Source organism: Tamandua tetradactyla, chromosome 10 (genome assembly GCF_023851605.1).
Source record: "Tamandua tetradactyla isolate mTamTet1 chromosome 10, mTamTet1.pri, whole genome shotgun sequence".
In the NCBI taxonomy this organism is placed as follows: Eukaryota; Metazoa; Chordata; class Mammalia; order Pilosa; family Myrmecophagidae; genus Tamandua; species Tamandua tetradactyla.
The window spans coordinates 100,620,200-100,761,303 of NC_135336.1; the positions used below are offsets into that span (position 1 = coordinate 100,620,200).

The window sequence follows — 141,104 nt, forward strand, 5'->3', positions numbered from 1 at the left end:
ATTGAAATACTAGTAGTCAATAAGAGGGAGGGGTAAGGGATATGGAATGTATGAGGTTTTTTTCTTTTTCTTTTTCTGGAGTGACGCAAATGTTCTAAAAACGGTCATGGTGATGAATAAATACACAACTAGGTGATAATATTGTGAGCCACTGATTGTACACTGTGTATGGACTATATGTGTGTGAAGATCTGGCTGTAAAAATATTTTTTCTTAAAAAAGGGACACCTTGACCAATTTGGGTAACATCTCTAAAAGCTGGATTCTCTTTTGTAAAGCAAGGCACTATCCCTGAAAGGGTTGTAATCCATTTAAAAGGTCTGGTCCAAAACTGGGCCCTTTTCTTCCTGCTCTATCCCATGTCACCTAAAAATCTCTCCCCAGTGCCTTATCTGGCAGGGAATTCGACCTCCATGGGCCCAGCTCCTTTTGCTACTTCTGGAGACTTCTGAGATCCTTCTCACTATGCTCCTCAACTGACACCTCTCACATCTTCCTGCAATGCTTTTCAGAGCAGTAGGTCCGGAAACACTGCTTCTTCTACTTGAGCAGTTTTCAAGGGTGTAGGTCCTTGCTCTGTTTTGTACTGAAATGTCAGTCGGAAGACCCTAGTGCTAACCAGGTATTTATGACATTTTGCTCATGCCTTCCAGCATGCATATTGCTCTGATGGTGCTTTCCAAACCTGAACTCAAGGAAATAGGAAAACCTAGACACAACAGAGGAGTTGCATAAAGCTATACTTATTCAAGGGCTGGCCTTCTCTCAGAGATTGTAATGTGAGAGCAAGTCCTTATTTGTGATGCAAATCTAAGTACTTGTGCTTAAAGTATAGGGGGCAGCATTTTAATCTACCTTTGCATGTCTGAGAATTTCCACAATAAAACTAAAATGCTTTCTTTCATGAAATGAAGGTGAAATTTGATCAGAGCCAAGTCTGAAAAAGCCCCATTCACCAAAAAGTTGGGAATCCCATGTAGTCATGGTTATCTGGAAATTTATATGGCCTGTAAAATCCACAAGTCTAGGAAACACTGGAATAAACAAAGGAAAGCTTTATTATTATGGCCAGCCATAATGAAGTCCTGTATGGCATTTTCATGTACAAAAACCCAAAGCCTCACTTTCCATTTCAAAAGCTCAAGAATGTCATTGTAATACTATAGTTTTCTGCACTTTGAATTGAGCCTCTACTTTTCCTTTTTTTTTTTTTTTTAATAAATAACATGTAATTTTATTCCCTGTTGGTAAATAAGCAATCCTGAATCAAGAAAGGTGAGGAAGTGATAATTAGCCACTGAGTTTAGATACCAGGGTTACTTTATCACTAATCCCTTTGTCCATTCAAAAAGAATTCTTCATTCAAAAGCAAATTTTCTCCAATTAGCAAGGTTTTGGTGACCTCAATAATCAATGTTTGAGCAATATTTAAAATGACTGTGTAAATATTATATACCCATGCATAAACTTATTTGATATGCTTATTGCTGCAAAACAACAAAAAAATGCCCCAAAGTAGCCAAAAATAATTCAACAGAAAGTTGAATTAAATGTGCTGACAACTTATTTAAAAGTTTATTTCAACAGGTGTTCTCCACTTGGTTTTACAGTTTTAACATATATAATATTCTAGGACAAGAAACGTTTTACAGTACTATTTGGACCTGAATTAATTACATATCAAAATTATTTCGTGACCTTTCCCCTTCCTTTTTACAAAAATCTGCTTGGACCTAAGACCTATGTAAACGTTAGCAATTTGTTTCCCATCAGTAAATGGGCAAATTTTATTAGGCTGCTCTTTATCAACTGAGACCCCCAAAAAACAAAACAGCACCACAGCAGGGGGACATTTTTGGAACAAAATGAACCCACCTTTTCTTCCACACTTGCAATGGGGACCCAGATGGAGGGAGGTGGTGAGGGGGATTCTGATCCCTGTTTTACTTTGTAAACTCTTCTTTCTTTGGTGACATTTTTGATGGGATTTTCATTTATTTTTCAATAGATATTGACTTTCACAGGAAAAGCTGTTTCTAATCAAAGTCAAGAAACACAAAGTAAAACGCTTGCTACTGTTCTTCCTTCAGACTCATTGGAAATGACTCAACAATCTCCACAATCTTGACCACACTTAAGGTAGAAAAAATAAAATATTTATACTTTTTTTTGAGGTGGGTGAGTTATAGAGCAAATAAGGATGTAAACGATATTACCCAGATCACCAACTGAGAACCACTGCAAATTCACCCCAAATCTTTGCCCACTAGAGCAAGACCATATATAAAACGTAATCAAAGCCCAAACCTGGACAAAACCAATGTTCAACCCACAGAGTCAGGTTTCAGAATTTTCACATATACTGGTCAAGCGGGACTTCCTTCCAGCTAGCCATTAGGCCCAGAGTTATCCTACACTAAGAACAGGCTTTTTGGCTCAATCTACTGAGCAGCCAAAGATGCTTTGAGGTGGCAACATTGAGTCCTGTTTTTGGTTTGCCTTCTGTGCACCTTCATCTTAGGTATGAGGAAAGTCTTCCTCTTGAGAAACTGCTCCCAGCACTGAGACGTGGCATTAAGACTGAACAAGTAGACTTGATTTGAACACTTGATTTGACTTTCAAGTGTTCAACTACCAGTTAGCTCTTACCAGTATAGACTACCCACAGGATCACCACAAAGAGCGTTTCAAGGAGGAAAAACCAGAAAGAAAGATTCTAAAGAAAGGCAGGTCTGCTTACAGGGACATGGGGCGAGCATCAGTTCGAGTTTAGCAAAGCAGCGCTCAGCTGCAACGAACCACTGCCTGAGAGTGGAGGCTCTCAGGACGGACTGGGCACATCTCAGTCTTCTGGGCTTTTCCCCTTCAGGGACGCGAGGCCTGGTCTCTCTCTTGAAGAACCAGAAAACTCATGGAGAGTTAAGAAGAAAGTAACAGACAGGTCCACTGACAGAATTTCTTCCACAAATCGGTTCTCCTCTAAATGCCAGTGAGGAGCTGGGAGGAGCCAAGGCGCAGCATCGAGTACATAAATGGGCCCAGCCTGTCCACGCCACCTGCCCCGGAGCATCATGGAGAAATTCTACATAACTTGTTAATATGTGAATAATGAAAAATAGATTTCACTTTCTTCTATGTGAATTTCTTTTCAACTTTACTTTATATCCTAAGCTTAAAAATACAGTTTCATTTATATCCAAAGTGATCAATGAATATCATAATCTCCACCTCAAGGACTGACAGTTGGGTAGTTTGTAACGGAAAACAAATTAAAAAAGAAATGTTACACCAAGAATACTGTATCACTACAAATTTTATTCAGAAACCCATCTTTGTGTGTTTTTTTTTGTTGTTTTTTAAAAAAATTCCCATTATGAACTGGTTTGGTCAATCAACTACAACACTTTCTAGCAGACATACGTAAAAATGGCTCAGAATCGCCCAGATCTTTCCCGATCTCTCGATCGCCTCCTGTCGCGCTCCCGTCCCCCACCGCCGCCGCCGCCGCCGCCACCACCACCTCCACCACGTCCACGGTCTCTTGATCGAGACCTACGTTCACGAGATCGGGAACGAGACCTATGCCTGCAGGCCGAGGAACAGAAACAAGGGTATGTGCATCAAGCCAATATAGAACATAATTATGACAGCAATTACTGCCTAACACATTTAAATGATATCCCTCGAAAATGCCAACACTAATAAAGATAAAATATGCTGTCTGTAAGACCTAACTGCAAGTTGTACCCTGATTTCAGATGTTAACATGCCAGGCGAAAAAAAAAACCAAAACCACATCTCAGAATTAAACCAGTATGAAACTCTCCTTCTTCTACATTTTCTTCTGTAGGGCTAAATCAAGAGACCATGGGAAATCATAATAGTGAAAAAAAGATACACTTGACATATACCATCTAAGGTAACAGATTTTGGAGCAGGGAGAGAGCAGCGTTCTTTCTTCTTATGCTTTTTTTGGTTGACAATAAAATGTAATCACTAATAATGTTTGCATTTCCTAAGATATGTCAAACAGGAGAAGCCCTGGGAACAGGACTCAATCTTAAGAAGCGTGACTCATAGAGGCAGTGACCTGTGTCCTGTGTTTCCTCTCCACTGTCACCCGACTGTCCATTCTCTGACGGGTAGTCTGCAGCACAGATGCCATCAGCATCTGTATTACCCCCACCCCTGAAGCAGAGGAAAACTAAAGGGCTGCCAAGATCCCAAATCCCCAGAGGAAGTCTGCAGCATTTAAAGGAAGGTATATCATCTAACTGGGAGAATAAAATACTGTGTACCCAAATACCTCATAAGAATATATATATTATTTCAAGGATTGTCCACTTAACGATGCCTTTCTTTCATCACCCAGGGTCTGAACTCTACTTGAGAAGCTGGATGATCAACTAGTTACATGTGAGCATCTGAATATTCTTATTCAAAGTGTAAGTTTTTTATATTTTAAAATATGTACTAGGGTGGGCCATAGCGGCTCAGCAGGGAGAGTTCTCGCCTGACATGCCAGAGACCTGGGTTCGATTCCTGGTGCCTGCCCATGTGTGTGTGGGGGGGAGTACTATGTTCTAGGCAGTATCTTTTAAAGAAAATGATGACCAAAAAAAAGCGCCATGCCAACTTTATAATGGATGCATGTCAACACTCACTTCTTACGGCGACGACCATACAACTCCCGCCGCAGTTCTCTAGAAATGGGCTTCAGGTGCATGAAGTTACAGAAGCCGCCCCGTGTACACTCTCTGTGGATCAGAACCGGGAGTTATCACAGTGTGTCTACACAATGTTTCACTAGGCTTGCTTCATTACAGTCTTAACTGAAAAAGTAATCCTAGGCCCCTGGACTTACCCCATTTCATACTGACGACAACAAGCTTCTCTGAAGTCGGTCACAGGTGAAAGCTCAGCATGAATTGGCTGCCCATTAAACCAGCGGTTATTTAAGTCAATCACAGCCTTTTCTGCATCTTCCTCACGGCGAAACTGAAAAAAAGAAAAAAATGAGACAACCCAAAAATGCTTGCCATTCACACTTTGATTTCAAGTATTTCCAATTACTGACCTAAGTATTACTTGTTCACTTAGGTAAAATAAGTAAGGTGGAATAGGGTTATAGAGCAATTTAAAAGTCCAAAAATCCTACATTTACAATTAGATTACTTAATTTTGTGCTATTCCAAGATCATGCCAAATGTCACCCTGGTCTTCAAATTCAACTGGCTGAAAAAGTAAATGGAATGATTGTGTAGGCAATGAAAGTTTTATTAAAAAAACAAGCAAACCAAACACATAAATAAATTAACTTCTCCACAATCTAAACAGCCTCTAACCAATAGCTAAAATATCCTTTGCAAAAATAGCTTCAAATCCCGCTGTCAGGGTACCCCAGGCAGGCTGGTCCCCAACCTGGGAGCTGTACCTGATAAACTGCTAAGTCAACGCAGCAAGCTCCTAAACACAGACCATGCAGAAGCCCAAGACTTCGCCAGCACCCAACGCCCCCCTCGCTGCCTCACGCCTACCTTGACGTAGACATTTCCAACTAGGTGGTCTCCAAGGTTATCACAGACGTTCATCTCCTCCACTTCGCCATACTTCTCCTCCATCTCTGTAAAAACCTCCTGAAGCGGGAAAAACAGTGGTGTAAGGATCAACACACGTTAAGAAAAGAGCAACAGCACTTCACTTTCTAATCTACATTCAGGGATTTTTATTTATTGAGAAAAGGTTTCAACTCCTCCCAGCTACAGAAGGTGATGGTCTATCGGTCTCAAACAGCGCCTCACCTCAAAGAACTCATCGTAGTGCTCCTGCATCTCCACATCGCTCACGGCGCCTGAAAAGCAAGAGAGCTCGCTGGTTAGAGCCGGAGGGGAGCGAGAGGCAAGGCTCGTCCTAATCACACTGCTATACAACACACACCAGACTACTAAAGAGAAAACACAACAAAGTCGCGCTCTACTGGAGCACTGAAGGTACTGCGTGACACAACTAACTTAACATTTTGAAGTGTGGTGCGATTTTAAAATGCCCCTTTGACAGTGTCAGTTCTGGCTAGTAAAATAATTAAATCACAACAAATTTTAATCAGCATCAATGGGCCATGTTTTCAAAATGTGTGAGGAAAAAAGACTCTTTAATTAAGAAAAATTTAAATGAAAATGTCCTTCCTTTTAAGACTAAAAACTGAAGCCAAGTGATGGCAGGATTTCTCCCCCTCCCTTTATCAGGTTAAAACGAAGGCTGAAGTCAGGGCGAGTGATAAAGAGCGTATGTTCCTAACTAGTTTCTTTTACAGACTATCAGTCACACTGAATGCTATGAAATTCTCTCTGATGCAATTAAAACCCAAACCACCATGAAGACTCTTGATGAATACCAGGTACCATTATGGGATTTTGGTGACTCCCTGAGTAAAGGGAGAGATATAATGCTTTGTTAAAGAAAGCATTCTTAGTTTATATTCCAAACTTATTTTCATCAAGTCTCTTCTTCTTCACAACCCATGTGCACTGAATGGAATCACGTCCACTGCTTGGGGAGATTGTGAAATTTACTTTCTATCTGCATTAGCATTTTCTCAAATTTTACTGTTCAAATTCTAGAGTTTTCTTAACTGCAATCTAAGAAATCACAAAGCTTGTGGTCAAGAAACTGATGTTATAAATAATGGATTAGGGAATCTGCAAGGGGCTGCCTGGCTTCAAGGCTGGGTCAGCTCAGTCCTCCAGTCTTGACTCCCACAGGCCAGGTTCTGGGGTGGGGTCTCTTCTGGGTCACCTTGCCAAGGGTATGTCACCATTGTGCATCACGCACTGTCTAGACTACACTACCCTCGAGCTACTGCCCATTTCTCTTGAAAACCTCTTTTGTTCTGAGAATGAGCTATGTCACCTCATCTACAGGAAACAGGGGATGCTCTCTATGTTTTAGTTATTTTTTAATTTCCAAGATTCAGCTTGCTTGAAAAACCAGAACTTACTGAGTGTATTAGGCAACAACTACCATTCTTACCAGCCACCAGATGCTATCACATTATATCCAGATTTAAAAGCTATCGTCAACCGACCTCCTTCCCTCAGGAGAAATTAAGTTAACAACAGAAAAGCTAGCCAAGAGAAGCAGATTCCCAAGGACAGATTTTCATGCTTAAAATTCACTTCCTTCTCTACCCAGAAAGGGTGTGAGGAGGAAAAAAAATATTCACATGCTCAAATTTTTAACAGTCATGAGAAAATTCTGGTGTGGTTATTTTTAAACTACTGTATGTATTTATGCTATTTCTATTCTGCTACTATATAACAAACAACTTTCAGAATGTTTTTTAAAAATGCTTGATAATAGGCATTTTACCTTGTAAATTCTGCTTGAAATTTCTGAATTAGAATGACTTGAAAGGCAGAGACAAGTACAAACCAACTAATATATTTTAAATAGAACTTAAATACTCAATATATTTTATATAGAACTTAAAAAAATACCCAGTTATCTTACAGAAACATTTATTCTTCAACTGGGATTCACTTACACTGAAGTCTAATTCAAGCACACAAAACTGCGTATTTCTATATATGAAAGGGCATGTTTAAAAAAAACAAGGAGCAGGTAATTTTTAGGGAATTGAACCTAGTTGACTGAAACTTTAATGTAAAGGTTTGTTGCCAAATATTTCAGGTTCATCACCTTAAACCAGTATTCTTCCTAAACTGTAGAATTAGAACTTCATTTACTCTGTGTAAGCTGGACCCCCGAATCTGAATATTTAGTAACAACTAAATTTTAATTTTGGAGCATATGCAAAGCAAGAACACTGTGAATTGCAAATAACACGGAAAAAAACTAATACAGTATTCTACTGTCAATAACACACACGGTCCCCAAGGAAACGATTTAAGGGCAAAGAACTATTAATTACTGTTACTCAGTTGTCTACTTTTCATTTACTTCTGCCCAGAGGGAGAGCAGGGTTGTTACAAAATTTTAATAAGTCCATATGTAAATATTTCCCTGTACCTATTGATCTCTTTCTTAAAAAAAAGAAAGAAAGAAAGAAAGAAAGAAACAGAACAAAACAAAAAAACAGGTAATTTAAACCAAGGGTTACCAAGTAAATCCTGTTGTCATCAGTTTTGGGGAAAGAAGGGAATTCTCTGCTAACAGGTCAATATCAGCACTGAACCACGTCATGTATCCCAGGAGAAAAAATGAACAAGATGACCCACCCCCACAGGGAAATGGGGGTACCGTGTGCATGGGACAGAACCCCAGGGCCTCACCACTGGTGGGCCAGCTTGAGTGTGGTGATGGCCACTGGGTTAATTCACAGCGCGAGTCATCCTATAAACAAATGGGCTCAGAATGCAGGGTATACCTGAGTAAGACTTATCCAGGGGTGCGTTTAAAAGCGCCTTCTATTAATTTTCACTGCTTTAAAGCAAACTGGTGAAGAAGTATCAATACTTCCTTTTGTACCTCTGGATTTTTAAAGTCCAGGTTACCTCAATTTTAATTTATCCACACAGGACTAAATCCCAATGATTCTACAGCTGGATAGTTAAAAAATTTAAACTTTAGCTTTCTGCACTTTCCAGGAATACTAATCCGTATCCTGTTCTCCAAAACCTACCACTCTGTAATGAAGACACTCAGAGTGTAAATTTAGTATTTGCCAGCACAGCAATAAACCAGTAATGCCTACCAATTTAGATCTTAGTTCCCTGCCAAGTTCCCTTTATTTTTCAAATGTAATAAACCAAATCCTCAATCTGGAGCTTAAATCTATGCAAAGTATTGTGATAAAAACTACCCATTTTTCTGCCAACCCAGCAGGATCAGGGTGGCAGGCTGGTGGTGAGGCAAACCCGGGGCCCATGCAACCGGTAAACCCTCATTTGGGACACTCTTAGAACAATGCTTTCCCCACAGCATGGCCTCCAAAGTGGTGGTCAAAGAAAAAAAGGCTTAACAGGAAATTAAATCTGACAAATGATTTCAAAATAACATATCTTTTAAAGTACTTGAAAAGTGAGGTAAACTTTCAGATACTGTTACCCTGAAGAGGGAAAACTATAACCCAACATTTTAAACTCCAAGTGTATCTCCCCAAAGTAATGACGGTCCAAGGAAAAGAAGAGCAGCAGCAGCTCCCAACTATGGGAAGGGGCACTATTTTCCAGTCATTTATTTCTTTTTTAAGTGGGTGGGCAGGGGTCCAAACATCAAATAGCAGTTTTTTTTGGGGGGGTGGAGGGGAGCCCTTGGACAAAGCTTTGCGACACTTTTAAGGAAATGCGGTCTTTTACACTACAATGGCAGACCAGATTGAGTCAACACTGAGCTCTGGCACGCAAGCCCAGGGAACCAGTGAAGGAACTTGTATGAACTTACAGCGCAAACCGTCAGCAGACTGGGAAGAGTTTTGAGGGTTACGGTAAATGTTCAAGAGGGCAATGGTCTGAAATACAAAACGCAACAACTTTATATTACGGAAAATTAAATGTAAACACTTAACCGGTTTCCTTTGGCGATCGCTTCAGATGAGACTCAGTGCTGAAAAAAGAGCAAGTTATTTTCTTCAGAAGCAGGGGTGTTTTCTTAGTTGATGGCTGTCTCGAAACACCCTAACACTGCAGTGCAACGGAGATCTCATGATATGCTAATACTGTATTTCTATGTAATGCAAAAATACCCACTTTGCAATTCTAATCCAATTTAGAGCACAAATAATTTGCCAAGCCATTACACAAAAAAATATTCTTAGGTGTTGTTTTAGAAATACAAGTCTGATGTCTTAGAAATACAATAATTACATATCATGAAATCTCTACTTCCTAGGGAAAAAAATTATAATAGTGAAATAAAACCCACACTTATTGGGCAACTTACCTTGTTGATTCCTAAACATTCCTAAGATTCTGAATTTCACAGAAAGAACTTAATAAATGCCAGAGGTTCAGTCACTGTGAAGACCAGTGATAGGCTAACAATGCTGAAACGTTTCACGGGGCCGGACCACTTCTCACTGAGCAACGCTCACCAGTGCAAGAGGCCCAGCCAGCGAGCCTCCCTGGAAAAGCCTCCTGACCACAGGCAAGTGTCAAGTTCTTGCTGGGCACAAGGAGGTCCACCACCTTGTCCTGTTTGCAACAGCTCTATGTCAGCAGCTCAAGAACTACCAGGATGTGTCTCAACTAAGAGTGGGCTCTTTAACACCATTCTTTTAAAAAAATTTCTCCAACTGTGGGACTTACAGTGTGAGCCGTCAGCCGTCTGTGCACTGTTTTGGGGATTACGATAGATGTTTTGAATCAAGATGGTCTGCGGGGAAAAAAAAAATAAAAAGGGGAATTCTACTGGCTGCTGTGCATATATTAGACAATTGCAAAGAGACAACTTGTTTGCAAATGGCTAAACGTTGTGTTTTTTTTTTCCCGCAAGTCAGGCACTTGTGTTTTGACGAGTCCACCAAAACCATCATATTATGAAAACAGAGTCTGAGCAAGGTCAAGTCAGCCAGCAACCAAGAAGAAACTAACAACTGTTATTCTGAGTAGTCCCACACTATTAATAAAGTGTCTTAATACAGGTAACTCACAGAACACAAACATTTTCTGGTACTTCATACTAGCAAGCACTAAGACGTCTAAAAATTCACATTATAATAATATTCCCCACACAAAACTATTTTTTGAAAACCAAATGCATAACTCAACTGTATGCAATACATTCAAGTTCTCTAGTCTCTTAGCAAGAGGCACATCAGACAGGCTTCTTAACTCAACTGGATACCGTAGTGTCTTATTTACATTTTCTTGGTGGGATCTCTGTTTACATAATACAATAGCTTAAAAGATTTGCTTTTTCCGATCCTTTTAGGAAAAAAATCCTTTTAGCCTTTGTGCTTTAAACTGGATCAGGCAGACTTGAAACCTTACATTGTACCGTTCTTCTTAAAACCAAGTTGTCTGAAAAAACAAACCATGTTTAAGTTAGTAGACTAATATATTACATGAATCTTAATGTCCATATCACTGTAAGAAGCTTAAAAAGAAACCCATTTTGAATTTTGCTAGAAATTAATAAATTGCTTGATCTATAAAATAAAATGTTCAGGCTCAACTGCAGAGCAGTTTTGTAAGTGGCTTTGCAAAACCAGCCAGTTCAATTTCTAGCTTGCGGGAGGGGTAGGTAGCTTCAGTCCCAGGTCTGCAGACTACAACCCACCTGGGTGGAATCATCTAGAGGTGAGACTGTACACACAGAACCCATTTTTTACTCTAACAGGCCAACTTTCTAATCTAACCACTTCCACCCAGGGCTGAACATCTATCAGACCCTTACCACCAAGAACTGCCCCTGAATCAATTTCTCCCAGGTTCAAATGGTGGGAAACATGGCTGACTTTATCCAGGTAGTTTCCTACCAGATTCACCAGAGTGTTAACTCTAATGAAAAGCATACTGGGCCCAGTTATCCAACAGTAAAATTTACTTTAGGTCTCACTCAGATAATGAAGCAATGGATATTTAAACAAAAGAAATGCTGCTTGAAGGGGCAACATGGCTCCATTAAAATCAGGGGTGGCTAATTACCTAATGCCAAGCAACCAAAGCAGCAATTCAAAATAAGCCACTTAAGCTAATACACAAAACTACCCCCTAACTTTAATGGGATCACCAAATCATTTTGGTTTACAGCATTCAAATCAAACTTCACGAATAACATTGTGAACAGATGATTTAGGAAAAATAATAAACCAACTTCCTCAGCTAGTTCAGAGAAAAATTTTAGGGGACCTTATGTCTTTCTTAGTCCAACACTGGGTATGCCTGTAAGCAACCTAAACACACACACACACACACACACACACACACACACACACACACAGAATTGGGTGGACACTTAAGGTGCTTGGTTATTGTCCAATCTATGGCCACTGGCTAAGTTGGGGAGGTTTATTTCATAAATCAAAGCACTATCTTTTTTTTTAAATTATAACAAAAGAAAACTTAAAGCAAGTTGTCTGGTAATTTGAAACTCACAAAAAGAAAAATGAAAGACATATTCAAACTGCCAAAAGACCGATTCCTGCTGCAGTAACCACTAGCTAAAGAGTAACAGGGACAAAACGCCACTTCCCCACCCCCAATCCAAAAGCACAACACTTCATGGGAGTTTTTATGGACTTGGACAAGACTAATGTCTTTCACTTGAACCAACTGGCTGGCTTTTCTAATATAGAAGAACATATAAATATCTATTCTATAAGAAAAAACAAACATGGACAGAAAAACATGGACTCAAAAGCAGGGCCAGGAAGCTCCGAGGGACTGCACAAAGTGATGACTCCAATGGTCTGAGGTGGCACATTCAGACTCCAAGGATAGGTTAGAAGGAGCTCAACAAAAACTCAAGCACAAAATTTTCAAATTTCACATGTTCTAGTGAACTTGGGCAGAAATTTTCTGTTCCTGTAGGAGGTGCTTTCTCCAATTACTCCACCAGAGGCCACATGCAGGGTGTGAACGTGTGCCTTCTCCCATTTAACCAAAAATAAATGTTTTTTTGACTGGACTGAACTCATGGTAGAGTTCAAGATCGCAGGCATCTCTCAATCAACCAGAGCTGCTATGAAAGTTTAGGGTAATGACCCATCTTTTAATGTTAGGCTTTATTTTAAATGTTTTCATACAACGTACAATTTTCTCAACCAGGGGCCTAAAAGAGGGGCACACACCCTGGAGTACTAGAGAAAGCTCTGAGCAGTACAGTAGGAGTACAGTAGCAGTACAGAAGCTGCTTCACCTCTACTGTCAGGAGATAGCAAAGAGCAAGGGCCACGCAGCAGTTCCCGTGCTGGGAAACGAGCCCCAGGAAGTCCACTTCCGCATCGTTACCCCTCTGGATTCATGTCTTAAGGGGAGGAAGGAGAATGGCAGGGGGATTAGTATCAGCTACAGCCAACATACAAAGTTAAAAACTGTGCCACCTAAAGTTTAGTTTCTCCAACAGGGAGTAGTGCTCTCAAACCTTCCACTGGGGGGTAGTCCACCTATCTCATTCGCAAAAAAGAACACTCTCACTTATGAACACAAATGGAAAACTACAGGGGAAAAAATTACTTGCCTAATATAGGGAAATCATTAACTGCCTCTGAAAAGCACACAAAGTTTTGACTATTACATGAAAATGGGGGGAAAAAAAGGAAAAAAACAAACAAACCTGGCTAAAGGTCGGTTTATTGTGCAACCGAGAGCATCTGTCTCCATGACGACATGCTCCAATTTTGAAATAAAATGAACAGTTGACTCTGTAAAGAAAAAATAAGAAACATTATTCTGCTGAGAAAATATGAAATGGATAGAAACAAGTCATTAACACAATATACACTATCAAACTACTTTCTTTTTATGGCACAAAAACATAGCAGTTTTATTTAACAAGATTAAGTTGACTGGCAGTGAGTACCTTATTCCTTGCAATATTTCAGGACTATATAACTTCAATATCCCCTACTCTTCCCATGAAAAGAGCACTGCCATTTTGGATTCCCACTAGGAACTTCTCTCTTGAGGACTGAGGGCTCAGATCCTGACCTTAGCACTAACTGCCTGGGCTTGATCAAGCTACTCTCTTCACCCCTGGACTCTGATGCCATCTATAAAATGAGGAAAATGCCAACCTGGGACTGTTTCAAGCATCAGGTATAATATACGTGTGCTTCATACATAATGTTCATTAAATGTTACCACAAATAGAAAAAAAAGTTCAGGTTCTCGTGCCCATGATATCAGACCAAGAGGAAATTCCCCAAATTAGCCTGAAGTAGTTCTCTTGGATACAACATATGGGCTACTAAGAAAATCAACCTGCCTTTACAAACACACAAAGACACCTTCTGCCTCCGCCACAAAGTCCTCCCTAAAAACTCTCCAAATACTGTGACTATGCAGTTCAAACCAAAACCAGCAAGCAAGTTACCAGGACAGCAATGCCAGCTGATTGACCAGGTCTGTGAGGAACTATGAAATCCTACTAGGTGGGCCCCATTCAAAATTAAACTGTGGAGGTGGGAAAGCTATGACGTAGATTAAATACATTAGTAAGTGCCACATGTTTAAACAGGTAGCCCAGGGTTAAGACCGAAGGGCTTCAAATGCAACCAAAATTTGAGTGACAATGAAGACCAACCAGCCGCTGATTCATTAAGCAGCAATAAAGATGAGCAAGCCTAAATTTATCAAGAGAAGAAATGACTACTATATATTTGCAAATATATCTTATAGGGCTTACTTTAGATTATCTAACTTGATCACACAATAGTATTATATCTTCAGGGAATCACCTAAAATGAAGAGCTTAATTTACAAGTTATCTCAGAATGAACAAAAGTCCTGTTTGACCAACTAATACCTAACTGATCCACATGATTAAAACAATCCTTGCTCTTGTACTTCCAGAGATGGTTTTCATTTCACCATGCTACAAGAGTTCACTATTAAAACTACTCTAACAAAGTTCAGTGATCAGCTCATTAAACTACTGAATTCAAGTGAAAACAGTGTGATTTTCAAACACATACAAGATATTAGAAAGGCTAATCCATGCCTGGGTCTATAAAATGACCATAATTTCAAATTTATTATTAAGCAAATATTTTTAATTGGTAGGGTCTACATTTTACTTCTAGCTTAATTAAAATAATAAAAAAAGGTAAAGATGCCATCATTTTTTAGGAGTTGATCTTAATCCAGTTCTAGTTTCCTAAACTACCTCCTCTGTGGCCCTGCAGCATTCAGGAACACACCCCTTCCATTCAAAACACTGAACCTGTTCTGCTTCAATTATCTTTATTGGATGATTTCCCTGAAGAAGAAAATTTGAATCTTTCTTTGTATGCTGTATGGTGGGGGTCACATTTCATTATTTTTCCATGTGAGTATCCCTTTATTGCAGCACCATTTGTTGAATTTTTGTTCTGTTTGCTCGCTTGCTTGCTTTTTTGGGGGGAAGCGCATGGAGGAGGAATCGAAGCTGGGTCTCCTGCACGGCAGGTGAGAAGTCTATCACTGAACTACCCTTGTACCCCTTTAATCTATTTCTGAGTCCCCACAAATTGGCATATGGCTGACATCTAATAAAATGTTTCTGGAGCAACTAGATTGATGATTTTGGCATATGATTTTGCTAGGGAAAAATGTATAACTCCTCTCTTCCAAATAACACAGGTGATTCTACCATATAGTGAGACATTTTATAAGACAGACTCCACCCTGGAAAAAAGAAACATTTTGAACAGTGCTTGAAAAGAGTGGAATAAAAAACAGTATCTATGACAAATTTAGAAATTTATCAATAAAAACATATATTTGCACAAACTTTTTACGGCCTGAAAAACTCCAACATGGTAGTTACATACTCAAAGAGTAGGTTAAGTCAAGTACTTAGATTTTAGGATTTCAAAGAATTATCCTTCAAACTGTCCTAAGACATCATCCAGCTCACTACCAAGTGGTACGCGGCAAGCTGACAAGATTAAATTGCTTAGTTTAACCTAAGGATTAGGAAAGGTATAAACCTAAAAAACCGTATTATTCCTTACATTGGAATGGCATATTCAATTACTTTTAAAGCAAACGTGTCCTTTACAACTCACTAACTCAGAAGTCTCCAGTGATACTTTCTCACGTCAAAAATCCTATCGCGGGTCCAATCACCGCGTAAACGCCAACAATTTGGATCGTAAATGATCTGGCGACTTAATAGTGCCAGAATTGTACTACGGCTCACCCAAGGCGTAAAAACCGAAAAGTTATGGGGAAACGGGTTAGAACTTAAGAGGTTAAGAGCCGCCAAAGACAACTTAAGCCCAACTCGAAAGGGCTTTCGAGAGCTGGTGAGCGCGGGGCACCGAGGCCGGGTTCGCGAAGTGCCCGACCCGCCGAGGACCCAAAGGGCGGGAGAGGCAGCACAGGATGGAGAAGCGAGCCCCGAGTCCGCGGCCCACGCGGCGCGCTCCACTGATCCACCAAGCGGCCCAACCGGGCGGCGGCGCGCTGCTCCCCGAGAAGCGCGCGCGGGGCCGGAAGGGTCGCCGCTTCCCGCCGCCCGCTCCGCTCCCCTCCCCTCCCCCTCCCGGCGCCGGCCCGCCCGGGCCTCCCGCCGCCGCCCGCCCCGCGGCCCTGGGGACCCCGCCCGCTCGGGCCTCCCGCCAGGCCGCTCCGCGCCCGCGCCCGCGCCCCGCGCCCCGCGCCTCAGCTTCCTCCCCAGCCCCGGGACGCCGGCGGCCCCCACTCACTTGTCTTTCTCAGTACCGAAGATGGAGGCCAAGTACTCCGCCATTTCCCACCCGCCGCCGCCGCCACCGCTGCCGACGCCGCCGCCACCGTCGCCCGCTCGCGGGAAACGTCACCCGAACGCGACGACGCTCTCCCCGCCCCCGACGGCGAGGCGAAGCCACCCAATCGGGAGAGGCGCTACCTGCGCGTGGGCGGGACTTCGGACACGCGAGAGGCCCCGCCCCCCGGGCCCCGCTTCCGCTCGCTCCTCTAGCTCGGCCGGGCGTGCGGGAAGAAGCGGCGAAGCCGGCGGGGCTTGCACTGGCCCGGGTCCGGACGGGCCTGGTTCCTAGGCGCCGAGCTCGCCCCGTGGGCTCCGAGGGCGCACGTGGCCCGGGAAAGGAGCGGGGCCCACGTGGGCGGCTTCCGGGCGGGGCGCACGCGGAAATCTCCGGGTCCGCCCTCCTTCGCTCTCTGAGTGTCGGCACCCCCACCCCTCTTCTTTGCACCGCACCTCCGAACCCCTTAACCTCCCTTCCATTGGCCCAGGGGCGTGGAGAACCAAGCACTGGCTGCCCCTCAAGTCTGGGACTGGGAAAACCTTGTTCTTTGCAGAAAGTCTTAATTACAGGACAGGGATCGCGAGAAGTCTCTTAGGGCCCGGTGCTCACAGATCTAGTTGGGCCCCTGGATCCTTCAGCTTTGTCTGCGTTCCCTGGGCACGTGTGCCTGACCCGACCTATTGATGGGGGCCTCTGCTGGGGTGGCTGCTGGAGGGCAGCAGATAGGCGGATTGGGTCAGTTTAGGGACGGCAAGCCACAGTCAGCACACGATGAGCTGAAGTCTTAGATGTTAGCAGAAATGATGGAACACCTTGGGGATGTGGGCAGCAAGCGGTGCCATTTCATTACCTGAGCACAGTTGGGTGGGTGTGGCACCTAAGGACAGTGGTGAGGACATTTTCAGGCTTAGGGGACATTTAACAACAGCCTAGAGGAAAGAAGAGAAGCGGAGCCGGAATCATTGTGCTGGAGAGGCACAACTAAGTACAGTGGGAAGCCGGTGGACAGAGCCCATGGCTGCTTTGAAGGAACGGTCTGGTGAGCAGTCCTAAATCTATAGATGGATCAGGGAAAATTCCAATTCATGCGGTAATTAAAGGGCAAGGGTGGAGCATTTATTTCCCCTTCCTGGAGGAACCGCCAAACCAGATGGCCCAGTAGAGGCAGAAGCTGTACTTTTCATAAAGTTGCATAACTTTATGAAGTTGAAAAGAAACTTTATGAAGTACAGTTTCATAAAGATGAAGTTGAAAGAAATCCTGCCACTGGAATTGAGATTGTTGGTTTACCCCAGGATTTTTAACAAGTATTAACACTCTTTGCAGCAAATGGTTGCTGGAGGACTGGGCGTTGGTGATGAACCCAGGTGAGCCCATCAGTTTGCATTTTGGTCACAACAGGAAAAAACTGTGCAGTAGAGGCACCTTGCCATCTCCACATGAGTTTGGTCCCAGTTGCAGCACCACTGGTGACAATCACTTCTTGCTGTATGATGTCTTCTCTCAAAAACTGTGATTTAATTGGCAGGTTATAGGATTATGAGATGGGAGAGCCACTACATGAACTCTAGAGAAAACAATCAGGCAAAGCAGGAGCATGGGCCATTCCATAGACTGCCGAGTTTGGCTCCTCCACAAGTCAGAATCGTCAGAAAATGGACCTGGAGAATGGAGAGTGGGTCAAAGGACATCACAGGCGCCTGTAACCAGTGCTCCTGGAATGGATTTTGGCTTGGACAGACCAACTTGCTGGACATAGGATAACTTTAAAAATAGGCTGGATATTAATTGCTGGTAAGAAATTAATGTTCATTTTAGGTGAGACAGTGTTACATTGTCTATGTGAAAAATGTTTATCTTTTTAGCGAACATTTGTTATGGTGGAATATCACCTTGTTTTCAGTGGCATGTAGTTGCTTGTAGTAGCTTGAGGGAACCCACTGTTAAATTTTCATGAGATGTGTAAAATGATGAATTATATTAATACCATGGAAATTGGCAAATGCTTCAAATCACGCCCTTCACACCCCATCTGATTGTAAAACATCAGCCACTGTTTGTAATGTGTTTTGCCATGCTTCCATTAGACAGGCAAGGTGTGTGCTGCATGGTCCACCACGGGAGTCATGGGACACGTGGCGGAGAGGCCGGACTCATTGGGCATTTAATTGAAGGACAATACCAGAGGTAGCTTGCTCTTAGTGCTTCCGTAGCTGCCTCTGATGCTTAGTGTAATGGACTCTTGTGTACCACCACCCAGACCCAAGGATCACTCATCCATTCTTGCCCAATCTTGTTTCTGTCCTCCCACCTCCTGGGCCTTACTGGAATGTTCTCATGCAAGTCTTGATCATTGTGTCATATTGTATTGTAGTAGTCAGTGTTCTCTAGAGAAACAGAACCAACAGGCGATATCTGTAAATATGAGATTTATAAAGGTGTCTCACACAACCGTGAAATGGAAGAGTCCAAAATCTATAGGGCAGGCTGTAAAGCTGGCAGCTCCAATGAATGATCTCAGCAAACTCCGAGAAGAGGCTTGCTGGCTTAAGAAGCAGTGAAAAAGTTTCTCTTTAGAGGTCTCAAACTGATTAGATTATCTTGTTTGTGGGAGACTTGCCCTTAGTTGAGCACAGATGTAATCAGCCACAGCTGCAATCAACTGACTGATGATTTAATACATCAGCTCTCCGGTTTATCAACCAGCCACAAAATATTCCAGCAGCAATGGTCAGGCCAGTGCTTGCTTGGCCAGACGACTGGGCACCATCACCTGGCCAAGTTGACACCAGAACCTGACATCAAAGTCCACCCGTTGTCAACTTGGCAGCTGTACACATCAGTTTGAAATGTGCTTAATTTCCAAACAGAACACAATAATGGGCATATGTTTCACATAAAAATACTCAACTGTCCTGTGTACAACTAGAAATGTACTAAATGTTCTCCAGAATAGGGTGCAAATCCTTAGGTAACATTCAGTCTTTTTTTTTTTTTTTTTTTTTTGCCTGAGTAGGCACCGGAAATTGAACCCAGGTCTCCAGCATAGCAGGCAAAAATTCTGCCACTAAGCCACTGTCACACTGCCAACATTCACTTAAACGTTATATCCTATAACTTAAATACTACAGTGTGAACAATACAACTGTCATATAGTAAGAGGAAAATGATATTTGCTCATGTGCAAATACAAACACATACCAAAAGAAAGAGGAAATAGTCATACCATCACAGTCCTTGTTCCTATAACTGGTCACATAGTTGTAGTTCATATTTATTCTTCCTTCTTCCACTACCCATTCCATCTCCCCTTTACCCTCAGCAAGCACTTCAGCTGGCCGCGGTTCTTTGCCTGGTGGGGCGACCCAAACCTTATTCCTGAAGTTTCTAAGCCATCGGTAGTCCTGCCTGGATTAGACTGTTGCAGTTTTCCATTGACTTTAATCACAGGGCATGGTAGTACTATGAGACACCCTAGGGGTTCTCTTGTATTCCTGGAAAACTCTTCTTTACCTCCATTGTGTAGTTGCAGTCCTATTTTTCCTTGATAGTCAGGATCATTCACCCCAGCCAGTACAGTAATCCCCTTCCTTGCCTCTTGATTCAGTGGCATGAGAAACCCAAAGTGGCCAGGTGGCAGTCTTAACATCCTATTCAGTGGAATCATTGTATCTTCTGGTAAGAGCACTCTTCCTTCTGGGACTAAGATCTGTAGACCAGCAGAGCTCAAGTTTGCAGAAACAGAAAGCAACATTTTTTTCTTGTGGATCTGAAGGAGTGATAGTGGTGCCACTCCCACCTACACCCCTTGATTCCTGGACCCGTGAATCCTGGCTCTGGGTGAAATATAGAATGGATGCTGATTCAGAGCATACACAACCTCCTGGGGAACATTGCCCCAGGCCTGCAAGGTACTGTCACCTAGTTGGCACCATGATTGGGTCTTCAAAAGGCCATTCCACTGTTCAACCCAGCTGCCTCTGAATGATGGGAACATGGAAGGACCAGAGAATTCTGTGTGCATGTGCCCATTCTTACACTTCATTTGCTGTGAAGTGGTTTCCTTGATTAGAAGCAATGCTATGTGAAATGCCATGAAGGTGGATAAGCCATTCCATAAGTCCACGGAGAGTAGTTTTTGTGGAAGCATTGCGTTCAGGGAAGGCAAACCCATACCTGGGGTATGTGTCTGTTCCAGTTTGCTAGCTGCCAGAATGTGATATACCAGAAATGGAACGGCTTTTAAAAGGAGGAATTTATTAAGTTGCAAGTTTACAGTTCTAAGGCTGTGAAATTGTCCAAATTAAAGCAAGGCTATAGAAATGTCCAAATTGAGGCACCAATAAGAGATTTTACTTAAGAAAGGCTGATGAAGTTTAGGATTTCTCTCTCAACTGGAAAGGCATATGGTGAACACGGTGAGGTCTGCTAGCTGTCTCTCCAGGCTTCTTGTTTCATGATGCTCTCCCGGGGACGTTTTCCTTCTTCATCTCCAAAGGTCTCTGGCTGGTAGACTCTCAGCCTCGTGGCTCTGCTGTAGTTCTGCAGCTCTCTCCTCATTCTCAAACTTTCTCCAAAATGCTTCCTCTTTTAAAGGGTTCCAGTAAACTAAACAAGACCCATCTGGAATGGGTGGAGTCACATTTCTGGAGGTAATCTAATCAAGTTATACCATTCAGTGCTGAAGAGTTTAAGGGAATGGAGGCCTCCATAAGATTGAATTAGAATTATCTAGGGTACATAATTCCTTTCAAACCAGCACAGTGTCTATTCCAGCTAGAACAACTCACTGCCCCTTCCATGATGGAAGTGGTCCAATGTAATCAACCTGTCACCAGGTAGCAGGCTGATCACCTTAGGGAATGGTGCCATATTGGGGCCTGAATGTGGGTCTCTGCTGCTGGAGATTGGGCACTCAGCAGTGGCTGTAGTTAGGTCAGCCTTCTTGAGTAGAAGTCCATGTTGCTTAGCCAATGCATAACTTCCATCGCTACCACCATGACCACTTTGTTCATGAGCCCATTGGGCAATGGCATGAGTAGCTGGGGAAAGAGGATGACATACCAAGAAGTGGGGTGCTGTTGTTTGCAAATAGTAAACATGTTGAAATGGCTTTTTAAATGATTAAGGGGAAGAATCTGGAAAAGTTATGAGGAGCTTGATAGAGAAGACCTAGAATGCTTTGAAGAGACTGTTGGTAGAAATGTGGACTCTAAAGAAAACTCTGATGAGGCTTTAGAAAAATGATGCATTTATTATTGCAAACTGGAAGCAAGTTGGTCCTTGTTTTAAAGTGGCAGAAAATTTAGCAAAAATGACTTCTGGTTTTGAAAGAAAGGCAGATTTTAAAAGCCATGAACTTGGATATTTAGCAGAAGGGATTTCTAAGTTAAAATATGGAAAGTGTGGCCTGGTTTCTCCTTGTAGCTAATAGTGAAATGAGACAGGAAAGAGATAAGTTGAGAACTGAACTCATGGGTATAAAGAAAACAGAAATTGATAGTCTGGAAAATTCTAGGCTTCTAGAAAGTGAGACCCCAGAGAATAGTGACCAACGTGAGGATTTATCCAAACATGGAAGCAGTAAGCCATTACAGGACAAGTGAGGATTGGAAATGGAGTTATCCAGAGAGGGTCTGTAGAAAGTCCTGTTGTCTGATAGCTTTGATCCTTGTGTACTACATGGAAAATCAACAAATTTTTCTGCGAGATCTATATGCTGCAAGTCTGCACTAAAAGGAACAGAAAAGGGACAAACTGAGGGAAAGCTGAATTCAGAAGCAGAACCATGGAAGCTAAATTCTGTTCGGGAGTTATAAGTAGAGCAGGCTTTGTGCAGGACGCACTCCAACTCCCAACTAACTGTATGCAAGAGCTTTCCCTAGGAGGAAGTTTTGGGGATTTGGAGTTCATTGAGACCAGATCCCATGTGGTGGACTGAACCATGTACTGCCACACAGACGTGTTCTTATCTTAATCCGCATCCCCAGGGCATGAACCCATTGTACATCAGACCTCTTAGAGGTGTTATTTTTCATAGACAACTCCCCCGGCCTAAATTATGAGCCAAATAAAGGGTTGTGGTTTTATGCCACTAGGTTTTGGGCCAGTTTGTTACATGGCATTAATGGTGGCAAGAGACCACTGAAACAAGGTCTTTGCCACGTGTGGCTCTTCAAGCTAAACTAAAGATGAGCTGCACTTTTGTAATGACCGATTTATTGGGTGACAGTGTCTAGTTGACCTCTGTCCTCTCGACAGCCATCCCCTTCAGCTGTTAGGGAGGAAACACCGCAGCGTGAGGCATGCAGGCAGAGCTGCTGGTGGAACACCAGGAGGCAGAGCGGGAAAGCCGGGACCAGGTGCTAAAACCTACAGACAGGCGGGAGCTGGCACTGCAGGTTCCTGAGCTGGGTGGTCGGCTGGAATTTGCCTAGTGTCCTCACCTGGGCAGGCACGATGCCCGGTGGGCCCAAAAGACTGCTTTGTGCTTTCACTGTTTGTGTTGGAGCTGCTTTTCATCCCACAGCAGGCATGGCAGGTCTATCCTTTCTCATTTTATATTTAAAGGAGAAGAAAGGATAATGAGCCCACGCTGGAAGCACTCATGCCCTGAAGGTGGAGGAATTTTTCATCATCTGCCAAAGGATGGATGTGCCAGGATAATGTAGGGGTAAAAAAAAAACCTATACCAATGCCAAATGAGCAAAAAGGCCCTACAAACACACAGCAGGTGGACTAACAAACAGCCAGGGTTTTGTAAAGATTAGAGCTTCCTGAAATGAAATCCACTGTGCTGGGGTTCAGGGAACCCATACTCTGGCCCTGGCTGAGCCTCCAGCTTCCCGTCTTTATTTATCCAACACAGATTCATCAAGTGCCTGTTCAGAACCAGACATTGCTCTGGGCCCTGGGAGAACCTATGAAAGAGCAAGTTGAGGGGGAAAGAAAACAATCGGGCGGGCTGAGGGCTTAACCAGCTCAGAGGTGGGGAGAGGCCACTCCATGGTAAGGAGATCTGAACTGAGATTTAAATGCTGCTGAGCTGTGTGACCCAGGCAGTGGGAAGGGACCGCCAAGGCCTGGGGGCATAAGCAGCTGGAGCTGGAGCAGTGAGCAGGAAAGAGTGACTGTAGGCAGGAAGGTGGAAGCACGGCAGGCTGGCGGAGTGTGCAGGGATGGGGGGGCCAGCCAGGGTTGCAGGCTGCCACCCCAAGATGGGATGGCATTCTGAGAGTAGTGGGCACCACTGGGGATTTTATTGAAAAAAGATAAAATCCAATTCATGGTTTGTTTTTTTTTTCTTTTTTGCACATGTAGGCACCGGGAACTGAACCCAAGTCTCCATCATGGCAGGCGAGAACTCTGCCTGCTGAGCCACCTTGGCCCACCCCCAATTCATGTTTTTAAAGTCTTAAAAGTAGAGCACGCAATGGAATATTCTTCAGCTGTAAAAGAAATGGCATTCTGATCCCTGTTACAATGTGGATGAACCTTGAAAACAAGATGCCCAGTGAGAGAAGGCAGAAACAAAAGGTCATGGTATTGTCTGAGTCCATTTACAGGAAATGTCCAGAATGAATAGATCCATAGAGACAGAGAGCAGGGCTGGGGGAGTGGGGAGTGGGGAGTGGGGAGTAACTGCAGGTGGGCGTGGGTTCCTTGTGGGTGATGAGAAAGGTATGGAAGTAGGGACTGGTGGTGCCCAGTGCGCACACCCCAGCCCAGCCCACCCCACCATCACTGCTGTTCCCCATCGCCCTTCCTTTGGAGCCCTAGCAGCCACTGATCTTTTCCTGGTGTCTGCAGTCTGGCCTTATCCAGGATGCCACGCGTTGTGTCATGCCGCGCGTGCTAACCCTCTGGCTTTGTTCACTTAGCAATGTGCACTTAATTCTGCCCTGTCTTTTCATGGCTTTAGAGCCCATTTCTTTTTCTGATTTTTAATTTTTTATTGTATAGTGTAAAATATTTACAAAGCAAAGAAATAAAAAAGCAATAGTTTTGAAAGCATTCTTCAACAAATAGTTGCAGAATAGATCCCAGAGTTTGTCATGGGCTACCATACAATCCTCTCATATTCTTCCTTTTAGCTGCTCCAAAATATAGGAGGCTAGAGTGCATTTCTTTTTACTGCTGAATAATGTTCCTTTGCATAGATGCACCACAGTTTGTTGATCCATTTACCTACTGAAGGATGTCTTGGTGGCTTTCAAGCTTTGGAGGTTATGAATAAAACTGCTATAAACACTTCTGTGCAGCTTGTGTGGACCTCAGTTTTCAACTCATTGGGGTATATACCCAGAACAGGACTGCCGGGTCATACAGCAAGCTTTCTCTGCGCTTTTACTTTAATTACTAATTATTTTATGTGTAGGTAAACCCTTCTCATGGGTTGAAATTCCTAAGCAAGAGGTCCCCGCTAGCTTGTGCCTACCCCCCACTGTCCTCGCCACTGAGCATCCAAAGGGACCAGTTTCCCACGTGTGTCCCTCCAGAAGTATTTCATGCAATTACAGAAAAATACATGTGTATACCCCCTCTCTTACCCCAGTTTTGACACAAATGTTAGCATAGATAAACAGTCTTCTCTACCTGATGCTTTTCCTATAATAACTTGGAGATATTCCATCGCAACACAAGACTTTCCTCATCTGTAACCACTACAGGAGAGTCCATGCAGGCAGCTGAGCGCCCCACCCCTCCTGGTGGCTCCGTTTCCTTTTTGTGGTTTGCAGGAGACCTGTGTGGACATACCTGTAGAATACGTTTCTGAACGGGGGACCGCCGCGTCCAGTGGAACGGGCGCGTGTGTCTCTGTACTCCCGTGTCTTCCGCTCATTTCAGTTTGCCGCAGCTGGAAGCTGCTCTCAGACATGCGGGCCTGGGGCGTGGGGTGCGGAGCCTGGGGCTTGGCGGCGCGGGGTCGGGGGCATGGCGGCGCGGGGCCCGAGGCTTGGTGGCGCGGGGTCGAGGGCGTGGCGGCGCGGGGTCAGGGGCGTGGCAGCGCGGGGCAGGGGCTTGGTGGCGCGGGGTCGAGGGCGTGGCGGCGCGGGGTCAGGGGCGTGGCAGCGCGGGTCAGGGGCTTGGTGGTGCGGGGGCCGGGGGCGTGGCTGTGCGGGTCGGAGGCGTGGCGGGTCGGGGCCTCAGCGTGACAGTGGGAGTAGGGGCGTGGCGGTGCAGATGTGGCCTGGGGCTGCTCCTGAGCGCTCGCACCGGCCGGCCTGGGCTGCTGGCGGCTTTTGCCTTGGGCGGCGCAGACCCCCCGTGCGATTCTCCAGATTCCTGTCCTGCGAAGTAACTGTTAGGAGCTACTGGATAGAAAAAAACAAATCAGTGTCTCTAAAGAGGCGCAAAATGGGATTTGTTTTTAAGATTTTAAGTGGAGAACAAATGCTGACGACCCCCAGGCCCAGCCCAGCGCCCTGCCCTTCAGCGGCGCTCTCACCTGGGACGCCCGGTGAAATGGCTCCCACGGAAACAGGGCCCAAGGGCTGGGACGTTTTGTTTTTTGAAACAGAAAATGGCCTGTTTCCTTATTTGTCTAATTGCATTCCATGGCGAGGGGGCTGCCAGCCGGGACTCGCTGGTGCAGAGCCGGGCCAAAGCTGGCTGTCCCCTCACAGAGCTGCCAGCCACTCGGGTCCAGGGAGGGCAAGGGTGCGTGCGCCCCCAGGTGTCGTGGGGCAGAGATGGTCCTGGGGACGGCGGGCTGAATGTGAGCTGGCAGGGCACACAGACATGGTGCCTGGGGTGCCAGGGCTTGTTTCCAGTGCGACCCTTTGTAGGTTTCCTGACTCACAGTCTCAGCAGGGTTAGGAGGTGCCCAGGGGCCTGGCCTGCTGAGTAGGAGGCGGCCTGTGCATCCGTGAGCACAGGAGTCTTCCCCCTAGCCACTCCACGCTTCCGTGCCCTGTCTGCCTGTCTCAGAGGCTGTGGGGAGGCCTGGGCGAGTTGTTGCTACTTCCGTGTCCATTTCATGTTGGGGGAAATTGAGGCTCCAAGGAATTAAAAGCCTGTGTGGGATACCAGAAAGGACAGAGAACAGTGTTGGGGGGGAACCCGTCCTTGCAGTGTCCCGCTGTGAGCCAGCTGCTTGCCATCTGGGAAACAAGGACAGGACGGAAAGCTCCGGCTTCCCAACCCTGGGGTCCGTCCTGGAGTGGGGTCACCTGGAAGGCTTTGAATTCAGAAAGAAAGAGATGCTCAAGGTTGGGGCTATGGCTCGGCAGATCTGAGGGTCTGGGGGACCCTGAGGGGGTGCTGCAGGCACAGGCAGGGTGGGGGGTAAATGGGAAGGACATGCCCTGGTTAGCAGGGTAGCCAAGCGGATGGCCTAAGGGTGTCTGTCTGGCTGGGGCTTCCTCTTTCTCTTTGCTTTAGTTAGGGTTCTCTAGAGAAACAGAATCAACAGGGAACACTTGCAAATATAAAATTTATGAAAGTGCCTCATGTGACCGTGGGAACGCAGAATCCAGAATCCGCAGGGCAGGCTGTGAAGCTGACGATTCCAATGGAGGGTCTGGATGAACTCCACAGGAGAGGCTCGCCAGCCAAGATAGGAAGAGCCTGTCTCTTCTGAATCCTCCTTATAAGGTTTTCAGTGACTAGATTAAGCATCACTCATTGCAGAAGACACTCCCCTTTGGCTGATTACAAATGGAATCAGCTGTGGATGCAGCTAACATGATCATGATTTAATTCTATGAAATATTCTCATTGCAACAGACAAGCCAGCACTTGCCCAACCAAACAGGTACCACCACGTGGCCAAGTTGACACATGAACCTGACCATGACAGTCCACCCCTTATCAACTTAGCAGCTATACATACCACCTTAAACCATACCAAATTTCTAAATAAAAAAACAATAAAACACACATTTTTTCTTTCACTTAACAATACTCAACTGTCCTGCGTATAACTGGAAACACATTAAATCTCTCCAGAATAGGGTGCAAATCCTTAGGTAATATTCATTCTTAAACTTGATATCTTACAACTTAAATAGTATAACATGAACAAAACAGCATCACAGTCCTCGTTTCTGTAACTGATCACGTGGTTGTAGTTCATATTTATCACCACCTTCTTCCACTACCCATTCCATGTTCCCTTTACCTTCAGCAAGCACTTCAGCTGGCCGTGGTTCTTTGCCTGGTGGGGTGACCCAAACCTTCATTCCTGAAGTTTCAGAGCCATTGGTAGTCCTGCCTGGATTGGGTTGTTGCAGTTTTCCATTGATTTTAATCACGGGGCATGGTAGTACTTAAGACACCCTAGGGGATCTCCTATATTCCAAGAAAACTCTTCTTTACCCCCATTATGTAGTTGCAGTCCTATTTCCCCCTGATAGTCAGAGTCAATCACCCCAGACAATAATGCAGTCCCCTTCTTGGCTTGTTGATCCAGGGGCATAAGTAGCCCAAAGTGACCAGGTGGCAGTCTTAGATTCCAGTTCAATGGAATCATTGTTGTTTCTTCTGGAGGAAGCACTCCCCATTTTGGAACTAAAACCTGCAGACCAGCAGAGCTCAGGGTCGCAGGGACAGGAAGCAAAAATTTTCCTAGTGGATCACTAGGGGTAATAGTGAGTGGTACCACTCCCATTTCCACCCCTTGGTTCCTGGACCCATGGATCCTGGCTATTGGAGAAACAGCACCATACAGTGGACACTGATTCAGAGCATATACAGCTTCCTGGAGAACATCACTCCAGCCTTTCAAGGTATTGCCACCTAGTTGGCACTGTAATTGAGTTTTCAAAAGGCCATTCCACTGTTCTGTCAATCCAGCTGCTTCTGGATGATGGGGAACATGGTAAGACCAAAGAATTCCATGAGCATGTAACCATTCCCACACTTCATTTACTGTGAAGTGTGTTCCTTGATCAAAAGCAATGCTATGTGGAATACCATGACGATGGATAAGGCATTCTGTAAAGCCCACGGATGGTAGTTTGGGCAGAAGCATTGCGTTCAGGGAAAGCAAACCCATACCCAGAGAATTGTGTCTATTCCAGTTAGAAAAAATTGCTGCCCCTTCCATGAAGGGAGTGGTCCAATGTAATTAACCTGCCACCATGTAGCTGGCTGGTCACCTCGGGGAATGGTGCCATATTGGGGGCTGAGAGTGGGTGTCTGCTGCTGGCAGATTGGGCACTCAGCAGTGGCTGTAGCCAGGTCAGCCTTGGTGAGTGGAAGTCCATGTTGCTGAGCCCATGCATAACCTCCATCCCTACCACCATGACCACTTTGTTCATGAGCCCATTGGGCAATAACAGGAGTTGCTGGGGAAAGAGGCTGACTGGCAGCCACAGAATGGGTCATCTTATCCACTTGATTATTAAAACCTTCCTCTGCTGAAGTCACCCTCTGGTGCACATTCACATGGGACACAAATATGTTCATGTTTTTAGCCCACTCAGAAAGAACTATCCACATACTTCTTCCCCAGACCTCTTTGTCACCAATTTTCTAATTATGGTCTTTCCAAGTCCCTGACCATTCAGCCAAACCATTAGCAACAGCCCATGAATCAGTATACAAATGCACCTCTGGCCAGTTTTCTTTCCAAGCAAAATGAACAGCCAGGTGCACTGCTCAAAGTTCTGCCCACCAGGAGGATTTCCCCTCACCACTGTCCTTCAAGGACACCCCAGAAAAAGGTTGTAGTGTTGCAGCTGCCCAATTTCAGATGGTGCCTGCATATCATGCTGAACCATCTGTAAACCAGGGCCGAGTTTTCTCTTCCTCAGTCAATTCACTGTAAGGAACTCCCCAAGAGGCCATAGCTCTGGTCTGGGAAAGAGAAGATAATGTGGCAGGAGTGGAGACCATGGGCATTTGGGCCACTTCTTCATGTAACTTACTTGTGCCTTCAGGACCTGCTCTGGCCCTATCTCATATATACCATTTCCATTTTATGATAGAGTGCTGCTGTGCACGCCCAACTTTATGGCTTGGTGGGTCAGACAACACCCAACTCATGATAGGCAACTCAGGTCTCATGGTAACTTCTTGGCCCATGGTTAATTGTTCAGTCTCTACTAAGGCCCAGTAGCAGGCCAAAAGCTGTTTCTCAGAAGGAGAGTAGTTATCTGCAGCAGATGGTAAGGCTTTACTCCAAAATCCTACGGGTCTGCGTTGTGATTCTCCTATAGGGGCCTGCCGAAGGCTCCACACAGCATCTGTATTTGCCACTGACATTTCCAGCACCATTGGATCTGCTGGATCATATGGCCCAAGTAGCAGAGCAGCTAGTAAAGCAGCCTGGACCTGTCACAGAGACTCCTCTTAGTTCAGGTCCCCACTCAAAAGTAGCAGCTTTTCTGGTCACTCGATAAATGGGCTGTAGTAGCACACCCAAATGAGGAATATGTTGTTGCCCAAATCCAAAAAGACCAACTAGGCATTGTGCTCTTTTTTGGTCGTAGGAGGGGCCAGATGCAGCAACTTATCCTTCACTTTAGAAGGGATTTCTTGACATGCCCCCACACTGCTGGACACCTAGAAATTTCACTGAGGTGGAAAGCCCCTATATTTTTGTTGGATTTATCTCCCATCTTCAGACACACAAATGCCTTACCAATAAGTCTAGAATAGTTGCTACTTCTTGCTCACTAGGTCCAATTAACATGATATCATCAATATAATGGATGGTTAGGTTACACTGTTGGTGTAAATGGAACCACTGCCAATCTGAACAAAGGGGGAAACAAGGGGACAAATTGGAGTTTGCAGAGTGAGAACCATGGAAGTTCAGGTCTGAAGCCAAGAAACTTCACCCAGCAGAGTGGACACACCCATACACATGGAGAGGGTGAGTTTGCTCTGAGGGCAGAGGATGAGTCTCCCCTCTCATTGCAGTGGAAGAGTTGTGCAGCCTCAGGCCTTGGAAAAGGTACAGCACGCTCCTTGGGGACTGGGGAAAGCGTGGCTGCTGCCACATGGAGGGGTTGAGCGTGTGCCCCGGAGATGGCAGAGAGTCCAGCCCATGGCCCCGATGCCTGGAGAGAGTGGAGCCGAGGAAAAGGTGGTCTCCTCAGTGTTCCCCAAGGTTGATTTGGAAAGAGGCGGGCCACTGCATAGGCCCTTGGGAGGGATGGGACTGCCACTTTCTGAAGCCGAAGGATAAATGACTTTCAGACTTTGAAATCCAATGGTGTTTGCCCTGCAGGTTTTACATCTGTGTTTCTTCCAATTTCTCCCTTTGGAAATGAAAACCTGTATCCTGTGAATATTCTCCTTTGCATATTGGCACCAGATAATTTGTTTCAAGATTCATAGGTCCACAGCTAGAAGAGAATTTTTTGCACTTTAATATTGTTTAAGGTGATGCGTGTAGTTGCCAAGTTGACAAGGGGTGGACATGTGGTTGTTAGATTCAGTTGTCAACTTGGCCAGGTGAAGGCACCTAGTTCTGTTGCTGTGGACATGAACCAATGGTACGTGAACCTCATCTGTTGCTGATTACATCTGCGGTCGGCTAGGAGGCATGCCTGCTGCAATGAATGACGTTTGACTTAATTGTCCGTGCTTAAATGAGAGACTCAACGTAGCACAGCCCAAGCAGCTCAGCATACCTCATCTCAGCACTTGCAGCTCAGCCCAGGCCTTTGGAGATGCAGAAAGGAATCACCCTGGGGAAAGCTGTTGGAACCCAGAGGCCTGGAGAGAAGGCCAACAGAGACTATCCTGTGCCTTCCCTCCGTAAGAAAGAAACTCAGATGAAAGTTAGCTGCCTTTCCTCTGAAGAACTAACAAAATAAATCCCCTTTTATTAAAAGCCAATCTGTCTCTGGTGTGTTCCATTCCGGCAGCTAGCAAACTAGAACACTCTTCCTTGCTGCCACGTCAGGTGGGGGGTGGGGAGCTCTTGTGAGTGTGGGCTCGGAACGGGCGAGTCACACCCCATGCGTTCATTCTCCAGGAATGAATTTATAAGCACCCACCATGTGCTGGTCCTGAGGGAGTAAGTTGGGGTGTGGCATCTCTCTGTGCAAATTCCTCAAAAAGCACAAATAGCGATATGAGAGGCGTGGGGTGATTGTGGCTTCAGGCAGCTGAAGATGAGGTTAGTAGGGTGAGCCCTTAATCCAGTAGGGCTGGCGTCCTTATAGGAAGGGGCGAGAGCCACCAGGAGAGGGGGAGAAGATGGCAGTGGAGTGACAGGTTGGCCCCCCACAGCCGGGAGCTGGGGCGAGGCACAGAGTAGCCACACACCCCTGCACCCGGGCTTCAGAGGGAGCCCTGCCCACACGGGCTGCAGACCTGCGAGGCAATCCACACCTGTGCTGAAAGACCCCAGTGCAGGCCACTTTGTTATGGCGGCCCCAGGAAGCAGAGGTACGGGTCCCCTGCTCGCAGGCTGCATGGGCAGGGAAGACTGTCCCTCCGGGGAAGCCCCCTGGGGCTCACCCACCTAGGTGGAGGGACTTGGTCTTTGGGAGCAGCCCCTGTTGGCCCACGGACCCTGCACGGTGCCTTGAGGGTCGACAGCAAGGGTGCGCCCTCCCTGCCACTGGGCCCTGTCTCAGGGCTACCTGCTTGAGTGACCCCGCGGTCCAAGTGCTGTGCTGTGCCCCGGGGCCAGGGAGGAAGGGACGGCTCTACAAACCTGCAAAAGACCTGGAGAGGATCGCACCTCCTCGGCAGGTCAAAGACTCCGTGCACTTCTCTGAGTGGATTTAGAGAAATTCTCTTGTACCATTTTCCCAAGAGGAACAAGTGGGTGTAAACAGTACCCATGTCCATTTTATGTCCACTTTTATAATGTGTAAGAAGAGTTAGGAAGGAGGTGTAGTTCTCGTTTCAACTGGGATTTGCTTATTTGATGTAACAGTTTCACTCCTGGACTTGAGCTGCAGACGTCCTCCCATGGAGATGTGTGTGCAGGGTTGTCACGGTGGCATCATTTATAATAACCCCGACCGGGCCCCCCATCTTTGGGCACCAGCCCTGCATGGCCACGTGAGACGTGCTGTTGAGTCTTGGGCAGCTATCGGAGGAGCCAGGGAGACCCAGGGTCTCTGATGTGGACATGGCAGAGAAGCCACTTGCAAGATTGTCATTATGAGCAAACGGAATAAAGAGCCCCAGATGCCCATGTGCGCACTGAACAATTATCAGAGAGGCCATGGAGGGGCTGGTGGGTGCTGCCCTGTGGGCCAGGCCAAGCCAACGCATGCTCTTCCCTTCCACGGTCACAGCCGGCGCGGGTGGCCGTCTCGCCCCGTCCATGGGGGCAGGCAGGGTCCGGTCTGTGGGGAGCCAACCCACCTGGCCCTGTGGCCAGCCCCTGGGCTGTGCTCAGCTGCTGTCAGTGGGGCCCTGGGACGTGCGTCCTGTATGCGTGTTTCCTTCCTGCTGCTGGGCACCCAGCACAGCCCGGCAGCCTCATCCCCTCCACCACTTCCATCCAGGTTGGGTTAGAAGTGAGAATCACCCCTGCAGCAGCTAAGCAGGCCAGGGGTGGGTGCGGGGTCCGGAGAGGAGGTGGTGACGGCTGGCAACACGGGGTGATTGTGCCCAGAAAAGTCAAGGAAGAAACTTTAGGCGGAGGCAGTGAGAGGCAGAAAAGCAGTGTGTGCGCGTGTGTTGGGGACCAGCCCTGGCCCTGCCTCTCGGGGCCCCCTGAGCTGTCTTCTGGCCACCCTGTGTCCTGGCAGCTTCTTCTGCAGGATGGTGCTCACAGTCCCGACGTCGTAGGAAAAGGGAGTCATTTGTGTAAAACTTAGAACACTACCTGGCAGGGTGACGGCCCTCAGCCTGTTGGTGAGGTGCATGTATTAGTTTTTTAAAGCTGCTGGAATATAATATACCAGAAATGGGTTGGCTTTTTAAAGGGGAATTTATTAAGTTACAAGTTTACAGTTCTAAGGCCATAAAAATATCCAAACTAAGGCATGCAAAGAAAAATATCTTGACTCAAGAAAGTCCAGTGTCTGTCACCTGGGAAGGCATGTGACTGGCATCCGCTGGCCCTTGTTCCCAGTTCTGTTGCTTCCAGCTTCTGATGCCAGTGGCTTCCTCTCTAAGCACATGTGGACCCTGACGTAGCTCCTCTGGGACACAGCTCTGGGTTCTGGCTTGCTCGGCATCTCATGGGAAGCACATGGTGTCATCTGCCAGGATCTGCCTGTGTCCAGGCATCTGCTCCCTCTGCCGGCACTCCAAGCTTCTCCAAACAGCCGTGTCAGTCAGATCTGAAGCAACTGTTCTCCGAGCATCTGCAGCTCAGGTTTCTCCAAATATCTCCCCTTTTAAAGGACCCCAGTAAATGAATCAAGACCCACCTCGAATGGGTGGAGTCACATCTCCATCAAATCAAAAGGCCACACCCATAAGTGGGAGTGTCACATCTCCATGGAGGTGATCTAATAAAAATTTTTGCCCAACAACACTGAATCAGTGAGAAATGATAAGAGGAACGACTGCTCCCACAAGATTAAATCAGGATTAAAACATAGCCTTTCTGGGGCACATAATAGCTTCAAACCGGCGCAGTGCGCAAGTGTGCTTTTCACAGCTTGAACCCCACCCACCGCCAGGTGTTGGTGAGTTTACCTTTACATGTGGTCTGTGACATGGCTCGCACCTTCACTTTAGCTTTCCCCCCTGGAATTCTTGTTTCCTTTGGGCCTACCCCGATGCCCAGGGCTGAGGCCCCTGTTACCTGCCTCCAGCAGCTTTACATCAACGAGGGATAAAGACAAACGCATAAAAGAGCATCCAGTCCCACCTGGGTCACGTCTGGAGCTGGAATTACCTGTGGGGCTTTGCTCAGTGCAGCTTGTGAGTTCTGCATGTGGTCTGTGGGGCGCCGCGAGCCTGGCCGGGGGCCACTGCCCCGCTGCTCCCCCTCGCCCCCTGTCCCCCACTGCCCTTCCTCCCCCCGTTTCTCCCCGAGAAGCCAGAGCTCAGCGGCCCCAACATGCCACATGCGGCCTGGCCAGTCACGCTTACGCTGGAGATGAGGGCGAGGGAACGACGTACAAGCTGAGGAGCCCCTTAGAAGTTAAGGAACTTATACCAGAATGGCTCCAGAGAACACGGAAGGAAGACAAGAACAGATACGGCAGAAATTATGAAATAGAAAACAACTGCATAAAAAGGCTCAACCAAGCCAAAGACTGTTTCTTGAAAAATCTAATCAAATTGGTAAGCCTCTCCAGACTGATTAAGAAAAAAGGTGAAGAGCTATAAGCAACAATAATGAGAATGAAAAAGACAACATAGCTACATGCTCAGCAGAGATTAAAAAGGTCAGGTCGTAGGATGAGCTGGGACTTGGCATCAAGGGATTGAGAAAATCTTCTCGACCAGAAGGGGGAAGAGAGAAATGAGACAAAATAAAGTGTCAGTGGCTGAGAGATTTCAGAGTCAAGAAGTTATCCTGGAAGTTATTCTTACACATTATATAGATATCCCTTTCTTAGTTTAAGGTGTATTAGAGAGGCTGGAGGGAGCTGCCGGAAACTGTAGAGCTGTGTTCCAGTAGCCATGTTTCTTGAAAATGATTGTGTAATGATACAGCTTTCACAATGTGACTGTGTGATTGTGAAAACCTTGTGTCTGATGCTCCTTTTATTTAAGGTATGGACAGATGAATAAAAAATATGGATTAAAAATAAATAAATAATAGGGGAACAAATGCTAAAAGAGTAGATTGAAATACTAGTGAACAATGAAAGGGAGTGGTAAGGGGTATAAAAAAAATAGGGGAAACAAAGGTTAAAATATATCGAGTAGATGGAAATACTAGTGGTCAATGAGCAGGAGGGGTAAGGGGTATGGTATGTGTGAGTTTTTTGTTTTTATTTCTTTTTCTGGAGTGATGCAAATGTTCTAAAAAATGATCATGGTGCTGAATATACTATGTGATGATATTGTGGGCCATTGACTGTACACCATACATGGAATGATTGTATGTTAAGAATGTTCATGTTTGCATGTTGTTTTGGTTTGATAATACAAAAAAAATTCAAAAAAAAAAAGGTCAGGCCAATACATTTAAATACTGGTCTAAAGTGGTGCATTGGAAGGAAAAAGGTAAAACTGCAACTTGCCGATATTAACTCAGGAAAAAAATTAGAAAATCAGAAGTCCTCAGTTATTTTTAAGAAATTGAATCAGTATTAAAAAATACCCCCAAGTAGAAAATGTTAGACCTTGTTGTTGACAGTTAAGTTCTACACTATTTAAGGAAGAAGAGCTCATTTCAATTCATACAAATTCTTCTAGAGAATAGAAAAATAGGACAAGTGCACCCTCCCCTTCGTTTTATGAAGCAGTCATAGCCGGTCGATGCGAAAACCATATAAGAACAGAGCAAGAAATAAAAATTGCAGTCCAGTTGCACACATAAACATGGATGCAAAATCCTAATGGAAATGAGCAAACAGAATCCATTGCCACCACCTAATACGCCCCGGGAGGCCGGGCTGGGCTCACCTGCTCCCGCCCAACTTGGGGAACCTCCCAGGCTGACCCCAGGGGCTGTCCGAAGGGGCTCAGGTCAGTTGGACCCGAAATGCAGGGTGGGTGGGCACGTCTGGCTAAGGAGGACAGAAATGGGAAACAGCAGCAGGTGAGTCACCTGCCCTGCCCTCCCTGGAGGCCACTGTGGGGTGACTGGTTCTGGCCCACAAAGCACCCCCTTGAACTCTCTCCCTGCCTCAGCTTACCTTTACCTCGCCTGTCCTTTCACCCTCCCTGCGACACAGGATCTGCTTTCTGGGGGGCCTGGGCTGAGGCGATGGCCAGTCTGTACTCATCTCAGTAAAGGCAGGATTGGTTTCACAGTGGACAATTAACTAATACCATTCACCATTTTAAAGATCAAAAGAGAAAAAGCACATACGACCTTTCTGATAATGCAGACATAGCTTTAGAGAAACTCACCTACATAACAACCAAAGCAATGAGTGGGCTTCATTTGGATCTTGATTCAAAGGAGTCAACTGTAAAAATCACATCTGTGAGACAATTGGGAAATTACTGGGTTTTACAGAATACCAAGAAATTATGATTAATGGTTTTGGATATGAAATGGAATTGTGGTTATTTAAGAAAATGTCCATATTTTTAAAAGGCGCACTCTCAGTGTGTAGGGGTGAAAGTGTGTGAGGCCTGGGTTTTGCTTTAAAATATGTCAGGAAAAATAAAAAGGGGGAAGAAAAGAATATGAGACAAAAATCTTCATAATTGATTCATCTGGCTGATGAATATATGGTGTTCATTGTGCTATTTGTTTTTTTTACTTTTGAGAATGTATGGAAATTTTTATAATAGAAATAAGTTCAACATTCATGTCATAAAAAAAGCCTCTTGGAAAATTAGGACTTCATTAACCCTATAATATTTATGAGGATTAGAGAATAATTTTTAAAACTATTATTACCTGAAAATTATGTTTGTCTCGAATGTATCAAAAATCTATAGGTAGATTATTAGAATTAAAAAAGATTTGCAAGGTTGATGCATATAAATTAATATACAGAAAACAATCGCATATTTGTACACCAGTAATAATGAGTTAGTAAATGATATGTAAAAATTTACTTCGTAAATACCAATAAAAATGCAAAGAACCTAGGAACAAATCTGACAAAATATGTACAAGCCCTCTGTGGAGGGAATTACAGAACTTTTTGAAACTATTGTGGAAGACGTGAGTGGGGAACCACACCATGCCTGAGCAGGGAGATCAAATAACATGAAGATGTCACTTCTCCCCAGATGAACTAAAGATTTAAAGCAATTCCAATAAAAATTCCAAAAGGGTTTTTAATAGAATCTGACACATTCATTCTAAAATTTATAAGAAAGGAAAAAGCACTAAGAATAGCCAAGAAACTCTTGAGGAAGAACCAGGCAGAAGGAGTTGCCGATCAGATAACTGGTATTTAAGACCTTGTGTTTGGCTTAGGGATAGAGGTGAGAGAACAGCAGGGTAGAGAACACAGAAACAGACCCACGCACATGCGGAGGTTTAATTCAGGCAGGGCCGGCGTGGGGAAAGGCTCAAAGTGTACCCCATCGGGCCGCGACAATTGGATGCTCCTACGACAACAACGTTGGATTCTCGACATCTCATCGCACGTAGAAATCTAATTCCAGGTGAACATAAAAAGCACAAACCATAAAGGAAAAAACAAAAGGATAAATTTGATGTTATTCAAATGGAAAACTGTATTTTAAAAGGTGCACAAAGAAAGTAAAAAGACAAGACACACATTTGCCACACGGATCATTGATGACAGACTGGTATTGAGAATAATGTCTATGAAGCAATAAGAAAAAAGATTAAAAAAATCTTTTTTAAAAGGCAAAAACCTAACAGGCGTCTTGCATCCAAACACATTTACAGCAGCACGGCTTAGAATAGCGAAAAACAGCACCAACAAACACACCCTCAAAGCCAAACCTCCAAAACCGAAAAACCAAAACCCAAAATGAAAAACTAAAGCTGGCACCAACCCAAGGGGCCATCAAAGGTGGAGGGATAAAAGTCCCATGGTATAGCATACAACGCACCATAAGTGCAAACATAGTGTGGACCAATCTCAAAATCAATTTGAGTGAAAACAAAGCCACAGAATAATTTATTCTGTACGATTCCAGTTGCATAAAATACAGACAGAGGCAAAAACTGAGATGTGCTGTTTTGGGGTGCAGACATGTGGGAAAGCCACAGCTAGGCAGGGGCCCGAGAACTCGTCCTTCCAGAGTGTGCACTGGGGAAGGGCATACGGGCCCTCAGGTGCCAGTGGAGGTGGCCCAAGCCGGGTGGGGTGGCATTGTTGTGTCTGTGGCTGTTAGCTTTAAATGGCACATGGACGTTTTTCTTTTTTTTATCCGCATGGGCAGGCACCGGGAATTGAACCTGGGTCTCCCTCCGGCACGGCAGGTGAGAACTCTGCCACTGAGCTACTGTCGCATCGCCTGGCACAGAAACTTTAAAACCTCTTCTGCATGCAGGCCCTATTGCACAAGGTAAAAAGACCGTCACAAGGGCTGAGGCCCATGGATTGAACGTGCCCATGAGGTCAGGGGAATGTTGCAGGGGGCAGCAGTTTGAGTGGAGGGGGCAGCAGGAAGGTGGGAGTTACAGTAGGGGATGTTAGGAACTGAGGTTCCAGAGGTGATAAGTCCAAGGTGTGACTGTGGAGGTGGGGAGGGGAGGCTGAAGTGGTTGGACTAAAATCTGGATGTGAGAAGTTGTTAGGTAATCATACTGCATGTGGTGTTTCACTTAGCATTGAGATGACCAGTGTTTCCATCCATTCACCCACCTATCCATCCATCCGTCCATCCATCCACCCACTCATCCACCCATCCATCCACCCACCCACCCATCCATCCATCCGTCCACCCACCCACCCACCCACTCATCCATCCACCCACCCACCCATCCACCCACCCATCCATCCACCCACCCACCCATCCACCCATCCATCCATCCACACACCCATCCACCCATCCATCCACCCACCCATCCACCCATCCATCCATCCACACACCCATCCACCCATCCATCCACCCACCCACCCATCCATCCATCCATCCATCCACCCACCCACCCATCCATCCTTCCATCCATCCACCCATCCATCCATCCGTCCATCCATCCGTCCATCCATCCACCCACCCACCCATCCATCCGTCCATCCATCCGTCCATCCATCCACCCACTCATCCATCCATCCGTCCATTCACCCACCCATCCACCCATCCATCCACCCATCCACCCACCCATCCACCCATCCATCCATCCACCCATCCATCCATCCTTCCACCCACCTATCCACCCATCCATCCATCCACCCGTCCATCCATCCGTCCATCCATCCACCCACTCATCCACCCATCCACCCACCCATCCATCCACCCACCCACCCATCCACCCATCCATCCACCCACCCACCCATCCATCCATCCGTCCATCCACCCACCCACCCATCCATCCTTCCATCCATCCACCCATCCATCCATCCGTCCATCCATCCGTCCATCCATCCACCCACCCACCCATCCATCCATCCTTCCACCCACCTATCCACCCATCCATCCATCCTTCCACCCACCTATCCACCCATCCATCCATCCTTACATCCATCCATCCACCCGTCCATCCATCCGTCCATCCATCCACCCACCCACCCATCCATCCATCCATTTTCTATCGTCTCCTTGAACACCTAATTGGAAATGGCTGCACAGTATTCTTCTTTTTTTTAAATGTGGCTCTACATATATGCTGTGCTGATTTGAAAGGATGTATGTCCCCTAGAAAAGCCATGTTTTAATCTAAATTCCATTTCATAAAGGCAGAATAATCCTTATTCAATTCTGTATGTTTGAGACTGTAATCAGATCATCTCCCTGGAGATGTGATTTAATCAAGAGTGGTTGTTAAACTGGATTAGGGGACGACATGTCTCCACCTATTTGGGTGGGTCTTGGTAAGTTTCTGGAGTCCTATAAAAGAGGAAACATTTTGGAGAATGAAAGAGATTCAGAGAGAGCAGAGCAGAACGACATAGCCTCGAGAAGCAGAGTCCACCAGCCAGCGACTTTTGGAGATGAAGAAAGAAAATGCCTCCCAGGGAGCTTCATGAAACAGGAAGCCAGGAGAAGAAGCTAACAGATGATGCCGTGTTCACCATGTGCCCTTCCACTTGAGAGAGAAACCCTGAACTTCATTGGCCTTCTTGGACCAAGTCTCTTTCCCTGGATGGGTGCCTTTGTTTGGCCATTTCTATAGACTTGTTGTAATTGGGACATTTTCTCGGTCTTAGAACTGTAAACCAGCAACTTACTAAATTCCCCTTCTTAAAAAGCCGTTCTGTTTCTGGTATATTGCATTCTGGCAGCTTGCACACTAGAACACATGTGTATCTACACCTACACACACACACACCGAGGCATATATGATACGAATATCACAGGGGATTCTGCTCACTCTCTTTGGGGGGGTGCACGGCCCAGAAAGCGGTATCTTTCCAAGGGGTTTGTTGAGCGGCGGCAGGCTCCCCTGACCGGGTCTGCGTAGCTGGAGCAGGGCGCCGGCATGCGGCTTAGGCAATGCCGCCCCCTAGAGGTCTTCACGTGTCCTTGGCCGACAACCTTCAACCCTCGGCTGGCCGCACCTCTCCAGGGACCCTGAACCCAGATCCCGGCTGCCGCCTGGCTTTGCCTGGGGCCGGGAGCCCTGGGGACGTGCTTGGCTGCAGATCGCACAAAAGCTCAGGTGTGTACGTCAGCCTGGTGGACGGGGTCCCCAGCGGAAGCAGGTGGGCAGGGGCAGGGAGGAGACCACAATCTGCCGAGCCCTGGATGTTGTGTAGCTGGGGGGATTCCTGGGATGTTTGGGTGGGAGTGGCCCAGTGGAGAGACTGCACCTTCCACCAGGAAGGGAGGGGCTGGGGCCGGGCACAGAGGGGTCATCTCCAACATGACCTTACTATGTAAAACCTGAAGTTCTGAAGAATACAGTAAACCATCCATTCTCTCGGTGCAGACACATATTCCTGGACCACCTGCATCATGGCTGCTGGGGTGGGGAGGGCTTAGAACAGATGTACATTTTTGGGCCCTGCCCAGATTGACTGAATCAGGATTTCTGAAGAGGGCCAAGGGATATAATTTTTTCTATCAACCCAGATAATCCAAATGAATTTTAATTTCATGTTATGCTGTTGGTTTTCATTTTATCAAAGGTCAACATGAGACAAAGATATCTACCTTCTAAAAAAATGTTATTAAGAACACTTTTACTATTCTATGTTCTTTGTTCTAGTTTGTTAGCTGCTGGAATGCAGTATACCTGAAATGGAATGGCTTTTAAAAAGGGGAATTTATTAAGTTGCTAGTTCACAGTTCAAAAGCTGAGATAATATCCCAGTTAAGGCAAGTCTATAGAAACGTCCAATCAAAGGCATCCAGGGAAAGATTCCTTTGTTCAAGAAGGCCGATGAAGTTCAGGGTTCCTCTCTCATCTGGAAGGGCACATGGCGAACACGGCATCATCTGCTAGCTTCTTCTCCTGGCTTCCTGTGTCATGAAGCTCCCCGGGAGGCATTTTCCTTCTTTATCTCCAAAGGCTGCTGGCTGGTAGACTCTCTGCTTCTCATGGCTATGTCATTCTCTGCTCTCTCAGAATCTCTCTCTTTCTCCAAAATTTTCCTCTTTTATAGGGTTTCCAGTAAACAAATCAAGACTCACCCAAATGGGTGGAGACATGCCTCCACTTAATCCAGTTTAACAACAGCTCTTAATTAAATCACACCCCCAGGGAGATGATCTAATTACAGTTTCAGGCATACAGTATTGAATAGGGATTAGGAGAATCGGCTGCCTTTACAAAATAGGATTAAGATTAAAACATGGCTTTTCGAGGGTACATACATCCTTTCAAAGCAGCACATTCCACCCTGTGGACCCTAAAAAAGACATGTTTTTCCCATATACAAAATGCATTAATTTCATAGTAATATCAGAAAACTTTAAAGCATTTCAGTAGCAATCAAATGCAATACAAAGTTAAAACCAGTACAGACGCTCACAAAGTTAGTTACAAGCATGGTCTGTGCTCCGGCAAATTCTCCTCCGTCTTTGGACCTTTCAAAACTCATAAGTTATTTGCTGCCAACATACAAAGGAGGAACATTCATAGAATACATAGACCCATTTTCATAGGGAGGAAGGAACACAAGGGTCACTGGACCCATACAGTTTCAAAAATCCACAGGGAAAAAATCATTAGATTTCAAAGTCTGAGAATCATTTATCTTCGGGACTGTAGAAAGCAGCAGTTCCACTGTTTCCAAGGGCCTACGCAGAGGCCTGCCTCTCTCTGAATGAAACCTTGGGGGACATTGGAGAGACCACCTTTTTCTTGGCTCCACCCTCTCCAAGGATCCTGGCTGTACCTGGGCTCTCTGCTATCTCTGAGGCACGCGCTCAACCCCTCCATGTGGTGGCAGCCAGGCTCTCGCCAAACCCCAAGGAATGTGCTTCACCCTTTCCAAGGCCTGAAGCGGCATGACTCTTCCACTGCAACCATGTGGAAGGCCCATCATCTGCTTTTGGGGCAAACTCACCCTCTCCACGGGCTTGGGTGGGTCCGCTCTCCTGGCCCGAGGCTTCTCGACTTCACACCTCAGCCTCCAGGTTTTGCCTCTGAAGTTATTTTTCCTCCGATGTGTCCTTTCTCTGAACGCCCAGTCCAGGCTGGCAGCGGCTCTGTTTATACAGGTCCCACAGCACTCTCGTTGGCTTTCTATGCAATAACTTTGGGTCATGCCCATCAGACATATGAGGTTTCAACAAATCCTTTCTGCATAACTCCATGTCCAATCCTGGCTTTCTCTGAAATGGCTGACTGGTTCCACATTTGGCCAAGACCTCAGTGGGGCACTGTTCTCTGGGGTCTCCCTTCCTGGAACCCAGAGTTTTCCAGAATATTAATTTGTAGCTTCTTTGTACCCACGAGTTCAATTCTCAGCTTATTTCTTTCCTGTTGCATTTCACTATTAGCTGTGAGAAGAAACCTGGCTGCACTATTGATATTTAATTTGGAGATCTCTTCTGCTAAATATCCAAGTTCATGGCTTTTAAAATCAGCCTTCTAGCCAAAGCTACTCATCAATTTTGCCAACTTATCTGTCATTTTAAAACAAGGCTCATTTTCCTTCCAGCCTATAATAACACGTACCTCATTTCTGTTTCAAGCTTTATCAGAAGTATCTTTAGAATCCATATTTCTATCAACAGTCTCTTAAAAACATTCTAGGCCTTCTCTATCAAGCTTCTCACAGCTCTTCCAGAATCTTCCCCTTATCCATTTAAAAAACTGTTCCAACATGTTTGTTATTTGCAAGCTGCAACAGCACCCCACTCCTGGTACCAAAATCTGTTCTAGTTTGCTAGCTGCTGGAATGCAATATACCAGAAACAAAATGGCTTTTAAAAAGGGTAATTTAATAAGTTGCTAGTTTACAGTTCTAAGGCTGAGATAATGTCCCAATTAAAGCAAGTCTATAGAAATGTCCAATCTAAGGCATCCATGAAAAGAAACCTTGGTTCAAGAAGGCTGCTGAAGTTCAGGTTCTCTCTCTCAAGTGAGAAGGCACATGGCGAACACAGTCAGAGTTTCTCTCTCATCTGGAAGGGCACATGGTGAACATGGCATCATCTGCAAGCTTTCTCTCCTGGCTTCCTGTTTCATGAGGCTCCCCAGGAGACATTTTCCTTCTTCAGCTCTAAAGGCTGCTGGCTGGTAGACTCTCTGCTTCTCATGGTTATGTCATTCTCTGTTCTCTCAGAATCTCTCTCTTTCTCCAAAATATTTTCTCTTTTATAGGATTCCAGTATACTAATCAAGACCCACCCAAATGGGTGGAGACATGTCTCCACTTAATCCAGCTTAACAACCACTCTTGATTAAATCACATCTCCAGAGGGATGATCTAATTACAGTTTCAAACACACAATAGTGAATAGGGATTAGAACAAATGGCTACTTTTACAAAATGGGATTAGGATTAAAACATGGTTTTTCTAGGGTACATACATCCTTTCAAGCCAGCACATTCTTCAATCAATGAAAACAGTTTTTCACTCCTGTGAACAGGTATGTCCCCTTTTATTAGACCAGCGCTTTCCAAATATGACTAATTATCATAATCACCTGTGGACTTTTGATTTAAAAAGTAGTTTTCTACATAGCTCCCAGACCCTAAGCAAGGCCTATTCACTGGATTCTCTGGCTGTATTAGTTAGGGTTCTCTAGAGAAACAGAATCAACAGGGAACACTTGCAAATATAACATTTATAAAAGTGTCTCACGTGACCGTAGGAACGCAGAGTCCAAAATCCACAGGGCAGACTGCGAAGCCGATGACTCCAATGGATGGCCTGGATGAACTCCACAGGAGAGGCTCACCAGCCAAAGCAGGAATGCAACCTGTCTCCTCTGAGTCCTCCTCAAAAGGCTTCCCATGATTGGATTTAGCATCACTAATTGCAGAAGACACTCCCCTTTGGCTGATTACAAATGGAATCAGCTGTGGATGTAGCTAATGTGATCATGACCTAATCCTATGAAATGTCCTCATTGCAACAGACAGGCCAGTGCTTGCCCAATCACATAAACAGGTACCACAACTTGGCCAAGTTGACACCTGTCCCTAACCACGACACCGGGGAAGCGAGGGCCGCTGTGATTCTGACAGTGAACCATGCTTCAAAACCTCTGCCTGGGACAATGTCTGGTAATTCACCGTGTTCGCTTTTTTGCCTTCACTTCCTGGAAACTAGTTTTACAGCAACTTTTCTGGGAATATAGTTCTTTAGTATAATTATTTTCCTTTTCTTTCCCCATTTTATTATTTGGCTCTTTTGGTATGCTTTTAATGAATTTCAGCTTCAGAGGAAATGACTTATAATAATACTGTCTTTTGGACCAACACATTTCTCGCAATAGCATCTAAACCTAAAATAAATAACATATTAGCAGTAGAGTGAAAGACTATTGTGGGCGTTTAAAAGTTTCATCATGCAGATTTTATGGAGACTTTGTGAGAAGTTATTGTTTGAAAAGCAGTGGCGACGCACTGCTCATTTAGCCCACTTCTGCGTTGGACACCCCAGCTTTCTGCAGGGGATTGGCCGTATAAAGTCATCATCCTTGTACTTAACTCTCCGTTTTCCTGGGCTAAATTCCGGTGTCAGTGTGAATTTAGGGAACTGACCCTAGATACCAGGCAGCCCGTTGAAAGACTAATCAAAGTTGAGTTTGCAGACGACAGCATTTTGTTCCGACGCCAGAGATTTGCTGCAGAAGGGCGCCAGATTTCTTGCAAGATTAGAAGTAGCTCCAGGCGCTTAGGGGAAATTCAGGCAAACGATTTTTATAGACAAAAAAGGAAGTTAGCTGGGCTCCAAATAAGTGGACAGGAGTTTGTCCATCCTGATAGGGATGAGTTTAGGGCAGTTGGGCTTTATTCTGTGTTGAGTCAGACGTAATGAGCTTGGGGCTTCTGGGGCAGCTGCCTGGGTGGGGATTTCAAATTTCAAAAGTTAAAGAGAAAACTTGAAAGGAGTCCCAAGAAGAGGTAGGGCCCAGGATTTTGGCTCTGAGGGTGTCCCTGGGACATTGTCTATATAATTTTTTGCCTTCCCTAGGGTGTGGCCTGGGGAGGGAGGCAGCGGCTGGGGGCGCTGAGAGCCTGGGCCGGGCTGGCAGCTGTTAGGAGGTGCCAAGCCCCCCAGCAGCTGTCTCTAAGAGGTTGGGCATCAACACACCCCTCATGAGACTTGGGGGGCCTGCTGGCCTGGAATTACTATGGCAACCCTGCTTTTACCACCAAATAGTCCTGGTGGTACAATTAGTTCTTTGGGTGCCCTAAGCCTGTGGAAACCTAAGGGCTGCTCTGGGGTTTGTGTGGGGTGGGTCTCTGCAGAGTGTTCTGAGTGTAGACCCTGGGAGACCCCATCCTACCCCCAGGGAACTTCCTGCTATTTTTATCCCCATCCCTGCAATTCTGAAATTCTAGGAAACACCAAGACAGAGTTGCCCCTTGGGCAGAGCCAGGTGGCCCGGCATAGGGAGAGCCTGCAGGCTCCTGGACCAAAGTGGGGCTCAGCCTTCCGAGACTGGCTGGAGGTGGGCCCTGCCTAACACGGGGCAGCTGGGGGACTGGGCTCCTTTCCGGGGTCCCGGGTCAGTGGAGGCCCCTGGGGGACACGGGAAGCCTCCTCTCCGGCTTGGCCCTGACTCCACTGCCCTTGTCCCCAGCTGGAAACCCTGGGAACGGTGAGTGTGCAGAGAGAGCCAGGCATCCCCCTGGGGAGAGAAGGTGCAGACCCCACTCCAGGGCAGGCCTTTGGAATCCCTGATGCTGCAGTTTAAGCCTGAGCACCCCTTCTTCTTTGCCCTGAGTCCCCCTCATCCCACAGCCGCTGGCCCCCCTCCCCCCATGGCCACCATCCTGCCTCGCCCAGGGCCCAGCAGGGGTAGGTGGGAGACCCCGGCCCCCCTCCTCCCGGTCGCCTGTTTAAACAGGGCAGCGCCTAGCAAACTACACAAGTAATTTCTACACAACCTCTGAGAAGGTCATTCCAGCCACCCAAAACTGTCCCTATAGCTTTGGTAGTTTTTATGAACATGTATCTACAAATACAAAAATTAATAAACTTGGGGTCCTGCTCTCACGTGCTTCTGTAGCTTGTTTTTAGCTCTGGGCACCAGCTCTCCACTCTGTCCCTTCCATCCTCACGCCATGGCCCCTGCCCTTACCTGGGGCTTCTGCCCCAGCTGTGCCACCTCTGCCCACACCACCCGGGCCCCTGCCTGGTGGCTGGGATGGACGGCTCCCTTCGGCAGGTGAAACCCACTTTGAGGATTCAGTGTCCTCCGAGGCCACAGGCCAGGGACGCTACGCCAGGGGTTCGAGCCCAGCTCTGAGCCTGCCTGGGCCCTCACTCCCAGGCCCCCTCTTCTTGCCCCGTGCTGCCTCGTCCCTCTGTCCTCCGTCCTGGGCCTGCCACTGCCCTCACTCACGGGATTTGCATGTGGGTCTCTTGCCTGCCTCTGGGTTCCCGGGTGTGGGGTGTGGGGTGACCTCCCCAATCCTGTTAGTGACCTCCCCACTCGACTCGACCTACCCTCCAGGCCCTGCATGAGCTGACAGATGCCAGACCAGGAACGGGTATTTGCAACCTGCACAAACGGCTGCAGGCTAGTGTGTAGACACGCGAGGAGCTGGTACAAATCAACACAAGCCCAAACCAGGAAGACCCCATGGGAAAATGGGTGACGGAGATGGACAGGGCTCACTGAAGGAAAACCAGACTGGGAAGGGAGGCTCAACTTCCCAGGCGCCCAGAGGAATGCAAAACATTTCACACACATCCCCTCCATGACACACTAACACACACACACACGGCCAGTGAGATAGCACTTTGCTCCTGTTGCAAAAATGATTGTTAATACTAAGTGTTGGTGAGCAAGAGATCCTGAGCTTTGTATCCTTCACCCATGATCTAATGTGCCCTGACAGGTAATGAGTTCCCCGTCTGTGTGCGTGGGACAGATCTATCAATTCCTAAAGGAGAATCACCACTCAAACGTCACTGTGCAACCTTTAAATGGGGTTCGAAGGGCCTCTGTGGGGTCTTCCATGGCCTTGCTTTGTCCTGGAAAGGGCTGGCCAAGCGTGAATGACCTCCTACCCACACATCCCCTTCCGAGGGCAGGGAGTGGAGACCTACAGTAAGCGGAGTCTGTCTAACTTGCTGACCCCGCCAAACCGGGGCGAGGGCTTAAAATTAAGCCAGGCACATTCCTGGTGGATTCCACAACAATGAGCCGTCAGCCCTAAATGCTGCCGGGTTTAGGGTGAGCCAACAGGGCCCAGAGCGGGTGAGTGGGGCGGACAGGCCCTCCGTCAGCCAGAGGCCGCACATTGCGTACATTCTTTAGATAAGATCTCCGCTGGCCTTTGTGTGGGAAGGGCTGTGCGCGGCTGCAGACTCAGGGCCCGTCCCCAGGGCAGGCTCAGGCTGCTGCTGAGAACAATGGCGCGCTTGGGGCCCGGCTTCCTGCCTGCGGAAGGGCTTTCTGAAAAAAACGTCCTTGCAGGTCCCAGTGTGTTTAGTTATTAGGGAAAGGTGACCTCAGAGTTTGCTGCTCATACGCCCTGCCCCAGTCAGGGGTCCCTGACACCCACACCTCTGCCACACTTCCACTTCCTGCCCCTTCCAGGTCCTCACCCTGCTCTGCATCCTCAAGCCCTGCTCCCTCAAACCCTGCACCCCAAACCTCCTGCACCCTCAAACCCTGCACCCTGACCCTCCTGCACCCTCAAACCCTGCACCCCGACCCTCCTGCACCCTCAAACCCTGCACCCCGACCCTCCTACACCCTCAAACCCTGCGCCCCGACCCTCCTACACCCTCAAACCCTGCGCCCCGACCCTCCTGCACCCTCAAACCCTGCTCCCCGACCCTCCTGCACCCTCAAACCCTGCTCCCTGACTCTCCTGCACCCTCAAACCCTGCTCCTCGACTCTCCTGCACCCTCAAACCCTGCACCCGACCGTTCTGCACCCTCAAACCCTGCGCCCCGACCTTCCTGCACCCTCAAACCCTACACCCCATCCCTCCTACAACCTCAAACCCTGCCCCCTGCCCCCTCTTGCACCCTTAACCCTCAAATCCTGCCCCCTGCCCCCTCCTACACCTCCAAACCCTGCATGCCTGATCCACACACAAGGCCAGACTGAACGACTTCCCTGGGCCTCTCTGGCTCCTGGCTGTCCTGGAAGGAGCCCCTTCTCTCTGCACATTCCTTACGGGTCTGTCTGTCAGTGTAAGGCAGAGGGGAGGGTGATGGGACTCCCCAGAAAGTCGGGGCTCGCGGGGTGTAAAAACAGAGCCCTTTCCAGCCGCCATGGCCAGTCCCGAGTGATGGCAGAGGACCAGCTGACCTGTGGCCCAGCGTCTGCAGTGCTCACCCAGCCTTCGGGGAGGCAGCTGTGCTGTGATCGCACCTCACAAGGAAGCACAGGGGGTGGTTCTCAACAGTGAGCACCCGTCCCCCTCATGGGGGCTGCAGGGTGCTGGTTCTCGTACCCCCACCCCCAATTCCCTCTCTCCCAGCTCCAGTCTTGGTCTGGGCCAAGGGTCCTGCCCCTTCTCCAGGTGGGGAGCCTCGGGGTCCTGTCCCTGCTGTCCCTTCTCAGACCAGGTCCGAAAGCCAAAGACACACGTGCACATTCGGCTAGGAGGGGACTCCCGCGGGTGCCTGGAGGTGGCCTTGCAGGTCCGAGGGGCGGCTGCTCTCGACGGCCCCCTCTCACAGCGACGTCATGCGCCCAGCATGGACAAATCTTCCACAGCAGCTCTGCGGCCCTCAGGCTGTGGCTGGGGTCTCGGTGGGGTCCTCCAGAAACAGCCAGTGAGTTCTGGTCCCTTCCAGGTCCCTGGGGACTCCACAGAGCAGAGAGTGGGGGCAGCAGGGCCTGGGACGGGATCACTTCCCAGAGCCGGGGTCTCTGCGCCATTTTGAGGTTGGGGGACTTGGTCCCGGAGGTGCCCAGACCTGCCCCCACTGTCCGGTGGGTGCTGTCCCGAGGGCTGGTGCCAGGCCCCCGCGGCCCCGCCCACCCCAGGATGCTGCTGCAGCTTTTCTCGAGGACACCCCTTGGGTTAGCTCCTAAAGTGCCAACAAACAGGTCAATAAGCAAACTGAGGGTGACTCGCCTTCTCTTTCGAGTCGGCTTTAGTAAATACCCAGGATTTGGCCAGTTTATGGGGATCCTTCCCTTACTTCTCATTTTGGTTGCATTATCCGAATTCTGAGCCATGACAATGTCTTATGTTTAAATTTTAAGTTAATTTTTTGGAAATTTGAACATTTATTAGATACCTGATGATATTAAGGAACTAGTGCTAAGTTTTTTTAAGTGCGACACATCCTGAGGTCACATTTTAAAGAGTCCTCTTGGAGAGATGCATTGTGACGTATTCCCAGGAGAAATGAAATGATGCCCGAGACCCTTCAAAATCATGCAGGGTTTGCAGTGGGTGGAGGTGGGAGGAGTGAGGGCGGAAGAGGGGACTGCGGCGTTTACACGGGCGACCGAGCGGCCGCAGGAAGGAATGAAGTGAGGCCGGCAACCAGGTGAATGAAACTTGAGGTCTGCATGTTGAATGAAATGTCAGAAACAAAGAGACAAATATTATTACGCCTCACTCACATGGACTAACTATAGAATAAAAGCTCGGTTAACTGGAGTCGAGAGCATGCGTATCAGCCTGGGGCTTATGGCAAAGGGTCCTGCAGTGTGCGCTCTTACAGCAGTCACATCTATTCGGGAGGTGCAACTGCTCCTTCTAAATTCTGAGACGCTGAGCTGTTTCTGTATAACCTGGCTGTTCCCAGAAACTTCAGGCATTTATGTGACACCTGAGTGATAGAGTTAGAGCTGTGAAGCTATGAAAGCCAGCAGTACCCCATGCAGGAACTGCTTAAAAAGTTGAAAAAGGGATCTGACTTTGAGTAGAGACATGAATGAAGCTGATCTGGACAGAACTTGGGTAGATCAGAAAACTGGGTAAAGGATGACATGGTTCATATTTTAAAACTTCAACTTCTGTGTGAGACCAAAGGGAGAGGTGTCTATTTGATCAAAATCTGTATTTTGGGTAGCGCATTCCCTAATTTAACTTGTGTGGTCAGTTCAGTTGAACACCAGTTCGGTCTTGCAGAGCTGCAGGAAGCTTCTGGGATGCCACGTAACTTGGAGAACCCAAGGCCAGTGGCATGCCTAGCACAGTGACACCCAGAGCAGGTCAGTTTCTTCGCCCCCCGCCTCTAGGCGACCAGATTATTGTCAGCAAATGATTCCATGTAATAATGAATAATTATTTTCCTGATGTGCTGTCTTTTAAAAACTCTTTTTTGTTCTAACATACATACAATTCAAAATTTCCCTTTTTAACCACTTTAAAATGTGCAATTCGGTGACCTTAATTACACTCACAATAGTGTACTACCATCAGCTGCATTGTCACCCAGACTTTTTTCCCACCTCAAACAGAAGGTATGCACCTGGCAGCCTTGCCTTCTCCTTCCCTGGTAACCTGCCTGCTGCCTGTGAATGTGCTTTTTCCAGGTATTCATATAAGTGAGGTCGTGCAATAGCTGTCGTTTCAGATGCGGCTTCTGTCAGTCAATGTGGTGTCTTCAAGGTTCTTTTATGTTTAGCTGCATCAGAACCTTGTTCCTTCTTTAGGGCTGAATAGTATTCCCTGGCATGGCTGGACCACATTGTGTTCACCTCTTATCCTTTGATGGAACCTTGGGTTGTTTCTAGCCTTTGGCGATTGTGAATTACGCTGCTATGAACACTGGAGGACAGCCTCATCCCAAGTTCCTGCTTTCAATTTTTTGAGGTAAACACCACGTAAAAATTTTGGGAGGTAGATACTAGTGGCCAGGATATAGGGTAATTTTATTTTCAGCTTCCTGAGAAGCCACCAAACTGATTTCCACGACAGCTGCACCAGTTTATGTTCTCACCAACAATATATAGGGATTCCTTATATATTTCTTCACTTCATTGTCACACTTGTTATTTTCAATTAAAAAAAATACTACTAATCATCCTAGTGGGTATGAAGTTGTATCTCGTTGCAGTTTGATTTGCATTTCCTTGATGGCTAAAGACATCGAGCACCCTTCCCACATGTATCGCCGTTTGTCTGTCTTCTTTGGAACAATGTCCATTCAAGTCTCTTGTGCATTTTTAACTGGGTTGTTGTTGTTCCTGATTTGTTTTTTCTTTTGGCATTTTAAAATTTTTTACTGCTTATTTTTTATTTCCTGACTTGTTCTTTAGTTTTAAGGCAAGCAATCAAAAATGAGAAGAATACATTTCGATTTTAAAAGTATTTAGATTCAGTGAAATACATAACATACAGACTAGCAATGGCCTTGAATAATGTCACGCCTGGTGGTTTGTGCCTGGCTTCACAGTTTTTAATTTTAAACACAACCAAGAACTCCCAGATGTCACAGAGAATGAGACCCTTGAAATGACCGTGGTTCAGCTTCTCCCTGCGTGCTGTCATTGCTTGTTTGAAGTCTCCCATTTAAGCTCAGGAATATGTTGTCCCGTGGAGGTTGGCCATGCTGTGAAGTGAGCTGGCCCCGTTCCCCACAGTTAAAACGTACATCTTCTCCAAACTCGAAACTGAGGCGTGTAGCGAGCCCGCCTGTGCCAAGGCGCCCATTTCAGTGGGAGGCCTCTGGGTGATTCAGTACAGGTTTATAAAAGGATAAGAAAGACAACTCTGCTAAATTGAACATTACACAAATATTACTTATGGAGCAATTGCTTAGGAGGCAAACCTACAAAAGATGCCACCCTCCCAGATGCCCCCAGGGAGGAGTGTTTTGTCACTGACAGTATTTAAGCTTGACCGTGTATGGGGTAAGGAGCACACGGAGTTTTAGTGGGCCTTATTTTTGTTTGGGAACTCTGCGGACTCTGAGCCCTGCATGCCGGGAACAGCTCCTTCCTTCCTCCCTTGGTGCACTGCCGGTGAAGGCGCGAGGAGCCCAGCCCAACCGCAAAAGGGGCTTGTTCCCCAGGAAATCCAGGGTACGAGGGGGGAGCCGCGCCAAGGCTGGGGCCCTGGGGGACATGCACGCCCGCCCGTGGGAAATCGGACGTTCCCCCTCGCTATCTGCCCCCACATCCAGCTCTGTTTTCTGCGGTGCTCTCAGGGCCACATAAAGCGGCACATGTTTGCTTGTTTGGCTGCGCGTCTCTGCTCCTCAGAATCTTGGCTGCGCAAAAGCTGGGACTTGGCTTCAAAGGGTGTGAGCCCAGCAGCTGGGCCCACCTGCTGTGTGTCAGCTGAAGAAGACTCTGCTGCGTTATTAGCAAAGCAGGCCAGAGGGCCCCGAGTCAGCTGAGCTGGAAGTGACATGGGAGCGCCCCAGCCAACTGGTCAGAGATTTAGGGTGAATTAGTCTGTAGATGTGCATAACGCGCGTCGGCATTGGCAGGTACTGGCCGCACTTCCTGTGGGCCGGGGGTTTTACTGAGACCTCCTGGCAGGTGAGCACATGCGGGGGGCTTGTGCTCTGCTTGGGGACCAGTGGGGGCCGCAGTGCTGCTCCCCATCGCAGCTGGCTGAGTGAGGCCCCTGAAGGCGTCCAGGTCTGAATCCCTAGAATCCACGCACGTGTCCCTTACGGGGCAAAGGGGAAGTAGGGCTGCAGATGGGGTCAAGGTTCCTATCCGCTGACCTCAAAGCAGGGAGATTGTCCTGGGCTTGTTCTGCTTATCTGGGGGTCCTCAGGTCATCTTGGGGCTCTCTGAGGGGGAAGGGAAGGCAGAGGTCAGGGCCAGGGTGATGCGATGGAGAAAGACTCGGCGGCTGTGGCTGGCTTTGAAGATGGAGGGTGGGGCCACGGGCTAAGGGACGTGGGGGCCTCCGGAAGCCTGAAGAGGCCAGGAACGGATTCTCCCTTGGCACCTCCAGTGGGAGCCAGCCCTGCCCACACCTGGATTTTAGTCCGTGAGCCCCATGCAGCATCCACTCAACCCTGTAACAACTCACGTTGTTTTAAGCTACCGATTTGCATTAACTTGTGTTGATTTGTTACAGGAGCCTCAGGAAACAAATACTAAGCTGGAGTCTGAGGTGCTCCGATTTTGCAAGGCCTTTGTGGCTGGGTGGGACAGACGTGCGTGCCTGCTCAAGGCCAGTCCCCGCAGGCTCATCCAGTCCCACCGTGCAGAGGGCATGCAGGGTCCCTCACTGCCCGAAGGGTGCCCTTGCCTATGGCACAAAAAGCAAGGAGTTGCCAAAAAACTCAATATTTCCATGCAATATTTAAAACATCAAAATTAATGCAAAGACCTGTGATGAACAAAGCATCGACGTTTTAAAGAAAGGCGGGATCAATTTTCCTGGGTCTTCCTTTTGCCTCGGGGTCCAGGGCGGCTCCACTGGGCACTGGTCCCCCTACGCAGGGCCTGGCTCCCACCTGCTCTTGTGCCCCCAGACGGGGCAGCCCTTCCTGGGCCACCCACCACCCTGCCCATACCCCTGCCACTGCTGGGTTGCTGACTGTCAGCCTGGACGGGGGGCCTGGAGGTGTCCCAGGAGGCCGAAGCACGCCCCCTTCTTGTGGCTGCCCTTGGTGTGTCTATGCTGCCGCCTTTGGCAGACTGGCTTGTGCAGTGCAGCTCGGACATGGTCTTGGACTGGGCTACCCCCACCATGGCGGGCAGGGTAAATAGGGCCTCTTCAGGAAGGTTCTTGGGCTCTGCTGCGGCCCCGTGGGATCAGAGTGGACTTTAGTCTAGATTACTGTGGCCGGAAAGCCAGAGGGAGAGAAGGGCCACAGGCAGCAGCCAGAAGCCGAACACCAACAGTACCCCGAGAGGAGGCTGAAACCACATGCAGTGCCGTGCGACTGAAAAGCTGAGGGACAAGGATCGCCAGTTACAGGCGCCTTGATTTTGGGCTTCTCCTAGCCACAAAACCATGAGCCGATAAATTCCTGATGTTTAAGCCCACCCACCGTAGGGTATTTGTTTTAGCAGCCGGGATGTTTGGTGCAGCCTTCCAAAATCCTGCTTTCCTCGTCTAGAAAGTTGGGTGGCCTTGGGACCTGCCTTAATGGGTGGCCATCAGGTCCCCGGGAATAAGCACAGGTACCTGGCCCAGGGCGGGGTGAAAAAGTCCTCCACCCTGCAGCCTGGACAGCCCCACCCAGATTTGGGCACACACTGCTCAACATCCTGGAAGTGCCTTCTTTCCTTTGTGTGTCTCGTCCACCCTGTGAAATTGCAAACTTGCCAAGCAAAGATGGCAGCACAAGGACCGCCCAGGGCTCTCGCCCACTGGCTGATGCGGTGCACAAAGCAGCTGCTAAGCAACGCAGCCAGGATGGTTTGAGCAATGCTAGTTCCGCAGGAGCTGAGGGAGGGGAGATTTGTGGGGCCGTCCTCAAGGCTCACGCAGGTCTGATGGGTAGAGGTACATCCCGCTTTAATTCCAGAGGCTTCTCCTTCTCCAAAGTCTTCTCTTCTGGAGTCATCTTTCCTTCTACATCCATGGGTCTAAGACAAAATTGTCAAAGGTGGCCGCATTTTTGAGCGGGTGTTGTTTCCATAAACATGGATTGGACCCTGTCTGGAGTCTCGAAAGACTTAAAAACTGGGAGTAGTCTGCATGTCGGAGAGCCCCCCAGGGATAGCCTGCAAACCGGGGAGTCCCCCAGAAGTAGTCTGAGAGTCGGGGAGCCCCCAGGAGTAGCCTGAGAGTTGGGGGGCTCCCTCCGGGAGTTTCTCCTGAGGAAATAGCTGGGACGGGGCAGAGAGAGGCAAGTGGTCCAAGCCCCACCCCCGACACAAGCACAGGGGCTGAGGGCCCTGAAGTCTGGCCGCCGGGGACGCAGTGGGGCTCCGCGGGGGACGACGGAGGGCTGTGTCTGAGGTTGGGGCCTATGTGCATGGTCGGCCGCTCCTGTCTCAGCAGACCAGTCCCCAGGCCCCTGTGCACACGGCCTTGGCCGAGGGGGCTGCAAGGTGGGCGGGAAACCCAGACTGACCCCAGGAGAGTTCGGTTGTTCCTCTGCAGCTTCTTTGCTAGGGTTTTTGTGATGAGTCTGTGTCGTTTTGTAGTCACTAGTGAGTAGGAGAGGTAATCTCTCTGAAGAACAGGGCACTCGCTCAGTAGCTCTGGGGCTCGGGGGACCAGATGCCTCAGTTTCCTCATCTGTGAACCTAGGGTTGAGCCCCACTGCCCAAGGCAGTGGGGGCTGGAGGGAGAGTCAGACTCGCCCAGGCCTTGGCACACGGTAACGGGGCACTGGGGTCTTTGCCGTCGCCCGAGGGGAGGGTGGGACGGGGGGCACAGCCACACGGCGCAAGCCTCTTGGGGACGGATGTGCCCCGAGGTCCCGAGCTGCCGGTCAGGGCCAGGGCTGTGTCCTCCCGCCCGTTCCGCCCGGCCCTGGGTCCTGCTGACTGGGCAGCTTCTCCATGAGCTCATGTCTTTCCAGAGAAATCCCCCTAATGCCTCCTTTCTCTCAGAGGTGGATATAAGGGGGCTGCAGCCGCTGCTCCCCACCGCACTGCCCAAGCTGCCTGCCCTCCGGGTCCCTGCAGAGCCGCAGCCAACATGGACGTCACCATCCAGCACCCCTGGTTCAAACGCGCCCTGGGGCCCTTCTACCCCAGCCGGCTCTTCGACCAGTTTTTCGGTGAGGGCCTCTTTGAGTACGACCTGCTGCCCTTCCTCTCCTCCACCATCAGCCCCTACTACCGGCAGTCCCTGTTCCGGACCGCGCTGGACTCCGGCATCTCCGAGGTGAGGCCCGGCTCCCAGCTGCTGCCAGAGGGAGGGCGGCCCAGAGTGGGGGGAGGCCCGCCCAGAGAGGGGGGAGGGCTGCCCAGAGAGGGGGGAGGACTGCCCAGAGTGGGGGGAGGGCTGCCCAGAGAGCAGAGAGGTCTGCCCAGAGTGGGGGGAGGGCCACCCAGAGAGGGGGGAGGGCTGTCCAGAGTCGGGGGAGGTCCGCACAGAGGGGAGAACCAGCAGTCTGCGTCGCAGCCCTGCTGTGGGGGGGCCGTGCCCCTGCAGCCCCGAGGGGCTCTGTCCTGGAAAGGTGAGGCTGCGGCCCCGCCTCCCTGCCTGGCACCCCTCCTTGCCTCGCAGCCCAGGGGTTCCCTGCAAACCCTCCTGCCCCCTGCCCCAGCCTATCTCCTCCCTGTGCCTCGGGGCGGAGCCCGGAAGAGGGAGCAGCCTGAGCCCAGCGTTCTCTTTTCCTCCCATCAGCTCATGACCCATTTGTGGTTTGTAATGCACCAACCCCATGCTGGAACCCCCAAGAACAACCCCGTCAAGGCAAGTTGCGGCGCAAACCCACACTCTCTGTTAGCTGCTTTCCGCACTCTGCCTTCTGAGCCGAGGGAGCCCCGGTGCGGGTGGGGGTGCATTGCCTCCAGACCCAGGTCGGGGCTTCCCCCACCCCCACGGCGTGCAGCAGAGCTGCCTCCCTTCCCCAGCCAACAGGGCTGCAGACACGGGCTCTTCCCAAGGCTGGCCAGGAGTCCAGGGCCAAGGTCAGAGGACGCCCCTCCTCCCTGTCCCCCACCCCGTGGGGTGACTGATTCTCGGGTGACAGTCCTGGAGGAGCTGAGTCTCACCCGCTGCTTAAAACCAGAGGCTCCCAGAGCTGGAGTGCAGCAGCAACACGTTTCGGGGGCCAAAAGGAATGTTCTGAGCCGGCAAATTGAGAGAAAGTGCTTCAGGCATGGCGAAGCCCTAGGAGTGGGGGCTGTCAGGGGCCACCATGGCCAAGTGAAGGGCAGGCCCCTGGGCTCTTTACATAGAGGCAAGCTGAAGCCAGGGCGACCGCTTATCGTAAATGCCCAGTCCAGCCCACCAGACAACCCATAACCAGCCAGGTGGGTTGTACCCAAACCGCAAGTCAGCTCATAACCAGCCAATTAAGCTAGACCTAACCAGCAAGCTGACCCATAACCAATCTATAACCAGCCAGCCGAGCTAAACCCAGCTGGCCAGCTGGCGGTCATCAGCCCTTTCCTGGCCAGGCAGCCGGCTCCCTCCTTTGGGCGGACAGCAAATGCACATCACCCTTCCCTGAACCTCTGCGCCACTGCCAGGGTCACCTGCCGCTGGAACCTCACTCCCCTCTGTGTGGCCAGAGACAGGGCGCCATGACCCCTTGCTTCTGGTCAGTAGCAGGATCCGGAGTTGTGGGGCCACCAGTGCCCCCAGGCAGCCCGCAGAGACCCCGTCCGGCACCCTCCGGCCAGCCGGTGGCTCTGGGCAATTGGACATGAGGCCTTTGGATTTCAGGTCCGGTCTGACCGGGACAGGTTCGTCATCCTCCTGGACGTGAAGCACTTCTCCCCGGAGGACCTGACGGTGAAGGTGCTGGACGACTTCGTGGAGATCCACGGCAAGCACAACGAGAGGCAGGTGGGCAGCGGCGAGCCCGCCCGCGGCCTGCGAGGGTCCGGCGGGGGAGGCAGACAGGACCCGGCAGCCCCTCCTGAGCATTTCGGGCGGGGTGGGGGAGGGAGGCGAACGGCCAGGGTCGGGGTGGGCTGGGACCTGGCGTCCAGTTGGAGCCCCGGCCCTGCTCTCCGAGGAGGGGGCGGCAATGGAAGCGCCCCGGGCGGGCCCAGCCGCCTCGTGAGCGCCGAGCCCAAGTGCTCTTGCTTGTGTCTGAGTCGAGGCGCGTTTTCAGGCCGGCGCGCCCGTGGCCGGAGCAGCTGGCATTTAGTGACATGGCCCGTGCTTTGTGCACTGACCCGTCCGCTCTCCCAGCTGCCCCTTCTCGGTGGCCCCAGGGGCCTCGGAGCTGCCAGGCGGCAGAGCAGAGGCCGGACAGGCCCTGCGGTCGCCCCAGGCCCCCTGCTCGGCCAGGACCCAGCGGGCTGTCGCCTGTTGCCACGTCCTTCTCTGGACCACCCCTCCTGCCCATCCCCAGCTCCTGCGTTTTTGGAGACCCCCATGATCCACGCTCTGGGGTCCAATTTGGTTTGGGGAGGATGGAGGGTGCTGAGGTGCCCTGTGAGGAGCTGGGGTGAGACCTCCAGGGGGAGGGGAGAGCGCCGGGGGGGAGCGGCGGGCGGAGAGTGGCAGGGCCCCCATGCCCAAGGGCTGGCAGGGGCTCGGGCTCCGGGTCGGACTAGGATTTCTTCAGACTGTTGACGAGATTGTGGCTGCTGGGGCCGGGGTGCTGCCTCTCTCACGTTCTGGGTCCCCTGGGGTCCAAGACCTGCTCTGGACACGCCCCCTCACCCCAACGCCCTCTCGGCGGGGGGCTTTCCCACCCAGAGGAGGTGGGGGCAGGGGTCCTCCTATGCGCCGCAGCCTCTGACCCTGCCCCTGGCAGTCTTTTCAGGTCAGGGCAGAGCCAGGCCGGGGCAGGCCCTTCTGCAGTGAAAGGGGTCCCTTGGTGGGGGTTGTGGGGGCTCCTGACTGTGAGTGGCCCGAGGCAGCTGGGCGCCTGTCCCCCGCTGAGCGCCCCCCCCCGGCCCTGCAGGACGACCACGGCTACATTTCCCGCGAGTTCCACCGCCGCTACCGCCTGCCCACAGCCGTGGACCAGTCCGCGCTGTCCTGCTCCCTGTCGGCCGACGGCATGCTGACCTTCTCGGGCCCCAAGCTCGTGGACCCCAGCCACGGCGAGCGGACCATCCCCGTGTCCCGGGAGGAGAAGCCCAGCTCGGCGCCGTCATCCTGAGCGCGGGTGGGGTCTGGCTGCCCGCCTGTGCCCGGCCCCCGGCACCCATAGAAAAGGCAGGGCATCTGTCTCCTGTTTTCCTCTCTTCTGTTTCCTTTTCATCTTCTCAAGACAGGACGAGGGTTTGAGAGAGCAGCCGATGGAACTTGGATCCCTGGTGCTGGGGGCTGCAGCTCCGGTGACCCCAGCCGTGGAGGTGGCCACCCCGCCACACTCCCTTAGACAGCACTGGGCCCCAGGGAGCAGCCTCTGCCCTGCTGGGCGGTCAGGACAAGCGGCGCTGCTGGCCTCTGGGCAGGGACCCAGCCCCTGGGCTGGGGACGACACCCGGCTGGGGTCTCCAGGTGACTCCACCAGGTGCATCTCGACACCCCAAGGGACACTTCCCGCACCTGCGTGCAGGCCCAGGTGTGAGCCCTGCCCGGCCTTGGGCTTGTCCTGGTGGCCCCCGCCGTCCAGCCCCGGGGTCCCGCCTCTCTCACACCCTCCTCCAAACCTTCCTTTCTGTAGTACTAACCTGGGGGGCATTTGGTTACCCCAAGAACAAGCCTGTGGCAGTCAATAAAGAGCAGGTGGCATAAGCACTCGTGGTCTGGTGATGGTGTTGCCCCGTCACAGAAGCCTGGGGACGAGGGCGTGGGGGGCGGGTGACTCAGAGGGGAGGGGGTGGATGGGGGTGCAGAGGGACGGAGGCCCAGCTCCTGGTCAGCCAGCATCTCCCCATGTCCCTTCCTCTCTCCCAACCTGAGGTGCCTCCCTGGACACCCAACTTTGCAGGGAAGGGGAGGGCTTTCAGGATGAAGCATCTGAAGGGTCAAGAGGGGAGGACTCGAGGGTGGGGGAAGGGGCAGGCATGGCAGCTTTGGCTGTCGGTGTGGTCCGAGATGCTGGGAGCAGAGACACCCCCTCATCTGCGCCCGCCCCAGCCTGGAGGGGTCTCTCACTGGCCCGACTGGCTGGGGTGTGTTGCCCTTGTCTCCCTCCTGGATCCACCAGCCTCCAAGGTGGAGGTGGCCAGGCTCGTGCTTCCATCAGGAGACGTCCCAGACTCACTGGGTTGGGGGCGGGCCGGAGCTTGCACTGCTTCTCTCCTTCCTGCGGTCATGGTGGGGCCTGTAGGGCTTCAGGGGGCTTCCCGGAGCTGCACCCCCAGCCCAGAGTGGGGTCTCTGCTCCTGCCATTGGCCCAGAGCCCCTGCAACAGGGGGCGAGGCTCAGACCATTGCCTGAGGGACCCCAGCTTAGAGGACACAGGGGTGGGTCCCCTCGGGCCCCCAACATCTCGCCCTGCAGATGGGTGGAGAGGGCGGGTGGGTAGTGTGACGGGGCACAGGAAGGGACGGCCGAGGTAGCCGAGGCGGCATCTCCCCGGGGCAGGGACCTGGTGCAGCCAGCAGGGTGGGCTCCCGGGCAAGAGGTCAGCACTGCCGTCCTGGAATCATGATGGGGTGGGGGCTGAAAACTCCAGGAGGGGAACTCATGGGAGAAGGCTTCCAGCAAATGATGCCTGCTCAACATACAATGAAATAGTACATATTGTTTGCATTTCAAGTAAGAAGCAACACGCGCACACACATGCAGGCACGCACACACCCACATGAAGGTGCAACTCACATCTCTTTCTATTGCTCTGGGTTTGGCAGATTCCTGGCAGCTGTGGGAGCTCCCTGGGGCACCCCCGCCACTCACCACAGGACGCCCTGCAGTGGCTGTTCCATCCTTTGGTCCACATCCATGAAGAAAGGGGTACCCCGTGTTGATGGTCAAAAAGGCTACTGTACTTTGGGACTGGGACAGGATGTTTTGGGAAATCTGAATCACTGAGACCCCAGACTCCTCCTTGGTCCACATCAGCCCAGCAACTTTAGCAGACTTTAGCAGATTTTGGAGGAGTTGTGAGGAGCTTGATAGGGAAGGTCTAGAATGCTTTGAAGAGACTGTTGGTAGAAACGTGGACTCTAAAGATACCTCTGACCAGGCTCTACACAGAAATGAGGTGTGCATTATTGCAGTGTGTATGGAAGGCAATCCGTGTTTTAAAATGGTAGATAATCTGGCAAAATTGACGAGTGTCTTTGGCTGGAAAGCAGATTTTAAAAGCCATGAACTTGGATATTTAGCAAATCAAACGTAGAAGGCATAACCTGGTTTCTCCTCACAGTTTATAGTGAAATGTAACAAGAAAGGGATGAGCTGAGAATTGAACTCTTGGGTACACAGAAACCAGAAATTGAACTTCTGGGCCTCCAAAAAGGGAGATCCCAGAGAACAGTGCCCTACATGAGGACTTGACCAAATGTGGAACCAATCAGCCATGTCAGAGAAAGCCAGGATTGGACATGGAGTTATCCAGAAAGGATTTGTGGAAACTCCTTATGTCTGATGGGCATGATCTGAGGGTACTGCATAGAAAGCCAACAAGAGTGTTGCAAGATCTGTATAAAGAGAACCACTGCCAGTCAAGACTGAGAGGGACAAAGGGATATATTGGAGGAAAGATATCTCCAGAGGCAAAACCATGGAAACCAGGATCTGAAGTCAAGAAGCCTCAGGCCAAGAGAGCAGACCTCCCCAAGACTGTGGAGAGGGTGAGTTTGCCCCAAAGACAGAGCATGGGCCTTCCACCTCATTGCAGTGGAAGAGTCATGCCACCTCAGGCCTTGGAGAGTGTCATGGTCAGGTTCATGTGTCATCTTGGCCAAGTGGTGGTACCTGTTTGTCTGGTTGGGCAAGTGCTGGCCTGTCTGGTGCTATGAGGACATTTCACAGAATTAGATCATGAGCACGTCATCTGTATCCACAGGTGATTCCATTTGTAATTAGCCAAGGGGTGTGTCTTCTGCAATCAGTGATGCTTAATCTAATCACTAGAAGCCTTTTAAGGAAGATTCAGAAGAGACAGGTTCTCTTCCTGCTTCGGCCGGCGAGCCTCTCCTGTGGAGTTCATCCAGACCCTCCATCAGAATTGCTGGTTTCACAGCCTGCCCTGCAGATTTTGGACTCTGTGTTCCCATGGTCATGTTAGACACTTTTATAAATTTTATATTTGCGAGTGTTCCTTATTGATTCTGTTTCTCTAGAGAACCCTAACTAATACAACTTGGTACCAGGAGTGGTTCTTAAGAAACAAAATCTTAAAATGGGTTTTTATGAATGGTTTTCTACTCTGACTGGACTCAAAGGCTCTAAAGACTCTGATTCCCATAATCAGAATGACACTCCCAATCCATGGAGTGAGTTGGCAAAAGAGATAGTCAAAATATCACCCTTCGATTCCCCTAATGCTTCGCTTGCATGAAGCCAGGCTCTGGGGGACAATGTTTTTGACATTTTTACAGAGTTTTGTGGAAATAAAAGGTCTAGAGATGTTGGCTGGTTGTTGTTAGATACACTGGATACATTAAGGAGTGAAAGGGATGGGCTTAAGACTTCAAATGAGAAGCTTAAGTGCCATCTGACAGATGCAGATGTTTCTATGAGTATCCTGAAGGAAAATCTTATTTCCTGTAGCTGTAGACTTGAGATTTCTGAAAATCAGACTCAGAATCTTATTATTAGAGTAGCAACCTTACAACATAAACTGAAATCTCAATGTTACATAGTGTCTGCCATTAAAGTGAAGGCATTGATTGGAAAGGAGTGGGACCCTGAAAAATGGGATGGTGACATATGGATTGATAATGATGTCAGAGGTGAGGTTGAAACCCTAGGTCATGCTGAGTCTTCTCTAGATAACCCTGTAATAGTCTACCCTGAGGACACAGCTGCCCCACCTCCAGCCTGCCTTCTGGTGTTGGCCACCCAACCTCCTCTTGCAGGGATTAGCCCTAGAGTGATTAATCCTGTTTCACCAGATGAAATTGCAAATGAATGCCTTGAAGCAAATGGCTTGGAAGACATTTTGAATTCTTTTCATGACCAACCCCTACCACCCCTCATTTCTTCCAGACCTATAACTAGACTAAAGTCCCAACAGACCCCTAAAAGTGAGGTACAAAGTGTCAGACATGAGGAAGTATGTTATAATCCAAAAGAACTGTGTGAGTTTCCCAATTTATATAGACAGAAATCAGGGGAATATGACAATGGATTTTAAGGGGGCGGGATACTGGCGGGAGGAATATAAGGCTGGATTCAGTGGAATTTATTGATTTCGGCCCACTAAGCAGAGATTCTGCATTCAATGTTATAGCTCAAAGGGTTAGAAAAGGTATTAACAGTTTGTTTGCATGGTTGATTGAAACATGGATCAAAAGGTGGCTGACATTACCTGAGGTTGAAATGCCAGAACTGCCCTGGCATAATGTAGATGAGGGGATTCAGAGGCTTAGAGAGATTGGAATGTTAGAGTGGATCTATCATGCAAAACCTGCTCTTACACCCCAGGAATGTCCAGAGGTTGCACCTTTTACCAGAACAGTGAGAAATAAATTTGAGACTGGCACCATCATCTCTGAAGAGCTCTGTAGCTGCACTTCTCTGTAGGTCAGATATTACTGTGGGAATTGCTGTCACTGAGCTGGAATCCTTAAACACAAAGGGGAATGCGGGCTCCTGAGTTGGCAGAAGCCAGGTGGCAGCACTTAATTGCCAAAGACAGGGTAGACGTGGCTATTATAATAGACAGCAAACTCAAAGCAGGAGTCAAAATAACCTGACTCGCAGAGATTTGTGGCATTGGATAGTAAATCACGGGGTACCTAGACACACAATAGAAGGGGAGTCTGCTAAATTTTGTTCGAGCTGTATAAACAAAAGAGTTCTAGGTCAAGTGAACAGAAGTCTAACTTGAATTACAAAAATACAGAGTCATGACCCTTTAATCAATTTCCAGACTTGAAACAGTTTCAGACCTAGAGCCCCTTGAATGAAGGAGAGGCCAGGTCCCTTTGTGGAAGAACCCTGTTACCCTGCCACAAATTTATACTGTTAATCTTCCTCCAAGCCTTCCCCAAGGAGACCAATGGCCTTTTACCAGGGTAACTGTGCATTGGGGAAAAGAAAGTGATCAGATATTTCGGGGATTATTAGACACTGGTTCAGAAGTGACATCAATTCCAAAACATCACTCTGGTCAACCAGTCAGAGAGGGGCTTATGGATGCCAGGTGATCAATGGAGTTTCAGCTCAGCTCATTCTGTAGTTGTTTCCCCAGTTCCAGAGTGTATAATTGGTATAGACATACTGAGCAACTGGCAGAATCCCCACATTGGCTCTCTAACTCATGCAGTGAGGGATATTATGGTGGGAAAGGCCAAGTGGAAGCCACTAGAACTGCCCCTATACAGCAAAATAGTAAATCAGAAGCAATACTGGATTACTGGAGGTATTGCAGAGATTACTGCCACTCTTGAGGACTTGAAGGATGCAAGGGTGGTGATCCCCACCACATCCCCATTCAACTCTCCTATTTGACCTGTGCAGAAAACAGATGGGTTTTGGAGGATGACACTGGATTATTGTAATCTCAACCAGGTGGTAACTCCAATTGCAGCTACTGTTCCAGATGTGGTATCATTGCTTGAGCAAATCAATACATCCCCTGGTACCTGCTATGCAGCCATTGATCTGACAAATGTTTTTTGATCAATAGCTATTAGTAAGGCCACCAGAAACAGTTTGCTTTCAGCTGGCAAGGTCAGCAATATACTTTCACTGTCCTACCTCAGGGGTATATCAACTCTGCAGCCCTATATCATAACCTTGTCTGCAGAGAACTTGATTATTTCTCCCTCCCACAAGACATCACACTGGTCCATTATATTGATGATATCATGTTGATTGGACCTAGTGAGCAAGAAGTAGCAACTACTCTAGACTTACCGGTAAGGCATTTGTGTGTCAGAGGATGTGAGATAAATCCAACAAAAATACAGGGGCCTTCCTCCTCAGTGAAATTTCTAGGTGTCCAGTGGTGTGGGGCATGTCGAGATATCCCTTCTAAGGTGAAGGATAAGTTGCTGCATCTGCCCCTCCTATAACCAAAAAAGAAACACAATGCCTAGTTGATCTCTTTGGATTTTGGCAACAGCATATTCCTCATTTGGGTGTGCTACTCCAGCCCATTTATCGAGTGACCAGAAAAGCTGCTAATTTTGAGTGGGAACCTGAACAAGAGGAGGCTCTGTGACAGGTCCAGGCTGCTGTACAAGCTGCTCGGCCACTTGGGCTGTATGATCCAGCAGATCCAATGGTGCAGGAAGTGTCAGTGGCAAACAGAGATGCTGTCTGGAGCCTCTGGCAGGCCCCTATAGGAGAATCACAATGCAGACCCTTAGGATTTTGGAGCAAAGCCTTACCATCTGCTGCAGATAACTACTCTTCTTTTAAGAAACAGCTTTTGGCCTGCTACTGGGCCTTCGTAGAGACTGAACACTGAACCATGGGCCACCAAGTTACCACGAGACCTGAGTTGCCTATCATGAGCTGGATGTTGTCTGACCCACCAAGCCATAAAGTTGGGCATGCACAGTAGCACTCTATCATAAAATGGAAATGGTATATATGAGATAGGGCCAGAGCAGGTCCTAAAGGCACAGGTAAGTTACGTGAAGAAGTGGCCCAAATGCCCATGGTCTCCACTACTGCCACATTATCTTCTCTTTCCCAGACCAGAGCTATGGCCTCTTGGGGAGTTCCTTACAATGAATTGACTGAGGAAGAGAAAACTCGGCCCTGGTTTACAGATGGTTCAGCACGATATGCAGGGACCACCCGAAAGTGGACAGCTGCAGCACTACAACCCCTCTCTGGGGTGTCCTTGAAAGACAGTGGTGAGGGGAAATCCTCCTGGTGGGCAGAACTTTGAGCAGTGCACCTGGTTGTTCATTTTGCTTGGAAGGAGAACTGGCCAGAGGTGCATTTGTATACTGACTCATGGGCTGTTGCTAATGGTTTGGCTGGATGATCAGAGACTTGGAAACATAATTGGAAAATTGGTAACAGAGAAGTCTGGGGAAGTATGTGGATAGACCTTTCTGAGTGGGCTAAAAACATGAAGATATTTGTGTCCCATGTGAATGCACACCAGAGGGTGACTTCAGCAGAGGAAGGTTTTAATAATCAAGTGGATAAGATGACCCGTTCTGTGGATACCAGTCAGCCTCTTTCCCCAGCAACTCCCATCATTGCCCAATGGGCTCATGAACAAAGTGGTCATGGTGGTAGGGATGGAGGTTACGCATGGGCTCAGCAACATGGACTTCCACTCACCAAGGCTGACTTGGCTATAGCCACTGCTGAGTGCCCATTCTGCAAGCAGTAGAGACCCACACTCAGCCCCCAGTATGGCACCATTCCCCGAGGTGACCAGCCAGCTCCATGGTGGCTGGTTGATTACATTGGACCACTCCCTTCATGGAAGGGGCAGCGATTTGTTCTAACTGGAATAAACACATACTCTGGATATGGGTTTGCTTTCCTTGCATGCAATGCTTCTACCAAAACTACCCTCTGTGGGCTTACAGAATGCCTTATCCATCGTCATGGTATTCCACACAGCATTGCTTCTGATCAAGGAACACACTTCACAGCAAATGAATTGCAGGAATGGGCACATGCTCATGGAATTTTCTGGTCTTATCATGTTCCCCATCATCCAGAAGCAGCTGGATTGACAGAACTGTGAAATGGCCTTTTGAAAACTCAATTACGGTGCCAACTAGGCGGCAATACCTTGAAGTGGTTGCTGAGGGTAAAGGGAACATGGAATGGGTAGTGGAAGAAGGTAGTGATAAATATGAACTACGACCACGTGATCAGCTACAGAAATGAGGACTGTGATACTGTTTTGTTCCTGTTATACTATTTAAGTTGTAAGATATCAAGTTTAAGAATGAATATTACCCAAAGACTAGCACCCTATTCTGGAGAGAGTTACAGTGTTTCCAGTTATATGCAGGACAGTTGAGTATTGCTAGGTGAAAGAAAATAAATGTGTGTTTTAACGTTTTTTATTTAGAAATTAGGTATGGTTTAAGGTGATATATATATGGCTGCCAAGTTAACAAGGGGTGGAGTATCATGGTCAGGTTCATGTGTCAACTTGGCCAGGTGGTGGTACCTGTTTGTCTGGTTGGGCAAGTGCTGGCCTGTCTGTTGCGATGAGGACATTTCATAGAACTAAATCATGATCACATCAGCTGCATCCACAGCTAATTTCATTTGTAATCAGCCAAGGGGAGTGTCTTCTGCAATCAGTGATGCTCAATCTAATCACTGAAAGCCTTTTAAGGAGGATTCAGAAGAGACAGGCTCTCTTCCTGTCTCGGCTGGTGAGCCTCTCCTGTGGAGTTCATCCAGACCCTCCATCGGAATCGTCAGCTTCACAGCCTGCCCTGTGGATTTTGGACTCTGCATTCCCACGGTCACGTGAGATACTTTTATTAATTTTATATTTGTGCATGTTCCCTGTTGATTCTGTTTCTCTAGAGAATCCTAACTAATATATAGAGAGTGAAGCACATTCCCTGGGGGTTGGGGAGAGACTGGCTGCCACCACATGGAGGGGTTGAATGCGTGACCCAGAGATGGCAGAGAGCCTGGGTGCTGTCCCGATGCTTGGAGAGGGTGGAGCTGAGAAGAGTGGTCTCCCCAATGTTCCCCAAGGTTGCATTTGGAGAGATGCAAGCCACCGTGTAAGCCCTTGGAAAGGGTGGAACTTCTGCTTTCTAAAGCCCCAAAGATAAATGACTCTCAGACTTTGAAATCTAATGGACTCTGTCTTGTGGGTTTTTGAAACTGTGTGGGTTCCAGTGACTCCTGTTTTCCTTCCTCCCAATGGAAATAAGTATATGTGTCCTATGAATGCTCCTCCTTTGTATGTTGGCAGCAAATAACTTGTTTTGAGTTTCACAGGTCCAGAGACAGAGAAGAAATTTGCCTTAGAGCAGACCATGCCTGTAACTAACTTTGATAGGAGTCTGTACTGTTTCTAACTTTGTATTTCATTGTATTGCTACTGAACTGGTTAAGGATTTCTGATATTGTGATGGAATAAATGTATTTTGTATATGGGAAAAACATGTCTTTTTTAGGGTCCAGAGAGTGGGATGCACCAGGTTGAAAGGATGCATGTACCCTAGAAAAGCCATGTTTTAATCCTAATCCCATTTTGTAAAAGCAGCTGTTTCTTCTAATCCTTATTCAGTATCATATGTTTGAATCTGTAATTAGATCATCTCCCTGGAGATGTGACTCAGTCCAGAGTGGTTGTTAAACTGGAGTAGGTGGAGACATGTCAGGTGGGTCTTGATTAGTTTATTGGAATCCTATAGAAGAGGAAACATTTTGGAGATTCAGAGAAGAATCCGAAGAACAACAGAGCCACAGAAAGCCACAGCAGAGATGCCGCAGAACCACAAAGCAGAGACTCTACCAGCCAGCGACTTTGGGACATGAAGGAGGAGCACGCCTCCCAGGGAGCTGGAGAGGGAGCTAGCAGATGGCATCACGTTCGCCATGCGCCCTTCTAGCCGAGAGAGAAACCCTGCCCGTGTTCGCCCTATGCCTTCTCATTTGAGAGAGAGACCCTGAAGTTCATCAGCCTTCTTGAAATCAAGGTATCTTTCCCTGGATGCCTTAGATTGGACATTTCTATAGACTTTAATTGGTACATTTCCATGGCCTAAAAACTGTTAATTTGCAACTTATTAAATTCCCCTTTGTAAAACCCGTTCCATTTCTGGTATATTGCTTTTCGCAGTTAGCAAACTCGAACACTGTCCAAGCAACCTCCTTCTCCATCTACCCTCTTCCCACTCAAGGTGGTCGCCAGGGGCTGCCTTGTGACTCCAGTGCCCACCTGGCTCTGGGGGTAGGGCTGTGCCCTGAGGAGGTGCTTGCGGGGGGGCTGGTGACCCAAGGGCTGGTGGGGTGCGGAGAGCCGGCTCCGGCGCCCCTGGCTGCGATTGCCTGTCTACTGCTGGTTGTGGCAGTATCTCTGGGAAGCACAGTGGGCAGCCTGCTGTCCCCTCAGCCCAGGGCTCACATCCAGGGACCCTCCCTCCCTCCCCCATGGCTACTGTGGGGCCAGCATCACCCTTCACTGGCCAACAGCCTTGTGGTATAGCAAGCCCAGGGTTGGCACGACCGTCCTTGTCCAGAGAAGACAGGGGCCCAGCAGGGGAATTGCTCGAGCCACCCAGCCAGTGGACGTCAAGGCCCGGAACCTCCCGGCTCCCCGTCTGGGTTCGGCTTTGCCTCGATGGGCTGCAGGCTCCGAGCTGCCGTTGCTCCGGCAGGTCCCTCTTGACCGCTACAGAGGCGAAGGCGAGTCTGCCCATGCAGGGGGAAGCTCAAAGGACAGAGGGCCCGGCTTAGGCCACGGCGATGGCTATCCTCCCAGAGCACCCGCATCCCAGCCTCCCTGACTGTGCTCAGCTTATGTTCCCCAGTGCCAGCCCCGCAGGCTGTTTTGGGGAGAACTTTGGCATCAGGAGGGTCATCTGCCTCTGCCCCCTCCTTTCCGCACTCACATCCATCAACCGGGCTCAGGATTGGACCCTGTTCCTTGCACAACTGCATGGCGTCCTCTGGACCAGGCCACCAGGGTCTCCGCGGCCACCCTCTCTCACCAGTGTCCCACCCTCACCGCCCAGCTGAGGCCTTGAGCCCTGGGGGTGCCTCGCCCGTACCCGCCTTTCTGGCCTGCTTCCCCACTGCTGCCTGGTTGGATTCAGGGCAAAGGCACTCCCCAGTCGAAAGATGGGATGGGCAGGTGCCCCCCCACGCTGGCCAGCCCTTGAGTCCTCTCCAGCCATAAACACACAGATCCCGGGACTCTGCCTAGGCCCGCTGGGTTGGCCCTGCTGAGTCAGCCTGAAGAGTGAGCCAGGAATCTGCTCTCCATGAGCGCTCCCGGGGACCAGGGGGCCAGAACGGCTCTGCTGGCCGCAGCCACTGCCTCCCTTGGCTGGAAGCCGCCTCGCCACTCCACGGCATCTGGACCCCCATCTCATCCCACCCAACGTGGGACATGCGGGTACTCGTGGGGTTCGGAGCAAGAAGCCACACTCCCCTTCCTGGAATCTTGTTTGTGCCGTGGGGAGCAGCCTTGCCAACATCATCATCATCATCGTAACCACTACCGTCACCACCGCCTCCACATGGCGGGCTGCGCGACCATGGGCGGACGTCCCTGCCCCGCCCAGCACTGGACATCCCGTCTGTCCTCACCAGCTCCCCCGAGGCCTGGGACTGCTGCCTTCTGACCCGCCGCCAGCGATCCCAAGACGCACCGCCAGGTGGCAGCAGAGGCCCAGCGCGGCAGCCAGGACCTCGGCTGCGGAGGACGCGAAACCCCGTCTTGAAGGTCACCTTCACTCGCCCAGATGGCTGGGGGCAGCCGCAGCCAGCATCTGCAGGGGCCTGGAGCTCCAGAGCCCACCGCGGGGGGTGCCTGGCTCCAGCGGACCCACCCGACCCTCTGGGAGCCTGCGTGCACAGGAAGATGCAAAACCGGGGCGAGGGGCTCCGGGTGCAGGTGTTTACGACAGACGCTGTTGTCTCACGTGCCGTCTGCAACATGACTGGGCAGAGGGAGATCCCCTGCCCATGCCACCTGTGCTGGGGCCCTGCGGCTGCGGCCGGGCTGCTCCCTTATAGAGTTGGCCTCCCGTGAGGGCCATGGCCCTGGCCACCCCCACTCTGAGGCCGGTTCAGCTCAGTCCCCCTTCCCAAGTGAGAGGGGACATGTCACTGGCCTGTAGCCCTGAGGCCCCAGGCAGATGGTGGGGTCACTGCATCTATGGTCCTGCCAGCGAGTTGCCACCTGTGTGCACCTTGAGACGGGCCTGAGGCCCAGAGAACACAGCGCCCGGCCAGCTCGGGGTCTGAGAACAGGGGAGGGTGCAGATGCTTTGCGGGCGGCAGAGGTGAGGGTGAGGGGCGGATCCCTGTCTGCTCCCTACGACAGGGCAGCCCACCTCTGCAGGGGCTGCTGCCACCTCCCTGCACCCACCTCGGATAGGAGGGGGCTGGGAAAGGCGGGGCCCGACCACTGGAAACAACAAACTGAGCTGCCAGGCCACAGAGACGTTTGTTTAGGGTCCTAGAACTGCCATTTGGGGAGCACAGGCTCGGAGCAGCCCAGACTGTGCCCCGGGATGGCACCTCCAGGCAAGGGTAATGAAGGGGAAGGAACTTACACAAGTTGTTTGTGGTAGGTGGCTATTTGGGGCGCTCTGATTGTCCTTCAGGTTAATAGTTAACTGGGCTCTTTATCTCGGGGTCTGGTGTCCGGCTGCCCTGGGGGTCTGAGGAGCACGTGTGGGGCTGTGCACACCAGGGCAGTGTGTGAGCTTCCCTGACACCGGCCCAGAGTCACCGCCAGTGTGACCTCCACCTCCTTGTAAATCTCTTAGCCACAGGAACTCTATTTTGTTTCTTTTATACCGTGTTCGGGGCTGGCCTGAGGGACGCGAGACCTGGCTAAAGGCCCTGCTGTCAGCTCCAGGCTGCTGGGTGGCCGGCGACGGCCGCTGCAAGGTCTGGCCCGAGACTGTCTGCAAGGCAGGCCCGTGTGTGCAGGCAGCTGCTACAAAAGAGACCAGAACACACACACGCAAATACATACAGTGTGTGCGCACATGCACGCATGTGAATACACACGTGTGCACACAAACACATGCATACACGCACACACTCGCCTGGAAAGGTCACAGCGCAGCTCTGGCTCGCTTCCCTGCCCTCCCACTGCACTGGCTTCTCTCTGCATTGATTTGCACTTAACTGAGAAAACCGGTAGCTGCCCCCAGGGCGCCTGCCCTGGAGGAGAGTCCTGGGCCTGCAGGGAGATCAGCAGCATTAGGGAGACCAGCCCTCCTCCATGCTGCCCACAGCTCTGAGTTCACCTCCGCCGGCTACAAACTGCAGGAGCAGGAGCAAGGCGGCACACTCAAGGGCACTCCAAGGTTGCAGGGAAGGAGAGGCAGCTTGTCACTGCTGGGGCTCCCTGCTGCCCACCTCCGCCCCCCACGGAAGCACGACAGTAACAGGGAAAATCATGTGGCTCGCAACACAGCTTTGCAAAGCCAGTGCTGGCCCCTGGTGGCACCGAGGGGCGCGGGAGAGGGTTGATGGTGGGGGCCGGGTGGGGGGGATGTTGTCACGGGAAGGCGAGACCTGGAAGGCCAAGGAGTCGGACTCTGAAAGAAGATGGGGCCGAGACCTGCGCTTCTGCAGGGCTGCGGGCCCCCACAGGAGGCGGTGGCAGGTGTTGGTCCTGGACGAGCAGGTGTGCGAGGGGGCTCCACGGCCCGTCCCCCTTCCGGGCCCACGGTGGCTGCTGTCCCCCTGCCATCTTGCAAGGCAGGGCTGGACCCCAGGGCGTGGCCCCCGGTTCCAGCCACCCCCTCCCGCCCGCCCCTCGCTCTCACGGCTGCTCGAGGGGCGAAGCCGCTGCGGCCACAGCGTGCGGTGTGGTGAGGGTGGGGGCGCGGGGCTGGGGGCTGCAACTGAGCCCGGCCACCCAGCCCTCCTCCAAGGACGTGACGGACCTTCTGTGCCAGAACATTCTGTGATGTCTCGAGAAGTAACTGGAATGAGTGGTTTGTGATGCATTTGATCAAAACAAACAAAAAACGGCCACAAAACCCCAGAGCTCACTTCCCCCACCCTGTGGGCCTTTGCCCGGTGGCGCCTTCTCTCTAGGGGCGGGGCTGGGACAAATCCATTTGAAGGGGTCAGGCAGAGGGCGCCCTGCCTCCCTCCGGAGAGCGGGTGGGTGAACACCCCAGAGCCCCTTGCTTTTCCCGCCATGCCTGCGGGCTCCTTGGTCGCGCCCCCAATGACCTGGTGTTGGCCTCCGTCGCTGACTCACCTGCCAGCAGCATGCGGGGTGGCGGCCACCGGGGCTGGACTGGAACCAGGAGGCGCCGGGAGGAGAGGCACCTCCGGAGGGCTCAGGCCCCATTCCGCCCGACACCTGCCCCAGACCTGGGGGGACAGGACAGAGGGGACGCTTGAAGGAAAGGTGTGGGGGTGGAGGTGAGAGGCCTGGGCCGGCTAGGGCATCTCTGGGTGCTCACTAACCCAGGGCCTGGCCCACCCAGCCAGCCTCTGCAAACACTGTCAACCCCCAGCCTCTGCACCACACTCAGCACGAGGGTGCCGTGCACCGCGCTGGATGCTCCCCGTGCGCCCTGGCCCCTGGGGCCCGGCTGGCTGGTTTCCCTGCAGCTCACTTCTGTCTGCTGCACCAGCCTTTCCCAGGGCAGAGAGAGCTCAGACAGGTGAGCGGGGGGCCTGCATCCCTACAGGAGCTGGCAGCCAGCATCACCCCCACGGCCCTGTCCAGGGCAGATCCTGGGTCCCCGCCTGCCCCGGCTGCCCTGGTGGGAGGTGGGCAGGATCTTGGCTGTGGAAGCTGAACCAGGTTCCAGAGGCAGCGCCTGGGGCCCCTAGGGGAGGGTCTGTAAACCTGGCTCAGGGCAGAAGTCCCGGCCCAGGAGGGAACAGCATTTGTGCCCAGAGGGAGGGGCTTTTCCAGATTCAAGGAGGCTTTGGAAAGTGACACCTGGGCCGGGATTTCCAGGTTGGGTGGGGCTCTGGCACATGGAGATGGAGGCAGGAGGTTCCCCGGGTGGCTGGGAGGAAGGTGTGACCTCAGAGGGGCCGTTGACAGGGCATAGGAGGTCGTTTTGTCAGAAGGTCAGGTCAAGCGGATCTGGGGCTGCTGGGGAAGGGTCTGGGCTGGCCCCTCTCCTAGGGGGGATTGCCTCTGCAGCCGCACAGCTGCACCTGGGCGGCAGGTGGCTGCGGGAGGGGCCCACGGAGCGGCACCTGGAGCTGTACTGGACCGTGTTGGCTCTGGGTGGGGCCCACGTACCTGGAGCTGTACCTGGAGCTGTACCTGGATGGTGGGTGGCATGGAGCTGTCCCTGGCTCTGGGACCTCACTGCCACAGCTGGCTCGGCTGTGAGCACAGGGAGGGTGGCTGGTGGTGGCTCTGCCCGCCGAAGAGAAGAAACCCCCCTGAGGGTGCCCCCAGCCCGTTTGGTGAGGGTTTTTTTTTTTTTGGCATACTTCCATTCTCCACCCCCTTCTCCAAGCTTCCCCTGGGCTCTGTCCAACTCAGCCCTCCCCTCCTCTGGCCGCACACTGGCACCCTCTGGGGAGCTTCCAGAAGGCCCAGCCTGAGTCCCTACAGGGACGCTGGCTCGTTGCTCTAGGCACGGCCATGCCCCGGGGCTGGTAAAAGCTCCCACAGGGTGAGAACCCTAGTTGTCTGTGTGTGGGGAGGGGCACTGGCCACAGCCTGGCCTCCCTTGGCAGACTTCTTCTGAGTGGTCCCCAGGAGTAGGGGGTCCTATCCTCTGGAAGGCCCGGAACCCCCACGCCCACCCCAGGCACTACCCCCCACCTCAGCTGTCCAACCCAGAGCCTCCGTCTCCTTTCGGTCCGGCTTCTCCCCAACTCCAGACGCTTTTTCTGTCCTGCCCTCCAAGGAAACTCTAGAAGGAAGCTGGCGGGTGGAGCGGTTTCTTGAGTCCTTGCGACCAGGGAGGCAGGCCGGCCACACTGTGTAGCCACAACGAGTGGGTGTCTTTGTTTCCTGCCTGGGCCACTGTGATCCCCGCGTCCCCCCACTCCCACTCCCAGCCCTCTAGTGAGCTCTGTCGGGGGCAGGGGGTTGGGAGGGGAAAGGGGGGAAGCAGGGCTCTGTGGGAACCTATCCTGGTCTCACCTGTGCCTTGTCACTTGGGGGACTGCAGGTAGTGAATAGCCGGCTTGGTCTGTGCTGTGGGCCGTGTGTGTATGTGTGTGTGTGTGGGGGGGGGTGGGTAGGTTGGGAGGGGGCAGGGGCACCTGCAGTGAGGACATGGGGGAGGTGGGGCGAGCAAGGGCTTTGGGGGCGGGGGGCGCTGCGGGTGTGGGTGAAGCCTCGGCTGGAGGCCCTGGGCTGAGGCTCAGGGTTGGCCTCGGTAGAGGGGGACACTACTGACTGTGAAGAGCCCCTCGTCCATGCTCCGCCAGTGGGTGGAGCCACATCTCAGTGCCAGTGAGGGTCCCTCCGTGTCCACACGCTAAAAATGCCATGACCCATACGCACCGAAATCCCGAGGTCAGGAGGAGCCGCCTTGCAAGCCCTCGGGTCAGAACTCGGGGGCGGGACAGAGAGACAGGGGCACCTCCAAGACCCAGGGGCACAGTCAAGCGCTTAGGAGGGTCCTGGAGAGGGGCAGACATGGTGTTTGTCCGAGGAATCCTACTGTCCTGCTGATGAGTCGAGTACGTGCTCCTCCGCCTGCTCCTCCCAGCGCCCTGTGTGACTCCAGGAGAAGGAAGGCCTGGGCTCAGGCCGATGAGGCCCACCACGACCTGGCCCCACTTCCCCACCCCCCGCCCCAGGCACTCTGCCCCAGCCCTCTTGGCCGCCTGCCTCAGGGCCTTTGCACTGGCTATTCCGTCTGCCTGGGAGGGCCTTCTGCAACAGCTCTCCCCTGCCTCAGCCTTGAGGGCCTCAAACCCTTCGCTGCTGCTCCTCTAGGGCCTGGAATGGGGCCTGCCCGGGAGGAGCTCCGCAAATGCTGTGGAATGAATGAACCAGGTGATGGTTAGTGATAGCGTGAGAGCGTAAGCATCACTGAAGACAATCTCCCCCAAATCTCCCAGTCTCCTCCCTTGCACTGACATTTCCCTGGGACTCAGTGGATCTAATAGGCAGGAGGGGTGGGGGACCAGGGTGAGAAGCATGGTTTAGCTCCATCGCCCATTTCAATTCTCCACTACTCACAGGGGTGTTAAAGTTGATGGGCAGTTCTGGCAAATTCCATCACCCATTCACTTTTGAGTATGAATTAGTGGAGGTGCTTGCTTTCTCCCCCTAATGCCTTGCTGGATCAGGCTGGACTGAGGGAGTAGAACATTCTCTGGGTGGTGGGAAGAGCAAAGAGTAGGTAATCTAGGGAAAAGTAGCTCCTGGGGGGCGTGTCTGCGCGGTGGAGGATAGTGTGAGGACTTGGAGGTAAGAAAAGGGAGGCACCCGGCCCTCTCCTGGTGCAGCTGGGCCTGGGGGCTGCCCCGTGTAGGAGGAGGCCTGGCTCGGAGCTCCCAGAGCCCTCAGTCTTCACTGGACTTCCAAAAGAACCTTCCACCTGTCAGCAGAACCTTGGAGACGGTTCCGCCGAGTGTACTCCTGGGCAGGACTTTGAGGCAGAGACATAAGGCTCTGGATTCTTCCTGGACTTGGTCTCCTGGGGCTGGGGGTGACCAGGCCAGTGCACACAAAGGCGGGGCTGCGCTCAGAAACACTGGGGTGCCCGCGGTGGGGGCAGAGGCGGGGTTCCTGGGATGGGTGTGGGTGCAGTCGGAGGCGGCTGGCTGGGGCGGGTTAGGTCCCGGCCTGGAGAAGGCGCGGAGCCGGCGGGGGAGTAAAACTCGTAGCTGATGGAGCCAAGTCTTCACGGACGCCCGGGCCTTCTGGGAGAAGCGGGGCTGACGGCTCCAGGCTCCAGGCTCCAGGCTCCAGCCCAGGACACGGAGGTGCGGCGAGCGACAAGGCGCCGGGGGCCGCGAGGTGGGGGCTGGAGCCGCCCAGGTCTGCCCACCGGCTCCCCCTCGCCCTCCCCCAGCTTCCACCGAGCCCACCCCGGGGGAAGGTGACAGGGCGCGGGCGGTGGCCCGGGACCTTGCGGCGCTAGGAGCCCAGCCCCCCCGTCAGGCCGCCGCCGCCCGATTTCGCGCGCCGCAAAGGTGGGGCGTAGGCTGCCCTCCCCCGCGCCCCCATTCCCCACCCCCCCGCCCGCTCCCTCCCGCGCTCCCGCCTTACGCACGTCCGGGCCCCGCCAGGCCGCCGGGCGCCCCGAGCCCGCCCTGCGCAGTTCCGGCCCCTCCTCCCCCGGCGGGCGGTGGCCACCCAGGGCGGGGGCGCGGACACCTGTTCAGCCCCGTGCCAGCTCGGAGGCTCCCGGTCCCCGTGTTCCCGGGCCTCCCCCGCGCACTCCCACCCTCCCCACGTCTCCCTCCCAGCTCGCGGCTCCTCCCCCGGACTTCCCCTCCGCCGGCCACCGCGCCTGGTTGCGGAGTCGATGGGCCGGCCGGAAGCAGCCCCTTCCTGGTCAGTTCTGGGTGCCAACCACCGGGTTAAGGACGCGCCCCTGCCTGGAGGAAGGGGCCTCCCTCCGCGCCCCGCCCTTCCCCCCTTGCCCCGTGACCCAGGCACAGGCCCTTGAATGTCACCGCCTGTGATCTCCAGCCAGTGCCGAGAGGCAGGCCAAGTGCTGGGGTTCTCTGGGACCCCGGGTTCTTCCTCTGATGGGTTCTACCTAGTCTAGGGTTGTTGGGGACCAATAGGAACTGCGGGCAGAAAGTGATCAATTATGATGGGGGGAGGGTCCTACAGTCAGGAAGAGGGTGGGGTGGGGAGTGGTCCAGAGGGGGCGTGTGGTCCCAGGTAATAGGAAGTTCTGTGGACCAGGTGGGGGTCTCCTGGGCTCGCCTGTGCCCTCCCCTGCCTGCCTCTCCCGTGCACCCCGGGCCCTGCCTGTGGTTACAGTATAATAGGTCCCAGACCAGAGGTGACAGCTTCGTCTTTCCCACCAGCTACTACCCATCCTTTCCCACCCTGTCCTTGCTGCTGCCCACATAACCTAGACTTCAGTCCTGCAGCCACACGGCCACACAGGTGTGAACACGAAGGGAGGGGCTCCTGCAGAAAGGGTGGCCCCCCCCCCCCCCCGACACTGCCGCGCGAGCTGCAGGCTCAGCAGGATGGGCCCAGATCTGCCATCCGTTCAACTGAGCCAGGACTCGAACGCCACCGATGCATGCAGCACTGAGTAGGAAGAGGCTGCGTCCTACCCTCACGACTGCTGAGGGGCAGGCCTTGGTGGCTGGGACCCTGCGGTTGTGCAGGCTTCCGTGATGTACGTGCATGTGTGTGCATGCACTTTTGCATCCATTGCATGTGTGTGTACCTGCATGTATGCACATGTGTGCAAGGGTACACAGATTCATGTACACACATGCATGTACCAGTATGTGCATATTTCTGCATGTGTGCATGCATACATGTGCATGTTTGTGTGAGTGTGTGCACGCGTTCCCTGAAGGTGACACGGAATGCCTTCAGAGCTCCGTGTTGAGTGTGGCTGCAACCCGGTTTTTGTTTGGAGTGTCCGAAGCCAGTGGCATCACTTGGAAGTGCAGCCGTGTGGCTGTGCGTGCACTGTCAGCCCGTGTGCAGAGGGTTTGTGGGGGCTGTGGCGTGTTGGTCACGTGACGCAGCTTCCCTGTGAATCACGTGGCCTCCCTAAGGCCAGGGGAGGGGCTTTCCCCCCCAGCCCCTCCTCGTTCACTCACCAAGGGTCTGTGGAACGGTGGCCAGTTTTGGGAGACAGGGAGACTCTGCAGGGGAAGGGGAGGGGAGGGGGAGAAGAAGGTGGATGGAGAGAGACGGCTGTCATCATTGGAAATTGGACGCCTACCCAGACCTCGGGGGCCGAGGTGACGCTGTGGGTTGCTCAGAGTCCATTCCTGTGTCGGCCAGGATCATCGGTTTGTGCTGCGGAACAAACAGGCCCTGAATCTTGGTGGCCTGTCACAGCCTTGTCACTGACACTGGGACCAAGCTGTCTGGTTTCTCGCTGTGGCATTACGTAAGGCCCTTCGTTTTTAGTGTCCCTTTGGGGGAAAGGGTGAGGCTGTTTGGGCTGCCCCTGCCCCTGTGTGAGCGCAGGCGGAGGGCCGTGAGTGAGCTCATCCCCAGGCAGCGAGGGGTGAGGGCCCGGGAGCGTGGTCTCCTCTACTGAGCACACTGCCCGGAAGGGGCATGACCGTCGCGTGGGGAGGAGAGAGCAGGGCCATTTCTGGAGGGCTTCACTGTAGGGAAGGTGCAGCGGGACGCCCCTGCCTTTAATTCCACGGTGAGCGTGGGCTACGGGGCCGCCTCTGCCTCAGACCCCCACCCCCGGGCCTTCTCCGCCTGGGGCGCCCCCCTGTGCTCTCCTCTGTAGGGAACTAAAGAGCGGAAGGCTGGGGCATGAGGCCCCACAGCAGGTGGCCAGCGCCAGGCAGGAGGGTTCAGAGGTGCCAGGAGGGCTGGGGGCTGGCTAGGGTGTGGGGCAGTTGTCCTGCCGGGGAGAGACGGACAGAGCCTTGCAGAGCCAGAGGCCCCCCGCACCTCACAGCCCATCAACGGGCCGCGTGCAGGGCGGAACAGGGGCAGCGAGCCGGATGCAGCGCACAGGACTCAGGGAGGCGCCTCCCCCCCATGATGGAGACACTCGGTGGGCCATGGAGAGGACCGTGGAGGGGCGGCACCCACCGCTGACAGGCTGTGCACCCGCCTCTGCGTCACCCCTGCCCGTGCTCACGTCCCCGCCCCCAGCCCTCCACACAGATAACGCGGGTCAGAGCCACTTTCTGAGACCCCCCACACCTGCGTGCACATACACACACATGCTCTCACACATGTTCACACACGTGCAAACATGCCCAAAGTGTTCAAATGCTCCAGCACACACTCTCAGGTGCTCACTGCCTTCCGGGACACCCACGAGCTCCTGTGCACGCTCCCAGTTTGCCTGCCCCACGCTCACAGCATCATGGATGTGCACACACACTCACACGTGCTGGCATGCGCACTCAGACGTGTCCATGTGCACATGGTGACACATCCCCATGCAATCTCTCCTTATATGCAGGCACACACGCTCATGCACACTCAGGCACTCACACCCCTGCACACACACGGTGGCGATCCGTGTAGCCCGGCACCTGCCTGGGAAGCCTGGGTCAGCCACACCACGGCCTCGGCTGGAAGGGGCCCCTCTGTGTGCGGGTCACCTGCGCTCTTCCTCACCACTGAGGAAGGGGACCTTGAAAGCTGGGTCGAGCTGCACCCTGAGCGAGGGGGCCCAGGGGTGGAGAAACCTCAGGGGTTCCCACAGTTACAAGGAATGAAGCAAGATGGAGCCGCTGTGGCTGAGTCTTAAAAGGAGGCAGAGGTCACGCTGGGGTAACTGGGCAGGTCTCAGCGAAGCTCACACACGGCTCCGGTGTGCACAGCCCACCCAGCCCACTCCTCAGACCCCCAGGGAGAGGCCAACCCCAGATAGAGAGCCCAGTTCGCCGTCTAATCGAAGGGCGATCGGCGGGCCCAAGTCCCCAAGCTGCAGGCAGCTGAGCCGCTGGTCGCTCATCGGCTTCTCCTTGTGCTCCCCAGTGGCAATTCTAGGACCCCAAGTTCATGTTTTTGTGGGCCTGCAGCTCAGCAGCACGGGTGGGCGGGGCTGGGGCACCTGTCCTGGCACCCCTCGGTGCTGCCCATGTCCCCTGGGGCAGCACCCAGGCCGCCAGAGCCAGAGCCCGCCTCTTCGCACCCCCCACCTGCTCTTCTCTCTCTGGCAAGGTGGCAGCTGCATGCCGAGCTCGGCCCTCCTGCTGCTGCCCCTGCCTGGACCGTCCCTCCTTCTCCTTCCCTGGCCCCACTCTGCTCTGGGTGGGCCACCCTCAGGGTGCTTACGCACCTGCCCCCTGCCCGTCCCTGCCCATCCCTGCCCTTCTGTGACCCCGCCTCTCCACTCCTGGGCAGAGGCCAGGCCTGGGGGTGCAGGGCAGGCCACAGAGCTCACCCTGCACTCTTGGGGGGTCAGCAAACTGCCAGCGGCTCTATCAGCCCCAGGCCGGCAGCTGCCCCCCGAGACCTCTGGTCTCCACTCTGCACAAAGGTGGGCTCCAGGAGGGACAGCAGGAACACCCCAGGGGGTCCTCGTGCGTCAGGATGGGCTGGGGATTCCTGTGCAAGGTGGCACCTCCCACTCTCCAAGGCTGTGGGCCTCCCTCCCCTCCTCCTCTTTCCCCCTCCCTCCCCTCCCCCCTCCCTTCCCCTCCTCTTTCCTTTCCTTCCCCCCCACTCCCCTTCACACAGACACTGCGGGAAGGTGGCCGGGCTACAGGAGGGAGGATGCACAGCCCGTGGAGGGCATCAGCGAGGGTGCAGGCTATGAGCCTCGAGTGTCCCTGGCCACCTGCGCTGTGCTATGGGCTTTGGGATGGTGGGTCGGGAGGCTCAGAAAACATAAGCCCTCAGCTTGGCCCTTGAGGAGCAAGAGGATGCAGAAGCACCTGGGCTCAGGACCCACTGTGGTCGGGTGGGTGGGCTCCTGGCTGGGGGGCTGCGTGTGTGCACCGGCCAGGGCCATCCTGCCCCCAGACAGGCCCCCATGGGGACTGGGTCACAACCCCCACCAAGGGGGCATGTTGGGTCCCAACCCCCGTCCTGTGGGGTGAGCCTGCGGTGGACAGGACCTTAGAAGATGTTATTAGGTAGGGTGCCCAGACTGAATGAGTGGGGCCTTAGTCCAGCGAGGCCGAGGTCGCTTTAAGCCAAGGGACCTGCGTGCAACTGGGGGAAGCCAGAGAAGCAGGGAGAGAGAGAGAGAGGGAGGGAGGGAGGGTGCCTGTGAAGGAGGCACAGGTGCTAGGCAAGGACCCCAGGGACTGTGGTAAGCCAGAGCCAGAGGGCTGCAGAATTTGGGGAGACAGGGGACCTGTTGAGACCTGGGTTTTGGGCACCTCGCCCCCCCAAACCTTGAGACCATAAACCCTGCTTGTCAAAGTCAGCCCATGTGTGGGATGAACAGAAGCCACCCCGACAGGCCGAGATGCCACCGCTGAGTGTGGCCGCGAGTTCCACACACTGAGGTCACAGCTCGCCCTGGCTCTCCCCTGGGCTTGGCTGCGCTGACATCGGTGTCTTCTTGAGCATGTCCGGGGTGGGGGCCAGCTTCCCCGGCGCTGGCCCTGCAGCTGCTTTGGAGCTGCGCCAGGCTCTGCCTTGGGAGTCCTGAGACCGGGCAGCAGCCCCAGGACCCTGGCATGGGCTCTGATCCCTTTGCATGGGCTTGTGGCCAACAGCGGCATCCGGGGCCCCAGCCAACTCTCGGAGGGCGGGAGGCGGCCCCCTGGGTACCCTCGTGGCTCTGGGAAGCGGGGGTGATGGGGGGCGCTGTGCCAGCGTGTTTTCTCCTCCTCGCTTCCGTGCGTGGGAAACGGGCCTGCAGTACAATTAGTGCGAACCGCAGTCAGGAAAAAGCCTTTAAATGGATTCCTGCGCGTCCGCTGCGGGACCTGGCTGATTGCTGGCGTCGCCTGCTGGAGCCGCACCTGCTCTAAATTGTGATCAGGCTAAATTAGACGGAAAACATGCAAATGCAGTTGGAGCTTTTTGGCACATTGACATGCAGACCGGTGGAGGTGAGATTGCTTGGAAAGGGAGGCACTCACAACCTTTGACTAATTATTGAAGCAGTCAAATTAAGTCGGCGGGTGCTTGGTGAGTGTGTTTCTTAAAGGAAGAATTATTTCAGCTACATTTTCTAGTTCTCTTAGGTTGCCTAAGAAAGCCAAGAAAGGATACTTCCCTGCTGCTCTCCCCCCCACCAAATGGGTAAATGTGGAAACGCTTTATCATACTTACAATTTGGAGATTTTCCCTGGTCAGACTTTGCTGGCTCACATTGCATAGAAGCCCTGACTTTTTGAAGTGGGACAGGTGGGCCATTTTGGTCAAATCTGCTGAAGCTGGAGGATTCCATGGCCTGTGTTCATGGTCACCCAGCTTAGGAATGATGTCAGCTCCGTTTGCGCGTGGCCCCGGGCTCGGTGGAGCGTGGAAGACAAAAGTTGTGCCTAGGGGGTTAAGGCGGGCGTCCCTGAGGCGTGCCACACGGTCAGACAGAGCCAGCTGCTCGGTGTGTGGGTGCCCCATGGCTGCCATAAGGAACTGGGGAGCATAAAACGGCAAACACTTGTTTTCTTGCAGCTCTGGAGGCCAGAAGGCTCAAACCGGGTGTGGGCAGGGCAGCGTGCCCTCTGAGGTTCTTGGAGTCTGCTGGTGAAGGCTGAGACCTGTGCCCCAGAGGAAATGTATTCCTAGTCTGAGGCCCATTCCTGAATGGTCGGCCTACTGTAGTAGGACCTTTGGAAGGTGGTATTTTCAGTTAAAACCCGGCACCCTGAACTGGGATGGGTCTTAAGCCTATTCCTGCAGACCTTACACGGAGAGAGCCCCGGGAAGGGGGCGGAGGCTGGAACAGAACTTGGAAGAGGAGGAGACGACATCACCATGGGATGGGAGGCCCAGGAACCCCAAGATTGGTGGAGCCAGATGCTACCAGCCCTGGAGAAAGCCAGCCTTCCTGCTTGTGCTGGTTTGAAAGGCTGTATGTCCCCTAGAAAAGCCATGTTTTAATCAAAATCTCATTTTGTAAAGGCAGAATAATCCCTCTTCAGTACTGTGTGTAATGAGATCATCTCCCTGGAGATGTTATTAAATCAAGAGTAGTTGTTAAGCTGGATTAGGTGATGACATGTCTCCACCCATTTAGGTGGGTCTTGATAAGTTTCTGGAGTCCTATAAAAGAGGAAACATTTTGGAGAAAAAGAGATTTAGAGAGAGCAGAGCAGAACGACATAGCCACGAGAAGCAGAGTGCACCAGCCAGCGACCTATGGAGATGAAGAAGGAAAATGCCTCCTGGGGAGCTTCATGAAACAGGAAGCCAGGAGAGAAAGTAGCAGATGATGCCTTGCTCACCATGTGCCCTTCCAGCTGAGAGAGAAACTGTGACTGTGTTCACCATGTGCCTTTCCAGATGGGAGAGAAACCCTGAATGTCATCGGCCTTCTTGAACCAAGGTATCTTTCCCTGGATACCTCTGATTGGACATTTCTATAGACTTGTTTTATAGAAGTCTCGGAATTTTCTTGACTTTAAAACTGTAAACTAGCAACTCATTAAATTTTCCCTTTTAAAAGCCACTCTGTTTCTGGTATATTGCATTCCGGCAGCTAGCAAACTAGAACACTGCTTCTGAACCCGTGAGCCAGAAAATTCCCAGTGTTTACACAGACTCATCATATGGATTTGTCATGGCTTTGTGGAAACTGAGACACTGTTCCAAGCCTGTCTTCTGCTTCTGGTGTTGCTGGGAACCCTTGGCTGGTAGACGCAGCGTGCCAATCTTTGCGTGGCCTTCACACGGGCTGCCTTCTGTGTCTGTCTCTGTATCCAGATGTTCCCTTCTTGGAGACACCAGTCACACGGCGTCAGGGCCTGTGCTGTCCTCATTGGCTTCATCTTAACTAATCAAGTCTGCAAAGACCCTACTTCCAGATAAAGGTGCATTCACAAGACCGGGGTTAGAGCTTGAACACGTTTTTTGGGGGGACACAATTCAGCCCATAACCCAGGGTATTATGACCTTGTATTAGTTTGTAAACTGCTGGATTGCAATATACCAGAACTGGACTGGCTTTTAAATAGGGGAATTTAATAAGTTACCAGTTTACAGTTCTAAAGAAGTGAATGTATCCAAAGTAAGGCACCAACAAGAGGTTACCTTCATTTAAGGAAGGCCGATGGGTCAGGAGCCCCTCTGTCAGCTGGGAAGTCACGTGGCTGGCATCTGCTGGGCCCCTGCTCCTAGGCTCCGTTGCCTTCAGCCACTGTTCCTGTGGAGAATCCTCACTTTGCTTCTCCAGGGCTGGCTTTCATTTCTTGGCTTCCCTTGGCTCTCTCCAGGTTCTGGCTTGCTTAACATCTCATGGCGATGTCTGCTGGGCTGCAAGCATCTCTAAATATCTGTGTCTCTCTTCTCTAAGTGTCGGCGTCTGTGTCAGCTCTGCTCTGAGGTCTCTGTTGGCTCTGTCATTTCTATTGCTTCTGTCATTTCTGGCTCTCTCCTAAACGTTTCCTCTTTCAAAGGATTCCAGTAAACCAATCAACTCACACCTGGAACGGTGGAGTCACGTGTCCATCTTATCAAAAAGTCACTCCCACAACTGGGCGTGTCACATCTCCATGGAGATAATCTGATCAAATTTTCCACCTACATTATTAAATCAGAATTAAAAGAAATGGCTGCACCCCACAAGATTGAATCAGGATTAAAACATGACTTTTCTAGAGTATATAATAGTTTCAAACCAGTACAGACCCCAAGTGGCAGCCAGGGCCAAAGGCACATCTGGGGTGCCAGTGAGAACGAAGGACATGGCAGTGGCAGGTGAGGGACCTCCCACTTCCCTCCCAGCTCTGCACCCCAGCCCACATTCCCCACGCTCTCATGCCTTCCTCTGATCGCCAGGGCACGCATTCGCTTTCCTGATGTGGCCTCTCATTGCCTCGTCTGGTAGTTTTTGGTGCGTTCTTGGAGCTGCCATCAGACGGGGGGATTTTGTTTGACGTCCTCCTGTGTTTGGCCTTTCTCTGTCCCCCTCTGTCCCCCGATGCAGAAGCCAGGGCCCTGTCTGCACCCAGCAGGAGCTGGAGGGATGGACTCGCACTCTTCCGTCCAGGGAGGTGTCCTGGCTAGGGTGGCAGGAGGGTGCCCTTGGCACTGCCCGTTGGGAGAGGCGTGGGATCTGAGGCCAGGCTGAACAGCGGGCAGCTTCCCTGGGCTGTGTTCAGATCTCCTTGCCCCTGAGCCCAGAACCAAGTAAGATCAGTGGCTCAGACTTGTTCCCAGCGATGCCCAGAGCTGCCGTCACCTGAGCCTTGGGGATGCACACACTGGGACTGCAGGGATGGCCAGTGCAGGGATCTGGGGGATGGAACTGCCCTCCGGTGGCCCTCTCCCATGGCTGCCTGCACCTGTGCACACCTGTTGCAAGCCGGGCCGCGGGGCGTGGCAACATTGTCCGTCTTGCTGGTGGAGGGTGGGATGAAATCCAAGGAGCTTTTCTCTCCCTCCTAGCTGGAATTAGGGGACAGAAAATACCGTGTAAAAATAGTTGATGTAGCTAATTAACAAGCGTACATTGAACACTTGCCATAATTTTCTGGCTGTATCGTCTTCAGGTAGATAAGTGGGAGCTAAAATGACCATAGTAGGCATAAGCCCTGCTGCAATAGATGCTCTGTCTTTGGGCACTTGACATTTTTGTGTTGTCGGGGTCACAGCCGCCTGTGGTTAGAGAGGTCACTGTGCTTTCTGTACAGCTGAGATGGCCAAACTGGGAAACAAGGCATTGGGGACTGAATTGTGTCCCCATTACAGACAAGTCCTAACCCCCAGCCCTGCAGGTGAGACCCATGTGCAAGGAGGACCTAAGACGTTATCAGGCAAGGTGCCCACATGGAATGAGATGGAGAAGTAGAAGCCAGAAAGGAGAGGGCATTGTCATGTGATGGAGGAAACCATGAGTCTACAAGCCTTGGAACCCCAAGGGTTTACAGTAAACTGGCACTGAGGGCTCCAGGAGAACTCTTAGACTCCAGGAGAAGGCCTGGAGATGCCATGATGTTGGACTTCTAGCTTCCAAAACCATGAGACAATAAATTCCTGTTATTCGAGCCAACCCATTGAGTGGTACTTGTCACAGTAGCTCTGGAAAACTGAGTCCCAGGATCCTGGCGGAAACTGGACCCAAAACTTCTTGGATCCTTGATGAAGAGAGACAAGAAAAGTTGCATTCAAAGCTATTGGCAGTTTCTGCCTTCTGAGTGGAACAGACTTAGGTTTGCTGGAGGACAGCTGTCCCCTTGCTTGGGGACGCTTCCTGTTCCCAAGTGTGCAGCCAAGAGTCCTGCTTTTGTCCTTGGAAGACCTGGAAGCTCAGAAGTGTGATCTGGGGAATTGTTTTAGATGTTTTACCTGTTTATAGTTTCTTTATGTAGGGTATCCCTCACTCCTCATTTCCTGGGAGATACGGCCTTTCTTTCTAAGCATTTGCCCGTGAGTGGCAATGGGATGGTGAGAAGACCTGGGGGATGTCAGTCTTGCAGAGGTTCTGTCACGGGCACTCCCCAGAGATCACCAAATCTGCCCACGCTGCTGTGTGGAGTTGCTGCACACGAGAGCTGCCAGCTCCATGCACCTGACCAAGGGCCTCCGGCTCCCGGAGACGTTGATTTGTGTTAGCCTCCTGCTGACCGTAAGCTCAGGGCAGAACACAGAAACCCCTGGAGGGCATCTGTCACCTAAGAGAAGGGAGCTGAGTATCCAGGTTTCTCTGGAGGGCATTTTCCGAGACTCCACAGAGGACAGGGGGTGCCCTCCTGGACCCCGCAGAGGGGTAGAGCCCACGCCTAAAGCAGCAGTTTTTTGGGGCCGGGAGGTCAGAGGCTGGAGTTCAGGGATGCCAGAAAGTCTGGAAATTAAGGAAGAAATCCAAGAATAGAGGGAGCCACAGAGGGGAGCCCCTAAATCTCATAAAACTCCCCCCCAAGTCCTTGGCTGAGCTCTGAAATGTGCTGGGCAAGACTCCAGACGGCCCAGGAAAAAGCAACAGCTGGAAAGCTGGAAGGCTGAGCAGAGGTTTCAGAAGGTGGCTTTGCTGGGCAGCCCCGTTTGGAGTTCATGTCCTGCCCACTTGGAGGAACTTGGGGAAACCTTGGGTTTTCCAACAAACCCCTGACATGAAATGAACTGAAATCTATGTGCTGAAAGGAAATTATTGTTAAACCAGAATTATACAACCAAAAAGACGGAAGAATGTCTTCAAAGTGCTAAGAGGAAAAAACAACAACAAAACTCTTAACCTAAAATGATTGTGGTAGTTAGATTCAGGTGTCAACTTGGCCAGGTGAAGGCACCTAGTTCTATTGCTGTGGACATGAGCCAATGGCATGTGAACCTCATCTGTTGCTGATTACATCTGCAGTCGGCTAGGAGGCGTGCCTGCTGCAATAAATGATGTTTGACTTAATTGGCTGGTGCTTAAATGAGAGACGCAATGTAGCACAGCCCAAGCAGCTCAGCATTTCTCATCTCAGCACTCACAGCTCAGCCCAGGCCTTTGGAGATGCAGAAAGGAATCACCCCGGGGAAAGTTGTTGGAACCCAGAGGCCTGGGGAGAAGGCCAGCAGAGATCACCCTGTGCCTTCCCACATAAGAAAGAACCTCAGTGGAAAGTTAGCTGCCTTTCCTCTGAAGAACTAATGAAATAAATCCCCTTTTATTAAAAGCCAATCCGTCTCTGGTGTGTTGCATTCCGGCAGCTAGCAAGCTAGAACACTCTTCAATGAGAGGGAGGGATAATGGTATGGGACAAATGAGTTCTTTTTTTCTTCTTTCTGTTTCTTTTTCTGGAGTGATGCAAATGTTCTGAAAATGATCATGATGAAGAATACACAACCATGTGATGATATTGTGAGCCACTGATTGTATAATATGGTTGAACTGTAACTGTGTGAATATTTTTCAGTAAAATAATAAAAACAAACAAACAACAAAGAATGCTAGCCAAATGAAGACATTCCAGATAAATAGGAACAAAAGTTTACCAACAAGCCACTCTCCCCAGAAGACTTTTATTTGATGGTTTTATAAAAATAGAGCTAAAACATTGGTCAAACGGGAGAGGGTGATTGGATGTCGTGTTACTCAGGACAGGGGAGAGATGTCTAGACTTTAAGTTAGGGGTGCACACTGAGATGAAAAGTAGTGGGTGATTCTTTTGGTCTCCAGTGTTTTGGAGGAGCTAGAAGAAGAAACAAAAAATCAAGGAAACGTAACCCCCATACCAAACTTTAAAATCTGTCCTATAGCTCCTTGTTAAAATATACTTGGAAATTTATTGCTTTTTTGTATATATATTATATTTCACAATAAAAAATCATTTAAAAAGTAGTAGATGAAATAAAGGACTTTTAGAAAACTTTTAAACACCTTAAAATGACATAAGAGAGGAGAATAAAAGCACAGAAAAAGGGCCAGTTGGGAAATCAGACCTTGGGAAAGTTACTAAGGTTGGAGATTTCATTCTTGGGGCGCTGCAGGTGGGATGAGGGCTCTCAGATGGGGACGGACATTTATGCAACCAATCATTCTTTGAAGAGGCAAGTTTGGGACAGGCGTGAGGATTTTAGACAGCACGGGGGAAATGTGCTCCAGGCCTCTCACTGGGGCGGCGAGGTGCCAGCTGGGTGGGGGGGGAGGGCAGGCTGAGGCTCGCAGGAGGTGCGCGGGCAGCAGAGGTGGCCCACGTAAATGTGCTGGCTTTGGGGGTGCATGGAGAACCCGCGCCTTCCGTGAGGGCCTGCTGAATGTTCCAGACCGGCTTCGGCCCTGCCCGAGGCAGGGGAGGTCCATGCCCAGGGCTGGGGCAGGGTGGTGCAGGAGAGAAGCTGAGAAGAAATTGCCAAAGAAGACAACAGCAGGCTGAGGGGCAAGCCGCCCTGGCCGTTCCGTGGAGTGAGTGAGAGTCTCCCGGGGGCTGGAAGCAGCTCCATAAATGATGGGGGTGGGGATGGGGGTTTCCAGCTGTCAGGGGAGATGGAGCTCAGATGGTTGAGACCCCGACATTAGCAGAAAGAAGTTCCGTGCAGGCCAGTGATGGCTGCGGCCCTTGGGCTACGGCAGTGTGGCCGAGGCCACCCTTTGGTCCGGGCTACTATGCACAATGTCCCAGTAGCCCTCGCCCCCCCTCTCCCTGTGCCCCCACTGCAAGGCAGCCACCTGCTCTGACCACGGGCCCAGGGTGGGCCTCCTGAGCCGGGTGGCCCTGGCGATGCCCTGCACAGGAGTTCGGCCAGGCCCTGCGGACCAGTGCAGACCAGGGAGCTGCTGAAGTGTGCTGGGGTTTCTGGGAGGAGGTTCCCTCCCTCGGAAGAGCCTCCCCCCCTCGCTCTGACACTGTCATGGATGAAGGAGCCTGGGCTGTGTCAGCTCGAGGCCAGAGCCCACCCTCGGAGGAGGGAGAGCTGAGAGATTCTTAGAGAGGCAGGGGCAGGCCTGGGGCCACCCATGCCAGCCACTGCCCTCCGGGGGGCTCCTCTGGTGGTAAACAAGCCAGCTGGGGTTCTGCTTGTAGCTGAATGCCTCCTGCCTGGATGTGGTGTTACAGCAAAGTGACAGCCTGTGCCACCCAAGGGTGGCTGATTTGGCACTTGTGACGGCCAGACCATAGGTTTACGAAGGAAGTCCAATTTTGTGATCCAGTCATTTTGATAGAAATAGTAAACCAGGTCAGCTATATCGCAGCTCAATACCTCCTTGGCACAGGAACCTTCTGGTAACCCTATCTGTCCTGTTGCATGGCTCCGGGGTCCTGGCAGGGGAGGTGGGGCACAGGGAGAGGCAGCTGCAGGAGGCCGAGAGGAGACCGCAGGGGGCCCGGGCTCAGACAGGCCAAGGCCGCCAGGCCAGTGCAGAGGGAGTGCAAACTTGGAGATTCTGGTTCCACCTGGGAGCCTGAGGTGCTTTCGGGACTCACGTCCCTTTGGCCTCTGTATGCTCATCATTCGTTGGGTTCCCCAGCAGCCTGCTTCCCAGGAAGACCCACTAAACCTTTAGGGTCCTGCTGACTCCTGTGTGCCAGGGGCTTGCTTTCACAGTATGGCCTGCGGCACAGACGGCGGTGTCCACCCCACTCCTCGCAGCCATTGTGCAGTCCTCCGTGCGGGCCCAGGGCTTTGTATATTGATCTGTCGGCTCCATCATTCCATGTCCCTGCCCTGCCCTCACCCACAGCTTCTCTGACCGGTGGTTCTGTTTCTGTTGCTCCTGTGATGTGTAAAACATGCACCATTGCTCAGTGAGCAGCAAAATAACGTGGAGGGTGTTGGGCCTGGATTTCTGCTTCTCACCCTTTCACACTCACCTCCCGGTAAGGTGCCTGCATGGTCTGTGGTCTGCACGAGCTGTTACCTGCTGATGCTCAGGATGCCCCAATTCAGGGACTGTTGGAGGCGCCACTGGGGTGAGCGAGCTCCTCAGAGGGCCCTGAAGTGTGGGGCTGTGTGTGCAGGAGATGGGACTTCAGCATTGGCCTGGCCCCTGAGTCACAGTGGGCTTCCCAGACCCTTGGTATCTTCCTCTATGTCCTAATTGACCTACACTGATTCAGAGGATTGAGGATGCCTCTGAAAATGTGACTGTAAGACTTGGACTCGTTTCCAGGAAAAGCACACACACATACACATATGCACACATGCATGTGTGCATGCATAAACATGCACTCACACATGTACACACACACATGCACACTCACTCATTCCAGGGGCTCCTGGGCTCTGGGAAGATCATCCGAGGTTGAAAACCTTTAGACGAGCTGATGATTTTCAAACTGCCATTGCAGTGGACCTCCCAGCACCTCTTTCAGAAAAGGATTAGAATGTGTGGGTCTTGTCCCATGCCCTTCTCATTTCAGTGGCACCCGTGCCTGGGCCACGCAAACGACAGCCTTTGGGTCTTGACGTGAAGTGTCCCTCTCACGGAGGGCCACGACCAGGGTGTTTGAGGACCATCGACTGTGTGCCAGGCCTGTCGTGGAGCTTGCTGGGTGCAGACACAGGGCGGCCATCCGCTGGGGCCCTGAGCCCAGGCCCCAGGACAGCTGCTCTCCTCCCCCGACATTTTGAAGGCATGGTCTTTCTTTGTTCCTTTTTAAGTTTTTTCCTAATGAGGCTGCTTTTGAGGGTGGTGAGAGTAGCTTTCCTCCCCTCCACCCTCCACTTTTCCTTTTCCTTTGCTGCAGGCAACAACGCCCGCCAGAGGCGCCTTCCCTTCCTCTCAGGGGAGCCTGCTGCTGGAGCAAACTGCTTCCGCGCCCCTGGGAGCTGCTGCAGCTGCAGGCCTGTGTCCTGGCGGAGCTGCCCCCTCCCGCCGCCCCATCTGGGGACAGCTCACACTTTACACGGCGCGCGCCACCCCTGCACCCCCCCCACCCGCGGCCTGCCTTGTGCCACAGTTGCTAAGAGATGGGGAAAATCCAGGGTTCTTCAGCTCTTGGGACTCAGGAAAGAAAAGAAAAAACCCCAATGTTTCCATGTTCTTTTCCAGAACTTTCTGTACTGATTGTTTGCTTCTCATAGACTTCTCTATTTTTACACTAAAACCAGAATGCTTTAGTCATTTATAGTGTGAACACAAGTTCTTCCCTCACTATTGTTTTTTCCCAGTATGTAGTGATTGAAATCAATTCTACATCTGTATCAAGCAATACTAGTGTCTCTGTGCATTCTACAGAGCGGATGCCTCGGCCTGGTTAAGTGGAAGGTGAACTAGAGCTTCAGAAGTTTCCTGTGTGCCCTCCCCGCTCACAGCTCATTCATTCATTCATTCATTCATTCTGCAGCAAATCTTCAGGCAGCCCTTGTGCTGTGCTGGCATTGAACCCCCCACCCAGGGCAGCGTGGACGTTGTCCCTGCTGGGAAATGGCCTTCGGACCCCAGGGCTGAGCGCTCCTCTGTGTTCCTTCCCTCTGCCACTGACGCACCCACACCCCTCCACAACGGGTGGCTGAGCTTTACCGGCCTCTGACCTCGTGGGGGGGTGCCCCGCGGGCCCCTCCCGCCCCCCCGCTCCCCCTGCCACGCGAGCGGCTGCAGGCTCCCATCCTGTCTGTCCGCTCTGCGGCCTGTGGGGTTTGGCTGTCCCAAGCGGGTCTCCTCCAGAAGACACCCCAGGGTGGCCGCGTCTACGCCCAGCAAGCCGGAAGGCCCCACTTCCCCACGGGGCCACTGCGACCTCCGCTCCCGTCCCCAGGGCCTGAGACCATGGGCCATCTCGTGGGTGGCCCTTCCCTGACGTGATGAGACCGAATATCTTTTCATGTGTCCAGTGTCCTCCTGCCCTTTGCATTCCCTCTTTTACGAAGCTTTTGCCATGTCTTTAATTCTAGGGTCCTTTTTTTTTTCTTGGTTTCTAGGCATTCTTTGTATCAGCGGCTCTCGGTGGCATGTGCGTCCTCCCGGGGGGACATTTTGGCAGTGTCGCCCCAGGGCACAGCTCTTGGACTGCCTACCCACACGCCCCACCGCCCCGAACTCTCCTCCTGCCCCACCCCCCCACCTCCAGGCCCCAGGTGGCCACTGCCTGGGCCCCGCCCCCTCGCAGAGGACCTGGGCTCGGGAGTCGCTCAGCTGACCCTGGCCGCGGGGCTTCCCCCAGGGTCACTGTGCCTGTCGCCTGACCCTCCTCCTCGGGACAGCGGGTGCTGCCCGGGTCACCCTGGCTCTGCCCCCAGTGCCCAGGGAGGCCCCTGCCCCCCCCAAGAGGAGCTCCCGTGTGACGCCCACCTGCCTTCCTGGAGCTTCGAGCCCCAGGGAACCTCCCAGAGCCTGGCACAGAGGCGCAGGGGGCTGTCGCCCAGCCCCGCCCTGGGGGGACGCTCCGAACATCCTGCCGTAGACTTTTCAGTAAACGGAAGTTTTCTTTGACACATGGATTTTCTGATGTCATTTTGCTTAAAATAGAGTTTCCTTGCTAATGGTCAATGAAGGGTGGCGAAGGGAAGGGGGAGGGACCGGGGCAGGGAAATCAATTGCAGGTCCAATGCGTGTCATGCTGCCTGGAGTGGGATGGGCCAGGGGGTGGTGGTGGGGTATCCCGGGCCTGGGGAGGTGCCCCCGTCTCCATCACAGGGCGCCCCTACTTTCACCACGCAGGGAGGCTGCCGTGGGCTGAGGCGGTGCGCTTAGGAGAATGGCAGCAGAGCCCTCGATGTTTCCCTTCACACGTTTGAGTCATGAGCTGTACATGTCTTCCCAGCAGCGATTCCTTCTATGCTAGTGTAGGATGTGATGACTTCTGTTCCAGGGAAACTGCTGCTCACTGCGGTTCTGTGCACCCGAGTGAAAGGTGACACCTCCCCCGAGCCGTGGCTGGCAGGGGACCCCTCCCTCTGGACCCACCTTTTCCGGGTCCCCCCTGCGTCAGCCCTGCTGCAGGGGACCCCGCAGGGGGCAGGCAACTCGGGCACCTCTGCGCCAGCCCCGTGAGAGATGGGTCCATCTTCACTGTCTGCGGTGCCTGCAGGAAAGGCGTGGGAGCCCTGGCTGCTCCGGCCCCTTCTGACCCAGCTCTGCTGGCCACTTGTCTCGGGGACAGACCTTTGGTGAGTCCCTGAGGCCAGTGTCCACTCTAGCCAGTGGTCCTGAGAGCCGGCCACTAAGGAAAACTCTCCAAAGACAGGAACAGGATAACCCAGCAGCTGGGCCCCCCCCCACGCCCCCGTAGCAGTGCATCCCAGAATGATTCAGCTCCCAAGGAAGTTCCAACCACATGGACAGGCTCCTCAAATTGTGTAACCTGCTCACCTAGGCCCTCAGCACCCACTTTCCACAGCCTACGACCTGTTCTTTCTTGTCTTTTTATGTTTCTTTACAAAAGGAAAGTTCCTTTCTGCCTAACCTTGCAGCCATTTGCAGATCTCGTGGTCAGAGTGGACCCCCTGCTGCAATAGTCGCCTCTCCTCTTGCAACTATTCTTTTGCAGAAGGTCTCCTTACCTAAGCCTGGATTTGTGTTTTATTTGACACCGTCCAAGGGCTCCACCTGTCCCTGGGTTCCATGTGCAAGGCAATGCAGGTGACCTTCTCACCTGAAGGAGCCAGGGAATTTATGTGCTGCCTTGTGCATTTAGAAACTGGAAGGAGGGACAAACTTAGTGTTTCCCAAGAAAATGAGTTTGTAATGGTGGGATTTTTTTATGGCAATTGGGACAATACTTGAGGACAAGAAAGAGGGGCTCAAGGGATATTCCTAGGGGAACTGACCTCCAAGCAGACAGCTGAGGCCCTAGAGGCGAGATTGAGTCTCCTGCATCCCCCAGCCGTCCCTGCCTCTTCAGCCTGGGTGGCCACTAGTGACATCTCTAGGCTGCATGGTCTGCACGGTGACGCTCAGGCCTTGGCACGTGCTCAGCTGATGTCCCGTGGGTAGCTCTGCTGGTGTGCTCACCTGATGAAGGTGACAAGAGCATGCCCGGGGCACCTGGCAAAGAGGTCTGTCCCTTTGCAAGGGACCAGAGGCAGAGCTTAGCAGTACGACAGCTGGCTGGACAGGCTGCAGGCAAGGGGACAGTTCCTAGGGCCTTGGGTTTCTGCTTTGATCCCCTCCACGCTGAAGATGTGCCAGCTGAGAGGTTGGTGTTTCCACTGTACCTGGGCGTCCTCGCCCAGCCTCTCTGATTCGGTCCCGGTTATTTATTTAAATTACCTTCCCTCCGGCTCAGGGCTGCTGAGATTTGGTTTCTCTATTCCTCCCGCCCAGGCTGACAGCTGTGTCATTTTGGGGAGAAGATAGCTTGCGGCCCCCAAGGGGGTGCCCTCTTGCTTTCCTGAAGGAGGCCTTTTGGGGGTATGGTGCTGAAAGTCAGATGCCGACAAAATCTCCTGCGATGGGGCTCTCTGCTTCGCCCATTTTTCCTGGGGTGAGTCGGGTTTCCTGGTGGAGAGTGTCTCTGGGGAGATGGCTCAGAACCGCTCTCTGCAGGATTTGCAGAGGACCGAGCCTTGTTCAGCCTTAGTGCAGGAAGGACAGAGGGGTGGAGCACTCAAGGCCCAGGCATCTCCCCGAGGAAGGGTGGGGGGCTCCCCTCACGGCTGGCAGACTTGGAAAATGGGGCATCTGGGCCCAGCCAGGCGGGGAGTCCGGGCCTTGGAGAAGGGAGGAGGAGGAGGAGGAGGAGGAGGAAGAGGCTGTGGTAACCAGGGTGAAGTAGGGCAGGGAACCCCTAGAAGTTCCTCTGCATCCCCTTGGGCAGGGGGCCTAGGGACAGAGAAGCCCTTGGACAGGTGTCAGATAAAAAAGATGTCTGGACTTAGGTAAGGAGAGATGGCGTGCCAAAGGATTATTGCGGGGGACAAGGGGCAGCCACAGGGTGCAGCTGCCTTGGGGATCCTCTTTTTGCTGCGAGGAGTACACAGGGCCAGCCGAGAGTGGGCTGGGGAGGTGGGATGCAGGGGTGGGGGGAGGGTGCAGTACATGAGGGGGTCTCACTCTGAGACACTATTCTCGGGGTGGGGGGGGCCTGAAGGAGGGGCTGTGACTTGCTCAGGCTGAGGGTGAGCTGAAGCCCAGGGGCCTGGGGGGAAGGAGAGAAGCTTCACCAAAGTTTGGATAGTAAGCGCTTCACTCCGATTCATCTGTGGGGACCAAGAGTTCAGCTAACCACTTATGAAGCAAAGAAGGGGCTGCTTCCAGCCTTGTCCTGGTGAGCGAAGGGGCACCCAGGAGGCTTTTCTAAGACCTGTGGGGAAGGCGCTACCTGGAACACAAAGCGTGGGGGGATTTCTTTAACCCTGTTCTCCAGGATTCCAAGGCTAAGGTCAAACTCGACACCGTTGAGGTCCTGGTACTTTGAGGACACTTCCCAGAAAACAGGCTGCGGCAGCATAGAACATTCTCAAACTGTTCTCTGGCCAGGCTGCCCTTCCCTCCCTCGTCCCCGTACCGAGCTCTTTTCCTTCCTTTCTGCCTAACTCTTGAGATGTCTACAGCCCTTATCATCGAGGGGGGGGGGGGTCCCACCATTGCAGTACTTCTCCCCTCCTCTGCAATAGCCTCTTCCCCTACAATAGTCCTTTCAAATAAAGTCTATGCTTTTTAGATTTCACATGTGGAATGCAAAACCAATTTCATGCATCTTTTGATTTTTCAAGAGAAACCAGTTTCCAGAATTTTTTGGGTAAAATCCCCCACCCCTTACTTTTAAATACTAGCTTAGATGGAAAAATAAACAAGTTGTATACATCAAACTAAACATGCCTGTGAGACAGGCACAGGTCTTTTGGTCACCGGTTTGAGACTTCTGCCAAAACTTCCTGGTCCTGCACTTTGCAAATAGTCAACAGTTAATTTGTACTTTGCTAGCCCACTAAGCTTCAGCCTCAGCGTTCCTCCAACTGAGGGGAATCATTTTGCTATGTTGATCACATAAAGAATGATTTTGGAGGTAAGTAATGGAGACTAACATTGGCTCAAGGAATGGGGGTATTATTTGAGAGCCAAGGTAGAGGAATAAAGGTGACAGGGTCTGCTGGGATCCAAGGAGTGGACTGGGAGCATCCTCGAAGACTGGCACTGGCTCTAGGTCAGCAAGGGGCCTCGAGAGTAAGACTCTGCCACAGCCGTGGCCCAGGGAGCCTGTGTGCATCTCACCATCTCCACTTCCCACCACCGGGTGAGTCCTTCCTCACCTCTCCGTAGCATAGCAGTCACTCTCATCTGTGACTTCAGTCACGGCCACTCGTAGCTGTCCCTGCCAGGGTCCTAAATTTACCTAGTGGCTCATCTCTTCAAATATTTTTTGTTTCAGCTCTCACTACTAAATGTCCTGTGCCCCTGGTATTTATTAGTTCATCTGTTTAAGCAAATGAATTTTTCCTGATAGCTCACTCTACAGGTCACTGGAAGGCAGGCGGACCCTCTTGCCAATCCATTGGGCTGAGGTCAGGGGTACAGCAGACCTCCTAGGGTCTGCCCACCTGGCAGGGTCAGGTGCCTTTCCTTAGAAAGGGCTGTAGCAGAATTATCTTTAGATCGCATCACACTTTCCTGAAATTTGGTTTTATGAGGACCTATTAACTCAGAAAAAAGTTCTTTAGCCCTAGAAACATGAAGCACTGGAATGGGTCTTTGGCTGGCAACAGCCCCTGCTCACTCTACTTAGAAATGTGGCTTCCTCAGGAATGTCATCAGTTGGAAACCCCAATTCATCCCACTTTGAGTAGAGTAATGTGGTTGCAAATTCTGCATTTTGCTTTCTTGTACCATTGAAACAGAGAATAAATCAGTCAATATGATGAAACCACAGATGGTCAGGATTAGAAGAAACTTTGCCCTTACTCCTTCCTGTTCTCTCCTTTGGAAACAACATGGCCTCTATCCCTGGAGGACCACACCCACGTGTCCACCTTCCCCGGACCCTCTTTTCCCAGGGTCTAAAACTGGTAGGTGTAAATCAATTCAATCATCTGTTTGAATGTTTTCCAGTTATATTTCTAAGGAGTCCCAAGGAAGTGAATTGGTTTAAAGAAATACAAAAAACAGTTTCCAGAATTAATGCAGCCATCCAGTAAAAGGAATAAGTGGTATAGAACTTGCACTAGCATTTTTTTGGTCAAAAGAACTAGAAAACGACAAAATATATGAAAAGTTGGATCTGACTATCAGGACAACAGGCTATGTAGTCCTGTGATCCTTGAGAAAAGGGGAATGACTGATGTGAGTTGTCTTTCTGGAGACAGTTTTCAGAGGCCAGGCAGGGAAGGGAAACCCAAGTAGAGTGTTGTGAGCCAACTGAATTGAGTAGAAAAAGACGGGACTCAAGGGAGCCTGAAGTGAGACCGAATGCTGGAGAGGAGAAGTACTTAACAAAGAACTTCAAACATTTGCATAAGGTACCCTTGAATCTTTGACTTGAGTAGGGTGAAAATTCTACGAGGAAGGAAAAGAATTGTGAGACGTAAACTGAACAATTCTCAGAGTTCACAAAAGGCTGAAAAATGTTTGAATTCTATCCAACCAGTTAGTGACCCTCACAGAGTTCTTAGAGAAATCAATAGAGAGCACAACAGGCCATTCCTTAGTAGGGGGTCTAAATTAGACCTAGAGTAAAGAGTACGCTAAATCCACCCATAAAAAACCTTTAAAACATGTCTCAAAAGGAACAACCCATCTGCAATTAACTTTACTGCTTGCCAAAACAAATGTCAACTCTCTTCAAAAGAAGGCCAAAACAAATCTGAACACTTGACAATACAGCGTTCACAATGCCTTGCATCCAATAAAAAATCACTAGCCATGGGAAGTAGCACAGATTGCGATCCATACCAGGAGAAACACTAGTCAGTAAAAAACAGATGCAGAAATGACAGAGCTGATGATAATAGCCAACACGGGCTTTGAAATGACTACCATAAATATTGTAAATCTGCTCGAGGACGTAAAGGAAGACACAAACAGAAAAGAACAATATTTAAAAAACAAATAGAATGTATAGAAATGAGAAAAACAATATCTGAAATGAAAAATTCACTGGATTGTTTAACAGCAGACTGAAGACTGCAGAAGAAAAGGTTTGTAAAATTGAAGATACGGTAGAATTTATTTAAGTAGAAATATATAGAGAAAAAATACTGAAAAATGGCAGAATATTAGGGACCTTCTTGCTAACATAAATATACTTAGAACTCAAGAGAGATTGAAGAACGGAAAAATATTTGGAAATAAAAGTAACAGTTCCCAATTTTTCAAATTTGATAAAATTATAAACCCACAGATCAAAGAAGAGGAACATACACCAAGCAGGATAAACACAAATTGAAGGACATGAAAGCACATTGTAACCAAATTGCAGAAACCTGGCGATAAAAAGAAAACTTTAAAAGCAGCCTGAGTTTGGGAGATTGGGAAAGACTGACTGCAGAATTCTCATTGGAAAAATGCAAGCCAAAAGACAGTGGAAGGACATCTTTAAAATGCTGAAAGGGATAAAAAACCCTGTCAATCTAGAATTTTATATCAAGGAAAAATATTTTGCAAAAATGAAGGTGAAATAAAAACTTTCTTCAGACCAAAAACAAAAACAAACAATAACTACCACTCCCCAAGGAGAAAAAAAAAGAAGAAAAAAAAAAGCAAAAAGAATTTGTCTCAAGTGTACTAGCACACCTACATTTAAGAAATGTTTAAGGAATTTCTTCAGGCTGAAGGATAATGATACTAGAAATTACTTCAGAAAGCAATAAAGAGCACCAGAAATGGTAAATATGTTGGTAAATTTTAAGTTTCTTTTTCATTTTAAAATATTTTAAAAATGCAGTAGATTGTTTAAAGCAAAATGACAACATGGTATATGTTTATAACACACATAGAAGAAAAATGCGCAGAAACAATAGCACCGAGGATGGAAGTCCAAACCTGTTATAAGGTTCTTACACTTTATCTGGAATGGCATAACGTTATAGGATGGTAGGTCTGTGGTAACTTAAAGATTCATATTTTAAACCTAAGTGCGACCTCTAAGAAAGTACAAAAGGCATAGTTAATAAGCCAATAGTGGAGATAAAATGGAGTCTTTAAAAGCACAATCCAAAATGAGGCAGGATGGGAAAAAAAGGAGGAACAAAGAACATACAGGGCAAATAGAATAGCAAAATGGTAGACTTAAACCCAATGATATCAATAATTACATCACATCTAAACACTCTAAGAAAAAGATAGACTGTCAGGATGGATTAAAAAAGTATGACCCAACTAGGGTGCACGGGTGCTTCAGCGGTAGAATGCTCGCCTTTCATGCACGAGACATGGGTTCAATTCCTAGACCATGTACCCTGCCCCTTCCCCCCGAAAAAATAAGACCCAACTGTATGCTGTCTACAGGAAATGCTCTTTAAATACAAAGACACAGATAAATTAAAAGTGAAAGGATGGAAAAAGATACACCGTGAGTGGTGGTTTGGCATTGTATGAACCCCAGAAAAACGTTCTTGAACTTAATCTATTCCTGTAGGTGTGAACCCACTGTAAGTAGGACCTCTTGATGAGGTTATTCACTTAAGGTGTGACCCACCGCATTTGGGATGGGTTTTAATCCTGGAGTCTTTAGAAGCAGAATGACATTCAGAGAGAGAGAGAGCCCCAGGAAGCAAGAAGCCAGTAGAGGACAGAGAATCCGGGAGAGGCCACCACGTGTGTGGCCAGGACAGGGATTACCAGCATGGCCCCAGAACACTGCAGTCTTCAGGAAAAATTGTCGTTTCAATGAGGCCTTGATTTGGAATTTCTTTTAGCCTTCAAACCGTGAGTGAATATGTTCCCATCGTTTAAGCCAACCTCCTGCGTGGTATTTGCTTGAACAGCCAATGAAACTACACGCCATGCAGATACTAATCCTAAGAAAGCAGGAGTGAACATCCACTATCAGACAGAATAGACAGGGGGTCAAGCAGCGTCTCCGGAGATAAAAAGGTTGTTTCAGATGATGGAAGAAATAACAACCTTACATTTGTAAGTACCAAATAATCAAGCTTCTAAATTCATGAAGAAAATAATGACAGAACTGAAAGGAGAAATAGACAAATCTGTACTTAGAATTGGAGATTTCAACACTTCTTTCTCAATAATTAATAGAACATGTGAACAGAGAATCAGTAAAGAATAGAAAAGATTTGAATGATGCCATCAAAACATTTGATGTAATTGACATTTATAATACATTCCACTCAACAGCAAAATAGTCATTCTGTTCAGAGCACATAGAGCATTTGCCAAAGTGGACCGTATTTGAGCCATCAAACATGTCTTATACTTGAAATGATTGAAATCATACAGAGTGTATTCCCTAACCCAAAGGGAATTAAATTAGAACTCAATCCAGCTTGTAAGGAGTGTTTCAGCGCTAGAGAGCCACACTATTCAGGAATACTGGTAACTGGTGTCCATGGCAATGATCTGAAGTATGGAGACAAACGTGCCATGCCTTCTGAATCGCCAAAGAATTAAATGTAAGAGGAGTAAAATACTAACATTTAAGATTGTTTCACAAAGTTTGCAAACATCCACAAAAGTTGACAGTAGTTCAGTGAAACCTATACACCATCACTGAGATGCAATAATTATCAGGAATTTGGCATATTTTCTTTTGCAATTGAACAAATTCCAAACATCATATGATTTTACTCCTACATATTTAGTTTATCCTTCTTAAAAAACTAGACATTTTCTCACAAAACCCAATTTTATTATTATAGCTAATATAATTCACAATAATTATTTGGGATCATCAGATACCTAGTCTATGATCAAATTTCCCCAAATAACCTGAAATTTTTTTTCAGAATTTTCTCCAAATCAAGATTCAAGCAACATTGATGCATTATGTTTGATTGTTAACTTTTTCTAGTTACTTTTATTTTATGGCAGTCTCCATTTCCCTTATTATTATCATTAAGGGAACAAGGCAGTTGCCTATGGAATTTCCCATTTCGGAACTTGGCTGTCTTCTTTCTTGTAGCATCATTTAATGTGTTCCTTATCTCTTGTATTTCTTGAAAATGGGAGTGAAATCTAGAGGTTGGCTTAGATTCAGGTTCAATATTTTGGAGAAGAAGGCACGAAGGCCCCACCAATTGGTGTGCATCACACTTCATCCCACTGTAGACTCCGATGCTGGAACCTTCTTTGATGCTAGCTTTTGATGGGTGCATTCAGGGGTCACAATCTGACCCTTCAGCCTCTCATGTAATCATTTCATTAGTGAGAATGGTCGCCCAAATCAGTTATTTCATGAGAGATAATAGTTAAATCTTAACTATAAATCAAGCATGCATAAGTTTCTAAAATAGGAAAATTTTGGAAGAAAAAATTACTTGCAGTTCCACCACTCAGATATCTCCTCTGCTGCCATTCTGGGTTGCTCCTCTCCGTCTTTCTGCCAAGGAACAGGTGCATTTAGTTCACAGCACTGGAGTCTTAATGCATGTGGAACATTATTTCTTTTTTTACTTAACACATCTCGTTTCTCTAACATCCTCAAGAACGTCCTTTTAATAAAATCCTAGTTAGTGGATAAATAAAGTTCCTCAACAATGTGCTTTGGTAGTGTCAAAGAAGAAAATTTCACTGGAAAAATATTAAACAGCAAGAATGACTTTACTCAAAGCTGTATGCAGTAGGAAAGAGAGAGACACCAGAAAGTTATTGTGATAAAAAGAGGGACCAGAAATCTATTGTGAAAAAGTGAGGGGCTAGGAGGCTACTGTGAGAGACCAGAAGGCTACTGAGAGAGAGAGACAGAGAGACAGAGAGAGAGAGAGAAAGAGAGAGAGAGAGAGAGAAGCAGTCTATGGTAATAGAGAGAGACCAGAAGGTGATTGCATAGACAAGAGAGAGGGCTCAGCTGCACTGGGGAAGAGTGCAGGAGAGCGTTCAAGGACGGAGTGAGCCCGTGGGGAAGTGCCAGACAGGGAATTCAGGCAATGGCGACACAGTATACTGATGCCTGGACTTGACTTCTGAGTCTATGTCAGGGCAGACTGGACAAGTTCTGTGCAGATACTGTAATGGCCAAGACAAGGGGGGTCAGGGGCCGGGAGACTCGGAGAAGCCTGTCCAAGACCTAGTCCAGCCAAGGGGAAGTCGAGGCCATCTTGGTCAGTGACACAGCGGGCAGGGCCTTGCTTAACTTAGGCTGTTTGCCTGGGTCCCAGGGGTCAGCTGAAAGTCAACACGATCAACACGTCAATTAGGTTATCATTCTTCCACAATGCAAGTAATACTGATGCGCAGATTGTGCCTAAAATTTCCTTATTTTGTAAGTGAAATTGCTGCATCAGAAGGGCAAAGATCTTAAATGTTGTCAAATTTCTCTCAAAACATTTGTACCAATGAACTCTGCCCCCTAGCCTCACCTCACTTCCCCATCCTTGCATATTAGATATGTTTTTCATTTTTAATTATTAAAAGGATTAAAGAATTTTAAATGATTTCCTTGACTTTTTTGCTTGTGAGTGAATTATCTACTCAAGTTGTTCACTCATTTATAAATTGAGGTCTCAGGGTTCTCTTATAAATTGATAACGACAGTTCATAAATCAGAGCTATAAGACACCCTTTTGCTATCTACCCAGGACGTTCCCTTTCACCTTTGCTGGGCAGGAGATTGATTTTTTTCTGGGTGGCAATGTGCCCTATGTCAAGGATGAATTAGGTTAAAATTACATCAGTAATTTTAATTGCATTTCCCTTCACCAGCTACTTGTTTTCCCCACCTCATTTGCAGCTAAGGTGCTGTGTAACCCAGCCTGGGGTTACAAAATGAAAGAAGAAACTGGCTGTACCACTGCTGGTACAGACTGATTGTCATATGAAAGGAGGGAAGCCTGAAGGGAGTGTTATTTTTGCTGCCACTACTTTACTTCCTGCCTGGGACTCCGATGTGTAGGAATGTGAAGCTTGAAGCTGTGGCAGCCTATTTGGGACTATAAGGTAACCAGTTGGAGGCTAAAAGCCAAGAGAATTTCAGAGATAATGACCCAATCCTTTGACATTGTTGAACTGTTGAACCAACCAAGGAACAAGTTACCTAGAGGTGAACTATAAACATCCTTTTGGTTTGAGTCACTTCAAGTTGTCTCTGTTATGAGGGGTCAAAAGTATCTCATCTGATACTAATGCTAACCATTTTGGATTATTTTTATTGGAAATATTTTTCAATAGGTATTTTACAGTTGTTTGTACAATAGTTTGATATATGGAATGATTAAAACATGTCATTAAATTGAGTGCAAAAATATCATTTCCAGGGCTGCAGCTCCTTGGACCACATGCAAGGCCAGCCTCAGTTAAACTCAGCATGTCCTTTCTTTCACCTTGGATGACTAAGGGGAGGAGCTATTTGTATTTTTAATTTCTTCAGTATCAAATGTGTGTAGTAATTAGACAGCAAGCTGGCCCTTTCCCCTGGGAGACGCTTCCCAGTGCATATTTGAATTTTTACACACTCTAAATCTCTGTGATAAGATTTTCTTGATAGAATCAGCAGCAGGACACTGTGGCCTCTGTCTGCCCAGAACGCTTTCCTCCTTTCTTCAGGTTGGATTCCCTTCTTTTTCTTATGAAATGACTCTCTTAGCAATTCCGGGCAATGCAATGAGCCAGGCGTCCCTTCTCCTGTCCCCAGCATCGTCCAGTGATTCAATTCTGACCGATGGCAGCACTTCACCCGATCTAGAGCCGCGACCTTGTCCTTCTCCTGAGCAAAGTGCCTCAAAAATCAGCACCCAGAATTTTCTTTCCTGTAGCCATTCCATTTCTGCAGTCATGAGGGCAGAGCCTGCGGTACTTTCTGCAGGTTTTCATTTCACCCCCCTATTCAGGGCCCCGTGCCGTGTCTTCCCTCCCCTGCAGGGTGGGCCTGGGTCAGCAGGCTGGTTTTCCTGTGGGGAGATGCTGGCTGCAGGGGTTCCATGCTCCCACCGGGTCCCCCACTTCAGCTCACTATTTCACACCCCGCCCCCACCCCAAGGCACCTGGGCCATCAAATCCCCGAGCCATTCCAGGTTCTGAGGTATGTCCTTGACCCTTCCACTGAGCCTCCATTTAAGGCAAACTCTGCTTATCTTTGTTTTTTTTTCTGAAATGATGTTAGTCCATTCTGGCTTGTGAAGAATGCTGCGGTTGGGTTTAAAATGCCAGGATGACAGTGGCTTTTCCTCAGAATTGTGTAGAGATACCAGTTCAAGGTCTTTTGCACAGGCTGTTGCTTATGCGACGTCTGGGGGCAGTTTAACTGTTTTCCTTCAGGGGAAATCTGTCTTTTTCCCTAGTTGCTTTTAAGACTTTCTTGTTTTGTTTTTCATTGTAACTAATGTTCTAAAGTTTCACTACAAATAGATAGAATTTATTTGTTTGGCCCTTGATGTGTCCTGTCTGTTTTGGTGCCCATCCCTTTAGTTCTGAAGAATTCTTAGCGTCACCCCTTCTCAGAGCTTCACTATTACTCCCTCTGTTTCCACAATTAGAACTTCTGATAGACTGTGTCAAAGTTTCTTTATTTGGCTTCCATATCTTTTAACTTTTCTTTTACATTTTCCCTATCTTCACCTTTCTTTATTATTCCGTGGTTCAATTCCTCACTATATTACCTTCCAATTTACTAATTGTCTTCTGTATAGCCTTAATTCTACTCATTCAGTTAAAAAAAAAAGACCATATTTTTTCATTTCTAGTATTTTGATTAGTTCTTCCCTTCTGTTATTGATTGGCACCCTTCTTGTTTTTTTTAAAATAATATCTGAGGATTTTAAATATTTATATTATCATAATGTCTCTTTTGATTGTTTTATTTCCATGTCCTTAGAAGTAAATTCACCCATGTGTTGAGTTAATTGGTTGGTTTCCATAGCATTCGTTTTCCTTGTGTATTTTGAAAATTTAGTGTCAAGTTCATCTTGAGAGGGTGTTTTCTGTTTTATATCGCTTTTGCCCCTCTCCCGGGCAGACCCCTTCGGGTGGGAAACCTCCATCCGTCCCGCTTCAGAGCCAGATATTCCCTCGGCAGCTGGTCTGTTCCCCCTGGTGATGCTGCAGCCCCAGGGTGGCTGGGGGTGGCTGCTGGGCCCCCTGGTCCCAGAAGGGGCAGCTTCTACCCGCCCCCACTTACAGTGGAGACGCCCGGCCTGGGCCTCTGCTGAGCAGCAGAGCTCCGATGTCTGGTACACTGAGGAGGGAACCCCCAGCTGCTTCTGCTTTTCTGAAGTCAGGTCTGTGGCTTCAATTTCTAATTCCCACAGCGAGTTTTTGTTCCATTTCAGGATTACTGGGATGTTTTAAACCTGAAAGAAGGCACGAAGGGAATGAGTGGCATGTGGTGACTCCAGCATGGAGCCACGCTTAGGAGAAGTTCCACATAGAATCCTTCACATCTGATGGAGTCTCTGGTTTTATATTCCAGCCTCTGGACTCTTCTCATCTCTCTTTAGCTTCAGCTAAAGAAGCCTCTTATCTAAACTGGAATGTCATGCACTCCTTAAAAAAATGTGTGAAGGCTCTTGACTGCCTTTGGGATAAATCCCTAACTCCACAGAGGCCGGCAGCACTCCTCGGGCCCAGCCTGCACCTCCAGACGATGACCCCACCATCCCCAATGTTTTCTCTGCCCTGCTTTTTCTTCCCAACCCCTTCTTGTGCTCCATGTCCAGGTTTAGGTGTTCTGGGTGTTCCTGCTGGGAGTTTTCCACGCTGAGCTGAGCTGCAGGGTCATACATCTTGGTGGAAATTGTGTCTAGAGCCCCGTGAGCATGGCGGGACAGAGACCTTGTCTACGCTCTCCTGTCCCCAGGGCCCAAAGTAGATGCTCAGCAAGCACTGATTTAACTCACATAAAGACATGTTCGTCTTTGGGCTGGCCCCGCCCTGGAGGCAGTGGCTTGTGGGTCCAGCAGGAAGCCGGGCAGACCTGGGCAGGGCTGGGGTGGGAATGGGCCTTGCATCGGGAGCATGAGCTCAGCTCTCTACACCTCGGTTCAGCCGAGAGGAAAAAGCAGTGACCTCCGCAAGGGGGAGAGTGATAGAGGGGACCAAGTGTATTGACAGAAAAGCCATCTCGGTGAGAACGCAGAGGCTGAATTTCTCGCGTCATCATAAGAAGAAAACAAAAGTCAATATCCACCGAGAGTAAGTCAAACGTTGTGCAACCTCCTGAGATTTTCCAATCAATGCAAACCCCTTCACTGTTAATATTCCTCCCAGAAAAAGAGCTTTCACTCCACAGGACTCCTTACTCACCAATCTAGCCGTCTGGGTACGCTGCATTCCCTGTTGTTTGCAAAGCACACAGCGTTCGGAAGGAGGAAAATCCATTATTCATCCAGAATGCGCCTTCCTGGTGTCCCTGAATGAGAAGAAAAACAATTTCCACTGCAAAATAAGGACAAGTAAACTGCAGGATAAAGTCTATTGGACTCAGGCGAACTTACGGTGGGGGCAGGTGAGGTGGTGGGGGGCACTTTCCTTGCTCAGATGAAACCACATCAGTAGGGATGGCGGGAAGACGTGGCGAGAACTCCCGGCTCTGACGTTGGCGGGACCCTGGTGCGGTCCCTCTCGGCGTCTCCCACTCACAGCCCCGGAGCAGGGCCTGGCAGGGTGGGGGCCACACTGAGGCCACGAGGGGCTTTTGTGTGTGAGTGATCGAATCGAAGGGTACAATGCACCTCACGTGGCAGGGTAAGAGCCGCTACTCGTGCAGGAGATTGCAAGCTGTTTCTCGGCTCTGAAACACGGGTTGAGTTTGCTGAGTCTTCTGGAGCAGAAAGCTTTTATTCCCGTGCGCACGTAGGAGTAGTGCACTGCCCCTGGGTTTTCGAGACCACCCTTGAAAGGAAGGTTGGCAGTGAGTGGGAAGGCAGCGCACTGCTTTTATTTAAATCTGCTTTGCAGGGCTCGACAAAGGCTCTTCTAAAGCACTCGATGTCCTGGGAACTAGTGGATTTCCTGTTGACCTGGGATTTGAAGTGGCTGGAGAGCAGGTGGCCGAGGGGGGCTCAGTCCCCAGAGCCCCATGCCCAGCCCCTCCTCCTCCTACGCTCGGGAAAAGAGAAGGCCAAAGCCCAGAGAACAGGCCCACACGTCCCCAGCAACCCAACCCCAATCAAGAGAAATCAAAGCTCAAATGGGGGAGTCCCAGGCTTCAGCTAGGCCCCCGAGTTGGGGGGAATGTGATTTTGGGGGACAGACACTTCTGGGCCTCCTGCGACCACCTGAACTCCAGCCATGCACAGGCGTTTGCCTTCATCGTCCACTTCCTCCAAGGTTGTAAATGTCACACGTGTGGGATCCTAAGGGACCCAGAGCCAGCAGCCTGTGGGCTGGGTCCCCATGAGCTCTGCTGCCCCAGTCAGGGGGAGCTCCCCAGCGGGCAGAACCAGCCCCCCCAGTGGGCCATGGGGGCTTTGTGGGGCATTGCGTTAAGTGACCCAGCCGAGAGCCCCGTTCACTTCTCCTTACAGCCTCGGACGCGGGTGCCTGCCTTTCCCGGGGAGGACTGGGTGGCACCCTAGGAGCCGATGCCCAGAGGTCTGAGGAGAGGCATGCCTATTCGGGGTGGCTACCCTTGCAAGGCACCGACGCCCGGCTGTCTTATAAAAGCACCCCTCACCTTCCCTGACGGCGGTCACCACACGGGGGTTTCCAAGCTCTCTTGGCAAGCAGGCTGAGACCAGGCGGGGTGGCAACTGGGAGAGCGAGCTGGGGCAGGATGCGGCGTGGCAGAGCCCAGTGCTCATGCCTGGTGCCAGCTGTTTAGCAAAAAGAAGGTTCTGGTAAATGAAAGGAAGGAACATAGTTGTCCATTTCAGAAAGTGTGTCACAGTTGTCTTCTCCCCTTGCTTATGTTAATTTGTTGGAGTCTTGCATGCTGCTAGAGCCCTGAGAGACACAGCTCATGTCTGCCTAAGTGGAGACGACGTCACTGTCCCAGGCCCCGCGAGCGGTTGCACAACTGGAAATAAAGCACTCCGGCCCCTGGCTCAGAGCCGGCGTCCTCCTGGTGGTGCTGACAGTGGGCCAGTTGTCCTCTTCTGAGCGCCGTCTCCTGCTGCAGGGGGACCGTGAGGCTGCGGAACCTCCTGGGGTTCCTGGTTCTCCCCAGAACGGGCTGTATCACTTCTTCAGCCAAGCGTTCCCCTCCCCTCTTGTGCAGATGATGGGTCTCCTGGTTTCCTTAGATGAGGAAGACAGACCCCTGGACCTTTGGACTCAGTCTTGAAAGTTCAGGTAGTTTGAATGACTCTGGAAGATTCTGGAAATTTTGTACCTGCTGCAGTTGTGTTAGCATTGTCATCTCTTTGCGTTCCCTGTATACATGACCTGGTCTGTCCAGATGACTCACCCCGATTTGGGTCCATCTGCTCAGGGCCGGGGGGCAGCACCCCCTCCCAGCTCTCGGGGTGGAACCCACCTCTGTGTTGACCCTCGCAAGCCGCCTCCCCTGGCCTCTGTTAGTGCCGTTGCGCCCTTCTGTGCCTTTCCAAGGTCGCCAGCCCGGCAGCTTGAAGGACATTTTGTTTAGTTTGGGATTCTAATCGATCTTGTGAGTTAAGCGGGTAAGCACCGTTTCACCCACTTTACGGGCCAAGAAACTGCTGGGAAACAAGGAGCGACATTTCCAGTTGGTGGGCAGGCGAGGGCATGAGCTCAGGGCTCTGGAGTCCCCCCAGCCTGCCGCCGCCCGGCACAGGCTCGCTTACATTTGTAACGACGCGCCTGCAGAGGTGGCGGTGGACGGTGTCTGAAACAAGAGGAAGTTGTGCGGGCTGTGCACAACAGCTGCCAGTCTCTGCTCTGCCTCTCCCTGGGGCGGTCTCTGCCCGGGGGCCATGCAGGCCAGAGCACCCTCGGCCCCACGGCCGCCGCACTTGTGGCTTGCGTGCTGGACTCTGCGCAGCGGGCGCTATACCTGCACCCAGTGAGTCCCAGCAGGGGCTGACTCCAGGAGCCCACGGCAGTCAGAGTCTATGGAGAAAAAGCTCCAACAGGATATCTGTAGACAAATATTAAGAGATTTGTGTTAAGGGATTGGCTTAGGAAACTGTGGGGGCTGGCAAGTCTGAAGTCAGTAGGGCAGCCAGCAGTGGGAGACTGGGCAGAAGTTAATGCTGCAGTCTTGAGGCAGTGTTTCTTCTCCAGGAAACCTCAGTTTTGGCTCTTCAGGCTTCACCTGAATGGATGAGGTGGCCCCACGTTAATGAGAGTGATCAATCTCCTTAACCACATCTATAACATACCTCCTCAGCAGCTCCCAGATTAGAGTTTGATTCAATAGTTGGTATGTGACCTGGCCAAGAGGACACATAGAGGGACGTCACACCCCCTCCCTGTGCCAGGCCCCGCTCCTCTGTCACGTGACCTGGAATCACTACTCATGCAAGTGTTTCATCCTCACCTCCTTGTCCCTGGCCTGCTTCAGGCAAGATCCACACTAGGCAGCAATACCTTCAATGCCTCTGCATGTGTGTGTGTGGTGGGGAGGATGTGTGGCACAAAGAGTCATTAGCACCCCTCACACCAGCTTCATTTTATGTCAGAGGTGGCAGATAATGGTGAGAGAAGGTTCTGGGCAGTGCTCTGCTTTGCACCCACCTGCTGTTTGACTCAGGACCAGGCACCCACAACCCTGGCCTCCAGTTTCCAAAATGATGGTGGTGATGGTGATGGCGATGGTGACAGTGATGATGGTAGTGGCAGAAATGATAAGGGTGGTAATGGTGATGGGTGGTAGTGAGGGAACTGATGGTGTTGATGATGGTGATGCTGGTGGGATGGTGGTGATGGTCATGGTGATGGTGTTGGTGGTAATGACGGTGGTGATGGTGATGGTGGTGATGGTGATGGTGGTGGTGATGGTGATGGTGGTGGTGGTGGTGGTGGTGGTGGTGGTGATGGTGGTAGTGGTGGTGATGGTGGTGGTGGTGGTGGTGGTGATGGTGGTGGTGGTGGTGGTGGTGGTGATGGTGATGGTGGTGGTGGTGGTGGTCATGGTGGTGGTGGTGGTGGTGGTGATGGTGGCAGTGATGGTGATGGTGGCGGTGGTGGTGATGATGGTGGTGGTGGTGATGGTGGTGGTGGTGGTGGTGGTGGTGATGGTGGTGGTGGTGGTGGTGGTGGTGGTGGTGGTGGTGGTGGTGATGGTGGTGGTGGTGGTGATGGTGGTGGTGGTGGTGGTGATGGTGGCAGTGGTGGTGATGGTGGCGGTGGTGGTGGTGATGGTGGTGATGATGGTGGTGGTGGTGGTGGTGGTGGTGATGATGGTGGTGGTGGTGGTGGTGGTGGTGATGGTGACGGTGGTGATGATGGTGATAGTGGTGGTGATGGTGATGATGGCTGTGGTGATGGTGGTGGTGGTGATGGTGGTGATGGTGGTGGTGGTGGTGGTATAGTTGGTAGTGATTGCGTTGGTATTAATGTTGATGATCATGATGGTGAGTGGATGGTGATAGTAATGGTGGTACAGTTGATGATGATGATGATTGTGATATTGGTGATGGTGATGATGGTAGTGGTAGAAATGATAAGGGTGGTAATGGTGATGGGTGGTAGTGAGGGAACTGATGGTGTTATTGGTGGGATGGTGGTGATGGTCATGGTGATGGTGTTGGTGGTGATCATGGTGGTGATCATGGTGGTGTTGGTGTTGGTAGAGATGGATATGATGGTGGTAGTTTTGGTGCTGGGGTAGTAGTGGTGAAAAGCCAAATTAAAGTGGATAGAAGGAGTTGTGGTAAATTACACTCAACACTGTTTAACTGAATGCTGGCTGTGCATGAAGTCCTTGAATGAACTTCTAATATACCATTAATGAATCAGGTTAGCTTAGAAGTTAAGAACTTGGGCTCTGGAGTTCAAATTTTGTTTCTAGCTCTTATTAACTGGGGGATCTTAGGAAAGCTATTTCACTTCTTTGAGAGTGAACATCACCGTCTGTTGGCAGGGGCACTAGTGTTATTCATGGAATTGTCGGGCAGATTGCGTTTGGCAGGGTGCCTGACTGCCACACATGGGCTTAGGCCATGGTAACTGCTATGATCATGCTGCAACTCTGGAGCCAAGTCTGCACGTGCAAGCAGTTCCGTCCAGTGGGACTTGCCAATGCTGTCACTATGATGACTCCCTTGGGGACCCCAACCTTGTTTGTCACCCTTAGTCATAGCCAGACTGCAGTGCTCTTGGCTTACTCTGTGCTGGCACACGCAGGGAAGTCAGTGGAAGCATTGGGCTTGTCTCTCTGAGATCCACACTCTCATCCCAGACATGCAGTTGGCCACTGCGCCATCTAAGATGGGCATAATTAGCATTTCAGTGCCTCAGTTTCCTTATCTGTCACACGGGATGGGGGCTGAGTCCTGAATACTCTGAGGGTTATATGAGGATGAAAGGATGATGGGTTGTGATGGTTTGGAGCATTATGTACCAGAAAGACACGTTTTTCAACTTAATCCATTCCTGTAGGTGTGGTATGACCTTTGGATGAGATAAGGTGTGACCCACCTCAATCAGGATGAGTCGTAATCCTATTACCTGAGTGCTTTATAAGAGAATGAAATGCAGACAGAGAAAAGGCCAGGGAAACGAGGTCGGCAGAAGAAACAAGGTCTGGAAGAGAACAGAGTCCATTAGAAGCCGCCCTGTGCCTTGTCATGTGAGAGAGGAGCCCAGGGCCAGGGGTTATGGACAACCAGCCTTGGAGCACTTGTCTCTGGGGAGAAAGCACCATGTGGCCACCTGCCTTATTTTCTGTCTTCTGAGTTTTGGCTTCTACTGACTAACTGTGTCCGAGTTTCCTTTGCTGACAAGTCTCCTCCAGTCTCAATTCAATTTGGCTTCGTCTAAACAGGATGAAAGATTCGATTCACAAATGAACACAACTTAACTGAAAAATAACATCTTCACATTTTAGGTTGTATGTCTGTTATTAGAATAAAGATAAAAAAAACTCCACAGGACTGTGCAACACAAACAACGAACTCTACTGTAATCATAATACAATTATAAAAATATTCTTTCATGAGTTGTAACAAATCTACCACACTAATGCAAGGAGCGAATGTATGGGAACCCTGTATGTTATGGATGATTTTTCTGTAAACTTCCAACTTCTCTAATTAAAAAAATAATCTTCAAGTTCCTATTTACAAATGGGTTCCCACCCAGAGGAATGCAGATTGAGACTTGAATGTGTCTTGAAGAGGGACATGATTCAATTCCTGGCAGCCCCCTTCCCAAAAGGGTCTTGAAGACCCAGTGTTTGGGTGCCTGATGCAGGTGGCCGTTGTGTGGGCATTTTAGATACATTGTTTCATACATTGTTAGGAACTCTCTCCACAACCTTACTGGGTGGTGACTGTAACAACGTACCCATCTTACAGATGAGGAAACTGAGGCTCAGAAAAAGGATTCAGACCTAAACTCAGGACTCCGAGCGCACGGGCCTTCTCCTACCTTCTGCCCAGTTATGCATTAGTCTCCGAAGGCTGAGCAGCACCCCCCACACCTGGGGCTTCAAACAACAGCCTCTCCTCTCTCATAGTTCTGGAGGCCCAACGCGTGAAGTCCCCGTGTGGGCAGGGCTGCGTTCCTTTGGCCACCTCGCAGGGGGCCTTCCGCTCCTCCTCCAGCTCCTGGCAGCTCCCGGCCAACCTTGGTGCTTCGGGGCTCTCGGCGGCTTCACCGCAGCCTCTGCCTCGTCGGCACTGGGCCTTCTCTTCTCTGTGTCCAGTTTCTCCTCGTCTTAGATGGGCCCCGTCATGGGATTCAGCCCTGCTCCAGGAGGACCGCATCTTAACTTGATTACTTCTGCAAAGACTGTTTCCAAGTATGGCCTCCTGCACAGGTCTGGGGTTCAGGTATGGAGGGCGCAGGCCCAAGACTCAGATCCAGGACTCAGGTCCGGGGAACAGGTCCGGGGGCTCAGGTCCGGGGTTCAGGAGTGGAGCAGATCTTCTTGAGGGAGCCAATTCCACCGAACAGCACGTAAAAGGGCTTTCTAAAGTGTAAGCACGATGGACAAGTACTCCTGCTTCTCATGCGCTTAAGCCAAGTTCAGAGTCAGTTTCTCGAATTTGTTGTGTTCAAGTCCAAGATGGGATCAGAGGGGAACGGCAGTGAGTGGACATGGCAGAGAGGTCCCCTAGCCGGCTCTCTCCTTGCTCAGTGCCCCTCCCTGACCCCAGGTTCCTTGGGAGCACCCGGGTCCCATTGGGGGGTGGGGGCAGGTCTGGGTGGGCCCCCTCTCCACCAGAGCAACCTGGGAGAGTGTGGCTGCTGCTCTGCCACGCCCCTCGGTCTTCAGGACTGTTTCCTCTCCCAGGAGACCCCTCCCCACGGGCACTGTTGCTGGCCATCCCTCTGGGCACGCTCATTTTAGCCAGGCTGCTGCTCTTTAAACTGCCGAATTTCAGGGTCCTCTGGCAGCTTGGGGACACCTCGGGCCACCCTGGGCTCCAGAAGTCCCAGCCAGCTGCCTACAGGGAGCTCCCCAGTCCCGGGAAGCAGCCTGTGCTCCCCTCCTCAAAGATGAGGGGGCTGTTTGCGTTTCCCTCGGTTACCCCGGAAGGCCTGGCCCACTCTGCCTGGGGTTCCTTCCATGCCGTGATGGGCCCTGTGCTGGGCGGGCGGCGCGAGGCGCGAGGCTGAGCCCCGAGTCCGTCTAGACGGAGCGTCTCAGAGGCACCTTGAAGCAGCTTCGTGGTGGCATTGAACTGTCTGCGACTTTCTAAACTGAACTTCAGCCCCTGAGGAAAAGTGAACGTCCGGACCTGGGCGGAGGTTGGAGACGAGAAATAGAGGTAGGAGAGACCCAACACCGGCAGTGGGGAAAGAAGGTTGATTAGCAGAGGGGCAGCAGGGAGAGTTGACTCAATAAATCAACTCTCACTCCCCTGAATCCAAGTAGGGTTTTAAAAGGGGGGCTGGAGGTAACTTTAGGCGGGTTTCTCATAGGTAGGTTTTTGAGAGTTGGCCGTTTTCCATTGGTGAGGTTAGAAGTTAAAATACTGCTTTTGTTCTGTAAGGCTGCAGCTGTTCTGGGGAGGGCATCGGGCACGGGGAGTGCTCGCACACGCGAGGCCGTTCCGCCCGAGGGTGGGTGTTTCTACAGGGGGCCGCAGCGCTGGGATGCAGCTGCTGGAGGGGCCGGAGAGCCCCAGGAGGTTTCCTCTCTGTGGTGACACTTTCCATTTTGCCTGTTGTCCTGGCTCAGCTCTCACAGTAAGTTCCTGCACCAGCTGGGGTGGGGTGGGGCTGGGAGGGGTGGGCTGCCGTCTTCCCAGGAAAGCCATGAATTTCTTCCCAGCTCTCCCAGTTGGATGGCCCCTGTGGTCGGCTTTTCCCTGGTCAGGAGCTGTCTGGGCCACAGGGCACCAGGAGGTGGGTTCCCAAAACTAGCCTAGCACCTCCTCCGAACACCCCACGGGGAAACGATGGGGAGATGATGGGTTCAGGATGGGGGGCTGGGGGGGTGGAAAGCCCACCAGAGAGTGTCTATTGTCCCTGCAGAAAGGCCTCCAGGGTCAATTAAAATGCCAAGTTTCTTTGCTTTTGGTTGAAATTTGGTCTACTTAGCAATGTAACCCTATCTCATGGAAAGTTAAAAGTTGATTGGCAACCAATTTTGGTTAATGAAGTGAGGAGGAAGGAAATTAATTACTATTTGATAAATACAGTGTGCTTGGGCGTAAGCGAGGCACAATTGGACAGCTGTCTCTCAGGCACACAGAGGGTTTAGATGCCCACAGCTCCAGCCACGAGGCAGAGCTGCCAGCGACTTCTCTTCACCCTTGATGCCACCCTCTGTTCGTCTCTGCTGAGGATGCCCAGTGGACCGAGGTGACAGATGGGGCACAGGGGAGAGAGTGGGGGTTGTTAGATGTCAGATGGCCAGGGCTGGACATTTGCCAATGGACAGAGCCCTCCCATCTCCAGCCCCTCGCCACCCCTCCCACGGCCCTTCCTCCTGCATCTGCATGTCCTTTGCATCAGGTGCTTTCAGGGCAGCCAACTGGACACAGTGAACCCAACAGCCGAAAGCCCTGACTGCTCTGATCCCACCTCACCCCTTCCCTCCTCTTCCACCACCCCCCACCCCTCGCATCCACGACTTCCCCAAAGGGACACAGGTTTCTGAGGAAGGCATGGGATGCATTAGAAAGAGGCCGAGCTGGGAATCCTGGGCTGTCCCAGTTAGCAGCGGGACCTCCAGCTATGGAGGCATCAGGTATGTTCCGTTTTTGTTGAGAAAATCAGCACTGGCTGGAGACTTGAGAATCAGAAATTTCATGTGTCATTGTCTCTACTTTGTTTTATGTACTTAAAAAAGAGGAAACTTTAGAGACCTATGACCTGCTGTTTTCCCTTTTAGCATTTTGTCTCCAGGCTTAGTTTAATCAAATTCACTTTTAAAGTCAATGTATATTCCTGACCATAAACTCATCTCCCACTGTATTCCTGTTTTACCAGTTTCCTGCTGAGTAGAACAACCTTACCTTTTTCCAAAAACAAGTGAAGGCAACGGAAAAGGAAAAAGGGACTCAGTCATGCCGGGCAAAATCACATCATCATTTGGGATACATCTTAGCACTGCAGTGGTTTCTCTCCATATTTCATTGTACTCTGATGTGTGACGCAAGCTTCCCTTCAGACCAAGCCTTCAGGCAGAGCAGCCCGGCAAAGGCCAAGGGTGGGCTGGCAGCTCAGCTGAATTGTCAGCCCCTGCAGGAGGGGCCTCACCCCACCCTGGGCTGGAAGTGGGACTGGCTTCTGCTTGGCCTCCCACCGTGCCTGTCTCCCTTCACCCAGGCTGGTGCTCTCCCCACAGGTGCTTCCAACGACGAGGGAGGGGTCAGGTAGAGGAGAGGAAATTGTCACAACACATGGCAACCTCTGTAGGCGACCCCCTCACTGCTGGCAAATCTGGAAGCTGAGAAGTCTGCATAGCAGGTGGCCCTTGGGACCCGGATAGGATTGGCTGGAGCGTCCTCCCTCTGGGAGGTGACCTGGGGCTCCGGACTACAGACTGGCTCTCTCCCAGCTCTCTGCGGGTCCAAGAGAGAGGTTGGAAAGGCTACAGGTGCCTCTTTGTAAATGTGGCAGTCTCTTTCATGTCCCCCCTGGAGAGCTGGTGATGGTTTGGATTAGAGAGAAGCTGCAGCTTTACTGAGACCCAGCCCTAAGAGCCTGTCCCTGAAAAGGGAGCGATGGGAAGAGTGCGGGCTCCAGGGGCCCAAGAGTTGTCACTGTCTACATGGTAGCCGTGGAGATGTCAGCAAGATTGAGAATAATCCTCAAGAGGAGTGGACAGAAAGGATAAAAGCTCTTTTTTTTTTGCTAATTAAATGTGACTTTTATTTTTAATGCCAATTGTATTTCAATCACTTGACTTTTTTTTTTTTTATTAATGGAAAAAAAAAGAAATTAACACAACAATTAGAAATCATACCATTCTACATATGCACTCAGTAATTCTTAACATCATCGCATAGATGCATGATCATCGTTTCTTAGTATATTTGCATCGGTTTAGAGGAACTAGCAACACAACAGAAAAAGATATAAAATGTTAATATAGAGAAAAGAAATAAAAGTAGTAATAATAGTTAAAAAACAAAAACAAAAACAAAAAAAACCCTATAGCTCAGATGCAGCTTCATTCAGTGTTTTAACATGATTACTTTACAATTAGGTATTATTGTGCTGTCCATTTTTGAGTTTTTGTATCTAGTCCTGTTGCACAGTCTGTATCCCTTCAGCTTCAATTACCCATTGTCTTACCCTGTTTCTAACTCCTGCTGGACTCTGTTACCAATGACATATTCCAAGTTTATACTCGAATGTCCGTTCACATCAGTGGGACCATACAGTATTTGTCCTTTAGTTTTTGGCTGGACTCACTCAGCATAATATTCTCTAGGTCCATCCATGTTATTACATGCTTCATAAGTTTATCTTGTCTTAAAGCTGCATAATATTCCATCGTATGTATATACCACGGTTTGTTTAGCCACTCGTCTGTTGATGGAGATTTTGGCTGTTTCCATCTCTTTGCAATTGTAAATAACGCTGCTATAAACATTGGTGTGCAAATGTCCATTGATAAAAGCTCTTGTCAGTGGGATTTCCAGGACCTGAATAAAGAAATGAATGGATGTATGTATGGATGTATGGATGTATGGATGGATGGATGAACGGATGAATGAAGGGCTGGACTGCCAACCAGCCAGCCAATCAGATAGATGGACAGATAGATAGAAGAGAAATGAGTAGATAGATGATGCATGACGGATGGTTGGGTGATGGATGGGCAGGTGGATTTGTAGATGGGTGGATGGATGAATGAGTGGACAGATGGATGGGTGGACGGATGGATGGATGGGTGGACAGATGGATGGATGGGTGGACAGATGGATAGGTGGACAAATGGATGGATGGATGGGCAGCCTTGTGACTGATCCACCCACCACCCTGGGACCTGGACTTCTGACCATTCTTCCAATTTCCTAGAGGGCCCAGAAGAGGCCAAGCTCCAGAGCCCACTCAGGGCCGGGCTTTGTCTGCAGAAACCACCATGACCTAGAGCTCCCGGGAGCCTGCAAAGTGCAGCGTCTTCCTCATCAGCGCAGGCAGCCCCTGCTCTGTGGCACTGTCCCTCTGCTGCTTGCTGCCATGGGAAGGTCTTCCTGGGGGGCTGGCTGCCTGTCTCAGCCTTGGGCATGGGTCCCTGTGCTTGGTGTGTGCTGTGGTTCCCAGTGGACAGGGTAATGCTGTGAACCACAAGTCCAAGGTCCCTGAGGCTGTGAGCAGACCTGGGGAAAAGACCACCTTGACCCGTATCTGCCAGGCACGTGGGGATGACAGGATGAATCCACAGGAAGCTGCAAGGCACAGGTCACAGAGGAAAGCTGATCCAGGCCCCAAGAGTAGTCTGGAGACCTCTGCCCAGGCCCTGTTCACACCTTGCTGGACTGGGGGTGCCGGTGACCAGGGAGGGTCCTGCAGGCAAGGGCAGCTGGTGGCCAGGAAGAAGTAACAGCAGAGGCAGAGAGGTCTCCTAGCTCAGCTCTCTGATCTTACAAACAACATCAAAGGGAATGGGGACAGGGTGAGGTGACAGGCAATCAGAGAAGGGCTGGGACCAGAATTCAGGTCCTCATGCCTTGTTGAGTGTGTTCTCCACTACACCATGCCATCCAACCATCGTGTACCACCCATCCACCCACTGTCCACGCCCCACCCCTCCTCCCTGGGTGGTGAGCATCCTTTGTCCGGGATTTGAAGAGGTAAGCCTGGGTTGGAGGCTGGTTAGAGGTCTTTATGGTCCTCCCGAATCAGGCAATTCAGAGCATTTCCAGACAGTGTAGACCTGGGTGATGGAGAGAGAGCTGGGTGCTGGGAGCAAACCCCCTGCAGCAGCTTGTGGGGCTGAAACCGCCACCTTCCCCTGCAGGGTGTGCAGGGCTGAAGCAGGGGCAGCTGGACCCTGGGCCTGGAGGGGCCGGGCAGGGCGGGCTTAGAGAGGCAGGTCGCCCTGGGTGAGGCAGTCTGGCTCTGGCTTGAAAACATCTTTCCAAATCCATTTGTCCTCTGAGCCTACAGGATCCAGGGTTTAATTCACTGGATGAAAAAGGTAATTTTCCTCTTTTTCTCTGAATTTGTTATTTGTGCAGCAATTCCTGGAACCACCATTAAGCCTCCCTCTCAGGCAGGTGGCCTTGCAATTCCCCTCACAGTAGCCGCCCTCAGCTTCCCCGGGGCCCTGTCCTGTCCTGTCCAGCTCGGCCGGGCCACCCAGACCAGGAGGCTCCCAGGACCCACCCCAGTCCCCGGAAGTCACCTCGCTCCCGGATGGAGAAGGATGTGCTCTTGTTTCCACGGCGCTGGGCTTGGACCTCCTGTGGCTGGACACACGGCCTGGAATCACGTCTGTTTTGGCCGACGGCGCAGGGTGTGTACGGCGAGCTCATGGCGTCCGCGGGGCCGAGGGCGGGGATTTGACCCAGTTAGGAGTAAACTTGAGTCAAGTAGTTGTTCAACCGGACCCGGGAGCGGCTGCACGTGTGCTAGCTGGGGGCCTCCTGGAAGGGGCTGCATGAGGAGTGGGAGCTGGGGCGCCGGCTCGGGGGTCCAGGGCTGCTGAGACAGGCACACGGCCCGGTGGTTTCCACAACAGGCATTTACGTCTCCGCTTTGGAGGCTGCAGGACCAACCCAGAGGTCTCAGTGGGCCGAGCTTTCTCCTGGGGTCCACATCGTGGTGCCGCCACCCCTGGGGTCCCTGGCGTGGGGACCCCTCTCTGCCTCCGAAGCATGGCAACCCCAGGCTCCTGCTAACTGTGTACGAACGTCCTTTGCTCGCAAGGACGTCAGCCGCATTGGGCCAAGGCCCACCTGACTCAGCTCATCCTCGTCCAGGGAAGACCCCAAGGGCCTCTTCACACAGGGGTCCCCACCCTCAGGACTAGGGTTCGGGCTCGAGCAGCTCATGGTGGGGACGTGGCTCCACCTATCACATGCGTCATGGGGCAGCAGTGCTGCGACCACCAACCCCCACCCCCACCCGGACCCCGGACCCATAACGTCTGCTCCAACAATTTTAATTTAAAAAATGACACTAGCACCCTCTGGCACTTATCACAGCATGTCACTTCCCTGGGTCTTGACCTTCTCCTGCAGGAGGACGTGTGATTGTCAGCATATGATGTGCCATGCCGATTGTCCCAGAGGACTCCTGGCCACCATGTGGACTGGCTGGGTCACAGCCCATGGGCCTCATGTGCCCAGATTCACAAACCTGCTGGACAGCTGGACACTGAGGATGGCACCCAGCACCCCCACCCCTGCCCGCTCCAGCGTCTGGCCTTACGGCGCTTTTAGATATTAGGTGCCCGTTCTCCGCAGGCCGGGCCAGGGGTGCGTCTGACCGAGGGTCATCCCAGGGTGCAACAGCAGCTGCCTCCCGAGGGCGCGGAGCGTTGCCAGGTGTTGGTTTCCAGTGGGGGAGGCTGCTTCTACCTCGTTCCCAGGCGGCCTCAGGGGGCCCCTGCCGCCCCCAGCCCACAGGAGCGAGTCCACTTGTCAGGGGCCCAGCACTTGCCACTGCTTCATCCTGGGATCCCCACCCCAAGGGGCCACCAGGAGCCCGGGAAGGAGGGAAACCACACCCTGGACGAAGCCCGGGCGGACCCACCTGGCGCGTGCCCAGCAACGGCAGTGGCCCCTCCCGTCTGCAGAAGAAGCGATCCCCCAGTTCCATTGCACCAGGAATAGCTAAAGGGGCACGAAGGCGGCGGGCATGGACTTAAACCTCAGCAAGGAAACGTGGCAGCAAAGCAAAAGTCCAGGGCGCTTTCAGCCGTGGAGCTGAGCCAACCTCGGCCCTGCCACCTCCTTGCTGAGGAAGGAGGCGACCTGCGGCGCATGCTGGCTGCCCCTTGCCCACTTTGGATGGCTCAGGGAAGGAGGAGAGGCAATCAGAGCTGCTGCTGGCTACTGAGGATCCTTCCATCGTGTGTTTCGGGATGAAGGGTGAGTGTTCAGCCTTAGCCCCCATGCAGGTGAACGGTGCTGCTAAGGCAGCTCACCTGGGTGGTTTCATCTGGGGGTCGTTTGGGCAGACGCTCTGCACGGCACTGGGAAGAGAGGGCAAAGGGGCACTGGCAGCTTCTTCTTTGACCACGTGCGGGTGGCTTTTGTTACGTCCCCTGCAGAGTCTCCAGGTGGAGTTCCAAGGGTGGTGTGTGCCCCCTTCCCCTCCCACACCTCTGCCACACGGTCCCCGTTTGTGTTGGTGGCCAGCCCAAGCGAGATCTCCAGGAAGCATCCCTGGAGAGAAGCAGGCATTGCTCTGTCTGCTTGGTGGAAGCAGATCCATCTGCTCACACTCGGGAATGGGGAACCTGGGGCCAGGGGGGTGCTGAGGGGGGGCTCTGCAGGCTGGATATGAGCCCCCAGGTGCCAGGGAGTGAAGAGAAGGAGCTAAACCACCTGATGCCAAATCTGGGTGGGTGAAAAGCCTTCTAGTTTCACCACGTTGCCTCCCTCCCACCCCAGGCCTGCCCTTCCCACAGAAGTCCGGGTGGGACAGAAGTCAAAGTGGGTTGTGGGGTCCCACTGCCTGGGAGACAGGCAGCAGCTCCCTCTCTGTCCACCCTGGACGGAGAAGCACTTTCTCTACCATTCTCTATCCCACGCCAGTTTCCAGAAGCTTATTGTGGCAGTTGGTGGAGAAGCCCAGAGGGTTCCCCAGGACAGCTGGGGCTCGCACTTTCTCTGCAAAGGGAAGAAATTCTTGGTGGTGCAAAATATCTTGCCCACATGCCCGGGGGGGGCGCCCCCCAGGAAGACAAGTGCCTGTGTGGCTCCCAAGAGTCACACAGAGTTGCCAGGCGAGGGGCCCTGACCAGCGAAGCAGGTGTGCAGGTGCCTGGAGCCCAGTGCTGGGACCATCCACACTCCAGGGACACAGGGGACTCGGACCTGGGAGGACATGACCGCTGCGTAGCCACTGAGCGCTTCGACCTTCGTTCAAGTTTCATCACCACTCGGAGCATTGTCGAGAGAGCGAGAGGGGGTGAAGGAGAGAGAGAAACAGAAAGAAATGTGCTCAGCTTGTCTGTTGGATCGTCATGACGCCCCGATGTGGGTCTGAGTGTACTTCCCATGGAACTAGGCGTGTGCACTGAGGGCTAGTGGAGAATCTGGAGGCCATGAAGAATGGGTTCTGGCCTGGAATCTGTGCCGGGCAGTAAAACCTCAAAGAGGTGACTTGGCCTAGAGGGAAACACGTGGTCTGGAGCCTAGGATGGCTTCCACGCGTCCTCTCCAATGTGTCCCAAGCGTCCGTGGGCTCTCGCCGTCCAAGTTGTCGTTCCATGTGCATCCCAGCTGTGAGAGGGAGGAGCACCACTTCCCTTGCCCTTCTCCGCACGCATTCAGGGCTGGAGCTGGGAAGTGCCCCTGTGTCCCACTTTGTTCATCGGGAGAATAACTTGCTGCCAGGAGCTGAGATTCCCCGGTGTGCATACATGCCAATGCCCTTTCACGCAGAGCTGTGATCCAGGGCATTTGGGGTCTTTGGTAATGAGAGCAGACCTTCTGAATGGGGTGTGGCAGGGCCTCTCAGAGATGGACAGACGGACAGAACCCTGGGCTGCAACCAGTTTTGGAGGTGTCCATTTATAACAATAATAGATAATGCCAGAATAGGGTTTCAGAAGTGGTGGCATACATTGTTCATGTTGCACTAACCTGAGCGCATAAGAACACGATGCAGCATGATTGTCTGATGCAGAGCCAAACCATGGGCATTCCTGAACATTCTGATTTGTGGTGCACAGGTCCCATGGTGTCACGTCTCAAGGCTGCGAGACCCTCGTCCTCCTTCTGACCCGGTGGCGAGCTCCAAGGTAGCACAAAAATGCAGTCCTTGGGGAGGACGTGCACCAGCCCCCTGGGACCCCTGCCCACAGTCAGGGCAGGCCTTGGACCTTATCTGTTGTCACTTAGGTTTCAACTAGGTCTTCCAATACCTTATCAAGTCGTCACACGCTGTTTCACCTGCTAAAGCTGATGAAATGCAGCAGACCAGAAATAGACTGGCTCTTAACAATGGGAATTTATCAGCTCACAGTTGATAATTCTAAGGCCATGAAAATGTCCAAATTAAGGCATCAGCAGGGTGATACCTTTTCTGAAGACGTGTCACCCAGAGCTTGGGCTCCCCTTTCAGATAGCAAGGCACGTGGCAGCGACTGCTGGTCCTTCTCTCAGAGTTTCATGCTTCCAGCTTCTGGCGTCAGTGGCTCCTCTCTCAGCTCCCCTGGGTGTTTCTGTCTGTGCTCTGTGGGGAGGTGCACAGCTCAGTTGAAATAACCTAGTTGGAAGGTGCCACCTACAATAGGTTTACACCCACAGGAATGGATTAAAAGAACATGCTGTTATGGAGTACTGCAGCTTCAGATCAGCGATGTACTACTAGGTAGTAGTCTAGAATTCAGGGACTCCCACCCCCCTGCCCCTCCCCGGCTGGGCCTTTGGTCCTGGTCACAGTAATTCCTCAGGCTCCTCTGGGAGTCCTGTAGGGGCTGGATGGTGGCCCCTAGAAGCTGTACCTATATCCAAACCCTGTGCCTGTGCAAACTGCCTTACGTGGCAGAGGCTCTGGAGAGGAGGTGCTTGTCCTCGGTTATCCGAGTGGACCCTGTGTGCAGTCATGTGTCCTAATGAGAGCGAGCAGAATGAGTGATGTGGCCACAAGCCAAGGGATACTGGGGCTACCAGAGGTGGTCGAAACAAGGGTGGACTCTGTGCCCCGGAGCCCCAGAGGGCGCGTGGGCCCGCAGACTTATGGCTTCGGGCTTCCAGCCTCCAGAGCTGTGAGAAGATAATCTGAATTGCTTTAAGTCCCCCAGTCTGCGGCACACTGTCCCAGCAGCCCGGGGCCCTAAGACAGGTATCCTCACCTTGTGCCCTTGCTCTTGTCCTTTTTCTGCTCGGCAGGGCTCCCTCTCCTCCCAGCAGGCCCACAGCTTCTGGCAGGCGCAGCCTCCTGGCTCTTCTTCAGGGGTCTCACTCTGCCTGGAACCCCTGGCTGGTGGCGCTCCAACCTGGCTGCAGACTGGTGTCTCCTGGGGAGCTTTCAAAGCTGCTGTCCCTGGTCCCCACCCCAGAATCCTGACCAGCACTATCTGGGTGCAGGCTGGGCGCTGGGGTTCAGAAAGCTCCCCCAGAGGTCCACCTCTGGTGCTTCAAACCAGAAGGGCATCTGTCCTGAATGGAGGTGGGTGGTGGGTCCCTGGGTCTAAGCAGTGCAGCCCCTCGGGCACGGTGCCGCCATGGTTGTGCTTGGTGGTGCCCGTCCCTTGGCCGGCAGCGAGCACCCAGCCGGGGAGCCTGCGTCCACTGAGAGGGGGGTGCTCGGGCAGACGCTGGCACCTGGGTTTGAATTTTTCTGGATATTCTGAAATATGGCTGAGCCCCCTCATCGATGCCAAAGGCGTCAGACACTGGCCCTTCTATTTGAACTGCAGGAGCGGTGGGACCCCCAAAGGAGTCAGTGAGGCCGTTCGGCCAGTGGTTCCGTTTGTATGACTGTCTGGGCCAGGGGAACACGAGGTCCCGGTGATTGAAACCAACCCACAGAACAAAGTCACGGCCTAGGGAGCCGGCCGCGCCTCGTGTTGCTGCAGGGCGCAGGGCATGGGGCTCAGGCCACGCAAGGGCTGCAGCTCCCAATACAGGGGCTCAGCCACGCCAACTCTGGGCCAAGTGGACCGTCTTCGGGCTGAGCGGACCTGCCCTCGGTGCCCCACGGAGGCCTGGGGAACACAGACGCCCCCCCACCCCCGCAGGGAAGGTGGGCCCCAGGCCAGCGCCCTTGGAGGGCCACGCGTGGCTCCCGTGCCGTAGGCTTTAACCTGTGCAGCCGTGGAGCGACGGCCCCTCGCTTCTCCTCGCTCCTGTGAGCTCCTTCCCATGGGAAAACCAGTCTCGACTGGGCCCCAGCCACCCCCAGAGGCTCCCCAGATGCTCCCCTTGTGGGAAACTCTCAACTAACTGGCAGCAGTTGGAGGATAGGCCGACACTATGAGAAGAGGACATTTCCTCCCTGATCCCACTGATTTAGGAAACGTCACGTTCTCGCATTGACTGAGCAGAGAACAGGTTCACAGGCTCAAAATTCAAAATGCACCCTGCCCAGTGTCCCGGCTTGTCGTAGCACCGGCAGTCAAGACAGCGTGTCTGCTGAAGGGACAGCTGCAGAGACCGACCAGCAGCTGAGAAGACCCAGAAAAAGCCACGCCAACGGCTGCATTTTGAGAAAAAGGCAAAAGCATTTCAACAGAGGGTGAGGGCTCTCCCAACAGTTCATGCTGGAGTGGCCCGAGCACCACAGGTGAAATAGGACATCACACTTTATATAAAAATGAGCAGAAAACCGAGCATGGATTAAAGTCAAACTGTAAAACTCTACAACTTTGAGAAAAAAGACATAGGAGGGAAGCCTCAAAATCTAGGGTTAGATAAAAAGTACTTAGATTTGACCCCAAAGTTTGATCTATAAAAAGAAAAGTTGATTAATTGGACCTCATTAAAATGGAAAACTTATACTCTACCAAAGATCCTGCAAAGAGGATGAAAAGGCAAGCTGCAAACTGGTAGAAAATAGTTGCAGGCCATGTGTCTGTAAAGCCTAGTATCTAGAATATGTCAAGAACTCTCAAAACCCAGTGGTAAAAGCACACACGAAGAGGATGTAAACTGAGGGTCAATAAGCCCCTGGGAAGTTGTTTGAGGTCCCTAGCCATTAGAGAAGTGCAAACTAAAAGCACAAGAAGATCTCTGCACACCCACCTGTCAGGATGACTAAAATAAAAAACACTGACAACACCAAAATGTGGGGGGCTGCATTGCTCATACAGGACAGATGAGGGCGGAGAAAGGAGAGCCACTTGGAAAAAGAAAAGGGCAGTTTCCTAAGAAACTAAACCTGCAACTCCCACTTGTCCCTGCAATGGCACCTCTGGGGCCGTCAGTCCCAGGGAAAGGAAAACTTATGTTCACCCAAAAATCTCACCGTGAGTGCCTGGAGCGTCTTTACCCGTGACACCCCCAAACAGGGGACAGTTCAGACGTCCTCCGAGGGGAATGGTTAAACTGCTCCGTTCATGGTGTCAAAAGGTATTCAGCAGCAAAGGGGACAAACTTTTCATACACATCTCCAGGGAGTGGCGCTGAGTGGACAGAACCTGTCCCCAAGGGTCACAAACGGTGTGAGTCCATTTCTAGGGGACTTTTGAAAGAACAGAATTGTGGAAATGGAAACACCCGGTGGCTGTAGGAGGGAAGCACGGGCGGCGTCCTTGAGGGGGGCCGCGCTGTGTCTTGACCTAGCTGGCAGTCACACAAACCGACCCTCGTGACGGACTGCCTGGCATTAACGCACACGCGCACACACACCCATGAGTGCACGTGCGACTGGTGGGATCTGCACACACAACACAAGCCCAAATGCACAGGTCAGTGAGTCGCGTCCCTGTTGATTTCTTGCCTCCGTCCAGACCTACCTTCAGGAGAGTGTAAATCAAGGCAGGGGTTAGGAACGTGTCGTCCAGCCTCTCTGGGACCCGGTCACCTTCCCGAGCCGACGCCGCGGCCACAGAGCCTGGGCCAGTGCCACGGCCTGGAGAGTCTCCCACCATCCCCATCCCGTCCAGTCCCAGCCCTTGGGCCGAGTGGGTCCCGCGCTCGCTGGTGCGGCTTATCCCGGGAGACCCCAAGGCTTCGGCCGCGGTGAGGGGAGCTGGCACCCTGCTCCCCACTGGGAGTGAATTCTGCCCAAGACGGAAGCACCGCTCATGGGAAGAGCCTCGCTGCTGATGACCGAGAGAACGCTGTGTACAGTAACCTGTCACTGTCCAGACGGCGCTGAAGAGTGTTCCGATGGCCAGGGGAAGGCGGCAAGCACGCCTTCGCCAAGGGATGGACTTTGTCGGCTGGGATCCTGGGAGACGCTGAGCGTGTGCCTCAGCCCCCCCTGCTCACAGAGGGTGGCGGTGAAGGGAGCGGCGGGCGGGGGGCCTCTGGGCAGCCTGTCCCAAGTGGAGGAAGCCTGTCCCCGCAGCGGGGCTCACGGTGGGTGCGGCCGACTCTGCGTTCACGCTGCGGTGCCCATCGCCCGCCTCCTTACCCTGTCCCTGCACCTTGTGGGGCCCAGAGCAGGAATTGGGGGGCAGGGGTGTGGCGGGGAGTGCCGGACCAGCCTAGGCCTAAAGGTGAGGCCCTTGGGGAGGGCTTTGGGGGCTCTGGCCCCCTCTTGGTGACTTAAGTTTCCCACTACGTCCCTCTAGCATCTCACCCCTCCCTCAACGTGGCTTCTCCACTGGGCTTCTGAACCCTGCAGGCACTGCCACTTGATTTGAGGCAATTTGAGGCAGGCACTGATAATATACAGAGCTAGACTTGTCATTGTCTCTGGTTTGTAACACACTACCCTCACTGGTGCGCTGGGCTGCTTTTGTTTTAATTTAAGTGATGCAAGGACCGCCGTGCGCCCCTCAACCCACCCGAGACCTGGGACATCGCTAGAAGGTTCTGTGTGCCGCTGAGCTACACTTCACTGGGGGGGGGTGGGTTGGGGGACAATTTAAAGGGACGTGGCGGGCTGGAAGCAGCTCCGCTCATCGCAGAGTGCTTTCTGCTCCCTGGGCTTTGGTTGCGCCACCCCCCGTACAGGGGCCCCTGTCTGGCCCCTCTCTGACCACGTGATGTCACACAGCAGCAGTGGGCCCTCCCCTGCCCTCCCCTGCCCTCCCGTCCCCGAGGACGCCACTGCCCGCTGCTCCCACTGGGGCCGGGGCTGGCTACGAGGCTCTGGGGTTCTCGCCACAAAGCGCCCCCAGTCTTGGGTGGCTCGGCCCTCCCGGGACACCTCGGGGGGCCTCGAGGCCTTAGATGGCGACTTCCAGGGCTGGGGGCTGGGGGGTCGCAGGTGCCACGTGGAGGGTCTGGGGCTGGCAGCACTGCCCTGGGCCTGTGCAGGGCCGAGCCAAGACCAGGTGGGCTCTGCCCTCGGGATGTGGCCTGGGTCTCACTCTGCCCAGATGACAGACCTCTGGCGGGGCCCGCGGGGCTGGCCTGAGCCCATGGCTGAGGGCACTGAGGGGCCAGGCCAAGGAAGAGAAGCTCACCCCACCTCCAAAACCACCCCCTGCACCCTCACCGCACCCCTCCCTGCGCCAGGGGCTCACGGTGCCCGAGACGCAGCAGGGAAGGTAGAAGTAGGCAAGGGTGCTGGGCGGGGAGGGCAGGGGCAGGGAACCGGCATGGGCGGGGCAGCCAGGTCCAGTGTTCCAGGGCCCGCCCTGTGACCTGTGGCCCTCATGCCCCCGGTGCCCCCAATGGGAGACGTTCCTGTCCTGGCGTCCCCCTGCCTGAGAAATAGGCCTGGCTGGTCTTGCTGCTTCTAAGGGGCAGTGACCTGGGAGAAACACACCCACACCCACACACTCACATGCACACCCATGTGCACACATGTACGTGGACATACTTGTGTGCACATACAAAACACACTCACATGCACACATATGCACTGACACACTTAGACAGGCATGCTCGTGTGCACACACTCACATATACTAGCACGTTCATATGCACACAGTAACACTGACACATGCACACACTCACACATACCAACACATCACTTGTACACACATGCACAGTGACTCTCACAAGCACACTTACATGCACATCAACACACTCACACCCATGCATGCTTACATGAACTCACACACATGCTAACACACTCATGTATGCATGTGTGAGCACACGCTGTAACAAAATCTCTTACACACTTCTCTCATACGCACACATTCACACTGGCATGTTCATACACACCCTCACATGCATCCACACACCTTCATGCACACACCCATCCTCCAGACACACCCAGGGTACACACTCATGCACGGACACTCACACACTTATGCTGATACACCGCTGGTGCGCTCAGGACTCACACTGCATCCTGTGGGTGAGAGCCTATCGGTAAGTGGGACTTTGAAGCTGTCATCAGCTAAGGTGAGGCCACACAGAAGGCAGGTGGGCCTGGGAGACAGCAAAGTGGACAAAGCCGGACCCAGACGGGACAGACACTATGGGGGCAGACACCGGGTCTTGGAGGCTGGCAGCTGGCCCTTGGCATTGAACTTCCAGGCTCCAAAACTGAGCCCATAAAGTCCTGCTGTTTAAGCCGACCCGTGCGTGGCATTTGTGGCAGCAGCCCTGGCACACCAAGTTGCACACATGCACCTGCACTCACATTCACACCCGGCCTTCCCACACTCGTGCATATGCCAACATACTCACCCCACCCTGACACCCAGCACACATCCACTCTCACACCCATGCACACATGCTCACACACCCACACCCAGACCGTGCCAGGTGAGGGGTCTCTAAGGCCAACACATGCGAAGGTGGGGTGGCGGTAGTGGCGGGGGCAGCGTGTCCCTCTATCTCGGTCACTTGCCCCTCACCCCAGCCCAGTGGGCCCTGGGGTTGGGGTTCGTGCCTGCAGAGCACTGGGCGGTGATAAGCGGGCTCCACTGGGTGAGCTTGGGCAGGGCCCTGGGCGGGGCAGAGTAGGGGGACTCCCATCCTGCATGGGGGCCGGGGGTGGGGCCCTGTCCGTGGACAGCCGGCAGGAAGGTGGGCTTCTCTCTCCGCCGCCGCGCGCAGGCACAGGTCCAGGTGCGGCAACTCGGAGTGGCTTTCAGTCGGGACCTGGGCAGGGGGGTGGGTCTCGGTGGTGCTGCCTTGGGCCCCTGTGTCAAATCCTCGTGGTCAGTGGTCCGCTCATTTCAAAAGTGCTTCCTTCCAACAGTGACGTTGAATTCCAAGGCACTTCTCTCTAAACTCTTGAAATAGATCTGCTTTCGTTGGGAGATCAAGTGGCTGGTGTTTTTGTATCAAAACTGAGATTCTGGAGTTTGGAGTCAGCAGGAATTCAGCTGTGTGGCAGAGGGGTGACCTCTCCTCCAGGTAGGACATTGTCAGCCCGGAGAGGGCTGCCGGGATGGCCGAGCCCACTGCCCGGCTGAGCGTGGACAGAGCCCCCCACACCTGCTGGGCCTGGGAGACTAGCGAGGGGGGGGGGACAGACCAATGCGCGCGGAGCTGTCCCTGAGGAAGTTTCCCCCTTTAGGAACAAAACAGAGGAAGCTGCAGTTTATAGTTGCCCACGTGAAGGCAGTGCGGCCTGGCCTGATGTCTGCTGGTAGTGGGGTGCGGGCTGCTTCTCCCACACGCACCCCCGTCCCAGTTCACGACTCAGGTGGGCCCCAAATCACTCTGGAGCTCCAGCATTGAAACTCAGTCCCTGGGACATGCACCAGTCTCTTTCTCGCTCTTAAATATTCACGTAAAAGAGAACTTTGCAACTGTCCTCCCCAAACAGTGGAACAGTGGGGTGACTGGGTACTGGACTAGCTCCCCCCCCTCTCCCCGGAACATGCTCGTGTCCGCTCGCCCCACATGGGGTGGGAGTGTCACAGCTGCGACCCCCATGGCTGGCCAGAGGGGCAGTTCTGCTGGGGCATAGCTTCAAGGGAAGGGAGCTGAGGGGCTCGTAGCGACACAGGGGCTCCTTCCTCAAGTATTAGCTTTCGGGGCACTAGTGCAAACTCGGGCACTTGGGCTCCTTGCCTGCAGTGACCCCCTGGGGCACCCCACTCCACTGCAGGGGCCACGGCTCCCCCAGCTGCTGTGCATGGAACTGGGTCCCCAGAGGGGACCTCCAGGGCCTGTCTATGCAAGTGGCCTTTTTGGGAACAGGGTCCACTTGGTACCAAGTTCCAGTGAGGCCTTCCTGCGGTGGGGGCCTGGGGTCCCCACAAGAAGAAAAATCTGGAGGCCCAGAGATGTAGGGGAGGGGCCAGGAGGAGACAAGGCCCAAGGACAGGAGGCCACCTGGGAGCCCCCCTGGGGCCCTGCCCACCCTTCCTTTCGGACACCCCACCTCCAGCTCTGGGCGAGGACGGTGCCTGTTATTTGGAGTCCCCCATTTGCAGCACGTGTTTGGCTGCCTTAGGACACTCTCCCGCCATCTCGGAGAGCTCGACATCCGAGTGGTGGCCCTTGCTGACCCCTTCTGCACCGGCGGTGTCCTCTGCCGCCACTCATGGGGGCTTCGGGGACTGGATGTGATGGCCCTCCCTGCCACAGCCTCCTCGTCAACCTCCCTTGCCACCCCCAGGTCCCTGCCCGGTGGTGACATGCTGAGCACAAAGGGAACAGAGTCGGGGGCTTGGGCCCGGCCTTTTGGCCCTCCCGGGGTCCTCTCAGGCCCTCCCTAGGCAAAGAGGATGCGGAGCTGCCGGAATGGGGGTTTAGGGCCCGGGAATGAAGCCACACCCATCCCCAGATGGCAGAGGCACCAGGGTTTTAGCAGGGGACACCTGCCATCTGTCCTGCAATGAGGAGTGCAGGGGACAGGCAAGCGCCCCTGAGAAAGACACACATAGACAGCCCAGTCCCGCCCATGCCTGGGCCCAGGTTCCTGAGCCCATCCTCAAAACTATTTTTTTGTCTTTGTAAAAAAAATGGGATGTTACAGAGCGCACAAAGGCCCCTTTCACTCTCACCTGCCTCAACCTGAGCTGGACCCTAGGGATGGCCACAGCCCTCGTCAGGCCGGGGCGCCTCCTCACACACCTTTCTCTGAGCTTAGCCCGCAAGCCACAAGAGGCGGTAGGGGACTCTTTTGCAAACTCCTGTTTTATTATTATTTCTATTACTATTTTACACAGTGCTGGTGTCCTGGCTGTGCCCTCCGTGCTTTTCCTGTTTGCTCAGGCTCTCCCCAAGTGGGCACGTGGTCCCGCCAGATCCTCAGCTTGGGTGCAGTGAGGCTGCGTCGAGGACTGGTTCGCCGGCCCCCTGCTGATGGGCACTGGGCTGCTGTGGCCCACCTCGGGCTCTCTGTCCCCTTCCTGTGTCCGGACTCTTGTGACACTTTGGAGGGGCCATGGAATCGCCCCCTCTGAGGCCCCAGGGGTCTGGGGGTCTTGCAGCTGGACAGGGGCCAGGAGAGTGCACTGGCAAGGGCCAGCCTGTGGAGGGGGCAGGAGAGTGCACAGGGTACAGCCACCTCTGCTCCCGGATGGGACACCACCTGCCCGCCCGCCTGGGCCACACACTGGGCAGCAACCCCTGTGGCCTCGCCCAGAACGCGTTCAGAGTGGGAGACAGCATCGTGCACTGTGTTCCACGCAGAGCCCAGGGGCCCCAAGGAGAGGGCCGCAGGGTAAGTCCAGGAAGAGGCCAGGTCCCCACCTGCGCCCCTGCTATGTGACCAGCGCCTTCCGGAGGCCTCTTGGGTCGCGCCTCCGAGCCCCCTGGGGCTGGGGCCGCATGTGGGTGTGGGCCATGTCCGTGTGGCCTCGTAACCTGGACCGAGCCGGCAGGCATGGACGTCGGGGCAGCGCCCGGTAGGGTGGCTTTTCTTAGTCTGACAGCCTGTAACGGGCTGGAGCCGGGAGGCGTGATGGCCGAGCCTCTCCACTGCCTGGGGGTGGGGGGATGTGTGGACCAGGAATGGGGGCGCGGCACAGCATGCCGAGAGCGCCGTCTATCCCCCTCACTGGCGCCTGCAGCCCCCCCACCGACAGCTCAGGGCAGGGGGTGGGGGGAGGGGAGCCACTCCCCGGGAGCCCCACCCCCCAGGCCCATCAGCTGTCTGACTTGCAGCCACGGGGTTTGTGTCACATGGGGGCTCAGACAGGGTCCTCAGAGGGCCTCGGGCAGCAGATGGAAAAGCACCACCCAGGGCTTGGGGTGTGCTGAGGCATATGAAGAGGACTCAGTGCAGCTCCCTTTGTCTTTTCTTTCCTGGAGGGGCCTCGGTGAGAGGAGAGCAGGGCCTTCGTGCTGGGGAAATAAAAGCTGAGCAAAGGAGAAGCAGGACTGCATGGGTACACATCCAGGAACATCTCTTCCCGTAAGAGGGGCCGTTACCAGCCTGAGGCATGTGCCTGTGTGTGTTGTTAACAGATGGTCAGTGGAGGGTCCATCAGAGCCCCCTAGCCCCCGCGGGGGCCGGGCTCACGGCAGGAGGCTCCGGTGGGCTCGCACCTCGTGGTGAGACATGAGTCCCACAGCAGCGGTAGTCAGGATAGTGCCACATAACAAACATCCCTACTCGTTGGCTCAACAGTCCTGTCTTTGATGCCTCCTCTCCGTCTGTGGCTCTGGGGAGTCACTCCACACCGCAGGTAGGCATGGGCCTGTCTGTGGGTCTCTCATGTTGCCTGGCCAGGGCACGCTCTGTCGCTGCGAAGGCAAGGGGTGGCCCTGCTGCACAAGCCCACTGCCAGGCCTGGCTTGCTGACATCTCACCTTGCCGAGGATGGCATGTGGCAAAGCCAAGGGTTAGGGAAAGACACTAGACCCTCCCCGAGCCACGACTGAGGTGTGGTGTGTAACAATGGGGGAGGAATCGTGGACTTAGTTCCCTTCCCGTGATGGCCATGACTCAACTGTCCCCTGGGGCTGGGGACCTGGGTAGGAGCCCCAAGGTACTCTGGGTGGGGAGTCCTTGGAACTGGCTGAGGACCTGGGACAGGGGTGTGTGGGTTTCCCAGCCCAGCGTCCCGTTTCACTTTGATGGCCTGTGCCTCAGTTTCTCTTCTGAGCAGCACAGGAGATACTCCACCACTGTCTCTTTGCTTGCCCCTCTAAGGGGGTTACCTGGCTATATCAGTCCAGGCTCTCCAGAGAAACAAAATCCCTACAATGTATAAAAAGATTTATTTTGTTTTAAGAGATTGGCTTAATGTGCCCATGGGGGCTGGCGAGTCTGAAAGCGGAAGGGCAGGGACAGGCGGGCGGCGCTGCCGCAATCTCGAGGGAGAAATTCACTGAGACCCTGTCCTGGCCTCCCCATGTCCCCCATGCCACGTCACTGACTGTGGAGGCAATCCCACATAGAAAACCCCACAGCAACTTCAGACTCGTGTTGATTAATCACTGGGGACCCTGGCCTGGCCGAGGGGCACAGGCTGACCTCGGTGCTGTTCGCTGCGGAGTTTTAGGAGGTGGCTCAGGTGACAAACCCTTTCGGGGGATGCCTGTAGGAAGGTCGCGTGGGTGGGGGTCTGCCTCCCCCCGCAGCCCTGCTCCTCTCACAGGGGGGTGGGTTTTGCATCGGCAGGAAACTCTGGGGGCCGCCCCGACCTGGTTTTCGGTGGGGCACTGAGCTATGGCGTGGGGTGGTGGGAGAGATGGATTTGGGGGTTGACCCGCCGCGGACATCCAGCAGAACCCCCTTGGCGGGGCCGTGTGGCCTCCCGGCCCCGTGCACAGAGGCGCCACCCTGCCCCGAGCCCCTGGGAACGGTGCTGGCCCAGGCAGGTTCGGCAGGGGCACTCCCTAAGCTGGTCCCTGCGCTTCAGTGGAGACAAATGTCCTTTGACGTCATCGCTTTCCACATCGCTGCCCGCCCGACCCCGCCGGAGCCCCAGCCGGCCTGCCTGGAGCTGCGGGGAGCGTGGTCTGTCCCGGCACGCCTGTCCCTGTGCTGCGGGGGCTCTGCGGCCCTCCCCCTCTGCCTCAGCCCAGCCCTCTTGGCTCCCTCCTGCACCCCACAAGCCCACCGAGGGCCCCCTGGGCCTTCCCGCCCTGAGCTGGAGGCTGTGGGGTCTCCGAGGCCCACCCGTTCCCTATAGGGAGTGAGGGCTCTGCTTGCACGCCAGCCTGCAGGGAGCATGGGAGGGCAGGGTGCATGCACACGTGAGTACATGTGTGTACATGAGTGTGCATCTGCCCCTGCCTTTTCTTACCCAAGCACGCAAGCTATGTGTGTTAACCAGCCATGCCCATCTCCTGCAGCGCTGTTTTATTTATCCGCAAGCCCGTTTTGGGCTGTCGAGTCCAAGCACGTGCCTGTGGCTGCCCGAGTGGCGGGGGGCAGCTCGCGGGCCGGGCAGCTGGGGAGCTGCTGGCGGATCCTCACTCAGAGTAGCTCAGACTCTTTCTGCTTTGCCAACCCACCCACCCCTGGTCCCCACATTCCCTCAAAAGAAGCTGTCCCTGGGCCTTAGGGCCCGGCTGCCTTCCCTAGGCACAGGACCACATGGCTTCCCCTCTGCTGACCACGACGGCCCAGTGCCCCCTCCCAGCTGCCGTGCCCCCTGGGGTAGCTATGGAACCCTGCGGCCCTGTTGAGGGGCTGATTTGGCCACGCCTCATGGGGCGCTGCCCCTACTGCTGGGCAGGCCCACCACAGCCCCCCATCCCAGCACAGCAGAGCACAGGGTGTCCTTGGGGCCCTCTAACTGATGCCAGCTCTCGGCTCCCCTTCCCAGGACTGGGGCACAAGCCCAGACAGGCTCAGGGGCCTGGTGCAGGAAGAACACGTGTCTCCCGATGCCCCCCATCGCAAACGCCAGGGAGACAGTGGGTCCCCAGGAGCCAGGCCTGCCTGCCACTCCCGGCTAGGCTGGTGCATATCCCCAGACCAGCACTGGGTAAGTAGAGGCTCAGTCATTCATTTACTCATTCATTCATTCATCAAATACTCGCTGAGGCTGGCCACGTGCCTGCCCTGGGAACGCAGCAGGACCACGACGCTGGCCACCTGGAGCTCAGGTCCTGGGAGGGAGAGGCTGTTAGTGTCCTGGCCACCAGAACAGAGAGCACCCAGTGGATTGGCTTAAACAATGGGAATCTACTGGCTTGTGGTTTTGAGGCGAGGACAGGTCCAACATCGAGGTGAAATCAAGATGACGGCTGCCCCCAGAAGACCGTGGCATTCAGTCCTGGCTGTGGCCACTGGCTCCGGGCTTTTCTGTCTCACAGAGTGCACGCGGCGGCCTCTCCCGGCCCTTCTCCTCTGCCCTGGCTCCGCTGGCCTTCTGGCTCCGCCCTTAGCTCTCTCTCCCTCGCTCTCTCCCCCTGAGGATGTCCCTGCTTACAGGACTCGGCAGTAGGATAAGAGCCATGCTGACTGCAGTAGCCTCACCGACAGCCCTGCCTGCGGTGTGTCCACACCCCAGGGGTAGATTAGGGTTAAGGATGTTTTTTCTGGGGCAGCTCCCAGCCCCGAAGTGGAAGATTGGCCAGTTCACAATAGTCACGTCATAGAAGGCAAAGGTGAGCGCTGGGGTGGGACCTGGGGGGTGGGGCGGGGCGGGGGCAACCCTTCAGCTAGTGTCAATCAGGAAGCCCCGGGACCGGGCGGGCGGGAATGAGGTCGTGCCCCAGGGAGGGCCCCAGCAGAGACCGAGCAGGTGCCCAGGTGGCGTGAGCTGGGTGGGTGTGGCTGGAGGGACTTGGGCACAGGGTAAGGCCGGAGAGGAGACCAAAATGGAGGCGTGTGTGTGCATGTGAGTGTGTGTGTATATGTGTGTGAGTTTGTGCACATGGGTGCATTCATGTCCATTTGTTGTGAGTAGGTGTGAATATGTGTGCTTGCATGTGTGTGCATATGCAAGTGTACAAATGTGTACATGCTTGAGAGTGCCTCTGTGTGTTTATGTGTGCACACCTGTGTTTTGGGTGCTGTCTGCATGTGTGCATATGCACTTGTGTGTGTGCCTGAGCGTGTGCTGCATGTGCTTGTACATGCTTGTATGTGTTTATGTGTGTGTGCACAAACACATGAATGAACAAGTGTGCATTTGTGCATGTGTGGTGCCTGCATGTGCGGTCTGCATTTGTGTGTTTGTGTGTGTGTGCATTTGTGTGTTTGTGTGTGCTTGTGTGTGTGTGTGTGTGTGTGTGTGCAGATCCCGCACGGTTTCCTGGACTCCAGGGAGGACAGGCCGTCCCTGCTGGAGGTTGCCCCCCTGCAGGCGCCTGGTCACCTGGGTGGAGGCTCATCGGCTGGAGCCTGGACACTGCCAGGTGATCCGGGCACAGCACTGCAGGTGTGGGTGGACGTCCGGTGCCCAGGCCAGAGTCGCGGCCCCATCCCCCTCTGAGTGGGGCCCAGACCTCCCAGTGCCCTCCTTCTTCCCTGGCGCACGCAGCTGCCTCGTCGCAGCTCCTCCTTCACATGGATAGGGCGGGCTCCGCCGTCGCTGGCCCGCCTGCTCTCCGAGCCGGCCTCCCCCTCTTCACTCCTCTTCCTGCCTCTCCCGCCGAGTCTGGCCCCCTTTCTGAGCCGTGGGGTGTCGGGGAGCTCGCCAGGAGCAATTCCCACCTCCTGTTCCAAGAGAAGGGGTGGACTTCCTCTTGGTGTGCTTCTCACCTGCCCAGTGGTGGGGCCGGGCTGGGGGCTTCACTTTGCATGGCCGGCGCCCACCCCAAGGCCGCACATGGCCTCCGACGCCTTCCGAGGGCAGGGCCTCAGGCCCTGAGATGCGCACCCGTTCCGCGCCCCAGGGAGGGTCCCAGGCTGCACTGGGCAGGAAACCAGCGCATCGCGGGCCTGGAGGGGGTTAGGCGGCCCCTCCTCCTTCATGCCCAGAAGATGCCAGAGTCGAGCGGGGCTCAGCCGCAGGGGCAGCCCTCCCACGTTGCCACCCCTCCTTGCCCACCTGGACCGCAGCACGCCACCCCCAGACCACACCTGGGAGATGCACCTCCAGCCTCTTCGGATGCTCTGGAGGGAGCACTGGAGCAGGAGTCAGAGAGGAGAGGGGCCACGGAGGGCTAGGTCTGAGAAGGCCGCACCGGGGCTGACCCTTACAAGGGTCCTGACATGTGAAAACCCGGGAGATGGGGCAGAGGGAAAAGGCCGTTGGGCATTTAAGATTGAGCCAATCAAACACAGGGTGCCCCCAGAGCTGTTCCGAGACCCCCACCTGCCTCTCCGAGCTCCCCCCATAATTGAAGCTTTGTGTCCTCTGTGTGGCCACTGGGTGCTCCCCTGGGAGGCAGGCAGGGCCAGGCGGGGCTCAGCCTGAGCTCCCAGCGCCGGGACAGCAGGGGCGCCACAGAGGCGGGGGGCGGGAGCGGGTGGGGGCGCCCTACGGGCCTTGGGGCCATGGGGCGGGGCAGGGGGGGCAGTTGGGGGCAGCCCTCGGGGAAAGAAAGCACACGGCCAGCTGGTGTCAGCTCCGGAAGTAAGGGACGGCGAAGCAGCCCCCTTTAGGGGACTTGACGAAAGGCCGAGGGGTGGAGGGGCGTCCAGTTGGGGCTGGCGCCACCCTCCCCCCAGCTCCCTGTGGGTCCTAAACACGGAGTGCAGGCCCGGCTGAGGGACACCAGGGGGCGCCATCCGGTGCCTTCCCGAGGACAAGGGGCCTCTCGCAGACCTCATCACCACTAAATTGGGGTGCTGAGCCACGGCGCCTGGCCCGCGGGCTGCTCTGCATTCTACGGGGACATGCAGAACGTTCTGGAAGAGTGAGTGAGTGAGCGGATGAAACAAAAGGGAAATCCCCTCCTGAACGTGCCCTGAGAGATGGGCCCCACCCCAGGCCAGCCCAGGAATAACCTGCGTTGCTGGTGCATGGGCAGGACTGCTGGGGACCCCCAGTCCCAGGTCTGCGCTGGTTGAGCAGAAGGAAGGCCTTCCGCTGTGGTAGAGACGAGGGGGCCCTGGGGTGGGTGTTCAGGAGAAGAGGGCTCGCCGGAGGCCCTGCCCCCCGCCCCTGCTCCCCACCCCCTGGGCCTGCCATTGGGTGGGCTTTGCTCTCTGAGTCCCCAAAGGCCGGTCAGCCACAGCCGGGACAGCCGGGAGCAGATCTCTGTGCCCGACCAGCCACATCTCTGGGGTGCAGTTCCATCAGCTCTGCCCTGAGGGGCGGCCCAGGGGGGCCGGGGAGGAGAAGCAAGATGCGGGGTCCTGCACCCCCCTTCCACCCAGTCCTAGTGTGCAGCTCCCTGGAGGCAGGTCCAGGCCGCGGTGCAGGACAAGGAGCCCTTGTGCCTTCAGGGTGGCGACAGCTCGTCCGTGCAGGGGCTGCTCCATGCCAGGGATGCCTTGGTGCATGTGCTCGCTGAGGGGTCAGGCCGGCCACAGGCTTTCCCAGTGGGGTTTTCCCCATGGAAAGTGCTCTCAGGAACCCAAAGGCTTCTGGAGCGTGGGGTTACACCTGAGCAGGTGTGTATGGAGCAGCTGAAAAGGGTGACGGTGGCGGCAGTGCAGGGACACACCCCATCCACCCTGTCCTTGACCCATGGACCTGCAGGGCACAAAGTAACCTCAGAAACCGACCTTCTTAGGACTCACTCCACAAGTGAGCCAACTGATTGGGCGCCAGCAGAGGTCCTGGCTGGGGCTGGGGCCAGGACCCGTGTCCCCGGCTGCCCTCGCTTGCTGAGGCTCTCTTAGACCCTCGACCTCCTCGGCCCCAGGATGAGTGATTAGAGAAGCAGGTCTGCCAGAGCCGCACCCTCCGGGAACCCGCTGTCCCAGTGGAGACGGGAGTGCTGGGGCTGCAAGCCCGGGCGGGGACCAGAAACAGGACAGGTTGTACCCAGGAATGCAAATGAGCTGGCCGCAAGAAAGGGGAAGGGCGTCCAGCCTGGCCCGAAACCGGCAGCTGCAGCCGTGCCAACACAGCTGGCCTGGAAAATTCCCTGCACCAGCTGATGCCCCTGGCAAGGGCAGGGCGCTGGATTTTGTGTTTTGAGCAGCCGGGGGTGGGGTGTCCTGGTTAATGAGGACCGGCCAGGGGTCCAGCCTGCCCACCAGAGGGCTGCCCAGGCTAGCCCCAGCCCTCGGAATCTTTTGCCAGCAGCTGGGACGAAAGGGAAGCACCTCCCCCCAGCCATGGTGACTTCGTTTTCCAGCCACAAGTGCAGCCCCGGAGGTAGGGGAGCCAGAGGGCAGAGGAGCTCAGCCGACTTCAACCCAGATGGGTGGAAAATTCCCCGGCCCGCGGTGCTGAGCCACAGGATTTGGGTAGCCAGGGGGGTGCACTGGGCAGAGGCTGGGGCTGGCAGCCAGCACCGACAGGGAGATCCAGACAGTGGGGACAGAGAGGGAAGCTTGGTGCCCTGGAGCAGGCGCTGCCTCCTTCCTTCTCTGGAGAATTGCAGACGAGCGGAAGCAGCTGTGGGCTGCAGGCTGGGGGGCCTGCAGCCGGGGCTTCCTGCCACCCTTACTCAGTGCGGGAGGGGGGAGCCGGGGGGTGGCTCTGGCCTGGAAAAGGGCCCTCAGTGTGCACAGGGGAGCCCTGGGACAATCCCTGAGGCTTCCAAATTCCCATCACTGGCCTAGAAACCCGAGGGCCACCTCCGGGCTGCGTGTGCAGGCTGCCCCCAGCCTGTGGTGTCCGCAGGACTGTGGGGAAGTGGCAAGCAGCTCTTGCAAGAGGGCAGCCCTGCCCCAGCCTGACCACCACCTTGCAGGGCCAAGGACCGGGCTGGGGCCGAGGGGCTGGGGCTGAGGGGTCCTGGCCGTGGTGGTCAGCAGGCGTTTATAACCCTGGTGGCTGAATTAGCGGGGCCCCGGGGCCCACCAACCGTCCACTCCCTTGCTCTTGTCAGCAAATAATATACCTGGGAACTGTCTCATGGGTTCAGGGAGCCCCCAGACCTCACCGAGCAGCTCCGCCCTTTAACCTCATGGAGTGTCCCCACCCCAAGCCCCATTCCTTAGAAAGCGGAGTTGACTGCAGGCTTCGCCACGTATTGGGGTCGGGAGGTGACAGTTAAACGGATTTGGAAACACCTATTGCATCTTTATTTTCACCGCCAGTGTACTGTTTGCAGTTTTAAAATGAGGCATTTAAAACGGGCTCTGAAGCCAAGCCC

At 52.2% G+C, this 141,104-nt stretch overlaps 2 protein-coding genes and 4 long non-coding RNA genes across 8 annotated transcripts in view; 4 read left to right on the top strand and 2 right to left on the bottom strand.

The window, feature by feature from the left end:
- Positions 1–3,295: 3,295 nt before the first annotated feature.
- U2AF1 (U2 small nuclear RNA auxiliary factor 1) lies at positions 3,296–16,421 on the bottom strand. Of its 3 annotated transcripts, none has more exons than XM_077119008.1 (8): positions 16,313–16,421; positions 13,237–13,324; positions 9,403–9,469; positions 5,802–5,851; positions 5,538–5,636; positions 4,865–4,998; positions 4,665–4,757; positions 3,296–3,585 (listed from the first exon to the last, which is right to left on the bottom strand). In XM_077119008.1, the coding sequence occupies exons 1-8, from the start codon at positions 16,354–16,356 to the stop codon at positions 3,432–3,434; spliced, it is 729 nt and encodes a 242-aa protein (XP_076975123.1). In that variant the 5' UTR covers positions 16,357–16,421; the 3' UTR covers positions 3,296–3,431. The 3 variants fall into 3 exon arrangements, with proteins under 3 accessions (XP_076975123.1, XP_076975124.1, XP_076975125.1); XM_077119009.1 differs by lacking the exon at positions 9,403–9,469 and adding an exon at positions 10,266–10,332; XM_077119010.1 differs by lacking the exons at positions 13,237–13,324; positions 16,313–16,421 and adding an exon at positions 10,266–10,286.
- LOC143648698 (uncharacterized) lies at positions 4,185–10,738 on the top strand. The gene is made up of 3 exons (XR_013158729.1): positions 4,185–4,261; positions 4,373–4,416; positions 10,453–10,738. It is a non-coding gene; the product is annotated as an uncharacterized LOC143648698 (long non-coding RNA).
- Positions 16,422–16,693: 272 nt separating the features above from the next.
- LOC143648090 (uncharacterized) lies at positions 16,694–24,286 on the top strand. The gene is made up of 3 exons (XR_013158359.1): positions 16,694–18,148; positions 22,925–23,027; positions 23,675–24,286. It is a non-coding gene; the product is annotated as an uncharacterized LOC143648090 (long non-coding RNA).
- A 25,664-nt stretch (positions 24,287–49,950) lies between these two features.
- On the top strand, positions 49,951–59,749 carry CRYAA (crystallin alpha A). Its single transcript, XM_077117679.1, has 4 exons — positions 49,951–50,048; positions 55,987–56,263; positions 57,776–57,898; positions 58,971–59,749. Exons 2-4 carry the CDS (start codon positions 56,075–56,077, stop codon positions 59,169–59,171), a joined length of 513 nt encoding a protein of 170 aa, XP_076973794.1. The 5' UTR covers positions 49,951–50,048; positions 55,987–56,074; the 3' UTR covers positions 59,172–59,749.
- Positions 59,750–73,013: 13,264 nt separating this feature from the next.
- LOC143648092 (uncharacterized) lies at positions 73,014–74,890 on the bottom strand. Its single transcript, XR_013158360.1, has 3 exons — positions 74,532–74,890; positions 73,998–74,084; positions 73,014–73,105 (listed from the first exon to the last, which is right to left on the bottom strand). It is a non-coding gene; the product is annotated as an uncharacterized LOC143648092 (long non-coding RNA).
- Positions 74,891–139,138: 64,248 nt separating this feature from the next.
- The window catches only part of LOC143648699 (uncharacterized), a 10,762-nt gene continuing 8,796 nt past the window's right edge, over positions 139,139–141,104 (top strand). Inside the window, exon 1 of the long non-coding RNA XR_013158730.1 lies at positions 139,139–140,158. This is a non-coding gene — a long non-coding RNA (uncharacterized LOC143648699). The remainder of the gene's footprint in view (positions 140,159–141,104) is intronic.

Excerpts from the sequence above, each read along its gene's own strand:
- U2AF1 (XM_077119008.1), bottom strand. The coding sequence starts at position 16,356 with ATGGCGGAGTACTTGGCCTCCATCTTCGGTACTGAGAAAGACAA. Across the intron at positions 9,470-13,236 it reads ATAAACCGACCTTTAGCCAG|ACCATTGCCCTCTTGAACAT; the intron begins GTTTGTTTGTTT and ends TTTGTATTTCAG. Across the intron at positions 3,586-4,664 it reads TATGGTCGTCGCCGTAAGAA|GCATAGGTCTCGTTCCCGAT; the intron begins GTGAGTGTTGAC and ends CTCGGCCTGCAG.
- CRYAA (XM_077117679.1), top strand. The coding sequence starts at position 56,075 with ATGGACGTCACCATCCAGCACCCCTGGTTCAAACGCGCCCTGGGGCCC. Across the intron at positions 56,264-57,775 it reads TGGACTCCGGCATCTCCGAG|GTCCGGTCTGACCGGGACAG; the intron begins GTGAGGCCCGGC and ends TTTGGATTTCAG. Across the intron at positions 57,899-58,970 it reads GCAAGCACAACGAGAGGCAG|GACGACCACGGCTACATTTC; the intron begins GTGGGCAGCGGC and ends CCGGCCCTGCAG.